This window comes from Aythya marila, assembly GCF_965140915.1.
Source record: "Aythya marila genome assembly, chromosome: 5".
NCBI classification, from domain to species: Eukaryota; Metazoa; Chordata; class Aves; order Anseriformes; family Anatidae; genus Aythya; species Aythya marila.
The window spans coordinates 10,750,379-10,880,779 of record NC_139046.1 but is presented as its reverse complement, the minus strand read 5'-3'; the positions used below and the strand labels follow the sequence as shown (position 1 = coordinate 10,880,779).

General features: G+C 44.6%; 2 protein-coding genes across 4 annotated transcripts; one reads left to right on the top strand and one right to left on the bottom strand.

Moving 5' to 3' along the window:
• The first annotated feature begins 5,625 nt into the window (after positions 1-5,625).
• On the top strand, positions 5,626-22,310 carry AMN (amnion associated transmembrane protein). Its single transcript, XM_082760829.1, has 12 exons — positions 5,626-5,689; positions 8,009-8,127; positions 8,259-8,303; positions 15,104-15,191; positions 16,197-16,432; positions 17,655-17,792; positions 17,903-18,005; positions 18,790-18,872; positions 19,145-19,331; positions 19,895-20,069; positions 21,882-21,984; positions 22,100-22,310. The coding sequence occupies exons 1-12, from the start codon at positions 5,647-5,649 to the stop codon at positions 22,208-22,210; spliced, it is 1,431 nt and encodes a 476-aa protein (XP_082616955.1). The 5' UTR covers positions 5,626-5,646; the 3' UTR covers positions 22,211-22,310.
• Positions 22,311-26,387: 4,077 nt separating this feature from the next.
• CDC42BPB (CDC42 binding protein kinase beta) lies at positions 26,388-120,719 on the bottom strand. 3 transcript variants are annotated; one of them, XM_082761408.1, is made up of 38 exons: positions 120,282-120,719; positions 93,164-93,255; positions 81,908-81,991; positions 78,349-78,444; positions 73,448-73,596; positions 69,943-70,036; positions 68,412-68,612; positions 66,270-66,518; positions 64,770-64,849; positions 63,594-63,760; positions 63,372-63,491; positions 61,212-61,345; positions 59,285-59,527; positions 57,662-57,772; positions 56,955-57,199; positions 56,674-56,779; positions 55,948-56,072; positions 54,912-55,017; positions 53,272-53,420; positions 52,697-52,791; positions 52,530-52,609; positions 49,800-49,889; positions 49,292-49,366; positions 48,778-48,883; positions 46,247-46,383; positions 45,523-45,662; positions 43,880-43,961; positions 40,251-40,467; positions 39,816-39,878; positions 35,708-36,304; positions 32,477-32,574; positions 32,290-32,374; positions 32,027-32,147; positions 31,818-31,935; positions 30,813-30,851; positions 30,575-30,683; positions 30,412-30,482; positions 26,388-28,141 (listed from the first exon to the last, which is right to left on the bottom strand). In XM_082761408.1, the coding sequence occupies exons 1-38, from the start codon at positions 120,457-120,459 to the stop codon at positions 28,010-28,012; spliced, it is 5,184 nt and encodes a 1,727-aa protein (XP_082617534.1). In that variant the 5' UTR covers positions 120,460-120,719; the 3' UTR covers positions 26,388-28,009. The 3 variants fall into 3 exon arrangements, with proteins under 3 accessions (XP_082617534.1, XP_082617536.1, XP_082617535.1); XM_082761410.1 differs by lacking the exon at positions 49,292-49,366; XM_082761409.1 differs by lacking the exon at positions 30,813-30,851 and having other exon boundaries at positions 120,282-120,718.
• Between the last annotated feature and the right edge of the window lie 9,682 nt (positions 120,720-130,401).

Below are 130,401 nucleotides of genomic sequence, written 5' to 3'. Positions count from 1 at the left end.
ACAGGTCACGGAAGGCACCTTCCAGCTCTGTGGCGTGCTTTCCCCAGGAAGGTGATGCATTGCCTCGGGTGACAACAGCGGCGTGCCAGCTCTTGAAGTGTGGAGCAGCAGGTGACAGCGGGGTGAAGAGCTCCTGGTGTGGTCTACAGAGGGTGCTGTGCAGTCGTGTACATCTCCCAGACCTGGACAGGGTGCTGGGGTCATCACTTGCGAGAATTGCAGGGGAATTGCTATTTTTTAATGTGTTTTAATAAGTTTTCTAGCATTTCAAGCGTTGGGTTTGCTTACTGCCTGGTAAAGATAAATGTTTTTAAAGCCTCTGACTTCCTGGCCCTGCGGAAGGTTTTGAAAACTCCCTAGCTCACCAGGCTTGCCTACTTTGGTGTGTCAAAGTCCTGGAATTGTTTGAGGAAGGCTGAAATAGCCGGTGGTCAAAAGAAGTGGTGAAAGAGGTGATCGCCCCCTTCCTTCCCCAAAGCTGTTGTTCCATGACTCAGCTGTGTGGTTGCTTCCTGCGCAGCTGGGTTGAGCCCTGAAGGCTGTCACTGTCGCATAGTGCCTGGTTTGTCCTTGTGTGGTGCCAAACTTCTGCTGTTTGCCTAAACAGGCCATGGCCCGTGTCCTCTCTTGCCACCCTTTGTGATCACTTGCTTCTCTGGGAAGTTTGCCAGAAGGAAGTTTGCCAGAACTACCAAAACTGGAGCCTTGGGGTGACTCAACCAAGCAAGCTGGCAAAACAGTTTTGCTGTGGCTGTTAATTTTCCAGAAGCTGGACATGGAAAGCACCCTGGGAGAGATCACGATGTAGAAATACCCTTGATTAGGCAAATTGTAAGGTCACACTGGCACCTAGAAAGGGCAAGTCCACCCCAGCTCTTCAGTCCATTGGAGTGGCCACCAGGGCTGAGTCTGTCAGTAGCTGATGCTGGAACGTGATTCCTGCTCTTGTGTGTCATGTGGGCTCATGAAAATCGAAAATGGCTCATCCTGGGAGACAAAAGGAGAGCTGAATGCCCATGGGCCAGGCTGGCAAATGCAGATGAGACTCCATGGGAATGGCTTTGGCCACAGGGACTGCAAATTGGATTAAGAGGTGTTTGGCCACAACTTGTGGTACCGGCTACAGCTGGTGGAAACCTGTGTTTTGACAGCATGGTTGAGCTGATTAGAGGCAGGAGTTGTTTGCAGACATTGCTATGGACACTCGACTGCTGCTTTGTGCCAACACAGCAGCTCCTGCAGAGGAGATTATTTCAATCAGCCCTGGCTGGTAAAAACAGCATCTGTCTGAGGGCGGTTGGTGAGGTGCCTCTAAGAGTGTCCCCTGCCACTGCCAGCAGGCAAGGCTTGAGCTGGTCCCCAGCTATTGCCCCCTTAGAAGGTGTCTCAGGGCAGAAGGTGGGGGCTTGTAACATTAGGGTTTAAAAATAAATCTTTTCTGAGCACACGGGGATGAAGAGGGCTGGTTAAAAGTGTCTGGCAGAGCATTGGCTCAGGACTTGAAAATCAAGCCAGGTTGCTCGGATCCCAAATCCAAGCATGATGTAGCTCTGTAGCTGCTCCTTGCCCATGTGCAGGGAGCACTTGATCTCCTGCTTGAGGCTCCAAGGTAAGCATGTGCAATTTCTGAGTTCAAATGGCCATTGGCATCCCACCTGTCTTTCTTCCTCAGTCTGAAATAGCTGATCCATCATCACCCACACTCAGGTGTTGCTCTCCCTGTGACATTAGGAAGAATTTGTGCCCCTCCAACCTCCCCAGTGGAGCACAATGCCCCACCGCATCCCTGGGGAAGGCGCCAACCTCCTCCTTTGCTCACGTCAGGCTCCCTGGCTCCGTGCACCATGTACAAGCTAAGCTGTCCACCCAATGCCATCCATAAGTTTGTGGATGACACTAAACTGGGAGAAGCTATTGACTCCATCAAGGATAAAGAGGCCTTGCAGAGAAATCTTGACAAATTAGAGGGTTGGGCAATCACTAAGAGTATGACGTTTAACAAAAACAAGTGCCAGATTCTGTACTTGGAAAGGGGCACCCCTGGATATCTCTACAGACTGGGGCACCAGAGGCTGGAGAGCAGCCCCATGAAAAGAGATCTGGGGGTTCTGGTCGACAGCGAGTTGAACGTGAGCCAGCAGCGTGTCCTGGCAGCCAGAAGGGCACAACTGCACCCTGGGGTGCATCAGGCACGGCGCTGCTGGCTGGGGAGGGGAGGGACTGGCCTGCTCTGAGCCCCTGTGGCCTCACCTCCAGCACTGCGGGCAGTCTGGGGCACCACAAAACATAAAATAAGACACAAAACTGTTAGAGTGCCCAGAGGAGGGCTATGAAGATGGTGAAGGGTCTGGAGGGGAGGATGTACAAGGAGCGGCTGAGGCCCCTTGGTTGTTCAGCCCCGAGCAGAGCAGGCTGAGGGGAGGCCTCATGGCGGCCTGCAGCTCCCTCACGAGGGGAGCGGAGGGGCAGGCGCTGAGCTCTGCTCTCTGGGGACAGCGACAGGACCCGAGGGGACGGCATGGAGCTGGGACAGGGGAGGGTCAGGCTGGGGGTTAGGGACAGGTTCTGCACCCAGAGGGTGGTCGGGCACTGGGACAGGCTCCTCAGGGCAGTGGTCACGGCACCGAGCCTGACAGAGTTAAAGCATTTGGACACCGCTCTCAGACACAGGGGCTGATTTTTGGGTGGTGCTGTGTGGAGCCAGGAGTTGGACTTGATGACCCTTGTGGGTCTATTCCAACTTGTGACGTTCTGTGATTACACATGAAGCGCTGGATGGTTCCTCTTCATTCGACACCGTCAGAGAGCACGTTGTTTCTGGCCGGCTCCTCCTGCCCACGGCTCACAGGGAAGGCGGCCATGGGGCTGCTGGAGGCACACACCAGCTGAGCTCCATGGCGCCTGGGCTCCAGGGCTGGCCAAATGTCTGGCCTCAGCTCCCTGGCCTCAGCTCCCTGGCTGGCTGCTGCACAGCTCCCCTGCCACCAGGGATGGGCTGTGGGGATGCACATTGTGCTGTCACACCTGTGACATTAACGTTTTCTCAGATAAATGAGAATCTCACGTGGTGTCTCATCCTGTGCCATCTGCCCCTGCTATTATTTTTATCACAGAGTAATTTTCGTCTCTACTAAATGGTTTTCTGGGGGTGGTGTTATTGCAGCTTGGCCATTTGGAGGGCTGCAGGGAGTCGGGGGCACATCACCCACCTCAGGGATCAATGGTCACAACCATCAGTGCTTTGTGCCACCTCAGCGATCATTGGGCTCCCTTCCCAGGCAAGAAGCGCCTGCTGAGGACTGCCATGGGAGGAAAAGCTCCCTGTGTTTCTTATTTCTGCTACAGGCAATCGCTTGTAAACTGCAAGAAGAGATGTGGTTGTACAGCAGGGGAATTCAGAGAGGCACTGGGTTTAATGACTAAAGTGACTGGTACCTCTGGCTCTGATACCAGTTTATAATTCAGTGCTGGGTAAATCGAGCATCTGCTGTGTGTGGCTTGCCATTCTGCAGTGCTCAGCGTCCCTGCAGCACCACAGAATCACAGAGCGGTTTGGGTTGGAAGGGACCTTAAAGCCCACCCAGTTCCACCCCCCTGCCATGGGCAGGGACACCTCCCACCAGCCCTGGTTGCCCAAAGCCCCATTCAGCCTGGCCTTGAGCACCTCCAGGGATGGGGCAGCCACAGCTTCTCTGGGCAGCCTGTGCCAGTGCCTCACCACCCTCTGAGTGAAGAATTTCTTCCTTATAGCTGATCTAAACCTACCCCCATTGAATTTAAAGCCATTTCCCTTTGTCCTGTCACTCCAGTCCCTGACAAAGAGTCCCTCCCCAGCTTTCCTGTAGGCCCCATTTAGGTACTGGAAGGCTGTTATAAGGTCTCCCTGGAGCCTTCTTTTCTCCAGGCTAAATAACCCAGCTCTCTCAGCCTCTCTTTAGAAGAGGTGCTCCAGCCCCTGATCATCCTCGTGGCCTCCTCTGGACCTGCTCTAACAGGTCGATGTCTCTCTTATGCTGGGGCCCCAGAGCTGAGCACAGTGCTCCAGGCGGGGGTCTCACAAGAGCGGCGATGATCACAGGCAGTTAGCACTTGCACTGGCAGGCAGCAAGGAGTAAATGTGCTAATCTCTGGGCTGGGGCAGCAGCTTTCATTTCTGGAGATCGATCTCTGCTTCCTTTTATCTTTGTTCCTCTCTCTGTGCCTCTGCCTGACCCCAGCCTCGCCCTCATTCAGCGCCTCCTGGTGCACTGCCTGCTCCTTGGGCACAGCTGCGTCGTGGTGATACAGCAGCAGCACGAGCTGGGGCAGAGGGGTGCAAATGCTCTGTGTTCCTCCTGGAGTCATGTTGTAGCCACATTGCAGCTGTCCCAATACCAGGGGGTTGCTCGGATTCCTGTAATTGCCCTTCCCCATCCTACCAGAGCAGCAGGAGTGGGGCCTGTCCCTTGTCAGGCAAAATTTCCCAGATCTCTGCCTGAGAGCTGAGTGAAAACAGGACACAGAAAGCAAAATCAGGGATGTGTGAACCCAGACTGTGTGCGAGGGGAGGCTCACCCCACCCGGCCTTGATGTCTCATGGCACCTCTCTCTGCATGGGGACTGAGTGGTTTCTCCTCTCCTGTCTTTCTCAGACACGCCAAGGGATGCTGAGGCCATGGACAAGCGTGTGCCCTGCCCTCTGCGCGCTGTGGACCTTTCTTCAAGCTGTTCCTGCTGAGCATCGCTGATTAATTTTTTTATTTTTTTTTGCCCGTTAGAGTACAGATTTCAGCGCAGCCAGCAATCACCCAGCGATCCCCAGGGAGTGATTTGTGAGCGGTAATGAGTGTGGGAGCCTTTCACCTCGAGGACATCTCCTGGCATCCAGCTCCCTGCCTGCGTGGAAAGTGCTGACTGCGTTTGGGCTGGTGCCCAGGCTGGGAGCTGCTGCTCGAGAGCTTCTTCGCTTGGCGAGTCAGCAGGCGGTGTTTGTGGCACCAGTGGGGACAGGGACATGGGGACATGAATGGAGGAGAAAACACCCATCCACAGGCTCTGAGACTCCTTAAAATGACAGTTTTCAGGGGCAGTGGGGGCACTGGGGATGGTGGGGACCTTTGTCCTCCTCCTCCTCCTCCTGTGCTGGCGCCGCCGCCACCTTCGACCCCCGGCAGCCTCAACAAAAGCAGCGTGGGGCTGCGCGGTGCGCGCCAGGTAATGAGCGAGTCAGCTGGTGGCCAAAGTGCAATTACAAGTTGTTGCTGGAAGCTGCTCTCTTCCAAGGGAGCTAATTGAAAATACACGGAGACCATTATGGTAATGACGGGGTTCTGCAAGGGGGGGGGGGAACTGGAAGTGCATGGGGTGAGTTTGCTCTCAGCCCCCCTCCAGAAGCCACCACCACTGCTCTCGCCTCCTCGCCTTGCTCCCTAGCGGCTCTTCCAGGCTCCCTTGGGGATGCTGTGAAAATGAGGAGCCTGGGAGAGGAGCCGAGAGCAAACTGGCTCCCGGGGTGGCCGAGGCTGTGGTTGGGGCTGGGGGAAGGCTGCCTCCCGCAGCGCTGCGCGCCCTGCAGCCTCCCGCGGGCTGAGCCCATCACGTGCCTGGTGCAGTCCAAGGTCCGGCCGGGCAGGGCCGTGGATGTGAGCAGCAGCAGCCAGCAGTGCCATGGGGAGCCTGCTGTTCCTCCTCGGTGTGCTGCAGCTCCTTGGTGAGTACACCCAGGGCCTGGCTGCATGTAGAGAAGGGCTGGCTGAGGGATGATTCCCCCATTTTCAGGTGTCCTTGAGCAATCCTGTTTCGGAGCAGAGCTGCAGTGTCACTCGCAGTGTGTTTGTAATGCAAAGAGCAAAATGTATTTCCAGCTGGACAAAGAGGAGGAAGGAGAACCAGCCTGGGAGCCCAGGCTGCTGTTTGCGTGTGGCACTCGCTGCACCTCTGCAGCTCAGGTTTTCCTGCTCCCGCTCGAAGCCAGCAGCTCCGCACTGCAGGATCCATTTTCTGTTGCATATGCATGTCGCTTTGATGTTCAAGGACTGCGCTTCCCTGGAGACGAGGCTGATTAAATAGCACGCTGATATTTCCCAGGCTGCGGAGGGTGCAGGAATGCGTCAGCACAGCTGTATGGGGAAAAGAGGGTTGTGCGGGACCAGCTTAACCTCTGCGGCCCCACAGCCCCGGCCCCACGGTGGGCAGCGTGCCGGGCAGGCACACAGAGCCCGGGCTCGCTCCACAAAACACCTCACAGCTGTGGGAACATGAGGTGTGTGTGCCGTGGGGCTGGCAGAGCCTTCCTGCCATGGCTTTAACCCAGCTTTTTGGGGTGGGAAGGACACAGGTCCCTAGCACGGACAGAGCAGCTTGCAGTGGCTATCTGGGGGCTTTTTCCTTCCTTAAGCTCTTTTTGACTCCAAGCCAGCGAGGACCTCAGATCTGCCCTTACCTTCCTTTGACTGCCAGGAAGGAAAGTTTCCGTGCTGTGTCTCAGGACATCTCCCACCCGTGCTGAGGCAGCTGGAAGATGTGACTCCTGCCCCTCTGCTCCCCTCCTGCCCCAGCTGCTCGTGCCCACACTCCGGTGCCTGCTAGTGCATTACGCCTTCCATTCAGGTTAAAAACATATTTTTTCCTCCTCATCCGGCCATGGCTATGTACAATAAATGGTCTCGGCAGAGCCCCTGGCAGAGCCAGCCAGTGCAAGTCTGCAATTATGCTCCGAAGGTGATCATTACACACTGATAAAGCCTCTGCAGAGCCTCCTTAGCACAACCAGCCAGCTCTCCTCCTGGTCGCTGGGACTAGCAGGGCTGTGCAGCACACCTTCCCCACCAGACACAGCCATCCAGACCCCTCCCCTCCGAGCTGGGGTCCCGGTGGCCCCTCGGTCCCTCCCCACCCCACCTCCAGCCCCAAACCATGCTCCTGCCCCTCCTCTGCCCACTCCCCTCCACCACCTACTCTGTATGTACCCCGTAGTGCTGTTATTTTTTCCCTTTTCCTAAGGAAAAGATGAACCCTATTAAACCCTATTAAGAGCAAAGGTTTTTTATTTTACTTTTTTTTTTTTTTTTCTTCCCCTCCTTGCTGTCTCATAAATCACTTTCCCGAAGCCATTTAATTCAGGCTGTTGAGAATCATCTCCAGGTGAATGCGAATTTCCCAGCCAAGCCTGGGAAATGTCAGGCTGGCAGGCAGATGCTCCCGGAGCTCTTGTACAAACAGAGGGGATTAGGGTGGAAACCAACCTCCTGCAGCTCAGCGAGCGGGGCCCTCCCTGTGGGTGGTGTGAGCGACACCACCAGGGGCCTGGCAGCCCATGGGGACAGCTGCTGGGGGACACCCAGCCTGGTGGGACCTCAGGCACTGGGACACAAGCAAATCCCCACCAAATATATGAAACCAGCCAATATTTTGTGCTACTTGCCGTACCAAATCCCCCTTCTCCTCTTGCCCTCTCCTCCTGGCCCTGCTGGCTCCGTGCGCTCACCTCCTGGAACCACCAAGGCCAGGGGCTCTGTATTTTATTAACGCCTCATGGGTTGGGGCCCTAAAGGCACCAGAAAACAAGGAATTGAATGCTTAGGTACCAGGTGGTATATATCATCCTTACCCGCTGCCTGCAGGCCTTCACTGCCTTGTCTCTTGTGTAAAGTACCTCTCTCTTATTTGTATTTCTTCCTGGCTGGGTAAAAAAATATCACTCAGCCAAAAAAAAAAAATCCCTTTTGCAGAGGAGGCAGGGGCAGGAGGAGTGGGGCTGCGGACCTGCAGTCACACAGAGGCTGAAAATGGGCAGAAAATCCCCAGATCCAGCTTGAAAAGGTCGAAGCATCCCATAGAGCATCCCGTGGTGCTGGGCACTGGGGCAGGCTGCCCAGGGCGGTGGGCACAGCACCGAGCTGGGCTGCAAACCCCGTCCCTGCATCCACCGTGGGAGAACCAGGGGCTGCGACACCCTCTGAGGGCCTGGCCCTCGCTGGGACATCTCCCCAGCGGTCCCGGGTCACATTTGCTTCCCTGCTCCTCCCAGCTGCTGCCAGGGCTGCCTACAAGCAGTGGATTCCCAACACCAATTTTGAAACCGCGTCCAACTGGGATAAAGAGCGGGTCCCGTGTGCCAGCGACGTGATTCATTTTGAGAAGAACAAGGTATCAGTGCTGAGTTTTTTCTTTTTATTTTATGTATTTATTTGCAAAATGACATTGGGCATTTGGCAAGCCCTTTACCTGCCCATGGAAAGCGCCCCGAGACTCATTTTTATTTCTCTCTTTCCTTCCAGGTGCTCTCGGTGTTTGTCGGGTCTCCCCACGTGGTGACAGAGATGGTGAGCAGCGTGCCACGGGGGATGGTGGGGGGCACTGGTCTGGTCTGACCCACGGAGAAATCTCATCTGGGGCAGCAGCTCCAGTATCCTGAGCTCCTCCGTGCAGAAAGCCTGGAGCAAAAAGCCCATTTCCATGTTTATTCATTTATTTATTTTCATCTGGGGGAGTAGGGGGTGAAATGTCCCAAAAACCCATTGGAAGAAATTAAGTTTTCTTTCCCAAAAGGAAGGAAAAAAAAAGCCCTGTCCGCTGAGCTCCTTGCAGCAGCCTGCTCGGGAAGCACCGGCTGACGGCGCGGCTGGTGCAGAGCAGACACTAGCCCTGGGCTGAGGCTAAGTGAAGCTGACAGGAAAACACTTTGAAATGAAAACAGGCCATTCGGGGAAATCCCCAAATGTTGCTCGAGAAATTTCCTTTCAAATGCCATCGCTTTCCCTATTTTTCTTGGGCACTCTTGTCCTGGAGGCGGTGAGACGGGCACGACGCTGAGCTGTGATGCAGAGAAGCCCATCCCGACACCCGCAGCCAGCCCAGCTGGGGCGTCCCACCAAACGGGACGTGGCCACGGCAGAGTTTTCTCTCTGGGCTTTAGGCTCAGCAAAAACCCAGGATTTTGCTCTTTTCTCAGCCATTAATTCTGCACGAGCCCTTGAAATTTACGTCGCGTAATTTGTGCGGGCTGTCTACCCCGCTAATAGTTTTGATGCTTTAATAACGCCACACGCCACGTTTAATCCCTCTACAAATATTTGGAGGAGTTACTCTATTTACGTGGCATTTTACATATGAATTTTGGAAGGAAGGAATGTACTTGGGAAATACGAACAAATGTAATGTAATAAATGAGGTGGAATTTACCCAGAGAAGAAAAGAGCAAAATATCACTCCAGTAGATTTTATTTTACTTACAGATGAATGTATAATATTTCTAAAGTACTTTCATCAGAGGACTGCGAAGTGCATAATTGCAAAGCAGCATTATTCATTACAGCATTAGCCTTTCAAAAACAAGCTAAAGAGCCGAAATTAAAAAGACCCAGGGCTGGCCATGCGCTGGGAACAAAGGCGAGAGGCCGGCGTCACACCAACCATCCCACCTGCGGCACCAGAGCCCCGCTGACCTCTGCCTGGTGCTTGGCTGGAGGTTTCCAGGTAGAGCTGGGGGCGAGTGGCCCCAAAATCCTCCCCCAGCACCAGGCCAGGCTCCGGTGGGGGTTTCGAGCCCTTTGCAATAGCTGCTGCTGGGCAGCTGACAGCATCGCACGGCTTCCCAGCACGCAGCTCCATCCTCCTCGAAGCATCCCCGTTTGCAGTGAGCTGTCCCATCGAGTTCCCAAACCTGGCTATTCAATTTTGTAATTTCACCTCCACCATCTCCCTCTGGCTGCCGTGCTCCGTGCTCACCAGGTGATAAGGGGGTTGCCAAGACGAGGGATTTTTAAGAAGCCGAAATGCAGCACCTGAGCTGCCCGGCCGCTTGTGGGGATGGCGTGAAATTTGGCAGCGGGGTCGTTCGGAAGCAAATTGGTTTCGAGGCTTTTCGCAGCCAGGCAGGGCTGCACCTGCTCGGATGCCGGCCTCGCCGCGCCGCAGAATTAATCACTTAAATCAGCAGGAATACATTAAGCTTTGGGGTCGCCATGGAGATGCTATACAGCCTTTGGCCAAAATAAAAAATAAAGAAACAGGCGAGCGGTGCCTGCTATAGCATCACAGGAGGGAATTCGTGGCCAGGGAAGGGGCTCGGCTCTCATTGACTTTCATGAGGACGGTGCTGACTGCGCAGGGGAGGAGATGCTGGGGCTGGTGCAGGGCTGGTGGAGCCGTGCGCTCGCTGCTCCTCTTCTCCGGGCCGAGCTGCAGCCCCCAGCCCCCGCCCAGCGCCCCGCAGCCCCCCGGAGCTGTCGGGGTCAGGTTGGGGCTGCAGGGACATGAACCCACCAAGCCCACCTCCCCAGCATCAAGGGAGGCCCCCTCGCTGTCCCATTTGTCCCTTTGCTCTGAAGGTTAGAGCGGGTCTCTACCTCAGCTCCACGCTAAATCCAAATCCAGCTTAAGCCTAAGTGACTTTGAAGCGTAACCATCACTATTAGGCTGGATTTTCTATGGTCTTTAGCTGCCTAAAGATGCAGATAAGTATTTAGCAGGCTTCCAGAGGTGCCTGAGGGTAAATCTGAAAAAAAAAAAAGGACGGAGGTGCTTGGGGAAGCAATGCCTGATGTGCCAGCAAGGCATCGAAACCCCAGGACCCGGCAAGGGGCAGGGGGCCCAGAGCCAGCACCCCCTGCCCTGCCTGTGGCTGTGGGGCTGCTCCTGTGCCTCGCAGCGGGTGCTGTGACCCGGGTGCAGCTGCACCCCTGGGTGCTGGCCCTGTTTTTGGCCCTGAAGGGCTGCAGGCTCTGCAATGCCCGCGGGAAAGCCGGGCACGGCGTTCCCCAGCCCGCGCGGGCCCTCGAGCAGTGCGTGCCCCAGCCGGGGCCGGGGCCGGCGCGCGGGGTCAGGGATGATGCCACTTGCTATTTTGGGGGCCAGGAGTCAGGTTCAGCCACGTGGGCAGCGCAGCCTCCTGTGGTCTCGGGGTCAGGCCGAAGTGTGAACATCACCTTCTGCTCCCTGCTGCTCCCTGCTTGAGGGGGAAACCCCAATGTCCTGGGCATCTCCGGTGCCTTCAGCCCCCAGAGCCCCCTGCCCGGTTAGCACAACGCCTGCACCCAGCTGGTGGCCGCTCATCGCACCCCATTGCCTCCCCGTCCCCACCCCGAGCTGTAGGGAGCTGATGGGGTGGGATTGTCCCCCGGGGACCTTGCTGCCCGCAGAGTGGGCTCACACCCGAGCTGTGTCCCAGCGCCCATCCCACAACCTCTGAGGTCCAGTTGCCCAAACCTTGTCCCTGCCCACCCCTCCGGGGCCCTAACCCCCAGGGAGGGTCAGGAGCCGGGGTCCAAGCAGGCCCTCATCTCCCGGCGTTTTATTTTTAGCTGCCTAATTGTGAGAGCAGAATGTACTCGGCTTTGCTGCAGGATGCTCCTGCTTGGTTCCTGGCAGAGATTGATCTCGAAATGCCAATTGCTCTCCAGGGGCGCCGGCTCTAATGAATTGCAATGGGTTGTGCTCGGCCCACGCACCCGCGCTCCCCTCCCCCTGCTTCCGAAAGCGCGGCAACGCAGGTTAACGAGACCCAGACAAGGGAACGGGTTCTCTTTTCCCGAGATGAAGGTAAAAAATTTATGGGAGTGTGTGTGTGTGAGTGTGTGAGGACACTTAATTACAAGCCCAGCCCCTGCAGGCTGCTCCCCAGCAGCGTGCCTGCGGAGGAGCTGCCTGAGGAAGGGGTGCAGCGAAGCAGCTTTTTGCAGCCCTTCATGCTGACACCTCCCTGCGTTTATCTGTTCCTTGCAGGCTCGTTTGCAGCAGGAGGGAGCTGCAAAGCCCGCGGTGAGCAGCGCAGCGTGCCAGCACCCCGGGGGCTCGCGGGCTGAGGGGGTGCTGGGGCAGCTCTGGCTCCGCGCCTCCGTCCCTCGGCGAGCAGCTCCAGCCGCCTTCCGTCTCTCTCTGACCTTGGGTGAGGAGAGGAGCTCAGAAAAATGAGCTGAACTAATCCCGAGTAGATTTGTAAATAGCTCTAAGCCTCTGTTTGCAGTCTGCAGCCATAGCTCAAGTGTCTTAGCCTGACTTGCACTCCCGCAGGTGCGAACGTTTCACAGACCGGCTGCTTGGCATGGGAGCTGTGTCCCTGCCCTCACTTCTTGGGCAAAACAGTGAGGATGCTCCCCGTGTCCCCTCGTCCCTCTGCCCAGGCACCAGGACACCCCATTTCTGCCCAGGGAGGCTCGGAGCCCCCCGGGCAGCAGCCACACATGGGCCAGGAGCTGGCCAGGAAAAGTGGCCAGTGGTGCTGGGATGCTCCAGGTGCAGGAGCAGGGGAAAGAGCGGGGTCAGGATGGACACAGCAGCACCGGGCTTGGAAGCGAGCTGGAGGATGCAGGTGTGAGCTTCATCCGGGCAGGAGAGGACACAAAGGAAGCCCCTGACAAAACAAAACAACCCCGCGGCGAGCGGAGCCCTGGCAGCTCTCCAGGGCCATCCCCGGGATTTACCTGTGGATGAATCTGGCCCCGTGCCTCGCTGCTGGATCCCACCCAACAGCCCGCACACCTGGCGGCACTCAGGGCCCCCGAGGGCAGGGGGAAAACCCCCGCATTTCCCATCCACAGGCAGCGGCAGGAAGGCACCAGAGGCTGCCTGCCCTCCTGCCTTTCCCCCTGGCAGATGCGTCCCCTTTTCCCTGTGCTGATGGACGCGGCACTGCTCCCGTGCTCACCTCAACCCCATGCTCATTGCCAGAGCACTGCCGGGACGCGCCAGAGGCTGGGTACAACCAGCACATCTCCAAAGCTGCCCTCTCGGGCCTTTGCCTTTGGGTTGGAACAGTTTCAGGTCATTCTGCAGGAGGGACATGCGGGGATGTGGCTCCTGCCCTGCCTTCCCCTTGCCTCCCTTTTGCACCTCAGCAGTTGGTGTTGTTCTCCCCGACGTGCTGGGGCAGCAGGACTGCGCCTCGTGCCATGGCACAGTGCTGGCATGGCGCAGGTCATGGCTGAGAGCGAGGTGGGGTCTATCCTGTCATCTTTTTGGGTCTTTTTTTCTGACTTTGATGAGAAAAATGATGGCTGTGTTTCAGTTGTCGTTACATCTGATAATGGAGACCAGGGAGATGAGCCATTCCCAGTGTCAGGGCTGGGAAGTAACCAGTGGGACTCCAGGCTCGTGGTATTAACGGCCCCGGAGTACGGGTTGGCAGGAGCCGAGGAAAACAGATGAAACTGCCAGCTTTTTGGCTCTGCTCCTTTGGTACATGTCATTGCTCAGTTCAAAATGTACTTGGAGAGGGGCCCAGCCTATATGTAATTCCTATACAAACTCCCAAATGCAGAAAGCCACTGCCCAACCAGCGTCTCCACTCGGCCTCTGCAGTGAGCCGAGCTGCTTAACTCTTTGCTCTGCTGGGGAGAGACAAAGTGCAAAGCGTTGGCAAACCGAGATGCTCTGGGCAGCAGCGCGTGCCCCTGGGGAGGGTTTGCCCAGCTCTGCTGCCAGCAGCAGTGGCCCTGTTGCTGCCTGCCCACGAGGCTGGCAGGGGTGGGTGCACGACACCTCTGCAGTGCTGGGCAACGAGACGTAGATGCAGCTGCTGCTGTGGGAACTCCTGCTGGGAAGCGAAAGTGCAGGGCTCTTCTTGCGTTTTCTCATGTGCAAGGGGATGTGATGTTGGACCTGGCGGGTCACTGGGTTTGTGTGTGTGGATCTGCAACCAGCCGAGGTCCTTACCAGGCTGCCTTCCTTTGCTGTGGGTGTAATGCATGTACAAAATGCTCTCGCATCACTCCCGGGAGCAGTGTGAGTAATGCAGATTACAAATGTACAGACACACTCGTCTGAGTGCTGCCTTTGCAGCTTTTTTCTCCCCCTCCTTAATTTGTGATGCTCTGAACAAACCAACCCGTGGCCACCTTGGGGTATTTGGGGTGCTCTGAGCCACAGCCGTGGTCAAAGTGCTCGGAAACCTCCCTGGGGACAGAGATGTCCACCAGGCAGGGGGCAGAGATGGGACTTCCCAACCTGGTGGTCTCAACCTAGCAGCAAAACTCAACAACATTGCCTTCTGCAGCCAGGGAAAGAGACCAGGGACCAGCTGGTGACAAGCTGCTGGGGGTCAGACACCTCCTGGCCCGCTCGGCACAGTCATGCAGGGCTGCAGCCCGCAGGCTCATGGAAAACAAGCCCAGTGCTTGGCCTGGTAAAGGAGGCTGCTAGCACAGAGCTTGGCCAGCTCAAAGCAGGCCAAGTCCCTCAAAATGTCACCAGACACAGCTTCTGCGTCTGCAGGCAGAGGGCACGCTGCCATTCTCATCCTGGCAGACCTTTCAGCCTCTCTCCGTGCTGGAAAAATTGGCTTTCCTCAAGAGTGAAGAGGTTTGGAGGACACGGTGGTGCAGCTCCTGGTTAGGCACTACCCGTCCCGTGGTCTCATGGAGCAGCACCCGTGGGCAAATATCCTCGGGGCAGGAGGAGCCCAGAGCCCCCCAGCTCTGTGCTGCGAGCACCCGCGGGCGAAGCCTCCCCCAGGACAGAGATCTGTCACAGCCACCCGCTGCCATCTGTCCCAGGTCTCGCTTTCTCCAACCCCCTGCATATTTACAGGCCAATTAAGCAGATGAAACCCCAACATCCCATCTCACGTGCCTCTCCCCCAGCGCAGGGCCCGCTGCAGAGGCACGGCGCGGCCCCGCGGGCTCCCAGCGGCTGGTGGGAGCGATGCTGCGTCCCCACGGCCTGAGCTGCAGGAGGGCAGAGCCTCGCACATGACTCAGCCCTTGACGCATGGAAATGCTGGGGGAAAACCCAGCTTTTCCTCTGGCAAGCTGTGCATGGAAAATGAGGCGAGCTGGGCTGAATAAGCGGCGCGCTGCGAGTGAGTCGGTCGCTTAGTAGTGCATCTTTATAAACTCTTATCTTTTAATAAACCCACTGTTTTTTTTTTTTGTTGTTTGTTTGTTTTTTGTTTTGTTTTGTTTTGTTTTGTTTTTAAACCTTTAATAAACCCGCTGCCCAGCCGGCAGCCATAGGGAGCTCACTGTTGTGCCCCCTCTGGGCGCTTGCAGGCAGGATTTGGGTTTTGCATGGCATTTACGAAGCCATTTTGGAGCCGCTGGGAGTGTTTGTGTGTGCCAGGGGAAGAGGGAGCCGTGGAAATCTAACCTGGCTTTTCCTCTTTTCTTGTTTTAATCCCTTCCTCCAGTTCCTCCCCCTGAACGGAGAGCTCCTCCTGGCACCTGGCGCCGGCTTCGCGGCTTTTGACGGCAGCTGGGACGCAGGATGTGGCTCAGGTACCTCGTGCCGGGCTGGCTGCCCAAGCAACGCATGCTCGGCTACATGAATTCAGTGGCAGCAGCACTACCACGGCCTCTGCTGTCCCACCTGGTGGTGGGGTGATTCACCCCCGCTGAATCCCTGCCCTTTGATGGCTTCCCTCACGCCGCGCCTCGTTTCTCCTGCTCCATCACCTGTCTGCTCAACCAGTAATTATCCCGGGGGGCTCTTTGAAGTCGGAGCGGAGAGGTGAATGCTGTTTGTGTTTCACCCTGCCTATTAAGCATGCAGCCACATCAAAGCCCTCGTTCTGCTTTGCCACGGCGGTTCTAAAGGAAACCGGTTACCAGCTGCATACCCGGGCCTCCCAGCACCGAGCCGTGGCCATTTGGGCCCCACAGGCATCCGTGGGGGTTTCTCGGACATCCCGCTGCCTCCCGTGGCTCTCAGACCACAGCGAGCGAGGTAGAGGTTTGGGTTGGGCAGCGCCACTTGTTTGCCCCGATGCTGCTTGCCCCAGAGATGGGGACTTTTCACCCAGAATCAGAGCTGCTCTGAAAGCGACCTCTGCCTTGCACGAGGCTTTGGCTGCCGGCCGCAGGATGCTCCCAGGGAAGCAGTGGGTGTTTTGGGGCCACTTTCCCAAGTGAATTCCTGGCAGCACAGCTTCAGAGTGAAGGCACACGCTGCAGGCACTGAATCCCCACGTGTGAGCTGAGCTGGTGGAGGTTCAGCTGCTGGGGAAGGGAGAGCAGGAGCGGGGCACGGCATGGCCAGCAGGGACATGGCTAACGGCAGGGTGGTGCTCTGGTTTTGGGGTTATCCACTGAGGGGAACAGGGCTGGGCATCCTTCTGCCGCTCTGCCAGTTTGCTTAGGATCAAGGACATGAATTATCACACTCATTTTTACCCAATTCAGCTGTGTTTCAGGCTTGGTGGCTGTTTTCCCACCACTTTTACCCACCCAGAGGCAGGGGGTCGGGTAACTCCACCTCTCCACCTCTCCTCTCGCTCATTCCAGGCGCGGTGCTGAGGTTTGCCGACGCCGAGCAGCGCTCCTGGTTCGACCCCGCGCTGTGGCAGGATGTGTCCCCCGCTGGGGGCCAGGAGCCAGCCGGGCGCATCTTCTCGGTGGACGAGGAGCGAGTCCCGTGCCAGTACGACGATGTTATCTTCCAGCCCGAGACCTCCTTCCGTGTCAACCTCGACTCGTCGCAGCCAGTGATCCGTCTCCGGAGCATCTCACTCATGGGACAGGTAACGAGGAGCTGGGGGGAACGTCCTCAGCACCTCCTCACCGCATCCCCAGGGAGGTGCAGCACCAGGCAGCGGATGATCCAGGGCTTTGGAGATTTTTTTCTCCCCACTGTGCCACCAAGGGGCTGCCTCTGGCCCAGGCACGTGTCTGCCACCGCTGTGCTCAGAGCCCCCCGGGACGCCCGCCTCCCACCCGCAGCCTGGATGTGCCCCGCGGGCTGACAGTTGTCTCCCAGCTTTGGCTCCGTGCCGCTCTCTAATTGATCGGGGGGATAATTATAGGAACGCCCGCAGCCTGCTGCGCTCCGGGCCAGGCAGATGCCAATCCCCGTCCCTCGCGCTCGGAGGAGCTGAAGATCACAGCCTCTGCGGCAGCACACAGGCGCTGCCTCCAGAAGTGGGAGATGCAGTAGACATCTCGCAAGTGATTTATTATTTCTGCTGCTGTGCTGCCTGGGATCAGCCATTTCGGGGCCAGGCATCAGGAAACCCGCAAGCCGCCAGCGCCAGAGCCCCGATGGAGCTCATCTGTGGGGTCTGGATGATGCTGAGGTGGGTGCTGGAGTGATGCTGATGCCTGGGACCCCCCCAGCACTGAGGGGCACAATCCTGCACCACCAACCCCCCCTGACAGCTGCAGTGCTGTGGGGTGGAGGCAGCCACTGAGTGATGAGATGGAGAAACGCTTTGTATGTTTGTGTATATCTCGTATTTCTCAAAATCCAACCTTATAATGAAAGACAACTCTGTCCCTTTCCATCCAGCCCACTCCTTGCTGCCCGCAGGGTATTTTCACCCCGAGGACTGAGAAATCCTCTTGATGTGTCAGGAAGAGCCTCCTGGGGAAGGCAGCGGGTGCAGGGTGTGGGTGGCTGTGCGGGACGAGGCTGGGAAGGCCAGCTCTGCATGTGCTGAGCCGAGCCCACTGATGTTCCCCGACTTGAAGGCGACCACCTCCTATCCAGTCCCTTCCCCCTGTAATTAAAACCACATAAACTGAGCTCCCTGGCCCAGCGGAAAGAGGCAGAATGGGAAAATTCTCATGATTTATTTATGGTCCTTTAAAAATAAAGATAAATTGGACAAGACTTTTCTGTTGCCCCCCCCTGGAAAAGCCAGAGCGGGCGATTTGCAGGGTTCCCCTGCTGTGTGGCTGCTGCAGGCTGCCTGCTGGAGGCGGTGATGGAGGTGCTCATCGTCCTCCTGCTCTCCTCCCGGGCAGGAGCTGAGCAGCGCCGAGGCTTGGGCCGAGTACCTGGGGGGCCCCTCGGCCCCACGGCAGTTCCACGGCAATGGCACCCTGCAGGTGACAGGCGCCCGCTGCCCCCACAGCTCCGGCTGCGCCTGCGGGAACACTCAGGTGAGTCCCCCCGGGGAAATTTGGGGACGTGTTTTGGGAGAATGGGGTGATTCCTCCCCATGGGAAGGACCAGGGGGACGAGGGACTGACGCTGCCCTGCTCTCCTCCAGGACGGACACCGCATCTGCGCCTCCCTGCTCGGGGCAGCGGGGTGCCCGGCGCTGCCCTGCCAGAGCCCCCTGCGGCCCCTCGGCCACTGCTGCGGGGTCTGCGGTGAGTGGGGGCCCGGAGCGTCCCGGCGGGGGTCACAGCGCGGCAGTCACACCTTGTGCAGTGCACAGCAGGCAAAGGAAGCGTGCCCTTTTTGCACCTTTCCAAGCAGCAAGTTTGTTTCGCATCATTTAAGATAAAAACATGCAGAGTGAGAGCATTCCCTCGGCTGCGGGCACGTATTTGTTAACCTACCTGGCAGGCACCGCAGGGCAGTGCTTCATACGTGCCTGTACCTGGGCATTTGGTGCGTCGCACCGAATTCATTAGAAAGGCACCATATGTTTCCCTGGTACGCTCCTAAAAGCAGAGCCTTTTAAAGCCATTAGGGGAATTTCATATTTCTCCGAACGTTTGCTAGCATTGTTCCCGAGGAAAACATCTGAATTGATGAATGCAGGGCAGCGACGGAGGGAACATGAGCACCCGCTGCTTTGTGCCTCCCCTCCAACGCCCCGGCAGCACCGCAGCCCTGAGCCCCCGCTAAAAGCAGAGCTTCCCGCGGGTGTATGCGGGAGAAAGCTTTCAGGGGAGAGCTTCCCGCTGGAAATACGACGCCAAACAAAAGCCTTTCACCCAAAGCAGCTGCTGAAAAGGCCAGAGAAGGAGGCAAGGTTTCTCCGGGCAGCGCTGCTCAGATGCTGCTCCGCTCCCCAAGCCCCGTGCGACCCAGCTGGCTGGAGGTGTTGGGGTCCCTGGGTGCCACCTGGGGCAACTGGAGTTGTGCCTCTGCTGCAGCGCTCTGTTTTTGGCTGTGACTGCTTGTCTGTCTGCTTTTGGCACACAGGAGCTATTGTCACCCTGGATTTCACACCTGATTTTGATCTGCAGAAGTACCAGGACAGAGTGGTACAAGCCTGGCTCAGCCTGGTACGTCCCAGCGTTGCATGGTGTCTCGGTCCCCAGTGTTTTGGAGGCTTTTCCTCCCAGATTCGGCCTCTCAGGTGTGCCATGTTGCCAGCTGCAGGCTGGCTGCAGGGGGTTCCCCTGGAGAAGGCAGCAGCAGGGATGGCAGCTCTGTGCTTGGGTTCACGTGAAGATTTAGATGTGGTCCTCACTGGTCCATCAGTGCTGCCTATGGATGGGATTTGTTTCTGCCCAGCGCTCTCACGGGCTTTATGTGGCTTTTGTGTTTTGGAAAGCCCAAGTACGAAGGCGTGCAGATGGCCATCTCCAAGGTGCACAGCACCCAGACCTTCCTGGGACTCCTCCCGCGGGGCTCCGTGCCCGTCATCCAAATCGTGCTGGTCGATGGTGGGGCAGGAGAGCAGGCTGGCACCGCGGCACAGCAGCTGGCCACAGACCTCGTGGGCGACATAGCACAGCACGGTAACCCTGCCATCCCCTAAAACACGTCCCCGGGGCACTCACAACCCCCCTCACCCCCACCAGGGCCCAACACACACACAGCTTTTCTCACCATTTCCTCAGGGAACCTTGCTTATCCCAAAGTTTCAGTGTTTTAATCATAGTGGTGAGTGGAGCACCATGAAATAAAACTTATTTTTTCCCCATTTCTTGTGCTTCAACCTGTGCCCATCCTTGCCCCGAGGGCACTTACCTGCCCGTGGCCAGCCTGGTGCCTGCAGGACCCAGGTCCCTCTCTGCAGAGCTGTTTTCTGGCCTGAACACTGTGGGTGTAAGAGGCAGAAAAGCGTGTAGATCACAGCTGGGGGACAGGCACACAGCCCTGTGGGTCCACACCCACACAGATCCATCCTGGTTAAGCCCACCCAGCTGTTTATCCCACCTGTTTATCAGCTGTTTATCAGGGAATGGGGCTAAAATGGGTGACCCTACTGTGCCTGCTCCTCTGCCCTGTGTGTCCTGGGGCAGTGTGCAGGTAGCTCGCCCCCTCCAGCCCTCTCCCCTTTCTTCCTGCTCCTTCCCAGGTGCAGCACTTGGCATTTCGAGCAGCAGAATGGAGGTGGCCACCGGCAGCACCCTCGGTGGGCATGCAGACAGCCGCGTGGCGAGGAGGATCGCAGCAGGGACGGTCCTGGGGCTGCTCTCCGGGCTCCTGGTGCTGGGAGGAATCCTCTTTCTCTACCGAAAGGGAAAGCTGAGGTAGGGACAGGGCTTCTGCAGCAGCGTACAGGTGATGTTGGTGACCTGCAGGCTGTGTCCTGCTCTGCTGGCTCCCAGACAGGGCTGCTAGGAAGGTCTGAGGTGGCTGAAGGGCAGCTTCGTGGCCACTGCCTCCTCCATGGCCAGGAGGGATCCGCTGGGCACAGCTGCCCCTGCTGCCTGGGGAGATCTCCCCATCCTTGTAGGCTTCTGCCTGCAGCCTGCCGGGGATGGAGAGCTGTAGCTCCCAGCTTCTAAATAGAAACCACATCAAAGCCATGCAAAACAGCTCTGAAACAGCCCTGAGAGGGGACAGCAGCGCCAGGAAGCAGCCGCAGCTCTCCCCTAGCATGCTCATCCTGCGTGCTGTGCAGCGTGCTGGGCACCACCCGTGTCTCCATCCCCTTCCCCATGACATTTGGCATCAGGCAGTGCCCACAGCAGGCTCTGGCTGCCTGCAGCACCTTGGCCTGTAGCTCCCCACACCTCGCTGCCCCAGGGAGAGAGGCACCATGGACTGGATTTCATCCCCATGGATTAAACGAGGCAAGGGGTGATTCACAGGTTTATCAGCATGGCTCGCCCCACTGCCCTGACTGCGGGTGGCAGGGATTGACCCCAAACACGTTATAATGCTGAGGGCATTGAGAGCATCTGTGTGTGCCCAGTGCGCTGGTACCTGCCAGGGGATGAGGATCCAGGGCCACTGCTGGCTGTGCCGTGGGCTGACAGCAGAGCAGGTGGCCGGGGACGCTGCCCCGCCGCATGGCACGTGCTGGCATAACGCTGCCCAGCCATAAAGCAGAGCCTCCGTTTAATTTCTAAATAAAACTCCCAGCCCCGTAATTGCTCCTTGATGATTTATATCCCACTGACACTTCCTTGGACGCCGGACAGGCCTGCGAAACCCGCTCTGTCAGCAGCGGGGGGGAAGGGTGTGCAGCTACCGGAGATGGGCTGAGCCCGTGTCCCCAGCCGCCCTGCTCCTGCGGCACGTCCCTGGGCGGCTCCAGGGCAGGGAACATCCCCCGGTGGGGTTTTGGGGAGGGGGTGACCCGGGGGTGCTCCCCCCAGGCTGCCCTGCTGGGCTGCGGTGAATTTGGAGGCAGGGACGTAGAGAGGCGGTGTTTTTGGTTGGGTTCCCTACTCTTGTGGGTTAATGGTCAGCCTGTCCCTGGATGTCTTCTTCCAGCAGCCACCGAGTCCCCATGAGGGCGTTTTTGGCTGCACATGGAGTCTGGCTCCATGCAGCAGAGCTGTCCTGGCCACCAGCAAACCAACAAATTCACCTTGTTCCCACCAAAAAGAGCCCAGCATTCCAGTATGTGAGCACGCTGGGGGGGCTCCTGGGCTGCGGTGACACGTGTGGAGCCTTGTACCTGGCATGGGACCGGGACCCTTAGGATAAGAGTAACAAGGAATCTAATGAAAGCAATGGTAGTGATTAAGGAGATGAAATGATAACATGGTAAAAGTAATGATAAAAAGTGATTAGTGCTTGTTGAGATTGCAGTGGGAACAGGTGGCAGCTCGGTGGCAATTTGTTTTAGCCTGGGAAAGGTGAGCGGTGACTGAGGCGACCAGCACCACACGGCTACCTGCGGGCAGGTCCCGGAGCTGCAGGCCCACTGCTTTCTGCCCAACGTGCAGCCTTCCCCGGGGACAGGGCACAAATGTCCCCTTTCAACCATAACCCAAACCTTTACCCCTAGTTCCCACCTGCCTCGTGTATCAGTAGCATTTCTGCTGGGGGTGAGCAGGGAGGGAGCTGCGGGGCTGGGGTGCTGAGGGTGACACCACGTCTGTCCCCAGGCCGTGCCCCCTGCGCCTCCACCGCCTCCGGGACCAAGCAGAGGACGCGGCCTCCCCCGAGCCAGTGAGTGACAAAGGCTTCGACAACCCCATGTTCGACGTGGTGAGTGGCCCCTGCCTGGGGATACGGGGTGCTCAGGGCTCTGTGCTGGGTGGGTTTTGCTGGGGGTGCTGCTTCCCTTCCCCATCCTTCGCTTTTCCTTCCCCTGCTGCTGCAGGAACCGCTGGACGCCGGCTCGGTGGAGGAGGCGCCGCAGGAGCTGGCTCCCCAGGCCCCGCCGATGTTCTACCTCAACCCCCTGTACGACCCCAGCGAGACTGAGACCTGACGGCGAGGCCCTGAGCATGGGCAGCCGGGAGGGCAGCCGCAAGCAGCGGAGCCCCCCTGAATAAAAGCAGCCGTGTGGTGAAGCAAATGGCAGCAAACCTTCGCCGTGAGGGCTCGGCCACGCAGGCACGGCCTCCTGGTGTCACCTCTGTTCACATGGCACGTGTTTTGTCGGTGCCATGGTGCTGGGTCTTGTGTGGCACCTGCTGAGGTGGGGTCTGACTCCACGGGGTGCTGAGCGCCCTGCACCGGGGCCAGCCCCGTGCTGGATGTGGCCTGGGGACGGGGCCCTTCGCTGACATGGGTTGGGGCAGCGGTGGCACAGGGGGGTCTCGGTGGTGTTTGTGGTGTGCCCCGTTCCCTCAGGTGCTCACGGAGTCAGGCACCTGTTCCTCACAGAGCGGGTCTACTGAGCGAGCCTGAAATGATGGAAATAGATGCAGATTTATGCAAATTTGCACTCTGCTGGGTTTTCAGTAGGGCTTGTTGGCATATTCCACAAGGAAGTAGCTATTTTAAGTTTATTATATTTTCTTCAAGTCTCTGGAAGACATAATCCCTTCTCAAAGGCCTGGGAAAGCATCGTGAGCTGTACTGGAGCCCTGAGGTGGGGTGAGAGGCGGTGAAACGCCACAGCTGGCTCTGATGAAGCCATTGCCTGCTGCCTGTGGTGGCTGCCACCGGTGGGTTGAGCACACACAGGGCCCTCAGACACCACCCCTGACTCAAATCCTTGCCCTAAAGAAGGGGACAGTGGGGACACAGCACACTGCATCCAGCCCAGGTGCTGGTTTGTGGCTGCGATGTTACCATGGTGCCTGGAGAGCGCCTGCAGCAGCTGCTGGCCCCGTGTGTTGCTGCTGGGGGGGGGGGGGGGGGGGGGAGTGTTTGTTCTCTGCTGTGCTTCCGAGTGTTTTTGTGCTTTTTTTTTTTTTTTTTTCCTCTTTCACATCAGTTCATTGCAAGTGACTGGAGTTCTTCTAGTAAGGTTTTTTCCCCAGCTGAGGTCAGCGCAGTGCTGCACCAGGCAGCCCGTCGCTCCTGTCCTGTTCTGCAGGGGCTGGGGGCCATCCCAAGGCAGCCCCGCTGGTCTTGCTGCTCGTTTCCCTCCCTGTGCAGTTTTGGGCCTCTTGCTCCAGCATCACGAGGGCTCAGAGATGCTGCAGAAGGCAAATTGTGCAGGGCTCTGCCCTCAGCACAGGCCTGCGCCCCGTCAGCCCTCTGTTTTTGGGCGCATGGGTTTGCTACTTGCCAGGCTTCATTCTTAAAACGCATTAGCAGCTCGAGGTCACTTAGAATAGAGGCTTTAATTAAAGCAGAGATCGATTTTTTGCCAGTGGGCGAGCCGAGCACGTTCTGTACTTTTCCTTCAGGAGAGCCGTCCGTGCACTCGCATGGAATCGCTGCGGGGAGGGGGAGCTCTGCAGAGCACCGAGCGCCGCTCGCGCTGCCACGCCGGGGCCTGTGGGGCTGCAAAGCCAGGGGTTGGTGGGGGAACGCAGAGGCTTTGGTACGTGGGAGTCCCTCCTGGGACCCTGCATTCACAGGGAATTTAATGCGTAGGCATCTTCGGCAGCCAGCGCGCTGGGGCCGTGGTTTCTGCTGCTGAGGCTGTGCGCGGCCCAGCTGGGTACCCCATGGCTTTGTTGTGCTCAGGCCTGAGAGGCCGGGGTCCGCGCTGCGACACATTAATGCAAAACGCATTAGTGGCAGTGGTGGGAGCTCACTCACGAGTCCTGGGCTCCCGGGGTTTTAGAAGAAAAAGCAACTTGCAGAGCGCTGACGGACACCAGCTCGTCTGGCCGTGCCCACCTCTGGTTTGCTGCAGGGGCCCTGTGCAGAAGCTGCGCAGCTCTGGGCTCATGTGCTGGTTCCCAAAATGTCACAGAGCCTGCAAACAGCCCAGGCCCGATGCATTTTTTAAATTTTATTATTTTATTTAATTTTAGTAGGGGGTAGCAGCAGCTAAAGGGGTGCGATTTGGCACCCCTGGAGGGAAGGAGCAGGCGAAGCTGCTGTGGCCAGCAGCGCGCTGGACATCTCCTCTCATCAGCATTCGGGGCTCCTCCTGCTCTTCCTCCCAGGAACGCAGAGCAGGGGCTGCGTAAGGGACCGGGAAGCGGTGCTGCAAAAACCTGGGGGCTTCGGCTGTGGTAAACCGAACCCATAAAGCTGCCTCCCCCGTGCTGTCAGGTGACAAAAAAAAAAAGGGTGCTGCGTCGTATCGGGGAGCAGGGAAAATATTTACTGCAAGGCCGGGGAAGGGCTGATTTCTGAGTTCGTGTTCCTCCCCTGGCTGGCTGCAGCACTGCAGCTGCTGTTTGTGGAGCACGTCCCGCGCTGCTCCACGCTGTCCTCAGCTCACCCCGCCGGCACGGGCAGGCTGAGCATCCCGCACAGCCGGCACGGTGCCATCGTCCCGCAGCGGTGGCTGCTCCACCGTCACCCCAGGGCCCCACGGACACCCGCAGGAGGTTGGCACACCGAGGTGGGGCTGGCTCTGAGCACGAGGCTGTAGGGCAGGAGCTCTCCGGCCTTCTGAAAAGGGCTGCTCCATGCCAGGAGCCGTGTGCTGCTTTGCAGCGGCTGCTGCTGGCAGCTCCGTGAGATTTGCGTGCACCTGGTTCCTCCCAGGGCTGCCCGACCTGGCTGAGGGAAGCAGCGAGATGCTTCCCCGCTGAAGTCCCCTCCCTGTGACTTAGCAGTGCGAGGCACGCAGCGCGCAAACACCGAGTGTTTACAAACACACACCCCGGCAGATTGCACCCATTTAGGAAGCTGTTTGCTCTCAGCACAGCTGTGCTCTGGAGGTGTTGGCAGGTTTGTGTAGCTCGGGGTAGCGAGTGGCACCAGACCGTGTGCCAAAAGACACAGCCCCGCGTGGCGAGGACCCGTGCTGGAAGTGACCGGAGCATCCTGGTGAGGGGCAGGCCCATCACCGCCTCCAGCAGGACCCGATGTAACGCTGCCATGAGGCTGGAATTGGCAGAGGAACGGGCAGAGCCTGAATTATCCTCATTCCTTGCATAACCGAATTCCTCGCTTGTGATACCAAGACTGGCAGCCTCCAGGGAGAAGACAGTGCAGCGTCAGAGGAGCATTTCAGAGCGAGTCTTGAATTTCCACGTTACTGAAAGTTCTCCTGAGGGCTCAGGAGGACTCTTAAGGTAACCAGAAGCAGGAGCCCCGAGGGAACGGGAGATGTGAAAAGGGCTGTGGTGGGGGCCTCAGGGAGGAATCTGCTCAGACAGATTTGAGGGGAAAAAAAAGAAGAATAATGTATTCACACTGAGCAATTCATTTATTTTTCTAGAAACGTTCTCCTGCTTAAATTATAACCAAGCCCTGGCACTGCTGAGTGCTATGATTTAATACTCCCATAATTAAAGACTTTGTTGTCATCTGAAGTCCTCACTGTGCGGAGAAAAATCAGCTCAAGAGCAGTAGAAACGTTTTTTAAAAGTCAAAGGCTGATTAGCATGAATGCTGGTGGGAAGGCTCCTGGCACACAGAGCTCAAGCCTGCTGCCAGCTCTCCCCCCACCTCCCCAGAGCAAAGTGCCAGCACCGCTTCCCCAGCCAAGCAGCCCGCTGGCCTTGCCCAGGTCTGGCCAACACGGAGCAGCCACGGCCAAAATACTCGGCGAGGCCTCCTCTGTTCACCTGAAGATGGGTGAGACACCAAGAGCCCATCCAGGAGGCAGCTGGGCAGCCTGTAGGGGTAAGGGACACTCACCCAGGACACATGAGGGGAGCTTCCCAACCCCTCTGTGCTGTGTGTGGGGCACCGTTCATGCCATCAGTCCTTGAAATGTTCTGAAGTGCTTCTTTGGGATCCTGCGGCCTCCTCACTGTGCTTTGGCCACAAGGAAATGATGACCTGAATTATTTAAAACGAATCAACAGGGCCACTGCCTTGATGAAATGGCAACTCCAGCACAAACTGAGGGCACGATTTCAATACTGCAACCCTCCCAAAGGCCTGCCATTGCTCCCGAACATGCGTTTACGTGCAGAAACACACCCTTCTTGTAGGAGAGGAAGAATCCATTCAGGAATGGAGCTTCAAAGTATTTTTCAGTTTCTGTAAAACTTTCACGTAGACAAAGCAAACTTACCACAAGACGACAGCAAGCGCCAGTGGGGGACTGTTTTCAGATGTCAAGACAGACGACTATGAACTTTAAAACCTCCCTCTTCTGCTTTATTGACAGGTAAATTGTTCAAAAATGTTCTCACAATTCAATAATTACAAAGACTTAGACTTACATTAAAAAAGTAAAAACCAGAAAACCCCCAAAGCAGTAGTGTCCAGCTCTAACTGAGCCCCTTTATCAATAATCTGAGAAAAAGAGCAAGTACTGTCGAACACTTAACGTAACAGGATTAAATGTTGACTAGAACACTCAGTTTAAACTAAAGATAAGTGCACATCCTATACAGTGTTTCAGAAAAGAACATTAGCCATTGGTATATCATTAGCCTATTTAAACCAAATTTTAAATAAGTGACATCCAACTGTCATAAAATTGGCACAGAAGGCACACTAGTGTGACAATGACAAACTGGATATGCCAGCCACTGAATTAATTACAAGCTTTTAATGAAACATGGTCACAAACCTTTGATTACTAAATGTATAATACATGGAAGCATGAGATTAAATATACACGCAAAACATCACCACTGCACGTGGGCCATAGCAAAATATACAGGAGTGTGTTGTGCATTTTTCTACATGATCAATACTTGATTAATAATCATGGGGTCTTCATGCAGGTGAGGATACAATTAATGAGAAAAGCAGCACCCCCAGTTACACATCCTTCACATTCCACTTTGGTAACCAATGAACAGACCGACGTTTTAGTGTGACAGAGTCCCTTAGGTCAAGCAGACTTCAAGGGCAGTGTGTCCGCAAGAAGGCTTGCTAGCTAAACAATGTAGTGCGTCCTTACACCAAAAAAATCAGGAGAAAACTTCTCAGGAGGAGATAGGCAGGAACTAGGAGTAAAAGTTTCTTCACAGCAGTAATTACCAATATTTTAAAAGCCTTGACTAACGGCTGACTGATGAAGACTAAAAAGCAGGGTATGGGTAAAAGATAACTGGTAGTAGTCCTATGTACAAGACTAAAAAGTCGGTAGAAAGGTAGAAAGACTGTTATGCAGCTGAATATGTAATGGCTAAATGAATTAAAAGGCCACAAAGCTATAACCAACTTTTATTGGACTTCCTGGTGATTCTTACCGACGTTGGGAACAACCTACAGCTTCCTAGCATTCTCCTTAAGATTTACGAAACCAGCTGTTATGGGAAAAAGGGAAAAGTGTATTTTTCTGAGGATGTAACTAGACCTGCTTGCATTTCCTATTCAGAGGTCCAAACTGTGTCTAAAAGGATTTCCTGCTAATGAGACATTACATCATTCTATAGAAAAATAATATTCCTGATATTGTAGCAACATTATCAGTATCTCTCTATTTCTTCTTCAGCATAAGAATAAGACTATTTACTGGTGGCCTTAAATGCTCCTATGCAATACAACTGTGTCACAGCTGTGCAGAAAGGAATCAACCGTAACAGTGAACAATTCCGCATAAAAAGCTTGATCGCTATTTAGTAAAGAACTTTCTTCATTTCAATAGTTTGTATCTACAATCTGGATATATAATTATTCTTGTACAACACTAGAGATTCAGTGTCAGTCTTGGCACTAGCATCTGAGACAGCTTTGCCCTGCTCTTGAATGCTCCGTGGAGTAGTAGATGGTCGAAGCCGGAACGGCGAGAGCTGTAGTGTTACGCGTCACAGGTTGACTGGTCCAGTCCATCTAACGTCAGCTGATTCCTATGAGGAGAGTTGGGACTTGGGGGACCACTTGGATTTGAGCTGTTGGATGGAGTAGAGTGTTTGGTGGAGTCTGAATCAGGCTGTTAACGAGAAACATTAAAAAATTACACTTCTTAAAAAACAATTCCTTACGCTCAAAAGCTTTCAAGGCACTCGAAAAATTAGGGAGAGCAAGGCCTACAAAGCAGCACACATTAGATTCATTTCGTAGCTAAATGCTAATGCAAATACTTTCATTATCTTCAACGGGCCTCAGTGCAGTCTTGAAGGTGACCTCCTGACCTAACACGAATTATGGCAGAGCATGTGGAAATTGTTAAATCCCAGGCTCCTCTACTTCAGCCACTGCAAAACATGCGAAAGAACTTCTTCACGGTGAGGGTGACGGAGCACTGGGACAGGCTGCCCAGGGAGGTTGTGGAGTCTCCTCCGGAGATATTCAAGGCCCGTCTGGACGCCTACCTGGGCAGCCTGCTCCAGGGAACCTGCTTTGGCAGAGGGGTTGGACCCGATGATCTCTCGAGGTCCCTTCCAACCCCTACAAGTCTGTGACTCTGTGAAAACTTCCCTGACAGAACGCATCCATCTGTGCATTGTTAGTTTGCGTTTACCAGCCTGATTTTTTTTTTTTTCCCAAGAGATTTTTATAGCAAAGGAGTACATTTGTCTGCCCATATAAACGTGTAAACAATTACAGTCAAATCATCTTCAGCTTGGTGAGAAGGAAGGAAGCAAGCACACAAACTGTTTACAAAACAGTACCAGCAACAAAGGCAAGCATGTGAAGTGCCTGACAAAAGAGTGAAGGCTGCCAAATATCAGATCCAGAAACAGAATATACTTACTGGAGCTGCCCTACGTCAATATCTAATAAAGGCACTCTATCCACAGTTATTTTCCCAGCATTAGATTGGATGTTGGATATTTGCCTTCACAGACTGGTCTCACTTCAACAACATGGCTGGCAAGTTTCCCACTATTTTGAGGAGTTACAACACTGAGCAGTGAACAAATTCACAGCTTATGCACAGGAAAAACCGGTACCACTACAGCAAGTTATTTTTAAAAAAGGAAACATATATACAGCAAATATACCGAAAGGTAACATCCTACAAGAATGCTGCTTACAAGGTTTTGCATGCCTCAGGCAATAGTAAGACCATTTATAACGAGATTATCTTAACACAAACCTGCTCATGCTGTGACCAAGTCACAAACCATTGGGAAAAGCAGTATGAACTAGAAGGTGGCATCAGACCCTCCAAGCTACAAACTACTATTTTTGAAATTTAAGATGTCCCAAGGAATTCTAAGGTTTACCAAAAACATTGTAAAAAAACCCCTTTCCATCTACCACTGCTGGTGCCTACAAACAGCGATTAGATTTCAAAACGTAACAGACTTTGGGAAGGATGCCACAGAACAACAAAATCAACTGGGAGAGTCTGTCATAAGCACCTTTGAAAATCAAGACAGTTTTAAAAATGCCCATATTCAGACATTCCCATTTTAACATGCTTGCTTTAATGGTGACAAGTGGGCTTTTAATGCTCTGACAAAGGAAGTCAGAGCGTGGCTCAGAGGTCTGGGCAAACACTGTGACTTGGGATGTACGAAGGCATTCTGTAAAGGTCTGGTGTCAGGAAAAGGCTAAGTCACCACACTTCAAAATTCAGAATGTTATACAGGGCGCTAAAAAAAAAAAGAGGATCTTGATCCAGGAGTTTGCCAGTGCTACTTCCTAACACTTATCTTGCGCAGACAGTACTTGAACAAAGCTTACAAGAAGCTATACCCACGATAAATCAAGGGGAAAAAAACATCATCCAGATTTAGGGACACCAGCTTTGTGCAGCCAGAACATCTTCAGGCTGCCGACTGCCAACCAGCGCACGCTTTCACACTTGCTAAAAACAGATTACATAATATTTTAAAATATTATTCCTTCTCAAGTTACAAGACAAAAAGTCTTCCTTAAGGGAGCACAGAAAACCATTTAACAAGTGGTATTACTTTCCTATTCTATGCTAATAGCCCAGAGAACATTTCTAGGAGCTTCGAGGACATTTTATCAATTAGTCAAAATTGCCTTGTCTACAAAGCTTAATCCAGGACACAATACTTCTTAAAATATCACCATAAAAAGATCTTTTCACAGCTTTGCTTTAGTGCTGGCTTATCTAGCATACAATCAGCTATTACATGCTGGAGAAAACATTTGCAGAGGGAATATATCTCCATAAAGAACACAGTCTTCATGAAGTACTTTCTGAGCTATTTAATTTATTGGGAGAAGAAAATCTACAGCAACAGGATATTGTCAGTCTCCATTTAATAAAAGCTACGTTACCTCTTTGTCAAACTCCTGGTCGGGATCGGACATGCTTCGGGAAGGCATCGCTCCTCCCACATCGCTGCCACCTGCAGAGAAAGGAGCAAAAATGGCAGTTTTACATCTCCTGCTGAAGCCATCAATTACGGCTTAGAGCTGACAAGATTGCTCCCAGCCTTACTTGATGAGGGCCAAGAAATATAGGTTTTGCTTCTCTGTTGCTGCTGCTGCCGTGAGAGGTTGGCTGTAGATGGGCATGGTTTTTCATCCTGTGCAGCGGGTAAGACACTCTACAGATGAAATGAAACACCTTGTTAGCCAACAACCACAGCTATCCAACGAGGGGCTGTTACTGATAAAAACTCTGTGCTTTTGATGCTATCACAACCCAGTATTGGCAGAAAAAACTCTGAACTTACTTGACTACATCCACATATTCTCAGAAACAGACACAAACCCTGAGAAAGACAGAGAAAGAACTAAGCCCTGCAGCAGCCACCGGACACTCCTCCCACCTGCTGGAGACAGGAGCCACTGGAACCTGTCAGCCAGCAAACCCTGGTATGAAGGGGCAGTGACCGTGCCAACAGCTCTGCTTTCCTTCCTCCTCCTGCTGAAAGATGAATGCATTATCCTCATCAGAGCCAGCCGAGAAGGACAAGAAAAAGCCCGACTAGCAGCTATAAAATGAAAGGTACACAGCGTAAAAGTGTACCTTTGCACCTTCCTCTTGTGGATTTCACTCTCAAATAGCTCACAAAATGCTCTATTTGTTAAATGCAAACCAAAAAGTAATGCTGTAAAATGCCACGGCTTACACGTGTTTTGGTTGTCTTCCAAAGCATTCACCCCCCTCCTTGTTTTTCTTCCAGAATTGTCCAAGTGCCACAAGCACACCGTGCAGTTCCTAACTGTGTGCAGCTACTCCTACCCTCGCTAAGGAAGCGGAGGAGGGACAGGAAGAGGAAGAAAGCAGAGAGAAGCCTTGCAGTGAGGAATGGTGACTCTGGAGAAGGGTACCAACAGGGACAGGGCTCGTGAAAGATGTGCTCAAAGCCTGTTGGAGGTGATAACAGACCAGAATGCCAAGGGGATGAGAGGGAAGGAAACTCACTCTGTTATTTTAAGATGACAAACAAGCAAAAGGAAGGAGGAGAGACTGATTATTTATAAAACGGCTAATAAGTTCCTGGCAGTGATCTCTGTTTCTTTCAGTGTCTCATTCTTAAGTTAGCTAATAGCATTTCTCTGCACAGGACTTAGAAACATCTAAAGGATACATAAGGAAGGGTTACATTTTTCAAAACGATTAGAAGAATTTGGTACGTAGATTAATACTTGAACCCTACACAGCTCATGTTTGCATGTATTCCTGAACAATTACAAACACACATACGTCTCCCTCCCCTTCAAATGTGCATTACCAGTGGGAGATCCATGAGAACCTGCATTCCATCTCCTGGTCCCATATGTGCCACGTGGTTGAAATTCGTTGGGTTAGAAATCATCTTTGACCTTAGCTCAGGGTCTCTAAGCATTTCCCTAAAAGAGCAGAGTGATTTTTACTATTAGCAGTCCCGATCTTTGCATGCCATCACGTACAACCTGTTACACACACAGACTAAATTCCTACCGCCTCTGTTGTAATCGCTCTTCCTCGGGAACCTTAAATACAAATCTTCTCTTGCTCCTGGTTCGAAGCATTTGCTTTTTGCTGTTGTCAGACGTTTCTGGTACACTGAGAACAGCTCCAGCTGTAATAGCACAAAGCAATTTTATATACTTAGAGTCATGTTGATCCAGAAGTATCCAAGTTTCATCTCATGCAAAGGTGACATTGCTTAAAATTATCCAGGCAGATGGATTCTTTCACTTCTCCCCTTGCTCAGTACTCACCTGCAGACTTGTTCTTGAAATATATAAGTCTCGGTGGCTCGCAGTTCAGGAGGTTCAGAGTGCCGTCCATGTTTAATGGCCTGATCTGTTTTGAGGAAGGAGAAAGAAAATTATCTCCAGCCTAGCATACACTGCCAAGAACCATCTCATTTGGAATTAAGTTCTGTGTTCACAGAAAAGTACTTACCCTTCGCAGTCCAATAGTCTGAACCCATTCCATAGTGTTAACATCAAATACATCAACACCGTACTCGCTATACACTGTTACATATGAGGAATTGCAACCTGCACAGATTAAAAACAAACAGAAAACCCTAATGTGGTTTCAGAAGTCCATACCTGACACCTATTTGCACAAATTTTAACAGTCAAAAGTTTCCTCTATTTGTGAGCTACATTGTAAAACATCACTGTTTTTCTCAGGCCCGCTTTCAAACAGATATTTTTGCAACAACAGCTTTGCTAACGCCAATTGCCAGCATCACAGGAAGATTTAAGTTTGACCCTTGCAGTATTTTTAATCTTCAAATTATGATTTCATGAAATTGCCGAAAGCCATCTGACGTTTTCAGATGCATATAAATTTGTTACGTGGTAGGACTGAGGCTGGCTTTTCTATAGAAGCAGATTACTTCATTTCGGAAGCCACAAACTCACTGTACATCTGCTGTGCACAGGGGAAAAGAGGGTCACCATCTGGGAGGTGGGTCATGAAGTCCTGATGCAGTTCTATTCTGAACTTCCTTCCTCTTTTGCTAACAATTATCTAGTTTTAGATATTCACGTATGAGTCGCTTTCATCAGGTTAACAAAAATGTCACAATGCTTAAAGCTCACAATCCATTTCTTTTTCTTTTTTTTTTTTTTTTTTTTAAAGCATAAAAGGCATCCGCAGACAAGTTTACTTTAGGTCAAACGAAAAGCAGAGATCCCTACAGCTTCATATCAAATGCTTTTGCTCATGTAATGACTGTGTCCTGATATAAAGAACAGTTACTAGAAATTTATGGGACTTAGTAGAGAAGAGATGTACCAAGAGCTGCTTCAATAAACAAAGGGAAAATAACCCAAATAGGACACTCAGTGCATCTGAGAATCTCCTTACAAGAACTGAAATGATGTTTTAGTGCTGCTTTTAAAACTCATTCACAGAAGTCTTTGGACAGCTCTCACATATATGTATCCCAGAAGGGACATAGGGTCAGCTGCTTGCTATATGGGGCAATGGCTGGCTTGGATATCCAAAAAAAAGGAGACTGCAGAGCAGCAGATGGAAACATTTGCCCGGCCTGCTCACAGCCAAGGCCAGCAGGCAGCCAGTTGCTGGTGAGCTTGGTCAGACCTCAGCTGGGTCCCTGCGGGACCTGGCACCTCCTGCCCGCACCGGGCTCGGCTCTGCTGCAGCTTCCAGACCTGAGCTGAGCATTTGTGCTGCACCACCCTCCAGCTGACAACATGTGCCTAAACCCAGCACATTTAGCTGGCTGCCCAAAATCATGGAGCAGACTGGGCTAACACAGACCTCGGCCTCCCCTTACATGTGGCTGAATACCCTAGAGCCAAGTTCTCCAGCATAGCCTAAAATCTCTTTACAACACGGTCCTCTTCCTACAGCAGAAGCTGCAGCAAGGACAGAACAACCGCCACTTTGATGAGCTGATGGGAGAGTTTAAAATAAAAATGTTATTACTTCTTATTTGTATTATTTATATTTGTTATTGCGCTTTTAGCGCAAGGAAGATGTGGAGCTGTTAGAGCAAGTCCAGAGGAGGGCTACAGAGATGACCAGGGGGCTGGAGCACCTCTCCTCTCCAGGCTGAGAGAGCTGGGGCTGTTCAGCCTGGAGAAGAGAAGGCTCTGGGGAGACCTCAGACCTTTCAGTATTTAAAGGGGGATTATAAAAAAAAGACTGAAAAGAACTCTTTACTCGGGTAGATAATGATAGGACAAGGGGGAGTGGTCTTAAACTAAAAGAGGGGAGATTTAGATTGAAGAATTTCTTCCTGTTGTCCACTGTAAGGGTGGTGAGGCCCTGGCACAGGTTGCCCAGTGAAATTATGGATGCCCCATCCCTGGAGGTGTTCAAGGCCAGGCTGGATGGGGCCTTGGCCAATCTGATTTAGTGCGTGGCATCCCTGCCCACAGCAGGGGTTTGGAGTTAGATGATCCGTAAGGCCCTTTCCAACCCGAGCCACTCTGTGATTAAAAAGTCACCATCACTAGTGACAGACACCAGGACTGAGGAAGGACAAGGCTGAAGAAAAGGGAAATAATCCAGTTTCCTTTGGCAGTGGACAACGTTGCTATTTCTATTAAAAAGAACAACCTAGGCCAATGCCACTTGGGACCGTGCGGTACAAGAATGCTATAAAATAGTTACAGAAAGACCAGCTTCTAATAATAGCAGACAAAACAATTAACTAGCACAGCTAGTCTGCTGAAATACAATAAACTGTAAAGCTGATAAAGGAAAAGGAAACATTAGCTTTGGCTAATGGTGTTTTAAAGTAAATCTGCAACTGCATTGCTTCCTTGGGCCTTCGCTTCAGACTTCTGTATAGAACTAGGTCTGAGTAAAGCAAGCAAACAATTTCAGTTCAAGACAATTAAAATTAAACAAACTGCTATTTGGACCTGACCTAATCAAGCCAATGAACACCTAATTGCTCTGTGTAGTATTTAAACAAAATGATATTTCTTGCCTTCAATCATCCCAAACCACTTTAATTATTATTTGAGCTCCAAACAGAAAGCTGGGTTTTATCATGAACTGCCTCTGACTACTGAAAAATGTTCCACGTGTGCTGCTGTCCTGACCGGCTGATAAACCAACGCTCCTGAAAAGAACAGAGCACATGAAAAATCACCCTTCACCTGCCTGTATTATTTTTGGAAATTCTCCCCCTCAAAATACAACAAAAAAAGAGAAAATTGCAACCAGCTGCCACAAGCAGTATTTTCACCTCCTGTTTTGTTATCCTTATGAACGTTTAGAGTCGCAGTCACATTTGATCTCCAGCTTTCTATTGTGCTTTGAATACAGGACACAGAAGACGTCCTAAAGACAACCAGACATTTCTGCTTTCTAGAGCAAAAACCGTGACAGAATTTCACAGAAGCAGCAGTCTTACACTGCCCTGCAACCAGGACTATTCTCTGCAGAAGTTATTTTGCGTTCCATTATTAGTTCTTCTGTGTCCTGTACCAAGACAGAGCTCATTTTCTTGCAGCTTCCAGGATCTCAGCCCAAGAGACTGCCAAGTCCAAAGCTACCATCAGGATACGTATCCTGTTAACTCATCACAACTTCAACTGTAGATATTTGAAGACAAACCAAAGCAAAATAGAATACATGCTGATTATTTTTAGACAAGTAAAGCGGCAACAGGGATATGGCAACAGAAAAACATATACATACTACAGGCAACAGGAGTTGCAGGCCACATTAGTTCCTGCATGCGTGACCTTCGACCTTGCGAATCGACGTATACTCCCATATGGCTGAAGCAAAGCAGGTATTCCTCATTACTGAGCTCCACAGCACAAAGGGCATCAAAAGACTGCTGTGAGAGGAACATAAGCGAGGGGTCATTAGGATTTACCAGGTTTATAGATTGTCCATCTCCCTGGATGGTCAACAGAGAGAACCCAGACAGGTAGCCAACACAGAGCTTGTCCTTGAACACTGCCATCCACTGTACAGTTCCCGGAGCCTGAATTTCACTGAATTTTTTGTGGAAAGGTTTAGTTCTGTGAATTTCATAGCAGAAAACCTGTCGCTTGATAGCCACAAACAAACAAGTTGCAGAACTCTTCTTTAGTGTTCCAGTTGTGATCAGTTGGCAGCCTTTAGTTTCCGCAAGCTTGATGTCAAAGTTTCCTTCTGATCCGTCCAGAGAGGCCCAGGGGTAGAGGTGAACGTGATGGTTCCGACCACAGATGAGGATGATGATCTTCTCTTTGGGAGCGAGCTCTATCTGGTACACCTTCTTGCAGTCAGCAGCTCGGACTATCACTGCAAAGGAAACGACAGCTACTGTAAGTAAAACAATAAAACTATCAGGCCTGGAAATACTGCACCACTACATACCGATGTCTGAAAATAAATCTGAACAGAGACAAGAACAGATAAGAAAGAGCACTTATTACACACATTTGATGCTCTGTTGTTAATTCTCAGAACTAATATTGAACCAGAGTGTTCCTGTAACTCTTTATTGATATATAGTCTCAGTAACACTTTGCAGGAAAAGGCTGCTTAAAATATATTTTTCCTGAAATTTTCCTATATCTGTACTATCTACTCATTGCAAGACAGGACATCTTCTGGAACTGGTTCCACATTCAGGAAAAACATCAGTATCTTGAGTAAATTAGGGAGTAAAACTAAATTAGCAGAATGCAAACAGAAGAAATATGAAGTATTTAACGCTGAGAACTTGGGATACAGAACACTGTAGTGTTGGCAAACGCCTCTTCCAAATACAAAGCCATACAGTTATCCGTGTTAACTACCTATAGGGAAAGGCAAAAAATGCTGCGTGTGCTGCAGAAAGGACAAGTAGGAATGGCCTTAAACTGTAGCAAGAAAGGTTTAGGACAGACACTAGGAAAAGCTTTCTCCCAGTTGAGACTGGTTAGGTTACCTATGGAAGCTGGGGAGTTTTCACTGTTTGCAGAATTTAAGATTGGGTCAGTAGCACCTAACAGGGTTAGGTACAACTTGGTCTGCTTTTGGGATAGCAGGTCTATCGTCATATTGAAGAAAGCAGTGAGCATTTCATGGGGTACAAACAGAACAGAAACAATTCCAAACTAGGAAGCATAGTACATAACATGCCTAAGTCAATTATATCAAAGTATCACTTTCACTTTTCTGTTAGCCAAATGAATTCAAAATCTTTGTGAATGGTAATAAAAAATAAATATCAATTGGAAACTATTTGCATTTTTTCCCAGTATTAGTTGAGTGGCCTAGCCGAATTACAGAATTCTGTAAATTTACAGCAAGACTTTGGCTGTTTAGATTACAAATCCTCATGCTGTGTGGCTTCCCCCCACACTTGCACAAACAGATGATACGTCTGAAGAAATGCTCTGTGAAATAACCCACTGCTGGAACTTTGCCATGGAGAAAGTTCTTTTTCCCTAGTTCAAACTCCAACTTACAGTTTAGATTATTTGTCAAAAGCTAAATGATATCCTGACCAAAGACCTTCGATATGAGCAGCTGGCAGTTAATTAACACTGAAAATTTCAATTGCTATAACCGGACGAAGATATTACTATTTATAAAAATGTCATTACACACAGGAACTGGCCACAGAAAACTCATGGAAAACAGCTTTTAACTTAAAAACAAAATCAGTAACTCATTTTCATATTTACATACGGCATGGTGATGCAGATAATTGTTTCTTTATGAAATGACCTTTCAAATTAAATGTATACTTTTCTTCTGTGCAAGAAGCTATACTGGAATCTCTGGAATTACTTGCATCTTAAGTCATGTTTATATCTAAGTACTTACAGAATGGTGACCACTGGAAATTTACTCAAAGGAATGGCATTTATTACTGCTAAAAAGAATTTCAAATATCTGTTGTCTCCATGTGCAAAGCAGTTTCTCCTAGAATTAGGCAATGGCTTATTCTAAGCAAGAGGAAGCAATAACAGTTTGCTTTTTGCCTCAAAACCACATCTCTGGCTTTTTTTTTTTAGTTCATTTTATTTTGAAAGTCAAGTAAGACTTTAGAAACCCATATTCACTGCTGTGTTTTACACTGAAGTGCAAGTTTTCACATGACTGCAAACCAAACTAAATTGCATTGAAAAAGGGAAATCACATTCTTCCATCAAATCAAAACATAAAGAACTATGTTTTTGGGGATTTGAAAGGCAATGACTAAAAACAGTCAAAGGGATATTTCAGGAGTTTGCAGCTCTGCAAAAATGACTGTGAAAGTTCTCATTTTACAAATCTGTATCAGTGACCTCACCATCATTAACTCCCAGAAGGTTAAAGACAACAGAAGAACCTAAGCTCAGAGGCTATAAATATAGGTGAAGAAAGCATTAGGTATTTTGTTAGAGACAATCCTACCAGTTAGCCAAGGCTGTTAAGTTCTTATACCACTAAAAGCAAGGATTTAGAGTACTATCTGAATTTAGACTGCGTCAGTAATCGCATTAAAGTATGGATATCACAAGGTATGTTTGGCTACTTTTGAAGGCAAAGAGAAATAAATAAATATTTCCAATGGTAACCTGGGAGAATATTTGTAGCAGTAGACTGATTTAAATCTGCATTGCTTGTTACAAATATGTTCTATATATTCAGTTTGACTCAAATTGTTTGTTTTATCCTGCAGTAAGAAGTCACTGAGTATCTTGTTTTGTTAAGAAAATGCACTGCAAAATTAACCAGACCTTCTTTACTTTTCCACATCTGAAATAACATTTTATGTGGATTAACTTCTACCCATCCCCAGGCTCATTTGCTAGTAGCCCTTTTGGCTTTCCCCACCATACCAAGGCATGTCTCCCAGTTATCTGTGTTTGTGCAAGTACAATCAGGCTAAAGGGAAGAATGCTTCCCTTATTCCCTATCCATGATTCTTGATAATTCAGTGTTGGGGGTGTAAGCCTGTGTTGATCAGTGACTAAAGCAGCATTCACTTCACTGTGGCACCTGGAACACATCTGTGTGAATTTCTGGAGCGGACATAGCAAGCATTCAGATAAAACAGGCTAAAAGTGATACCGTTTCTTCCTAAAGTAGAGGGCAGTCTATTAAGAACAGGAAGGAAAAGAGCAGGTTCAGCAAGAAGCATGGGCTCAGGGAACAAAAAGGATCATGGAAAGACATGCAAGGAATCTACTTCGGCCATCACTGGTCAGAAACAATGTGAGTAGTTGTCAAATTTCTAACAGCTGGAAGAAATAGATGACACACAGTGGCCTTAATGAATCATAGAATGGTTTGGGTTGGAAGGGACCTTAAAGATCATCTACTTTCAACCCCCTTCCATGGGCACGGATAACATCTCGTAATGGCCAATGTCTTAAACTCTCTTGTGTTGCTTGCACTAACTGTTTAGCTTCTACTTATGTCAGTTTGAACTGTCTGATGGTGCACATTAGGACAAGTTTCCACACCAAATTTCCCTCACTCGATTCAAATTCTATTTAGTAAGTGACTGATAATTCACTGTCCATCAACTGCTGCTGTGTGCTCCGATTATTGAAGCATTTCACTACCTGCTGTGGAAACACAGTTAAGGTGAGAACGTGTCAATATGCCCGCTAACCTGTCCCTTTAATTTCAGCCAGTCAACTGAATATAATGATAATGACCAAATTAGTGTTTATATCTCACATTCACTTTTGATTCTCATCAATTAACTCAGTGCTTAATACTTACCGTACTTGAAGGGCTGTTGTGTAACCTATATTAAAACAGCACTAAAAGTTATGGAGCTCATTATTCTGTATATAATTACTGCATGCATTATGGCCTAACTTACCGTCACGGGTCACCTCTATCACATACAGTCCTTCTTCTGAACCAATTGCTATTCTATCTCGATCTAAATGAGGAAAAGGGGGAAAAAGGCTATTAATTCAGCTATATTTAATCGTATCTTTAAAGTAGCCTGCTTTGTTTGAACAGCTGGAAACATTTATGGACAAAGATTTTCAACAGCAAATCAATTTTACTTTAGTTTATGTAGTCTGTCGAAAGCATGCTGTATAAGATATATACTGCTAAAACAATCTGTTCAGCAATCACTATTTACCCCCAAGTGGATGGAAAAATTTGAATAATCAGTGCAGGATTAACGTTTTTCCCTATGAAAGTATTCAGCTGAGGAATTCAAGGTATCAGTGCTCTCACTACAGAAGCCCAGCTAAAAGCTTCAGCTACTCTCACACACTTATAAAAGTTAAAACAAACATACCTACAATAGCAGCAGCTAAACTTGTTTTAATAAGAGGCAGTGTACTGTCATAGGCTTCTTGTGGAATATGCACAACCTGGTTTTTCAGTCTGTTTTTGTGCAGGATAGACTGCAACCCTTCTAGGATTCCAACCCACTTTCTTTTCTCATTCTCATTTTCTGTCAGGATCAGTAGAGAACAAGACTTTGATGGCAAACCTAAGAGAGAAGCTGTCACCTTTAAACAGACAGAGAAAGCAAAATTAATAACAGCTGTAAGAGCCCTTTTTGTCATTATTATATACTTCATACATAAATTGATACATCAACTTTGTCACTATTACTCTGACCTATACGGTAACTGCTTGGTCAGTATTATTTGCTTCCCAGAACCACGCAAGTAAAGTACACTTATTCATAACAATGCCGTAATGTACCGAAGCAATATTCAGCTCAGCACATACCTAACATGGCCACAGCACTTCAAAAAAATGCACAAGCTTCAGTGGTTTTGTTTAAAAATACTCAGTCTTGCTTAAGCATTCTGAATCCTAAAATGCAGGCAAGGAATTCTACATTCCTTTACCACGTCAACCAATGGACACAACCAAAAGGCTCCTTCCTTCTCTGAAATGGACTTTCATATACACACTATAATTTGTCCCATACTTTTTCCCCACCGTCTTTTAATACCTTGTGAAAAATGAGAAACATGCTTTCTGAGCATTTAAACCCACTAACATTGCTATGATCAGGTCTAGATTTTGATTTTGCCATTTAGTTTTCAAAATACTTGTCCAGAGAAAAGAAGAAATCTTATCGTCATTGAAGGCTCTGAAGGAAAACATGCTTTTTCTCAGAAAGAAGTACTGCACAAGTACTTCATTCTCAGTATTTCACAAGTACCAAGTTAAACAAAAATCACAATGGCTTCATCTGATTTTCAGGAAAACCATCCTATAGATCTCTAAGCAGAATTTATCCTGAGTATGGGAACTATCCAGGAACTTTCTTTTGAACAAAGTAAGCACTTACTAATTCTTAATATTAGTTTTGTGTCTGTTATGAAGACATCATATGAACTGTGAGAGCATGGGAACTATGCTTTCAGTCACAGAGGGCATCAACCAGTACCAGCCCTCACAACAGACTTGGAGAATAACAATGGTTAAACATTAAACAAAAAAAAAACCAACAAAACAAAACAAACAAACAAAAAAAACAGCAAAAGATTAAAAAAAAGAGCCAAACAGAGGGTTAGTCATACACAGAATAAAAAACCTTTGACCTATATGCCTTGATGAGAAAATTCAAAAAAACATGGGTGATATGGTAGAGCTAGGTAACATACACCTCCTGAAAGGGTAGATTAAGCAAGAATGTTCACTGTGAAGAAAATCATCTGAAAGCATAATTGGGATAATTGTACATCAAAGACAGAACTCCAAAAGTAAGATGAAAGTGAAAAGCAGTAGGTAAAGTACTGACTAGTTTGCTCAACAGCTTGATGAACATACAAACTGTACGTGTTTAAGTACAGCTCAGGATATTTTAAAGACTGACGCAGACATAGTGGACAATATTTCTAAATTTGAAGAAAAAGCAACCCACACCAGACTTAGCAAGGATTTCTCTGTGAAATACCATCATGAAACACTCCTCAATTTTTTCAAGGTAGCATCTTTCATGCAATCAATGTAAAAAGTAGAAGTTACCCCAACATTATTCATGATACAAAAATCCAGTATTTGCTCTGTAACTCAAGTCTTCTCAACTTACTTACTCATTAACTCATTGAATATATATTGAATAACATATACTATTACTAACTTACAAAAGAACTCCACTAGGGACACTATTATTTAAGTTACACAGTTCTTGATGATGGATGGCACTTCGACTGCAATGTCTGGATGCTAGGATGGCCTACGACCTAGCTTTAAAACCAGTTACCAAGGAGAGATTGTTGGAGTTTGAGATGTGTTCTTTCTCCTCTTGATTTTGTGGGGGGTTAGAGGTGGCAATAATTTATTGTTTGGCAGCAATCTGTTGCTTCTTTTGGATTGTCCGCCAACAGAAAACGAAAGTCTGTCTTTCTGGTGGGCTACCAATATGACCGTGTCTTACATAAAATAACACATATGAAAGAAGGACCCCATATTTTATACAGATGATGTGGAGTAACTGTTTTAACTGCTGTATAAGCTATTCTATCTAAGAGACGTGATGTTCAGGGTGAATTAAATGAGATTAAGAAAATAAGTCTCTCTTGCATCAGATATCACTGGTTTTCAGTTGCAGGAATTTCCTCTTCTGAAGGGAATAAAACTGAGAAAAGAGGTGGACATTGGCAGCATCTTCTCTGGTCTCTGTCAACAGGATATCTAAATTGATACACGGATATCCAGCAGACTTCTAGTTAATTCCTCAAATCTCTCTAGTAGGGGATAATCTGATCAAACTCCAGAGACATTTCATCGTGTCCATCACACAAATATTCTTATACAGGGACTACTTGACAAAAGCTTTTTAGCTGGAATGGTATTTAAGAAAAAGTACAAGCAGAAAATAGAGCAGCACGTCAGGCAAGCTAAGCTGTATGGATGCCTTTTTCTTAAAATGATTGCACTGTTCTGCAATTTGAAAAGACAGCAGGCAGACAGGAATAAAAACAGAACATTTAGAAACTAGGAAAAGGAAGGTAAGAGTGGTCATAAACTAAAGGATGACAAATCCACTGCAGAAAGTATTTCTGAAAAAAAAAAAAAGAGGCAAAAAAAGCAAAACCACTGTAGCATTCACATAGCCAAGACATTTCCTAAATACAACTCCACAGGACCAAGTAACTGGCAATGTATGTTACTGTCAGCTCTTTGGCTTGCATGTTCCCCTGACTGGATTCCAAATGACTGAGGTTTAGAGATGCTGAAAACAGTGAGAATTTCTGTATTCAAACGCAAGGGATTAGATATTGGCTATTAACATGCTTTTCCCCATATTTTAAAATTCCAGATTGAGTATAATTCACATACAAATTAGAAAAAAAAAATATTCCTGTTATTTGAAAATAAATACAGCATTCAGAGTGAACAAACATTAACAATGAGTTTATCTGAGCTAATTCTTTTCTCTTATTTTAGTATTTCCCTACTATACTTAAAAATGAAATTTAAGAAAAAAGTTTTGATTTTTTTTTTTTATATGATACAAGGTAAAATAAAATCAGCAAGCACTACCCCAGCTTCAGCCTACTTTGTTACAACATCAATTCCCAGAGCTAGAGTCCTTCAAATCTAATAAGAAAAAAAAAAAAAAACAGGATCCAGTAATACCAACAGAATACGATACATGAATGTACTAAAGCAACTGAATTATAATTAAGTTAAAAAAAAAAAAGATGCCAAACTTTATACACAAGGAAGTACTAAAAGCAGAACTTTGCTCTTTACAATTCAGTTATAAGAGGAGTATCATAATGTTTTTGTACACGTTTCAGCACATTTCTACACATCTTCATACTTCTGCAATCAGGAAAATCAGAATTCACATAACTTAAAAAATATTAAATGTGGATACCATACTTCACTATAAAAAGAGAATAGTGGTGTTTAATTTGTACTGTCTTTAATAATAAAAATCGATAGCCATACCCTGAATATACAAGGGATGTCTTTACGAGTTGCATGTATTACATCTGATGCGAGGACAGAGCTGACACAAAAATCTTCATCTCTAGTAAGAAAGAGAACAAGAGCATCACATACATGCACACATTGACTATATTCAGCAAAATCTAACTGGCATCACAACTGTTTCAATAGTAGGCAATCTCTCAACACTGCACAGAGGTCACAACTGGGAGCACTGCTTTGTTATGCTATAACTGTCCTCAACCTAAACAACTTGCAAGCTTTAGTTATGATTCTACAGCACTCAGTACGTGTAACTCAGTCCACCTGAAGTGAAGCGGGCTGGCCTTGGGTAGTTTTGGTTTACCGACCACACCTACTCTACAATTAGCAGCAAGAATATTGCTCTTCCAGCCCAGCAGACACATTAGAAATGAATAATTCATACCTCAATGTGTAGCAAGAGAGGGGCCTTTGGAAAAAGAGAAAAATCACATAAAAAGCTCTTGGCAACATAATTATAGTTTGTGGGATTCAAATAAGGATTTTCAAAACAGCTAGATTTTATTCTCTATTACAGTAAAATAAACAGACAACAGAACAACTTTTGCATTTCAGAGTGCTCCACCCCAGAGAGCTTGTCTACACAAGCCCTTTTAAAGTGCATTTGACCAAGTTGATCACCATAATTGCCAATTTTATTGCAAAGATGACACTAATGCCTGAAACTTGCCCATGCTAGAATTCCTAGTCGTGGTACTTAGCGTCTGTTAAAACATCTAAGGACCTTCAGAAGACAGCCTCAAAGAGGCAGCTACGATAAACAGATAAAGCACAGGACAGTTGGTATAATATCTGGCTGAGTTGCTTCAAGCAATGTACTGATGTGAACGCTGTTATTTTCAGTAGATCCACACTTCTGCTCCTGCCGCCAGCATGTCAGAGAACTGACACTGACAGTTCTCAGAGAATAAACGTGGGAACAGAACAGAACAGCAGTACTGCTGCAACCCCATGGTACTGCTGTCTGAAAAAAAAAATATCCATGTGCTTATGAATGTAAACTTCATAATCAGAGAGAGAGTGTGTTGTAATACAAGGTAATATACTTAATATTTCTGTAAATTAAAATTTAAAAACTTTGTTACTCTGATGAATGCAAGCCTCAGATCTTTTGTAGGCAGTGTTCAGTGTTACAAATGGCTCACCATGAAAAAATGACTCCTGTGAGAAGGCAGGGTCAGAGCCACTTGCATTACAAATTAATTGATGCTTTCTGCAGGCTGCTTCAGCTTTTCTAATGTTCATGAAATTACCGACTATGGGACGATCTGTGACTCACTGTTTAGGTCTGAGTGCAGGGGAAGAACCAATCCACCAAAGCTTACTTGTTTCCCATTTGGAAATATGGAATTCTAGGAGGAAGCATGCTAATACTGTAAGTATTAGTGCCCGTACAAGTGACTTCTTATAAAGCACTTAAGTGACTTACTGTTGCTGAGCCAATTCTTACAGCCTAAATTTAGCTGGTGTCTATACTCAGAACATAGAGTTTCCTCAGACCAGAGCTCTTATGATCCAAAAATTTATTGCATACCATAAATAAATAATCTTGTCAGAGAAAAAAATACAGAGGGTTTCTACCCTATCAGAAAAACACAAACCTGAGATCCAGGACTTGACTTGCAACAACTCCAGGCTGGGTGGATTTTCCTTCAGGCACATCATATAGGAAGAGTTTACAGTCACAAACAACTGCATAAGCCCTCTGCCACCCCTTCTTAACTCCTGTAGGCTTTGGAACCTGTGTACAAATACATAATAAATAGGTACTTGTTTATTAAAGGTAAGCACATGCAGTATACACAGAAAGCAGGGACATTTCAAAAAGCCCACACTTTGATCAATGGAAACTGAACACATTTTACTTGCCCTTCAAAATGGAGTGAAAAAATCAAATAATCAAGCAATCATTTTTTTTTCCCTTAAGCTCAAACATCCTCTGTTACAGTTTAATAAATACATTATGTAGCTTTAGGATAAACAATGTGGCCTGTGTATTACACAAATGCCAAAATGGTAGGGCAGTTTTGCTTTTATGTTATGTTTACATCAACTATGGCAGAATTTTTTCCTTAAAATTCCTTCTCCCTACACCCCCCTGGGACTTAAGAACATTTTAGCTACTAACCTTTAGCTCCTGTAATAAAATCAACTTTTTTTTTTTTCCCCACATCTAATGCAACTAATGTTAAGTAAGTTACAAAGATGGCACATAAAGCCTTAAGGCTTTAGCCCAGTTTAGGAGATACATTTAAACATACTTAGAGGTTCCAAGCTGCCTAAGTGTAGTATTGTTCTCTTCCCCAAGACCAAAAAGGCTGTTACCTTGACATAACCTTTATAGGCAGTTCCTATTCCTCTTTGCACATCTACTCCAAGAGGCCTTTTGGCTTGCTCAGGGGGTATAGGGCAGACCTGAGGCGCGCTATCCTTGCAGGAAACATGGCATGCAAATGAACACACTAAGTACAAAAGAGAAAATCCACAGTGAAATGCATGTATGAGTGAATCATAACAGGAGATTAACATAGTCTACCCTTACAAGCAGCAAATTAATTAATTACACTGAAATTGCCAGTCAAACATAGCAGGAGCCCACTATGCTAAAGGAGTGAGCACACCTAGATATTGTAGGAGACTCTCCACGGTGCTTTTATGTGCCCTTTTAAACCTGATGCTTCCCTGAGTAGGAAGTGACTCCACACCTCAATGCCACTTATAAAAGCATTTTCCAGCAGGAAAAGGAGTTGGTCAGCCCCAGTGGTGCTAAGAAGCAACCAACCCAATTGCAGAAGAGAATATATATTAATAAAGGGAGGAATAAAAATTATTAGACAGCGGTAAGAGACAAGGTAAGCATAGTAGGTGTTTAATAGGATGTAATTATGCAAGAGAGTCTACTGATACAAAAAGTACAACTAAATTGACAAAAAATAGAAAGCGTTAAAGAATTAAACACAGGCAACAGCCTTGAATGTATAACAAAGCAGAAATATACTGTATGATGAACGGGGCATGTATACATTTCAGAGTTCAAATAAGAAGCAAATGTATCCTACACTAATCTTGCGTCCTTTCTTACCATTGACACCACTTTGTGGTGCACCAGCAAGGGACAACGGACTCGCTTATACAGTATCTCATCTGGAAGGACTACACAAAGCCCAGCATATATGACACTTCACTTAAGACAGACTTCCAGAACTGTGGGATGAGGTAACATGTTACAGGAAGGCACCTGACCCACAGTTCACAGGCCAGATCTTTCTACAGAGATTTTGGAAGTTTTGACCCATCCACTGTGTTTCTCCCTGTAGGTGTGGGAGGCATGAGGACAGCAGCATGGCACTGTTATCTGCTCTGTGCTTCCTCCCAACCACATTCTCAGAAGTGAGTGTGTCAAATACCCCGTGCACTTCTAGTTCTGTATTTACCAAGGCTCAGAGGAGTCCAGAAAAATATGGCAGCTGGAAACAGCATGCATCTGCAGGAGCCAGACTGGCCTACAAACTTGCTCATGATGCCACTCGGAATAGCCAGGAGAGCAGGTAGCCCAGGGCAGGGCAGGCTGCTTGGCTTGTTCTTTGAGATGCAGCCTGCTCCCAGGCGGAGCACTGCCTTCCGAGGGTTACCATAATGTCATGCACACAAAGCTCTGTAGGTGCTGCCCATGACCAGATAATAAATTCAGCTCTCTCAGGAGGCATTATAATTACTGGGACTGTGCAAGCCAAGGCACACTAGTTGAAGAAAAGGGAAAATCTACGTGATGTAGTCAGGTCCACAGGCTCTGAAAGTACAACTGTATTTTACTGCACTCTCCAGCAACAGAGAAGAGGAGGAAGTGGGAAAAGCAAGTGATTGGGAATGGAACATGGCAAGTTTTGTTCTGATGGAGTCATCTCTATTCTTATGTCAAGGTGATTCTAGTTTTTTCTGTAGCTATCAAGATCTGGAGTAGGGGAGGCAAACGAGAAACTAATGATGCACTGCTTAATGAAAACACACGAGAATAGAAGAGTGAAATTGATAGATACACTAAGGGGGGGAAAAAAAGAAGGAAAAAGTGCAAAATAAGAGTTCAGTACTGTCAGCAGGAAAGAAAACGCAGCCCCAGGGCAAGTGCTGGCAGAGCGGTAGGTGCTTCTGGGGAAGAACTGCCCGAAGACCTGCCAGGAAAGAAGCACCTAAGGGCAGATGATACAATCTGAGTATGATGCTGGAAGTGTCAGTGGAGAGGGTGTCATAGGAAGAACAAAGCAGGGGAAAGAAATACAATTAAACTATTTATAGTGTTTTGAACAGATATGTGGAATTCTCACCGACTTCCTGTGTCTCATCATGATACAGAGAAGCATTTTCATGTAACAATACCCCCATATACTCAAACATGGAACTCAATAGTGACACAGGCATCAGAGAAAGCACTTTAAATAAACCTAATGGACAGTAAGGCTGGCTATAGACCAAAAAGCCTAGCAAATGCTCTCCCCAATACACAGGGTTTATGATCAGGACTCATACATTACCACAGCAACCCTGTTATCTTTGTGCTTCACTATACAGACATAAAACACTCCCACCTCCCTGCTCAACTCACACTACAACATCACTAATGGTAGCAGGATTGACAGAAAGGGAACCGTGAGAGCTTAAGCTAATTTTTTGACCATGATAAAAGAAAGAAAAGGAGAAAAAGAAGAAAAGGAAATAAAAAGAGAACCATTCAGTGATAGCCACCCCCTCTCTTTCACTCCTTCTCCAAGGACTGCCTTAAAATACATTAGTGTTTGGGGATAACTTTGTGGGGCTGGGTGGACAACTTGCAGAAAAAGCAGGAAGTTTAACTGACTCACCGTCACAGGCATAACCTTGTCGAACTAATCCCACCATGAGAGAGGTGCAATGACTACACTGAGTAGGGCTTGTGAATGACTTGATACTGAGCTGGTGAGCTTTAGGCTGAAAGATACATTCAGGACAAACAAGAAAAACAGTTCAACTTCTGTACTTAGATAATGCAAGCACCTCCATTCACCCTCCACCCTCCAATGTATCAGAGCGCATGTTATAAAACTTGGGCTTTTAAATAATTGCAGCTTGTAAAAAGGTGCTGCAAGGAAACAGCAGTATTTATTATTTTAAATTGCAGAAGACACTAAAACCAAATCCTACAACCAAGTATTTTTTCTGTCACCCCTTTTGACAAATTAAACCCCTTCAGCTTGCATTTGGTAACATTTGAGTAAAACCAGAGACCTAACAAAGAAACAACATATGACAAACCCAAACAGGACAAACACAGATGACTAATTTATAAATGGTAATTTTCCTTAGTTCTTCAGAATAAGGTTAGTACAGTCCCCCTACCTTTGGTACAGCTAGAGAAATGGATTGAATGGTGGGGGAAGGAGCTGCAGGCATCCTCTGAAGCCGAATTGGTTCCTGAATCACAAAAAACTGTAATTGAGCAAAACGAGGCTTCAAGAATTTGTTTTAATCTTGGGGTGGCAAAGCTTATCGTTTTCTGATTTTTTTTTTTTCAAAAATTATTGGAAATTTAATCGTCATACACATTGCCATTCTGATTTAGCAGAAACAGATTGTGTTTTAAAGCACTCACAGGAAAGCCTGCACACTAACAAACAAGCAGCATTACAGAAAACATATGAAAATGAGGTACATCAACATACACAGAGCCAACAGAAAGGTTTCATTTGCAACCCCTTAAAGCAGATGCAGTTAACACTGACAAGTTACACATAAACAACATTCAATTCTGCCTCTTCAAAACAAATGCTGCAATATATATTTATAATGAACAAGACAGAGACTTTCTACTGAATTACTCTTCAGGGTAAAATAATGGTTCCCTTACTTCTTGTTGTTGCTCTGCAGTTACAACTGAAGTAGATGGTGAAACTTCTGATTTGGGACCCTGCGTTTCCTGCTCACTAATAGAGCTGGTCTGCAAAAATGACATCAAACATGATAAATTAGATACCACAGAGTAGACGAAGTGTTCTCATGCCAACAGCTTAGAATTTCAGGGTAGCTACAATGAACAGCTCACTGTAAAAATAAATTGAGAAAATATTCATTTCTGTATGCATACATCTAACAACTTTCCACTCTGAAAAAAACCTTTCCTTACAACAAACCCTGCCACCTGATGGAAAAGCTGTAAAGCTGGAAGCACTGAAATGCAAAACCCAGTAGTAGGCAGCATAAATCCTGTAACAGCCTTCTCTTCCCAGAAAGACTATGTCCATCCTCTTGCATGAGGGTATGGAATGATGTCTGAGAAGCTTGGCAATAATCCATAAAATAGCTCATTTTCTCTTGGTAGCTTGGTACCACCCTAGGATTTTTCTGGCAGACAGCAGCTGCCAATTCCACCACAAGAAAAATTCTTCACGTAACACCATAAATCTTTTTAAATTATTATTATTTTTTTTTCAAAATGAGCACTAATTTTATTATCACCTTTTATTATCACCAAAAATAACCATGTTGTCTTAATCATATTGTCTTACATTTCACTAGAATTTAACACTAGCATCCATTACAAGCTTTAATTTCACACTTACATTAGCAACTACTAATTGCCAGCACAAGGGGGAAGCATGCTACAATTCCACAGCTGAAGAAGCTGGGTGTGGAAGCAGTATTACTGTACTCTGAGGACATCGTGAAAATCATGATTAACAAACATCAGATTAGACTTCACCTAAATGATGTAATTAGCACTAAAGGCAATGAGTAATGAATCACTCACTTCCCAGCCAGTTTCGACAGGAAGATGGCTCGAATTCAGTTAGCTCACTAAATAGATTCAGATATTTGTTGTTTGCTTTTTTTTTTGTTATGAATTGATTGGTAGGGCTGGGCCATGAAGATCAAATTATACCATTATGTAATATGAACAATTTAAAAATGCAAGGCATGATTTAGCTTTAGTCATATAGACAGAATCTAAAATAACAAGCCTGTAGAAAGGTATTAAAAGAAAACTAAGCTAGCACTATTTAGTGGATTAAGTTATAGAGAGACTAATGAAGCAAAATGTCTAGTTTTAGAAGGCCATTTTTACTATGAGAGATCACAACAAAATAAGGAGACAAAACTACCAGCAAGAACTTACTTCTTCCCAAAAGGCTAGCAGAGAAGATGTAGACGAAGAAGAAACAGAATCCTTTGTTGTAACAGATATGAGGGATAAAAACGATCACTTATCACCCACAGAAAAACTTCAGATGGAATATTAGTAGGCTAGCTAAATAAAATGTTTTATATGGGCCAATGATATTCATTCAAACTAAATGAACCCAGATCATATGACATTATCTTTATGTGTACATGTGAAAAAACTGTTGGTGGCTATCACTAAATACAATATCAGGAATTTTAACGCAATTCATCAGAAAATGCCACCTGTGTTCTCACAGACTATGTATTTATTGCTGGATCTGTAGAATGGAATCTTGATTAGTTATGGGCTTGATATCGTACATGTTACTATTTGAAGAGTATTTGGTGCTTTTTAAAACAAAGTTTTGAACTATTAAGATTTGTAGATAAATGCTATTATCCAGACAGTAGTATATATCATGTTTCTCTCTCTCCTTCCACCTCATCCACATAGCTCATCTTGCTGCTTCAGCAAGAAAGCCAGCGTGGATGTTTTGTAACTGAGAACAGTGCATACACGAAGTATGCATATGCAAATACCACAGCATGTTCTTAAGCTTTCTTTTTTGGCACCAATAACAATTTGAAAAGAGACCAGAAAGCACACATTTCAGATAGAGTATCTAACCAGACTGATGAGGTTTTAACCTCAGCCCCTTTGACTCAGCTCCATAAACATAACAGATTATTCTTTCCAGTTCCAGCTCTTGGTTTTACCCTGAGCTATCCATGTGTTTTGAAGAAAAAAAATCCCAGAAAATCCTCAAGGATCAAGAGTTCATGAAGTAAGGAAATGTGATTCAATGCTGCATCTAACAGCTGCTTCCTCAGGGAATGCACAAACTTTTCTAAGTGAAACACCCAGTTGGAGCTGCAATTTGTATGATTAGTTTTCTAAGGATCAGAGGGTGTGTCACAGTACACTTACAATACCAACATCTGTGGGTCCTCTGATTTTCTTTCCAGTCCCTTCTACTCTAACCACCCCATTAAGAACTGGAGCCAACAATTTTACATATCTGTTTAAATGCCCTTTGAACTGAGTGAATACTTTTCTTTATATTAACTAGTATTTTCCAACAGTAAAGCGCTTAATCCCTTATTTGCAATAGGGTGTGCCAGCCCTTCCAAAACAACCTGAACGTGTATTTTCCAGCTAAAGGGTTGAGATTAACAAAGAAAGAAAGTAGAATAAGAAATAATCAATGAGAACTTTTGGGAGTATTTCCCAAAGGTGCTAGCTTCTCTTCAAAATGCCAATCAATCCAACAACTACTGGACATCCAATTCTACGTCCCACTAATTTGGCTAATAGGCCAGATACAAATTTGCCATGTAGAGCCCAAGGGTTACTTTTCAGTAATAAAAATATAACTCGGCTATCACATTTTTGTAGTTAATTTGTGTAATAACTCACTCTGAAAGTCAGATCACGTGCAAGAGGAGATGTGTTGAAATATTCAAAAATGGAATCTTGGAAGTCTGGAAGTTTAAGACCTAAAACCCAAAACATAACAGACTTAGCTAAAATGCAACACCACAGGCTGTGTTAGAATTCTGTTGAAATACAGTAACTTTAATTACCTGAATCTGTTCTGTATTTTTCTTCTATTTTTTTCCTTAAGCCTTCCATCTCTTCCAACAGTTCCCGGTTCTTTGCTTCCGATTCCTTTAATTTACTACAGCAACAAAATGTGATCAAAATACAATCTCAAACATTTCAAACAGAAAAATGTCAGTCTCATAGTTTTAAGAAACACCTTTTTTGGAGGTGCATGAAGGGCTAAATATTTTTCTTTTATTCTGATTTTATATCTCGCTTCCTCATCTCACTAGTAAGGCACCTCAGTATGTGGCTGGATAGTGAAGACTGCGCTTAAGATTCCTGTTAACACTGCAGATATTTGCCAAACAAAATGATTCTAATACTAGTTTGGTCTTTTCTTCCCAAGAATATGTCTGCTCTCCAGTTAGTCTACGAAAAAATAGCTCTTAGCCATAATTGACTATGTAAGAAATGTGCAGTCTGTAGAGTAGGATCTTTCTGGCAAAGTCCAAATCCCAGGCACAAGGGGGTTATTGGAAAAAAGTTGTAACTATCCTAACCAGCAGTCTAGAGCAGCGTATAAAAACTTAAACAGAACCAAAGCCCTCATTACCTTTCAAAAGATATGTTTGCATCTTTCACTTTTCGTAGCTCTTCTTGAACTAGTTGTTTGGCACGAATTTCGGCATCTAGGGCAGACTGTAATTCCAGCCTCGCTGACATATCCAACTTCTGACTGCGCCGCACTTTCCAAAGTGGATCCTGTTGCAATAAGTTATTGAATATTAATTATGAACACTATTTCTGATACATGTAAATCAATCAATAGATTTTATTTCACAAAAATTAAGAAATTATTTATTTTTTTTTTTAACAGTTAAGCCAACAAAAACAACATCTTTAAAATCAAAACGGTGTATCAGCAACTGTGACTGTCAAATAGAGAACTCACTGACAATGGCTAGTTTTGGTTATACTAAAAAGAGTATAAAACTTGCATGGTGACATACTGTAACATACTGGACTTTCAAACTTGATATAAATGTAAATAGTTAATGTCAAACACACTAACCTAAAACATAATGAGAGTAGCAAAAAAGTGAAGAAAGTGAAATAACCTGGGTCCTAAAAATCTAGAACGTTCACCTAAACAGTTCACACGCTTGTTAAGTAGCATACACTATGCTTCTGCATACACTATGCAATTCCTCTCCACCACAAGCTAATTTTCCAAGCTTTTCCAAGCATTTTTCAATGTAGACAACATTTTCAGTGTTTTCTAATGGATATTCTCTCTAGCCACACGTGAAATTGCAAGCAACACTCATGAAAATGAGAGCCACTTTTTACGTTAAGAAATAATTACCTTAGATCAGGTTCTGCTGAAGTTACAAAACCAGTTGTAATACAAAGAACAGAAAGCATTCTTTATTCTGGGCCAACTGCATTTGATCCAATCTTTCTTCCTATTAAACCTATCAACATAATGATCGTCTCTCTAAGATGTAGGCAAAGTTCATAAGAAGTCAATCTTCTCTTGTTTTCTCTTAATCACGTTTGGAAGCGACAAGTAACTTTTATCTATATAAACCAGCAGCAAATTGACTTTTTGCATGGCAGTTTGACTGTGCTGACTGACATTGCTTAGGAACGTGGGCTTCTGAGCCTAGCTGCAAGTGGCTTTGCAGGTATTTAATGCCTGCCAAGGCAAAACAGTTTTCTCTTTGAAACCATGCTTTATGAGGACTTCACCTCTCTTCTTTTTTTACAGAATTTTGGGAAGCCTTTTTACTACTATGTGGGAAAAAAACTATGGCAGGTCTTAGTGTACATAAAGCTACAATCTCTCATGTCACTAGTTTGTAACAATACTAACCTGTTAAAATTTATACAAAAATAATTGTACAAAATAAAGTACTTTTAATCTCACTGTAATGGCAATTAAAAATATTTACTTGCATCTAATGAAGTGAAGTACACTTCCACACTCCCCTTTAAGGGTTTATTGTTTCTTCTCTACTGTGTAAAGCAGTTTGTGATAGCAGATGCACTGCTGTGATTATCAGCTTCTGATTATATGACCCAAATTGATTTCAAAAGAAATAGATAAAACTAATAACTCACTAGGAGAGCAGAGGATTCATTAGAAACAAATTCTGGTTATGAACAGATACTGATGAGAATGTAGCTGACACCAAAAACACAGCTGCTTAGACATACCCAGAACAGCCCAAATGCTTGCTATTTTCTTACCAGTGTTCGTGAGCCCAGACTGGAACTTCTCAAAGATTCTAGTTCTTCCGTCATCTTGGAAGCTAATGCTTGGAGATAGCCACGAGCATCCTTCTCATCACTTACCCTATTGTGCAATTAAAAAAAAATTGTTATTGAACTGTTTGATGGTTCACAGCAACAAATAATTAGCATTTGCACTAGATTTAGGAACATAGCAGATATGGACAGAGCAGGAAAAACTTTCCCAGCAGAAAAACTGAATACAGCTCAGATGGCCTGCTTTAGTTTTTTTTTTTTTGTATCCAATTCTCTTGATTGTGGCAGTTGCCAGGGAAACTGAAGCTTTCCTCCTGTTATCATGGAGAGTTCTGCAGAGATTCAGTGTTATTCTTTGGAAAATTATCTGCATATCACTTGCTCATTTTTTATAGTGGCTACCATTAAGTCCTCCTTTAACAACTGGAAGGGCAAGTATGTGTACCCTATGATTCTCTGCACCTTGCCCCTCTCCTCTCAGTAGCTGAAATGCCACTCCACACAAGTATTAGCCAGCAATTAGTAATTCATCTCATTAAAAATCACTGTTCTCCAAAGCCCAGGCTACTACATTCAACTTCATCCAGCAGAAGACACGTACAGGTGACCTGATGGTCTTGCATGCTGAAAACACTTGCATACATTTTGTTAACTCAGAAAATAAGAGGGAAAGACTGACCTGTGAATTAAATGCAAATGCTTGTGTTGTACAGCTAGTGGGGTTCTATATGTTATCATGGACCTTTTAAATCATAATCATCTTCATGATAAGGCTTATCAAAATTTGTATCTTGCACTAAATAGTATCTGACAATTTCACTCAGAAGTTTAAGACTAAATGCTTTAAATGTACTCAGCTATATTGCAAAGCAAAAAGAGAAACAGCATCATCATCACTCAGAAGCACCACACTTTTGTTGATCACAGACACACAGAAAGTGCCTGGCAAAACATAAAAAAGCCCAATCAATACTTCAAAAGTTGAAAGTGGCCATCTGGATCTCTAAGCAGTACATACCATTGAATAATTTCTGCAATCTGAGCTTCCCAGTGAGCAACAGACTCCTTCTTTGCTGCTAGGTCTTGGAGCTCATCTTCTAGCTGCCTGTTCTGTGCTGTTAATTTGTCCACAAAGGAGCAAAGCTGAAACAAAACATTAATTTCACCTGTGGCTTATGTCAGTTTCACATTTTTTTCATATGTGTATGTCTACACACATACAAAATCTGAACAAATAACACTGTGCTGGGCTATGTGGAAGTTCTAACACAGACCAAAGAACAGGAAATAGTTTTTCTTTGTTTTTTTTTTTGTAGAACTGGAGACTAACTCCTGAGCACAGAAGAGCACATTGCCAGTTCACACAAAACAATCCAAAACAAAGGAGAGGGGAAAAAAACAACAAAACAAACAAAAAAGCATAGAGGCTGTTGTGAGGAATAAAGCTTAACTGTAAGCCATTAGAGAGGCAGGCAGTAAATGTCTCCCTCTACGTGAAGCTCTAACAGAAATTGGAAGTGCCCACTTCTTGGTGCCCTCTGAGTTGCGTGAATCAATTCTGCAAAGAACAAAGCTACTATTTATCCAGATCCCTGACATTTATATGGCCAGAACCACATTCGTTTTACTCAAGATATTGCCTGAACATTTACCGATCCCGTTGTGATCAATAAGTACACTTTCAACATCAGAAAGTAGCAAAGCGAGAATTATATTTTGCTTAAGTGTTTCCTAAAATAATTACCCTCTCATTTTCTGTTGTTAGCTTCTTGTTATCTTCCAAAAGCATAGATCTTTCACGCTCGTATTTCTCCTTCATTGTTCCTACTGCTTCCTCCATTTCACTGTGCCTAAAGACAACAAGAAATAGAAACGTATACTGTAACACTGCTGAACCCGTAGACAGGGATTTTCAGAGAGGAATAAACAGAATTAAGGTGAAATACCATCCTCTACAGTTACCCATGCAATATAGTACATGCAAAAAAGAAATCCTCGATTAACCAATCCCATCCCAAAACATACCTCTCTCGTTTTGTTTTCTCTAATTTATCCTTTAATATCATGATCTCTTTCTGCAGTGCAAGCTGATGGCTCTCTGAATCATGTACTTCCTTCTTCACATTTTTTACTTCTAAAACGTGTGATGCTTCTCGCCGGACCAACTCCTCTTCATAAAATAAGATTTTCTTTTCCAACTCAGACTTCATTTTCGAAAGCTCCTGCTGATGTTCTAGTGTGGCACCTGCTGCCCGGCCTCCCTGCTTCAGCTGAAGAGAAGGAGAGAAACCATCAGGAAAAGACTACGATCTTTATATTTTAGGACCATTATTTTGATTAGAACTATCCAATTTGTAGCACTTGGGAAAAATTTTGCTTGGGGTCTGAGAGGTTTAAAAGGTTCTTCAAGCATTTAACCCCCTAAGCAACTGCTCTGCTTTCATGACCCTAAGAGATTAAATGCTGCTGCAGAGATAAATTTATACCATGTTGGTTTAATAGCTGCTTAGAATTTTTAAGAACTGGACATTTTGAAGACATTAACAAGATATTAAACAATATTAAAGTATTTCAATAAAAAAAATAAATCTAATTAGGTTAGGCAGGTCAGGTTTCTAGTAATGCTGTAGTTTCTTTTAAAGTGTCCCATGGGTATCAACAGTTGGAGTAAAAACATTGCAACTCCTGTTTAACGAGTAAAATGTCCCATCCCTCCCAAGCCCTTAAGTAACCTTCAGAGCTTCCAGTTCATTTTCCAGTTGTTTGGAGAAGGCCTCACTGTGTTCACGAAGTTTGCGTTCTTTTGATGCTTCTGCTGCAACTTCTTCAAGCTGGGCTTCTAGCTATAAAATCAAAATAATTTTAAGTCATTTCAACACAACATACTGCTATCTGTATCATTCATTTCATCTCCATGTAGGAATGAACTTTCAGGGGCCCTGAAAACAGCAATTTTTTCTTATTTGTATCTTACATTACACCACTATAACAATGATTTCAGAACGTCATGTTTTGTTTTCAGTGATCCAGGCATCTGTCTGTCTCGAAGTGGAACTACTTCGAAATGGCTTTTTGTACTGATATAAACCACACCAAATATATGGAGGGATAACTGCACAGCTTCCAGCAACGTTAAGAGAAGGAAACAGCAGTCGAAAGTCACTGAGGTTGTGGGGAAAAAAAAAAGTCTCCCACATTTACAGATTAGCTCCATGCTTCAGTATCTCCTAAGGCAGTAGAGTTTAAAATCTTGACCTTTGAGCCAAATTATTGTCAAATACTTCAAATATGAACACTGAGCACTTGTACCTTGCAATTATGGAACAAAATAAGCTTGATCATCCATTTATCCACTTCAAAAAGCTTATTGTATCAGAAAGACAATTTAGTGGCAACTATGCAGCCAAGGCAGAATAAAATCTGTTTTTCTGCACTCAAACTCAACTAAGAAAGTTGTTTTTAAAAGTGCTGTATGTAGAATTGTATACCAAGATAACAAACTTACAGATTATGTTCTGAATAGATTGATACATATGTTAGGAAAGGGAGGACAGAGGAACTTCCAAGAACAAAGACATTATCAAGACCTTCACGGAAACATTTAACTGAATAAGCAACAACACTTGAATAGGCTCTAGACAGAAGGGCAGAATGCAGCTTCAAATATGGTGCTGCAGCCCTATGCCTTTTCTGGTTAAGTACCACTTCTTATTCACAGGTAGGTCTGAGAAACTTCACCTCTTACTTCATTTTCATAGTCTGCCCTTTAATTTGCTTGTAAATTTCTAGTAGTGTTTAGAAAACTCACGTTCCTTTTCAGAAGTTCACTCACAGAACATGTAAAATTGGAGTGTTTTTAAGTGATCAAAACACTACGTTAACCATGATAGTTGTTTCTTATGCATCCTTCTAGTTATCCAGTTATCCATTTCATCTTATTTAAAACCATAAATTGCCTAGAATAGTAATCAGAAATTTACTTGTAAGCAAGTTATTACCCAGCTACTCTCTATATTGACTTAAAGAGTAAGGAAAAATTTATGTAGGCTGTATCACCTTTCTTTCTTTAAGCTCAAGAAAAAATCATCTGAAAAAAAAGGAAAAGGGAGTCAGAATACTCCAACAAAGTCCATCAAGGCATTAAGCTTTCTAGGTTTCAAGCTGACTATGACTTGAAGCCTGCAAGAATCAAATTTGTGAACTGCAGTGAAGTGATATGGAAGAGTTACCAGGGCAATTTCTTATAGACAAAGTAAATTCCTGTTTATGATTCTGATTTCTCAATACAATCACAGATGAGATCCCAGACAAGCAGCAGGTGAAAATGTTATTCTTAGCGATTTTAATCAAGCTACCTCTTTTCTGATTTTCTCCAATTTACGGATGTCCTGTCGCATAGCATCAATTTTCTGCATGCTCACTTCCACCTCCTCCTCTTTGTCGCGAAGTTGCCGGGACAGCTTCTGCTTTTGCGACCGCAAGTCTCCCATCCTCTCGCTGAGCTCAGAGAATTCCTGAACTGCTAGCTTTCTCTGTTGGTGGGCATCCCTCAGTTCTTTGGATTGTGTCTTTAATCTCTCTGAGGTTTCTACAAGTTGCTGGTTTAAATAAATACATACATAAAAAAAATAATTGAGTTCTATGTATTCTTTCCAAGAAGAAAGGAAGTGAACCTACATAAAGCATGACTTGAAAATTCAAGCCTCTCAGATAACTTCTAAATATGATTGCTAATAGTTAATTTACACATATTTCTTCTGGCTAGACAGCTGCAATAGCATACCAGGACAGCAATTATTCTGCTTCTAGGATGGCAGTTCCAAGAGGACCTTTGCTATTCCACAAGTCTTTGATACAAATCTCACTTCACAAGCCCCTCTCAACGCTAAGAAATGTAATTTCAGATTACCACCATGTACCTGCACAATAGTAATATTTCTCAAAGGAACGTTTTAGCAGACGACACATTCAGGGGAACTGTCAAACAGTTACCAGCACTGAGCTGCTACAGAAAATCTTGTGAAGTTCTTAAGAAAACTGAGGAAGATTCCTCAGAACAAACTGTGAAGCTCTAATACTTTAATTGAAAGTATAAAAGCTTCTTCTTTTTACAGCTAATAGTTAACATAAGTTAACAAGATTAAAATACAAATTAAATGCTTTACATAAAATCATTTGCCAGTGAAAAAAAAGCATGAAACTAGACAACAGAAGAAATGTACACGGGCCAGGAGACATTAAAAAAATTGCCATTAGCAGGAGTCTTGCAGAAGCATTCATTAACCTCCAAAAAGGCATGTAGACAAACCAGGAGGCACAGAGATTTGCCTTCTCTGCTACTCATATACTCCGGAAAATAACTCTGACCACTGGTAACAAACAGAGGAGAGGCTGTTAAATTCCAGTGGACAAAAGCCCCTTAAATTTTGACCCATGGATTATTTTTGGTCCACCTAATGCCACATGAGCAATATGGCTAATCTATCTTTTAAAAAACAGATATTTGAACGCAGGTAGCTATTTTTTTTTGGGCTTTATTGAAAGCAGTAGGTAGTATATACAAAGCTCCTATTTACTTTACTGTAAAGTATTTTGGTGACCTAACATAGCATTCTGTTACATTTTAGGAAGCAAATAAAAGTGTAATTTACACAACAGTAAGTATACTTAGCAATGATATGAAAGTCATCCTCAAGCAGTAATTAACCTTTTGGTATTATAAAGAATAAGTGGGCTCAAGCTGGCACAGTGACTTAGCTCTGTTTACTCGTTCATATATTTCAGCATCTATATAACTGACAACAAGCCATAAATCTGTGAATTTAACTCCTGGGTATATTGAAGTATCTTGAAAAAAAAAAATAGTTAAACTAAAGCCATTCTTTAGAAAATTCCCTCCCATCCCCAAGCAGTTTCAAACTTAACATACGTATTTCTTGGGCGAATCAAATCCTATTGAGCTTTGTGATTATACAGTCTGTTAGCTTTTGTGTCACTACCTGGGGATGTAACCTGCAGTTGTCTTCCAAGATATAAACATAGTGAACAAGTCAGTACTAAAAGGTGGTCTTCCCATCTAACAGAACACACTTAAAATTAGTAAGATGTCAATCACCTTTCAAAAAGTGTGCCACCTGGGAAAACAACTGTATTGCTAACGAGATTAACGGGCTCACTAACATCTCAATATATTTTGAAAAGCAACATTCCAAATGCTGAAACAGCAATCAAAATAAAATTGTTCTAGAACTATTTTATGTGACCATTTCTAACCATATTCACCTTATGAAGGTCCTCCTTTTCTTGCCGCAGTACTCTGCACTGTTTTTCCAGTCCTTTCAACTTATGTATAGAGTCTTCGTGTTCTTGCCGAAAAGCCACTGCGTCTGCAAGCTGCCCTTCCAGCTTACTTATATCTGCAGAGTAATACATAATAAAGACAACTGGTCCTAAATTTATACCAAGTAAGAAACATTACTTAAATAAATGGCATAACTTTGCTTGGAAAATTAAATTCTCCATTCCATTTTTAGACAGCTTAAGGTAATTTCAGTGCATTGACAGCTCCACTTAATTTTCTCAGCATATCAAAATCAACAAAAAAAAAAACACAAAATCACACCACCCGAAGACTTATCTCTTGAGGTGAAAAAGCCTTAGCAGAGAGTTTTTTGTTTTTTGTTTTTTTTCAGTTGTTGGAATTCCAGTCCTAGTAATTTGTCTCCTAAATAGTTTTCATTGTATGACAAGTAAGACTACAGTTATTAGTGCATCCAGCAAGACAGGAAAGGACTATTTATTTCCTAGAGTAGATAAGAGCTAACAATCTGGGAAGGCAATACCATCCTGCATGAGGCAGATTCAAGACGTAAACTGTCCATATTCCTACCAGTATATTCTCCTGGCAGTTCTCCCTTTAGTCTCAAAAAAAAAAAACCAACCCAAAAAACAAATTTGATTTGAAATTATCACCTTTACACACAGAAGACTAACCACCTTTTTATATTTCTGCTCAGTCTTAGAGCTGGTAAGAAACTGAAGTGCCATTCTCCATTTGGTTTTAATTACTACTTTTAAACAAATAAGTAAGAAATTGCACAGGGAATAACTGTATCACTCAAGTTTCATTGATGTCTGTGGCAGAACAGGAAATTAGACCTACCTATTCAGAGATCCCAAGCACTGCTGTAATGATTAAAGTAATTTTAATTTTCTCATTTTAGGACAAAAGCTGTGCTAAACTCCCTCCCACTCTGCATGAACCAATGCTATTTCTTTTTAAACCAGACTGCACTGCTAGTTTTCAGTATATAACAGCACACAATAGGCTGAAGAACGGGATAAATCTAACCCATTTGCAGAAGCGGCACCTTAATCTAACCATTTTGACAAACCTACTACAGAATACATAAGAATAGATTTTTGATGGTACTTTTTTTTTTGGGGGGGGGGGGGTGGGAGGGGGTGGGGGGGGTGAAGGGGTAGCACTCAGCAACACTGATTTCACAGCAGATGTACTTAAGGGTGTTATATATTGCCAAACTGTAAGAAAAACTATCAGTTGTGATAGACAATGAACTGACACACAAAACAAGATAATGAATTAAGATTGTATTAGGAATTTGAAGCAAGAAAAAAAAAAAAAGACCGATAAAAAAAAAAAAGAAAAGAAAAAAAACCCAAGTCCTCCTGAATGGAAGACAACAGTTGGAGGTTTTGGGCATCAGCAACTTGGCATCTGAACTCCCTCACTAGATAATACAGGCCCCTATAAACCTCGCAGCCAAGTCATCAGGATTCAAAACTACCATTTAGTTTATGACTGATTCCCTCTTAAAAATCAGACACTAACAGGAGGTTTGTATGCATAAACTAATAGCATTGTCAAGCAACAGATTTTCAGTGATAGGGATGAGTCAGCCTTCTCTCAGGACAGATGCCAGTATTTGTTTTTGTGCAACACTTCCTAATTGATGCATCACCAGACAGAAACACAAAGGGAGCAGGAGCTCAGAAACATTTAGATGTGAATTATCATATAACCCCCTACCCCAACCTATCCTCCGATGTTACTAAAGGGCAGCTAATCTTTTATCCCTGTTCTCTCTTACATATGCCTCCAGTAAAACTGTTCCAAAAATATACCCCCAAAAAAGAAAGGGAACAGGATCTCCCAAGTTTTTTATGGCAATTAACATTGTACTCTAGACTCCCCACACTAGCATATGCTGTCAGGATAAGGAAGTGGAAGAAAAAGTTAAGTGCTTGCCTAGAAAAACGGAAATGCCTCTTAGTTTTGAACAAGGCTTTAAAACTTTTTTTTTTTTAAATACCTCAATAACATTAATTGTAATTATTGCAAAACCAAAGGATGTATTTTGCTACTACTGTTAACATTAAGCTGCCTTGCTATAATTGCCACTAATCATGCTAGAGTCTTACCTGTTAATTTGTTCTTCAACCGTTCAATTTCTTCATTTAATTTTTTTATTTCCTTATCACGGTTCGTATTTACTGTAACACACACTGGACCTTGGAGGCTCTGCATTGTCTGCGTAGATTCTTAAAATCCAGAAAGGAAGGAAAAAAAGTTATTCAATAAAATACATTCCAATTCTTCCTAATGAGAAGAACTAAGAACCCAAAGAAATGTAAGTGACTAACCTTGCAGTTTTCGGTTCAAATCCTGCTTTTCTTGCTCTAATTTCCTTATTTTCTTTTCATAACCCTCTATTTGTGAAGTGTTCTTTAAGTCACGCTGTACATCCACGTCTTTGGTTACAGTGTCAGATTGCATTGCACTCTTTAAAGTGCCTCTGTCAGATAAAGAGCTGAAAACAAATACCTAAGTTAGAATATTCTAATAAATACTCACAGTAGTCTACAGCAGCGACACGCTGGGATTCCACCAAATATGCACCTTAAATTTACAAGAACAATTAGCACAGTAGTCGTTACTGTTGAGATAACAGTCAGGGTAGATATAGTGATTACTCCCTAGCTACTGTGTATGCTGGTGTAGAATTAAGATACTTGCATTCAGGACCTTAATGATGCTGATTTATGTTCACTTTACAAACTGCTTGAATGATTAAAAACATTAACTCCCTCTGTCAAAAGTTACTGCCTGACAGCAAAGGAAGCAGAATGGAATGTGTACCTGCACTGAAACAGCTGAGAAAGAAAGCCAGAAGTTGGATAGATTTAGTTAAGCCATGTGATTTTACCCTGAAAAAGATGAGTGCACTGGGTCCTTTCTGCAACAGTATCGTGGAGATAAATCTCAGCAAATGGAAACAAGGGAATAACAAAAAGGACAGAATAACCACACAGAGGCACAAGTATGTATTTGAGGGATCTCTGAAGACAGATGGAGGCTTACTTCCATTTCAAAGATTGGCAAAGTGAGCTAGCTTTGTCTGTGCTCAGAACCATCTGAAAATCAGGAACCTGAATTAGAGTAACACTAAGGTATATTAACTTTGCCTGTCAACAAGGCTTAGGAGCAATAAACTAATCCTGAATTGTTTCTGGCAGACACACAACATGGACAAGAACTTGCTTTTAGCCTCTTAAGGCAGGAAAAGCAAGTTTATACCCACCTAACGTGACAAATCTAGTCCCTTAAATTTCATTTGTTTCAAATAATGGAAATTAAATACAGAAGCATTTAATCTTGGCAAGCATAATCAAAACACGTTCACATGAAAAAAATGGGATAAAGATTTAATCCACTGACACACAGACATCAATCTTTCTACTTGTTTATAAAAATGACATCTTCCTAGAATTAGCTGTATTTGGGAAACAAGTTTAATGAACAACATGTCCTTTGCTTACCTATCAGTTGTGTATGTAAACCCAACAAATGGTAAATGCAATCCAGAGAAGCCTGTATGAGAACTTGGTGGCACCACTTCCTGCATAAAAACAACAGGCATGAAAACCCAAAAGAGAACCCATGCAGAACTAAAGCTATTTGATTTAGTCGTAATAGTTTAGAAAAAACAGCTGATGGAAAGCCTTTTCTTAGAGGACACCAATTCACAATTGGCAATTCTGCTTCACTGCATAGCCTTCCATTGTCCTTGTATGAACTTTATTTCAGATTAGGTCACTTAATATAATGACCTGAATTTAGGAGCCTCCTTTTTGTGAACTGGCACTTGAAAGGGAAGCATTTCAACAAGTTCAAAGCACAATACAACCATTAAAAGAAAACCCGAAACTTCCAAGTTCCTAATTAAAAGTGACCTGGCATGAAAATGCATGCTGTTTTCTTTAGTGTTCTTGTTACTGCTAGCCAGGTAATCAAAAACCAAGCCAAAAAAGCTCTTCATTTTTTCAAATGCAAGCTGATGAACAAATTGCCATGAAAACTCCCTACACTTCCTGATAGGAGTTCGTAAACTACTAACACAATGGAAATGGAGGAGCAGAACACCAATGCCCCCACACCCAAACAGCCGCCTGGTTCTTAAGTGACTTAAGTAGCAGCAATCTGAGTTCTCTCACCTGGGCTGCTGCTATTACAAGCTGCATGAAGAATATATACTTATTTGAAGACAGATGTTATTCATAGTTGATAACAAATAAAACAAAATAATTTTAAATAAATAAATTCAAAATTCTTGTAAAGGTAATTTTTTTTTTTCCTGCCTAAGTCTTTTCATTTTGACTGACCGTGCTATTTTTCTTGTTTTAGCATTGAATAAGTCATTCCAAACATGAAAAAAAAAAATCAACCCTTTGTCATTCTGGGTTTTCAGAAATTGTGAGCTTCTTTTCTTAATGGTAACACTTGACAAACTGGGTCAGTTCTGATATAAATAACAACAGTTTAGTGGGGTTTCATTCTTCTGAAGTTTCTCAGAGCATTCCTGCTTGTGGATCTTCATTTGCCCATTGATGTCATTATGACTGCAATAAGAATACTACCTGTTCCTGTAAGATTGTACCACAGTGCATATCCATAAGAAAGTACAACTAAATTTGCTAGACTCAGGAATCTGTCTCATGGCTTTTTAGAATTTAGAACAAAATAATAAGAAGAAATCTTATTTCATTCGCACAGCTTATTAACATACTCTCTATTTGCTCCTTTTACTTAAAAAATTACAAACAAACAAAAGGCACGCATCAATTTTGAAATCAAGTTCTCACTACTACCTTACAGAATCACAGAATTTCTAGGTTGGAAGAGACCTCAAGATCATCGAGTCCAACCTCTGACCTAACGCTAGCAGTCCCCACTAAACCATATCCCTAAAACAGTGCAGCAAAGTTGCAGTGCAGCGAAGTTGCAGACTTGCAGTAGTAATATTAAAATAAAAGACTCACTGGATTTCTTAAAACATCATCATCCACATCAAAGTTTGAGGTGTCAGACGGACTGCTAACTTCTGGAATATAAGGTGCTTCTAGGTTTCGGATGTTGTCCCAATTAAGTCCTTCAAAAAATGCATGAGACTTAAAATCCTCTATTCCATTCTGTCCCAGTCTACGTTCTCTGCTGCAGATAAGTCGCTGAATAAGATCTTTTGCTTCTTCAGATACATCTGTAACGTGGGATGGAAACTGAAATCTTTCCTGCAAAAAAAAAAATAAAAATTGAGACATTTTAAAATGAATCCATTCCGTAGATTTCAACAGTGATTTGAAAAAGAAAGTGCTAAATTACTCCAACAAAATTGGAAACAAATAGGCAGACATTGTTCTAGTCCCAGGGAGCAGCAGCAGCAGAGCACAGTACAATACATTCAGTGATAGACTTGTTGTCTTAAAATGGATTTTGAGGGCAAGTAATCACTTCTTGATTCCTTTCACACAGATCTGTTTGAAACTAATTGTGAGTACAGTAACTCTTATGAAAAGCAAACCTTTTTTGGAAGCCGGACAGATGTTTTGACACACTACAGTACATTAAAGATCATGCTATAATGGCATGCACTCAGTGGTATTCTTAGTCATAGATCCACTGATCTGATGAAGGTCTACTCCTTGAGATTTTATTTATTTCAGCTCTTAATAACCCACAATGTTAGTCAATCCCCCACAAAACACTGTTATAATTAAAGACGTATTTTTCTAATTTATACATTTTCCCTATCAAAATCTAACTACTATATATCAAAATATAATTACTAATATTACTATAATTTTCCTATCAAAATATAATTTCACTAAGATTTATATTATCTCAAACAAAAGATCCAGAAATGTACTTCCCACTAACACATAATGTTACTCTAGATAAAATTGGGAAGAATTCTTGACTATATAGTGGAAGTAGTAGTAAGCTAAAATATTGAAGGTTCTTGTTTGTTGTTTTTTCAATAAAAGACTATAGAATATTTAACGTTGTACAATACATCTTTTCAAGGGCAGAATCAGACCGTTAGGGACCAAAATAGCATAATTCACATTAAAGTTTAGAACGCCCATTGAAAAACATAAAATCACATTGATTTTGTGTCCAAATGAGATTGCAATATTAAATCTGCAGGGCAACGGCTTTAAACATCCTTGCAAGCAGGTTAACAGCTAGGTAGCCAGCAGTTACCCACAAGCTGGTTACATATTTCTAACATAATACAGAAAAGCTTGCCACCAATTAGTTCATTGAAGAAATTGAAGCAATAGAGAGATTAATGTTGATCACGGCAAGGGTGTCAGCTCTAGGAAGGATTTCATGTCTTATCCATCACTACTTCACTGTGAGAGCACAGCACTGTAAACACCAGTACATTCAACCTGGGAAGAAAATGCAGCAGCACTCCCTGTACAACAGCTTCTGGCTAGCTAAGAAGAGGACACCCATAAGCACATACTCCTACCACACCTCTCAAAAGGACACCATGAACTGGTTAATTCTTACTCTAATATAATTAGAGTATAATTACTCTAATAATAATTCACACGGCACACAGAAGTTTCAACACTTTTCTACCACTTTGACTCTGGACAAAATCCCCTGACCTCACATTCTTCATGCAGCTCAAAAGCTCGTGTTTTTATGCCACTTCTATTCTGAGCAACTCTCCCCTGACCTCATGTTCTTCATGCAGCTCATGTCCACACTGGTTGACTTGTCTGTTTCCGTTTTTTGTACTGATTAGCAGTGTGACAAAATGTGCACAGCTGCATATGTAATGCATTACTTCATTTCTCCTGTGCAGTCCAGAAGAAACTTTCAATAGGCCTAACATAAGAGTTGTTTTTAATTTTTGTTTCATGAAGACTGTTAAAGATTTTTTAAGAAGAACATCACCATTTAGAAAAAAAAATTAAATTAACAAAGAATTCGATTTCTACAGTTCAGGGATGCCAATTTTCCTAAAAACTGAACTAACAAATCTACAGTTAGATATGGTTCTAAATCACCATGAAAGAAGCAATGAACTACCACCCACAGCAGTATTTTGAAGATACATCAGTCTCTCTGTAAACATTAAAATCAAGATGAATGTATTTATTTCTTACTTCATGGTTCATAATCTTCCCGTATGTTTCCACTAAGGATTCTGCATAAAAGGGTGTTTCACCATAAAGCATTTCATACATGCAGACACCCAGTGACCACCAGTCGCATTCAGGTCCGTATTTTCCCATTCCATCCTCCATTGCTTGCAGTATCTCAGGGGAGATATAGTCAGGTGTACCCACTGCTACCGAGGACTGCACCTTGAAAATAAAGCAAACACCGTTCTGGTTAGTTTTCAGGTTCTCGCAGCAACATTTACTCACACACTAGTACTTCTACAAACAGATACATCAGTACATTATTCTGGGAAGGGAAGACATTTATTAAAAAATGACAGCAACAAAATAAGGATGATATTCAGAAAGTAACAGACTACGATTCAGTCCACTTCTACATAAAATCAGTACATTTTATTCTCCAAACAGTAAACACTCAAAATAGTCATAGCTGTTTTCAGAATGCAGACAGACAGGAAAATGTTTTGCCTTTATATATGTGTGTGTGTGTATTTTTATACTTAAAAACTGCAATTGGTTGCCAGAAGCTGAAATGAAAAAAGAAAAAGCACGGAGTTCAAGCTCTATACTCAAGTTTTACAGTTTCATTTGAAGATAGTAAAACAAGGTTCCAGGGCAAGTACTGCCCTATTTTTTACTATGTTCAAAACTGGTTTAACACTTATATAGCATAATTGTGGATAAAATACAGGAATTAATGTAATTAGTTTCCTTGTGTCCTAGTAGTAGGAAAGCCTTGACCATCAGGGCAGTGGCAGAAAAGTAAGCTCTAGGAATGCATTCTAAGGGTTAATGGAGTTACAATGGCTCCTTCCAATTTATTCTGTCTTTTAATATGGTAAATCCTTACGAGGCATTCTATGACTACAGAATGTCACCAGAACCTGGAGTTTGTGCCATACCCAGTGAATATTACATGCTGCATTTTGGCAGAATTGATACTCTTAGAAGCACCTCGAACTAGGGAGAGCAGAAAACCTCATGAGCAATTTAACTCTTAGGAGTGTATCCTATCTGGTACTCAAGATAGCAAATTACCACAGTATTGCTGTTTCTTTTGTAAAAGGCATGTAAAATAAACTACTTAGTAAGTACGTGCTCATTTTGGATTACTTTTACTTTAAATCTGTCATGACTGCTAGGTTCCTGGTCACCCATGATTCCAGTGCATAAATAACATCAAATTTTTATCCTTTTTTAGCACAGGCTCTTTGGCCAGTTCATAAATATCTCATGAGAACTGAATCACTAGTAGGAAAAAAGGTGAAAGACAGAAAAACATTGCAAAGAATAACTTAAACTTGTTTTACAGCCTGTAAAACAAGAAGAGGGAAAAGTGTTTTATATAAATGTGGTGAGTTGCACATTTCCCTCAATTTTTAGCAAGCCAAGAAGTTTACAAACTATCACACCTCCTTGGTGCACACTGATAACATGTAGTAGAGTTAAGATCAGCAACTCACATAAAAGGTACCACTACCAGCAATGCAATTTAATTTTGCTTCATACATACTGTGCCATCTTCACTCATTTTCAGACAGGACCCGAAGTCTGCCAGTCGTATGTGGCCATTCATGTCCAAAAGAACATTATCAGGCTTTATGTCCCTGTCATAACAGAAAAAAGTGAAAAAATTAAATACTAAGTATGAGCTCCGATTGTACAGATTGCATCAAAATAACAGTTTTATATTGGGTACCCACTGGTGTAATCTCTTTATTTTGACCCTTTCTTCCTGACGACTTGAAACTTTGCCTGCAATATTGAAGCTTCAGATTACATCAGATTTTCAGCCCATCAAAGCTGAGCTCTGCTCCCATAATCAAGCAGAACAGTTATGCAGAATGGTACAACTAACAGATAGGTAGTTTACCTTATCAACCTCCTTTCAAGATTATACGCATCCTAATATACTTTTTGAGGGGCAAGAAAGATAAAAGAGAAGAGGCAATTTTTTAATTTGATTTTTTTTTTTTTTTGCCAAGATTTATAGCTAACTTACAGCTTCTTATCTAGAAAGATTTATCATTGTTTCTCTAAATTTTGTCCAGCATTTTTCACGTGCTGTTCAAGACTGTCTATATACTACTGCATAACATATTTGCTTCTATGGGTACCTGAAGACATTTGCATCCTGTGTATATGCAGCAGTTACTCTACAGAGCACTGAATTCCCCCAGCTCTGGGATCAGGGCAATGACGTTTCAACAGGATACAGTAATGGGAGAAAATCTCCTGGATCAACCACTTCATTGCTATTCATACATGTACACAGCAAGTTATAGATGGCATTCTGCATGCTAAAACTAAGATTTCCATGTCATTGTAGCTCATTACTTAATATTATTTTTGATACCAAGAAGGCAGCCGAAAAAGATTTAGTGCATGTAAATTAAATTTAGTCCACCAACTACATTTTCTCTTACCTCTTTGTGCTCAAATTCACACAAGGTAAAGTAAAACTATAAGATGGACAAAGACATTCAATTTAATAATGACAGTCTTGATGCCCACTACATGTTTTTTTAATTGATAGCCTCAAAATATACAGTGTTATTTTCAGAGCACTAAGTCAATATGTTGAGAAAGGCAGAGAGATGAGCAAGGGCAGAAAGTAAAACTAAGCCAGCTACACACCAGTTCTGCAGGCTAAGAATGAGAACATCCAAGTCTTGCAAGCTAACTTGCACCAGTGTCCTTCCCTTTCCGTAGCCAACACCACCCAGGACCAGCTCACAACATGCCAGCATTTCACCACGCCATTTTGAAATATTGACTGAGGTAGCCAAAAAAAGATAACCAAACCAACAAATCTGGGGGTTTTGTTTTAGATACCATATATATTCCAATAATACTGTGTTATTAATAAATAGAACACGTGCTTTATCTTAAACCCACCAGTCCTGTTGCACCACAGAATGCGGAATTTCTTTTCAAATGGGAAGTTCCAAGTGTCACCAACACTTGCTCAAAAACTTTAGAATTGTACACTAGCTTCAGCTTACTTTGAGGGGAAGAGGCTTGAATTAGTAGGAACAAGATGAAAAGCATGCTCTAAAACACCTTGCTGCATAGAGGTGGATGCTGACAATGTCTGTTTTTTCAGCTGCTAATTCTATTTCACACTTGAGCAGACATGAAAAAAAGTCAAGATAGGTTTAACAAAGGGTCCTTATATGTTTAAAAATCCTGATACATTTTTCCAACACAAAATTGAATTGCTACTTTTTAACCAAGGGGTAACACTTTGAAATTTATTACTGAAACTTCATCAATGCTGCTACTAGTAGCAGTATTAAGACAAAATATCAATGCTAATGTGTGCCTATCAACATAAATTAAATGCATACTTACTTGTTACAGGACAGAAAAATAACTGTTAACCCAGAAAACTAGACCATTTCACTACAGTTTCCCAATGAACTCATTAGCCATTTTCCATTGTTAAATTTATTCCATACATTTCAGTTCTAAGGCCTGTACAGATTTCCCTTACAGTCCCATAAGTAAGAGTCAAGCTCAGTATGAGCAGAGGACTATTAAAACTTCCACACAACTATGCAAGGGTTTTTTTGTTGTTGTTGGTTTTCAAATAACATCATTCACAGTGCCTTTCGAAGCATGAGCCAATCTCATCCACCACATCTCTGCTTTTCTGCTTTGCATTCAGGTCTCGCTTGCCTAAGGGAACACTGTTTCTGTTGAGAAAAGCTTAATGCCTCATCTCTGAGCCCCACTGTTTCCTATCTACAGCTAACAGGTCATATAAGCCTTTAAAGGGTCCTTGAAGTCCTCCCCAGAGCAATCATGCTTCTTCCTAATCCACTGCAGTTGCCAAGCAGTAATTTCTTGGGCATTCATACATCTCCTATTCATCCAATGCTTTGGCCTTGGAACCGCTCGTTCCCATTGCCACAGGAGACATTCATTCAACCCATGCAAAGTTGATGTTGGTCAGGTTCCACTCCTCGGAAATGGGTGCAATAGTGCCTCTAGTGAACTTCTCCAAATCTGTACCATTTTAACATCCCCGCATATTGTCCACATTTACCCCCAGGAGTATTCCTGTCTGTATTTTATGGAGTTAGAAATTAAGGCATAAAGAGGTAAAGGGACTTAGTGGTTAAGATCTCCCTGCCAAGCAAACAGTATGAAGCCTCCTTCTCCTGAGCTGGGACTTCAGAAACCTGCCTGTATGGCCATAAGCAGACTTCACACAACTGAAAAACATCACTACTCTCACACTTAACATTTTCTAACTTCTTGGTTACTGAAATTAAGCTGTAAGGTCAGTGTATAAAGATATAACCACAAAGGTTTCTAGTATTATTATAATTTTGCTTTCTAATTGATATATCACACAGTTTCTAAATCTGAAAACAAAACCAAGGATAGAAATTCTCAGCTGTTCTAGATTCTTGAAATGACACAATATTTATCAAGCATCACCCCTGCACTACTAACAGCTCTTCTGAGACAGTCGCCCCGAGAGACGACCCAAAAAAAAGAAGTGTGCTTTACCTGCCTGACCTATTTTCTCTTACCCAGAATAAGGAATGTTATATTTTTAACTGCTTCAGAACACCACCTAAGTTACCATGATTGTAGGCACTGATCTGGAAATATGCATCCTGTGTTGTAGAAACAATTAGACAGGCACATGCCTCCCCCCCCCTTAACAAAATTCATCAGTTTGAGGATAAGCTGAGGTAAACAGATTCACTGTTATCATGGCCTTACAGTAGGCACATTTCATGAAGAGAACTGAGAGTTAGTCAAGAAGTCCTATTAAAACTAAAAGCTTTAGTGAAAGGTTAGATGAATACCACTGCTTTTAATATCAGTCCAGAGTTCGGTATTTAAAATGTTATAGCAGTTATTATACAGTCTGTAGTAAACATGTGCCCACTGTAGCTTGCCTGTGGCTGCTGCGCCCATTTGTATTGGTAGTAATACCTTTAAGGTTAATTTCATATAGACGTAAATGTGTTTTTTTCTCATGCGAGATGGTACTTTACCTGTGCACATAATGCAGCTCGTGTATGGAATGTATAGCAAGCACCATTTCACCAATGTAGAACCTTGCCATATCTTCAGGAAGTTTGTCTTCAAACTTACTGAGAAGCGTCAGCAAGTCACCACCAACATAGTAGTCCATCACTAGATACTGGAAGGGGAGAAAGCAAGCAGTTATGTACTGAGACACAGCTGTTAAGGAAATGAATTAAAGTTCATCAGTTAACTGCTAGGGAAAAAAAGACTTTCACTATTTTTTTCTATCCATATGAAATGAAGTTAAAATTAGTAATCCTCTGTGTTACGCTTGTTCAGTGTAAAAGCATACCTTATTCCTTTAAACTAGCATTCCTTTAATAATTCCAGTAATAACGATACATCAGCATTCCACCCTTACCGTAAGTTTAGAGAGAAAGAGCAACTACAAACAAGTAAATCAGGGTGAGTTTATCTCTGTATTAACTACAACGTTACACACACAAAAAAAAACAGTATCACCAAAAATTAATGTAGGTCATCGACACTTAAACTGAAAATGTCCAGAAGGGATAGTAAGAAAAAAATATTTAAAAGAAATAGTTAAAAAAAAAAAAAAAGAAAAAAAAGAAAAAAAAAGTGAGAGTATTAGTATTACACTAACATGATCAGAAAATACTTAATGCCACTTAATAAATAAAATCATTTTTGAATGGGAAACAATAAGGATTAACGTTTTGAAATTTAATTTATGCAAGTGGCTTTTTGCCTGACTTGCACATCTATTATCAGGTGTTAAAATGGGAGCAGCAGTATGCAACTGAACACAGAGTATTTATATTAAGCATGTAATATTTCATAACATAAGTATCTGCTGAGGTAAACTCTTTATAGAAGCAATAAACAATAAGCACTCTTCCTCCAAACATTATTTTGATTAAAATTTCACTAAAAACTTCTCTGGAAAGTATTAGTGCTCATTAGATCAATGCAGCTCAGTCTAAATTAAACATCTCATTACTAGTTTTAGCTTTGGTACCATTTCAATACCACTTGAGGTTCCAAAAGTAGGATTTATCACACCACCATCCTCAAACACTCATCTTGGCACATGCCACAGCACGGATGCATGACAGAGCTGGCAGGAGCTTCAGGACACCGTGGCCGGGAGGCTCATGACAAGCCAGAGGCACTACAGCAGCAGGAGATTTAGGAATCAAACATTTGGGTTCTTGTGACTGGATTTCAGTGAAAAAGGAAATAGCTTCCAAGGGCAACCAACCATTATTCTATCTATTGAAACAATCAACACAGATACAGGTAACAAGTGAAAGAAAAGGGCTTGGAGTTGCTATTTGGTTTTCATACCACAAAACAGGGAGTGGGCTCAGTTATTTCCTAGCAATATGCACCTAACTCCAGACCATCACTCAGCATATATTGACTTTATTTAGTACCACTAGTCTTAAACCTGTTTGTTCCATGCTTCCCATTCCTTGATATTTTATTTTAGAAATAACTTTGCTTTTTCTGGGACTAACTTTCCAAAGCAGTTATCTTACTTTTCTCCTCAATGTAAAGCAACTTAGGGTCTAGTGTTGCTGCCACCGATTCTTCTTCCACAAGTGAAGCAAAATAAAGAAGAAGAGAACCCCAAGTAACAGTAAGCGCACCATTACCCATTTCCTTATGATGCTGTGGCTTACAAGACTGACTCCAAAAGGCCTACGTTTTGATATTGTTCTGCGTATCATTATAGCTTAATTTGACAGGCAAATTTCATGATTTATGTTGAAACCAACCAGCCTGCATTGCACAACGCCACAAGGAATTTTAAATGTTTGTTGGAACACCGCATACACACAACAATTATGTTTGGGAAGGAAAGGCTACAGACAGGAACCAGAAATGTTTTAAGAGGGATATTGTATTACACTATTTTCTCTTAAATTCAAGGTTAAGAGAGCTTACAGAGCCTTCTGTGGGATCTGAAATGGAATGCCTGTCAAAGAGACATCAGTGCCTGCTTCTCAGCTCCCACAGCATGCGTAATGCAGTGAGAACTCAGCCGACCTGTGAAATGAGGAGCCTGGATCAGAGGAACACAGTGAACCTCTTCTGTAACAAAATCAAATTTTATTCATCCTCCATATCTTCCTCTTCTTGCTCAGTGGTACTTCGCTCTTCACATTGGGTTAAATTAAAGGGTATTATGACACATTTAGACATATTTTTCTTCCTGGAAAGCAGTTGCATTGTACAGGAAGAGTAGTTGGAAATCAATGGGGGAAAAAAGGCATCTAAATACTCTTATGAATACTCAGGAACAAAATTGGGAAAGAAAAATTTCCCTCTTGATAGGATTTCTGGTAAATCACAGGAAAACTCACAGATTTCAATCTGGGGTAGATTATGAACTTCAGGTCTCATGCATGTTTACAATACACATGGACTATGTCTCACCTACCCCCTATTTCAGTAGAATCACCAAAGGCTGACTTAATCCATCTTGTCTCAAACTATTTCTGCAAAAATCTTTCTAGGAACCAGTAAAAGTCATGCCAGCATTTCAACCTACTGTCATTTAAGGCTCGACTGTTCAGAACACACTACAACGTGATGTATTTGCCTCAAACGTGTAAAACTAGAGAAGCAGAACCAGAAAATGAAACTTCAGAACATATACTTTTTATTGAATTTGTTTCATGCTTATATTTAAGATCTGCATCATCAAATGCTCTACTAATATTAGAAAGAATATAACCCCAAGTATTATTTCTAGATTCTTCAAGAGCAGCTACTGCTTTGCTGTCTTAACATCTTCTCTCTCATTCTGAAGTCTTTCTTCAGCAGCCAGACAAGGATGGCAAAGCCCTAGGTGTGGGGAAGACACCAATATTCTCTCTCTGTTTCAGGGTTACCTTATGTGGTTTTGCATTTAAGAATCATGAGCTATAATGCACAAACATCACTGGGAGCAGATACAAAGAAGCTAGAGCTTTCCCTCTCAGAGGACTGATGTCCACTCCCAGTTGGGAAACCAAGCTCTGTTGTCTGTTCTCATTTTCTTCTTAGCTTTGTGTTCCATTTTACACGAACAAGGATAAGCAGCAAAGTCAAAAAGTAACCTCAACCTGTCCAGGTTCTGTAATGTGACAACACTCTTCTGAGATGTGGAAAAATGTAGCTATAAACTTGTTCAAGCTGAGCAGAGGTCTGAACAGAGATCTTTTAGTCCCTGGACAAATAAACCACTAAGACGGTATGGAAGGGAACCTGGACCACAGCCCAGGTTTCTGGATGAAAGCCACTTCCTGATGTGTTTTGTCAACTTCACTTTTTCTTCATGCATCATTTACAATAGAGCGACTGAGATGCACACACACTTCATCTGTTAGTACCAGACATTTACATGAGGTGGATGCTGAGTAACAGACCGAACTGGAAGGCAGCAGCTCAGCACATGCAGTACCAGACCTCAGGCAAGCTGGCAAGCTGCTGACTTTGGCTGCCACACAGAGCTGTTGCTTTCTAAGTTCTGGATCTTTAATTAGATGTTAGCTGTCTAAATTCTGCTGTCAAGTGAAACTTCAACATCTTTGTTCTCCATGCCTTTGAGAATGTGGGGAAAAGAAGCATATTATACTGCTGTAGCTTACTTGGAACAGATTTTCATGAAATGGCATTAGCAACACTAGATCCCTCTCTGTACTCTCATTACCATTGCTAGCTATTACTACAGGTAACATTTTTTTCCTTAGGTAGCTCCATTCTCAGATGCTACGTGGAAATAGCACATTACAGGGCGTTGTAGGTTATTGTTATAGAAGTCTGAAGGCTGGTTCTGAAGGAATTTGAAATTGTGAGTTATCTTTCTGGGAAAGTGTCAGAGGACTGAATTTTGAGAGGTTGAAAATCAGGATCTATCAAAGTATTTAATAAATAGGCTGGAAATGAGGGTATAGAGACCCAGAGTGCTTAAAATATGCTTGACATTGTGTAATTATATTTAAGGTGGTAATCAAAATAATTTGTTTTGTTTCAGCACCTCTGAAAACTGTTGGGTATTTAACTCTCTTAAGCTTCATTCCTGAACCCATTGGCAGGTTTTCATTGGTAAGCTTTTTCATTACTTATAGTCATGACTTGCTAGTTGTGCCATCTAGAAAGCATTAAGATGCTGAAAACTTTTGCATTACGACTATGTTCTTTGCTACAGAAATAGCAGGTTCTCTAACACAGCCTCAGGTACCACGTGGAAGCTGGATGTTTCACTACATTCCAGTGTGTAGGAGCCTCATTGACCAGCACTTCCCTGACTTCTGTGACAAAGCTAAATGTAGCTTCTATGTTACAGCTCTAGTACCCAACAGTTAGGCAGTAATCATCACTACATGTAATAAGAGCAATTACTTTACAAAGGGTTGCTATAATCTCTCAAACTATAGAGATGACCAATCTACTGATTTCAAAAACATTTAAATACTTTTATGAAGTTGGCTATTATTTTTTCCCTGAGGCTTTTAAAATAAGATGTGAAATTACTTCTGCCATTTTTAAACAAAACCATGATTTTTAAAGTTTAAAGTAAAAATCTTTCTTACTTTCACAGTTACTATTTCTCTTAATAAATTAGTTAATGGCAATGTTATCCAAAAATATAAACTTAAACATGATACGTTTTATACAAGGGTAGATTAATTAAAAGGCTGCTTAGCTAAACTTCTATAGACCATAGTACATGACTTTCTCACTCTGTTACAGTTACAGTCAGTCCTTTGAAGTCTTTCTTCAAGGAGAAAACAAGAATGCCAAAACACTGCTGGAAGGCATGAGGTAGACTGATTTATTGCAATACCCTTAAATGTACCAAAAATAAAGTTCTTTCATAACATAAAGCTTTTATTTGCTGATGAATCAAACATACCAAATAGTTCTCATCTTGAAAGGCGTAGTGCAACGTAGTGATCCACTGACAATCTCCATTCACCAAGACGTTTCTCTCTTCTCGGAAACAAGCTGTCTAAAGGAAGAAAGGGGAAAAAGCCATTGTCAACATCAACAAGTAGTTTTCACAGGATGAATATATATGGATGTTTTATGGGATTATCTAAAATTACTGAACAGAGGTCCCTATTCATTTGAATTTAGTCTGCACAAGTGACAAGCCAAGGAATCTCTGCAGGCTTGTAGTTATGCATACAGTCATTCTAATTCTGACTGCGACCTTAAAAAAAAAAAAAAAAAAAAAAAAAAAAGAAAACACACAAACCAATCCAAGCCAACACTAAACCTTTGTTCCATCATATATCTTTAAAAGCTAGAAAAATTATAACTTGTCACTGCAAATCTGGTTCTTCTGAAAAAGACCCTTGTGAAAATATATCACAATGTTATATATGAAAATATATCAAAATCTTAATTTTCTTACACTGCAGTTCCAGCTATAGACACTGCAAACATGACAGGAAATAAGCAAAATTTACTGCCTTATCTTTGTCTAGTATAATACATTTCCAATTCCAAGAATATTTCCTCTACTTCGAATAGCATACTGCAACAGTTCAGGGAAGCAAGCGTAATGTGTTTTCTCAGCATCTTTACATAAAACCACCTTCCATAACCTTCAAGAATCTCTTCCTTAATAAAAATAATGTTTTTATTGGATCGGATCAGTATTATCAAGAAGCAGACCTTGGGATTCTTTCAGTACTGTCGATTCAGAAAGCCATTATTATGGCATCCAGTAGTTGCAGATTCAAGTGTTTGGGTTTTGGATAAGAATTCATTTTTTGTCATTGCCAATTGTCCAGATGTCATAGAAAACGCACTATGAAAGGAACATTCTTGGGAAGCCGAAGCCTCACCATATATCAATTGCATCTCATAAAATTATTTTAACCATTTTTTCCCCTTGAGGAAGCAAAAGTCAATTTATGTTTCTACCGAAGAAGGTCATACTGAGGTCATGTTGTAAAGTTAGTAATTATTGGTGCAAAGAGATGCGTATTATAATTAAATGTTAACTGAGAGTGATTTTAAGGTTTACGAATGCAAGGTCAAAGTATCACCAAAAAAAAAAAAAAAAAAAAAAAAATGTTTGGCAGCAACAGCAGCTCCAAGTAATCCAATCCCCTGCCCTCAGCACCACGGCGCAGCAGTTCTCAGTTGTTCTGGCACCGCTCTTTGGGGAGGCTGCCAACACAGAAAGCTAGTTTATTTATTTTCAAAGACATCAGTTCCTTGATCCAGTTCACTGCGCAACCTCAAATAGTGAGGGAATGTTATGAACACTTCCAAACCAGTAATGCTCCTGAGCACTTTGCATCCTGAATTCAAAGTACGAAACTATCCTTTTCAGCTTACACTGGCTTAAAATGCCTTGAGACATGCCTTGAGAAAGCATGACAGGCTACCTAATTAGCTAGTCAGGATTTATTTGGAACTGTGAGCGGTAACACACTAATGACTATGCATTTTGTTGTCAGAACAATGAATACAAATGGCCCACCTCATCAACATAAATGGCATGCCTATTTTTTTTTGCTTGCAACCCATTTACGGATGTCAGCTGATATTTGCTAATCTTTCCTGTACCTCAGTAGCTTCCAACCATATGCTTTTTCTCGCAGCCAGTACACAAATCCACAGCGTTTAGATAACTTTTTGCTGTGTTTAATCTCATCCAATGCTTCATATTCCATGAACCAGCATAACACTGTGTTCCTTAGACCACTCAGCACATACTAAAACACCTCAAATCTGCTTTTGAGTGGAGCTGCCCACTTAAGATGCATTTGTATACTTGCAGGTTTCATTTGAAAAACGAACAAGTTCTACCACATCTGTGAAATTTTAATTTCCCAAACATTTCAGGAACTTGATATGCAGGTTGTAAGCTCTTGCTTACCCAGGAAAGCCAAAAAAAGCCAACAAATTGAACAGGAAATGTCAAAGGGGCACAGCAAAGCAGACAGCTGCCTTTTCTGTTCTTTGTAGATGGGGAAATCAGCAGGAAGAGGACTTGGCTGGACTGTTACTTATCCTAACTGTGTATTGGGAAAACTACTGCTCATTACAGCTCTTTCTTGGTAGATAATACTCTTCCAGGTCCTAGCCTGCCTGACGAGGTAAGAGGAGTTAGTCACATAATTTGAAGACAACAATTTGCAAAGAAAGAGCTCTCTCCTCAGGACATCTCTGCATAAAGTTTCAGCCATTTAACCAGACCTTTTAATTAAGTCACTCTAAAAATGACAGAAGTAAGCCAGCGTTAGTTGCATCTCCACCAGAGTTTGGGAACCCCCTAAAAGCACTTTAGGATTTAAACTGATTCTAGGCTGAGCAATGAATTAGCCCAACTGAAATCTGTGTTGAAATGGCACCCAATTTCCCCGGTGCAGGCAAAGGCTTCATACAGAACCACTGATGCAGCACAGCCGGGAGCGTGAATTCTCCTGACAGCTCAAAGAACAGCCCAACAGCAGCGGCTGCGCTGCTTGCGAGGAGAGGACGGGCTGATGGACGGAGTGTGACTAAATCAGCCAAATGCAGTGGCGAAGCGGGGCTTAACAAGAGCCAAGAGATTAATTCACAGGAAAAGAGGTGGAACTGACTCACTGAAAGGAAGGGAGAGACGAGGAAGGCTGGGGAGGGGGAGGAGGTGTCAGGAAGGGGACAGAAGAATAGGACAGGGAAGTGTCAGCAGGCTTAGTCCTCAGCAAGCAGCCAGCCTTTGTCCCTCCATAAAACTGCTACAAGGAGTGATGCAATACACGTATTTTCCCCTCACATCTATTGCTCATTTAACTGCTGATTTATATAACGTTACATTCGCCTACTACACTGCAAGAGGAGGTATTCTAGGAATACACCAGTTATGGCACATTCCCAGTAGGTCCTTGCCTAATCTGTGAAGTACACGTTCGCATTTACATAATTTGTTGTGACAACGTACATCTCCTTTCATCAAAAACACCCTTTTTAAACAGACTTACCCTCTTAACACATTTGTTTTACAATTTGAATCTGTGGTTTCAAAGTATTTAGTTACAGTTTTACCAGTTACATAAATCCTGTTACAAACTGCAGGATGCAAAGCTCCTTAATGTATGCTTTCTGAATACAACAGGAAAAAAAAAAGATCCTTTCATAATGTATTTGTATGCAGCTGTGAACGTCATAGTAGCACCGATCTCAGCTTTCATGTAGTTTTTAACTTGCCTTTACTGTAAACAAAAATCTGGCCAATAAATTCAGGGTAAGAACTAGGGCAGACTGTCTGGTGAACGAATACACGGTAATGCTGAGAACAACAGATGCCTGGAAGGGACCGTCAGACTTGATTGCATTAAAACAGCTTAAGAAAAAAAAAGTATGAAGCTCCTAGGCTCACAAAATAATTCTTTCTAATCTGGAAGAGCTTCAGTGTAATTTTCCTGATGACATTTTTAAAATTCTCTGCGTTAGAGAATCACATTACTTACCTCCGCCCTTTTAAGCATTTCCCATTTATTGAGAATTTTCATGGCGTAAATGCGCTCCGTACACTTCATTTTAACAACTGCAACCTGCAATAATAAGATATCCTTATTTAACAAAAGCATGGGCAGAGAAATACAACATTTAAACAGCTTAATTTTCACACAAAAGTACTGTCAGAGAAATACAGTATTTAAACAGCTTAATGTTCACACGGTGTTAATGAAGCCAGTTACTAAAGAGCCATCAGCAATCAATTCACACCAATAAATTTCAGCTTGATTCTGTGCTCCCTCTGTATTCCTCTTCCATTAATACTACGGACTTGAAGCACAACACACCGTGTGTGGTCAACTGCTCATGAGGAACACATTGGGGACGATACAGGAGGGGCACCAAGCTTTTCCTAGGCAGATGCAGAGTAAAGCTGCATTGTTTACAACGAACAACGAATGCTCCTAACACCTCGCCTTCGGCCAGCCAGGGAACTTTTCAAAGGGCAGCCTTAGAAAACAAGGCAGGCTGCTGTCAATAGAAATACACTACGTTTGACTAATTTGTTTTCACATTCCCATTTTCAGAAACTTGAAAGATATTTATAAATTAACATGCTTTTGTGTACTGTATGCAGATATTTTAAAAGAAGCAAAAAAAAAAACAGCATTCATTTACTTAATCATCACTTTGCTTGAAGCATTTTGCTACGCAGCCTCTGTATTAAGTCCCTCGCTTAGACCGGCCTACCACAAGCAGTTGTTCATACGGCTGTACAGTGGAAGAAAAACTGAGGAATACAAAAACTTCAAGGCCTAGGAATGCAGAGACTGTACTTAGAGCAAGAACAAAACTAATTCTTCTTGTAGTAAAGCTATTATTTCCATAAAACTCTTACATTTGGCAAAGAAAATCAAGACTGACAACTAGGACAGCAACTTTTCCACAAGACTGTACAGGGACCGCTTGAGTATTTCTGCCGCTCCTGTTTTGCCTATTTCAGAAGCACAAAACCTATCGGCTTTCATCGCTTCCACCAGAGCTCTGAGTAGCAGTGGGAGCGGTACCAGGAATCACGTCGTGCTCTGCTCTTCTGTTGCTTTATGACCGCTATCTGTAAGGGATTCAGGAGATGCAGAAACTCCACCAAGATGCTGGCTCTGAAACAAGGTTGGAATTGAGCATCGAGGAGATCAACACAAGACCTGAGGAGGGAAGAGTTCCTCCCTGGGGCTTACCCTAAAATAACTCCAGATGAAGGATGGGGGAGACTGCCCTTCCAGTAGCAGAGGGATGAGATCCCCCCGTTTACACACCTGGCTCTGCAGGTGGATACCGAAGCCTCCCACCCCTCGGCGCCTGAGGCTCCTCTCAGCAGCTCATGCCAACGGAGGAGCTGCCTCTCGTACACAGCTGCACAGTCATGCAATGGAAATCTGTCATGGAAGGACCAGCAGCTATCTATGATAGGGAAGACATGGGAATTTAGCCCTAAATACAGTGCTAAGAGGAATCCTTCTGTACGGCATGTAAACTATCCCCAGCCACTCAGCACCTCAACCTCTCCTGGTCTGCAAATAGCTCCCGCAGACACTGCTCCTGCAGCAGGGGATGGGGGAGTACAAATGGGAGTCTTGCCTGAACATGAGGTTCCTTGGGCACGTATCAGAGGGTTCAATGCTGACCTGCAATGCTGGTAATGCCCTAAGATGTTTAGCTTCAGTACCAGCCTTGTCACAGCCTTCTATTTCAAACCCACTCTAACAGTCTCTCCAATTACAGTGAATCGAATCATTTGCCTGACACAGCTGAAGATACAGTGTAAGTTAAACTATACATTAAAAGCTCTGAGAAACTGCAAGATGCTGACACAGTCTCTATAGATGTTAAATTCTGTTTCATACACAACACGATCGTTTGGGAAATACCCCAGTCTCCATCTGGGAAATAACCCTGTCTCCACTGAAGGAGAAGAGTGCAGCAGCACACGATGAGCTGCTGCAAAAAAACCAAAAGCTCTGGGGCAGAAGTGATTTACAAGTTGAGCTTCGCAAGCCCTGAAGAAGCAAGATTCAAGTTTCATTAAAACACAAGGCTTGAATCGCTCATCCATCTACGTACAAAGCAGAAGACAGATACACATCTATTACGTTTTATCTAAGGCCATCGCTGTCTGCAAGCACTGCGGGGCAGGGGAAGCTCAGAGACTGCTCTGTGCTGAACTGGCAAGGTGTGACGTGAGCCTGGCATCCAGGAGGGCACTGCGAAGCTGTGCAAACATTAAGACAAAGCAGTAAGTGAGAACAAGCCTGGAAAAAGAAAAAAGAAAAGGGAGTCAAATCTGTAGGATCTGCTCAGCAATTCCCCAGCTGCCATCTTTATCAGTGCCGTCATTTTCAACTGAAAGGACTGCTTAAAAAAACAAAAAAAAAAAAAAAAAACTGACTAAAATTTCAGGAGGAGGGGAATTGTTTTCTGTGGAAGAAAAAGTGGGATTAATAAAAGGAGCGTTGACTCACATTTTCACTTGAAGTGGTTATCAGAAGATGGCATCAGTAAACACGCCGATGCTGTAGTTGTAAGGGGAGCAGTGGGACAAGAGGCTTCTTGTGCCAGTGGAAAAAAAGCGTTGAACCATGCAGCAAAATGGGTAAATCCCCAAGAAAATAGAAAGTAGCAGGTGTTTTTACATGGAAAAAGAACTCGAAAGGTAAAGAAAATATCCCAGAAAAGCAACGGATTTTTGGCCTGACTAGTCCTGACTCTCCGGTTCATTTGAATCATCAGGATTTATTCACCTTTTAAGATAATAAACACTACCACGAGAACACCAAAACCTCACTGCTGTCCAAGAATAATATTGCACGCACACACAAAAACAAACTTACAGCCTTTGCTCCACAAAGCACAAAGTTAACTTGAGGAAAAGCTTTTACTTTGTCCATCAGGTAGCAATACTTCTAAGATTGTGTTCGTGATACAATACTTTGGTTGCTACAGAGGTGCTGCAGCATATTCGTTTTTTCTTGCTTTTCTAATAACTCCTCTTTCTCTGGCATATCGAAAATGCAGTTAAAATAACCACAATGTCTACTCTGTATGAGCAAACAAAAATCCCTTACACTGCAGTTGTGCTAACCATGCAAGATGTCAAATTTGAAATATGACTGCTTCTATAGTACACACCAATCCACTACATCGTAAGAAAAATCTTCAGAGGTACGTTCAGAGGTATTCCACAGGACACAGATGTGTACAAATGCCTCCTTTCACAACAAAAGCATTGCTGCTACCTTAAGCATAGGTTTAGAGCATCACTGGCTGAATAAGTGCGTACTTTGTACACACACTGTAAAAAAAATCGGATTTAATTATGATTCTTGCCCTTTATTTCCAAGGCTAGTACAACCTTTTTTCTTTTAAGTGTTCTTCAGACTTATTTATGGAAAAAAAAAGTATGAGAATTGGAGTGAAAGTGTGAGAGTCCAGCATGACAACTGCATGCCACAACAGCCCATCAGATTTGTATTAATTTCTGCCATCCCTTTTCTTCCAGGACTTTTTGCCTCAAAGCTCTGCTTTCTTTGTACTGCAATAAAATAAAACTGAACCAATATAGCTGAAATAACCTTTTTACACTTTGGCAAGAGCTAGAATTTTGCTTCTCAAATTGTTTCATAAAAGCCTTTTGCTGCATTCTGATCTTCCAAAGCCATTCGATATTGGCATTTCGGGCTGTAACGTGCAAAGCTATCCAAAGCTTTTCTTCTGCCCCCACGAAGCCTATAGGGTGGGAATCCGAGCCAAATCAGCCTCAGCAAACATGAGATTTCCTAGTCCTGTACTCTGACCTCTGAGTGACATGACCAACGTTAGCAAGCAGCATCAAATTACAAATTTATGCAAACAGCAAGCATGATGTAAGAAACTGCAGAAATCATTTAAATGCAAGGCTGAATTTCCAGAAAGCAACTAAGATAGTTAACAAAAAGACTTTTGACTGGGAACCCATGGATTGTTTGATGCTTAACTTCTTGGGAACCATGCTGGCATTAATTTCAAGACAAATATGAAAAAGCTACCTACCACTATTTACGCTCATGGCATGTTAAACTTTCATGTAAAACTTAATCCTAAAATTTCAGCCCTTGAGGACAAGGTGAAATTCAAATACAAAAAGCTCTCACCTGAAAAGGAGATGAACTCAGACATACAGCTACAGTCCTTCTGCAAGCTCGTAACGATAGGTATAGGGACGGGTAAACGTTATTGCCTTGTAGAAATAGAAAATCATTGGAAACTCCACGCACAGCCACAACCCAGAGAGAGAAACTTCACACACAGCAGGTATGAAGAAGGAGGAGTATTTAGAGCTTCTCATATTAACACGGGAATAGAAAAAGCTTTGCTTGTTCAAAAAAAATAAAAAGGAAGGCTAAAAAGTGGCTATGATTGCTACCTACCAATAAAATTGGAAGGAAGGACACCACTAATAAGGATGATGAAAGATCTGCTTAGGCTAATGGACAATAAAATTACATGGATAAAATGATGTAAAATTGCACGAATTAACCTTTGGCAGGAACTTGGAATGGCTTTAGAAATTTGAGTGGGGATTTTAGACAAGCCTTTCAACCAGAAGAGACAAAATGTCATTTCAGATGTAAACAATTTACCTGTAATGTCTTATTACCAGACTCGTAATTGAATATTATAGACATTTCCCTCAGTTAAAGCTCATAGGTGCCACTTTCACACTCCTGTTTCTGCCTCACGCAATTGATACCTTGGATGATACCTACTGAAAACACACTGCAGGAACTGCTTTATCTTCCCAGTACTCTTGGACAGGAGAAGTCTTTGATACATAGCTCATTAGTTAACAGTTTTAGTACTGCAGCATGGAGAAAAACTGGTCTGGACTGCTTTATCAGGTTTTTTATGCCTATTTTACATTTTAAATGAGCAGCAGTATCTTTGCAGGGCTCGCATTCTGCGGTTCACATTTCCCAAACTAAGTCATGTTTTTCTCACCGAGAATAGACCTTCACGCTGTACAGAAAAGAAATCAGTGCCAGCAAGAAGGAGTCTGCAAAAGGTGGCCCTGAGCAACACCCAGATGTGCTCCTCAGCAGCCAGCACGCAGCCAAGCACAGCAGCATGAGGCAGGTCTGTCTGTCCCGTCTGTCCGTCCAGCTCCATAGCAGGTGGGTGCTGCCACCACACAGCCGCCCACTGGCCTCTTTCAGCAGCATTTTCAAAGCCAACCAGCTCCTTTCTCTGTCCATTTCCACTTCAGAAAATAGCTTGTGAAGAGCATGGCACGGAACAGGAAAAGCTCATTAAACATTTCTTCGACATCACGTGTTAAATGCTTGCAGTCTGAGCAGCTGGGTGAGCAGTGCCGTACCTTGTGTCCTCTGCTTGTGAGTTCAGTTAATTTAGGGAGGCACAGTCCTTGTGGGTTCCCAATGCCAGTTACCAAAGCACCTGAAGAGGTGAGACAGCCTCAGCTGCAATCTGTAGGCTCATCACATTCCATGTTAATTTCTAGATGCAGACAAAAACTTTACACTTAGCACCCTAAATCTGTGACTACAACACAGACAAGGCCCTAACAGCACTGCGTCTTACTGCCAAGGGTAATGGTCAACAGGAAGGTTAGTTCTTGCTTGTTCACTTCTGAGCCTATCTGTGCTCCTACCAGTGCATTTCCCATTAGGAACCAAGCAATTCATCAGAAACCTGTGGTACACGGGATCGGTCCTATCCCCTTCTCTCAGCAATGAGAGATTTGCTTCTGGCAGCACTTGGACAGGTCTTGCTTCCAGCTGAGGCTCTGACTAAGCACACTGAGTAGAGGAAAGGAGAGCTATTGCTGAACACCGTATGGATCGAGTCTGCACTCAGCAGCAGTTATAGGAAATGTATTTCTAACCTATCAGTAGCAAATCCTACCGAAGCAGGGCACTTTAAGAATATTAGTTATTTTTGTGCTAAGCGAGACCAAAGGGTTCCTCCCTTCCGCTGCAGTGCTGCTCACTGAAACAAGTCCTTGCTAATAAACAAGGGAAGGAAAGCGATTGTTTCGGTCCCGTGCTGCCAAATTTCCAGGAGGTGTCAGCCACATTATACAGGCCAAGCACACAGAAAGCAGATCTAAGGCTGCCCGAAGTTTCTCAGGTAGGCACAATGCCACGAAGCCCAGTATCTCAGGACAGGATTTCCTTTCAACTAATGGCCTGCAGTGTTTCTAGACAGAAGGAATAGCCAGCCACATGCAAATCTCAAACCACAGATATAATGCATTTTTAAAAGTCTAAAAACTGGAGGAGCTTTCCATTCTGTTCTTGTATTATTTAGATTTTCTCCTAGGAAAGGTATGTTTTCAGTGGATAACAAAAACTTCACCCTACAGAGCATATTCATTCTTGTTCATCAAGACAGGACACTGCATTAATTTTATTAATAGAACCCAGAATCAAGATTACAGACATTTTAGTTCTGATTTTAATTCAGAGGTTGTTTTTTTTTATTTTTTTTTTTTAATTATTACTACTATTATTTTATTCCTTATGGAGGTTGCCCCTCTGCACTTGAACCATCTGCCTACATGATCCCCCAAAAACCACAGTGAAAGCAATGTGTGGGCACTCATGACAATGTTCCAGCCTCCTGGGTGTACACCAGGTGTGTACACTGCAGGAGATGGGCAAGAACCATGAGTAGTTTATTCTTCTCACAGCTAACATTTCAAATTAAAATACTATTCATAAGAATAGCACGCATTCAAAGATCATTTGAAACTTTTCTTTATAACTACGAAACTTTTGAAAAAATGTAATGATGTTCTCAAGCCAGCGACTCCAGGACTCAGAGCCTTAAATATTCCTGTAAAGGATATTCAGACATGCAGTTTACCATGCATGCAAAGTAGCTGGCTAAGTTTATGAGAAAAGGAGAACTGCATGTTTTGGCAGGTGGCTACAGAAGAAATCTCTACGTCCTGAGCTAGGCTATTTTTGTCTTAGCATAATAATGAGAACTTTAAGAAATATTTTTTCACTTGCTTTCCCAACTCTCCTTTGCTCTCAGAACTTCCACTCAGGTGGGTTTGGATTACCAGTTGTTTTCTTCTTCTCATATTGCTGGAAAAAGTGTAAAGAATCAGGCTGAGTTCTGCTGGTTTGAAAACGAAAAGGAAAGAAAAAGGCACTCACAGTAAAGTTACACACTGGGGATTATATCAATCTGCCTTGAATTAGATGCTGCTGTATTCATAAAGACACACTCACATGCCATCTCAACCCACTCTCCGGTCAAGGAGCATGTATCTCATGTGTTGTGTGGCAAAATCAATCACCGATCCTGTCTGATGCTACATCTTCATTCCGTTTAAGCCATCTTTCTTCAAAGCTACTGATTTATGCAAAAGTTCTTCGCTAAGACTAAAGCCCCTGGGGTTCTCAAAGAAGTCTAAAGTAGCTAAACTGTGGATATAGCTGCTGCACACATTCAGGAGAATGGAATGTAGTTTTCAATCTTTTTGAAGTCTGGCTTGTTTAGCTGTTCGGCTTTTTAATTTAAACTACTTATTTCTACAAGGAATATGCCTAGTTTAATTCTGATTAAATTCTTTATGCACTTCAATAAATATGTTGTAAGCATAGTTTTTGTTGTTGGTCTTGTTTTAATCAAGAATGAAAGAGTAACCTTCTAAATAACACTAAAATCCCATCAACTAATTTATAACCGTTCTTATGTGTGTATGGATGTACCACACCAAAATTATTTACAGCACCCCATTCAGTTTTTGAAGTGTTGCTTTACACAAGTCAGATGGCACAAGGCCCTCTAAAGAACCTAGATTTTATTTTCTTATTTATGGAATTTCAACCTTCACATATTTGCTATTTTATAATGCCTATATTTGACAGTTATAGCACCCTACTATGCACAAGGGTCAAAGGATTCATTCATAAGCAAAAAGCGTGAAATATTCTCTGGCAAGCGGGATTAAAGTACAGTGAACTTAAAATCAATTTAAACTGATCAAAAAGTGTCGAGCTGGTACAAACATAAACCTGTTAAGTAAAAGATGAGAAAGACAATGCAATATCGACAGATAACCAACTCTTCTGACTTTGTGACTACTCATAGCTGTGACACAAGGATGAAATTAAAGATGTTTTATCATTTCCCTTCTGTGAAATTTCATTTCCACTGGGGTGGAGGGTGGGGGGGGTGTAGAATTTACCAGTTGCTTTGATCATTTCATGCTTTTCCAAATGAAAGAATATGAGAGAGGTTGTTGATTCAGGCATCCCAAACAGCATTAACACAAGTTTCCACCCAGAATTTCTAAATTTATATATACCCTATAACTCTTGATCCAAAGCTAAGAAAGGTCACCCTAAAGCCCCTAACAAGTATAAACAGAAACCTCTGAGAAGTTCATATACACGCTTCATCTGCCGCTTTATTGAGATTTTCAGTTGGGGAAATCCCTAAGTGAAGAAGAGCATCTTTATGAAGAGAACAGATTTAAGTCCCATAAAAAACTGTCCTCCCTTGATGTTGTAACAAGGCTTTAAAACTTTAGACCATGACATGAGACGGTGATCTCTGCATGCAAAAGCCATAAGCCACAGCAAACACCTCAAAAAAGAAAGATAAATGAAGAAATAATTTAAAAAGAAAACTGATGTGACATGATGAAGGAAATTGTGTTATTAACATTTGTATGAGCATTTTGTCTAAAAATTAAGTCCAAGGCTGTCTTCAGAAACATTCTGAGACATAGTCCATCTCCTGCTAGAGATCAAAACTCCCCTCAACCTTCAATAAGCATCAGGAAACGTGTCCCATTTCTGTGTCCAAGTTACAGGGCAATATGAAAAGAGCTTACTGTTTCATATTCATTGATTTTAGGATTAAGAGGAATATTCTGGCAAAGGCATTCCTAATACTGGCTCCATATGCAAGCCACTATAAAGGGCTCCCTTGTCCTGAAATCATTTTGATAGCTATAGCATTCACAAGTCTGGTTCTGAAAAGATCCAGAAACCACTTCTAATCCCACCAAAAGACAAACTGCCAAAACACTAATCTAAAATTCTTTAGATATCAGTGGTCGCAGCCACTTACAGCTAGTAATTTGGCACAGCAGGACCAGAACAAGACATCAAAGTAGCCTGTGCTGAGCCTTACAATCTACACTGTATGCAGTTCAGGAATTTTGCTTCAGAGGGTATCTAGTCTGGTCTCCTGGACTAAACACGCTTTGAAGCTGCTAGAAGAGTTGAAAACAATGATTGATTCTTATATACTCACTGGGGCCAGAAGCACATTTGGTGCACACCTGGAACACAGGTTCTCGTTTAGCTGCCTCCAAAAGAAATCCAATTTACACATAGCAAAACCATTCTGCAGTAACTGGGGGCACTGTCTTCAAGTGTGCTATGCTACTGCTTTGAACCAAAGCACTAATGGAGATGTAGACAGTTACCTGTTACTGCCTTGATTTTCTAAGCCCTTTATTTGGCCAATATATTTTTTTGCTCAGACCTCTTTTCTAGACATAATTTGTAGCTTTCAGCCCTGCCTTGGACTTATCAAATTGTTTCCCATTTCTGTTTTTTACTGTGAACTCTTTGCAGAACTATTCTTGCCTAAAAGCCATGTTCAAATAACATATTCCAGATAAAACCTAACACTTAAATGAAACAACCAACTGATTGTCATGCAGTATTTCTACTACCCTAAGATAACACTTCCTTTTTTTTTTTTTTTTTTGTAACAAATGTTGCAACTCCTGGAGTTCAACATCCACTAGAAAGTGAACTGTTGTTTCACAGGTCAAGACCTTAGGATTTATCTGGACTTTTTACTTAAAACTCTCGAGTTCTTTGAGTAGCTATGTCCACAGTGACTACACACAAACTACTTCACACTGCTGGAGAATGGTACAGATTAGGAGATGTTCCTGAAACATTAATTTCTGCCTGCCTTAGGTGTTCACTTTCTTCAAAAGTAGTCCCTGAAGTAGATGAACAGATCCACAGAATTTTAGGCTATTACCAAGTACACACATGCACAGAAACCTCACTGCTTTCTCAACCCAGGTTAAGTAGGGGCCTGCCATTTTTCTAGGTCAGCTTCTGGTCTGCCCACCATACCACTGTCCAACAATCAACTCACAATACCCCTGTCCCACAATCAAACCCTTTGCAAATTTTGGCATGTCATGGCCACACCGTGCTTGGCAGGAAAGCCCTGCACAGCACACCCTCCCGTTCCTGACACCAGATGAAGATAAGGAAGCCTAGCCTTAGCCACTGGCAGCAAAGTTGTAATCAAGTGCTAATGGGCCCAAGTGAGCCTTTAATGGCAGTCACTGCATTTGACTTGATGTGGTATTACTTAAAAGAAGCTTCCCGAAAGAAAGCTAAATTCCTTCCTTCCAGAAATCCTCTACTTAATCATCTCTTTTGCTGACAGCTACAGCTTTACTTATGTGTACTTAAATGCTGAGAGGTTGCCTTTGAGGTTCTCCAGGAGCATCCTACGCCTCCTAGAGGGGGCATGCTCCTGAATGCTGTGGTAGTGGCAAGCCCTCTCAGATTTGTGCGACTGATGAGACTTTCATTAAGCATATTAAGAAGTAAAGCTTCAGTCCAGGGTCTTGGGCCTGGCGAGTCCTCAAAACACAAGGCGTTCCTATCATCCCAGCATGATTCAACTTGCTGTCCAAAAAAACAGATCCAGCAGCCTTTGATCTTCAAAGATGACAAGGAACAGCCTCTGAGGCAGCCAAATGCGTCTTTCTGCATTACCAGATTGCTACAGAGACAGGCAGATGGGTGGAGCAGCCTCCTCATTCCTACCATCGAAGCAGCCCAGCTCTGTGTTAAATTATAGCAGTATAGAAGAGTACATATGGCAAGTGGGAGAAGATATCCCAAATTCAGCTGTGCAGCTGCTAGGTGGGACCACCCTGCTCATGCACATATTGAAGAGACACTTGTTTTGCTGCTCTGAAGTCAAAATTAGCTAGTCACATCGATGGCAGAACTGGACACGAGAAACCTTCTTCAAAGGGACCCCCCTTTAGCAGTACCTTGCTAGCATCTCACACTTGCAAGTGTTTTAATATATCTGTGTGAATCTTCTGTCTTTAGGACAAATGCAAATTCAACTGCACCAAGAAATCAGATGCACAACTGATAAAAGTTGCATTGCTACAACTGAAAGCAAGATTATCTTACCTCACCAAATGCACCTCTTCCAATCACTTTTATAATTTCAAAGTCATCGCGGTGAAGTTGCATCTCCTTTACCAACTTCGTAAATGGTCTTGCTGTTTAGGGAAAAGAAAAGGAAAACTCTATTAACAAAAATCCTATAAATCAAAGTAATCCATAAAACAGAAGTCTGCAGTACGTGCAGTATATCTAGTGCGCTTTTCCAACTACTGCTAGAATGTACAGATAGAAGAAAAACATTCATTACAGAATGCAATTAACATTTAGAATTTTTTAAAAAAAAAGTTTAATCCTATGAATACTGAAGCTTTTGGCTTATGACTGTATAGATTCCACCTTCTGCTATCAGTTAGCTTATCTACCATATTTATCCACCACCAAGAACTGTGCTGTGAGCCACAACCCAAGTACTCTAGCAGTGATTACATGACCACACAGACTTGACATTTCTATAGCTGCAATCAAGGAGGGCTGTGCATGAGATAGACAGAAATAAGCTGAAGTTCCCCTATTTTGTGAGCAGAAAGCTATAGATTCCATTACTAAATCACCCTAACATATGGATGGCCAGTATCAGCTTCAGCCTGGGATTCTGCCTTGCTTCCATTAAGTGCAAAGTCTTTCAGAAAGAGGTTTTGATTTGCCACCCTGCCTTTCTTTAGGGTTTCACGAGTCAGCAAAGGACCAAAAAAATGGGAGAAGAGCTCGTTCATTATGAGTAAAACCCTAAAGAAAAAATCATGCTATCCTTCGGCTACTGGAATAACTTTCCTCTTAAGCAGAGTTCACTTTCATTTTTCATTTCTTCAGTTACTACAAACTGAAGTCTTAAAAGCCCGCTTTCAGGAGATAGCTGTCTGCTCAAGAGCAATGAACTCTATATAATCTGTTACTTTGAATTATCTTTTCTATTAAAAACAAAAAAAACAAGAATCATATTTGCCAGATCTCAGCTAGAACAAGTCTTGAAGGGCTGCAGCCTGAAAGGTGTCCAACAATTAACTGACCTACACTTACTTTGCTATAGTGGTCCTGCTGGACTCCACACATTTCTCAAAGCATCTAGCCAATACATTCTGCTGTACCTGCAGATACCTGCAGATCTTTATCAATTCATAATTCTTTCTCACATATTCTGCAAAGAGCATTACTGTTTAGATACTCGTTACAATAATCATTAATAATCAGAATAAATAGTGAATTGTTAGACCAAATCAATAAGAAAGAACAGTGGTGCCAGCTGAATTGTGCAAAAGTACGGTGTATACACAAGGAATGCTTACACATCTAATTAAGCACAAAAAAAATGTTCTTTTCACAGAATCACAAACATTACCAGCCTAAGAAGACTGAAGGTTTTAAAAACATTTTCCATTTGCACCGAACTACAACTTGTAATTCCACCCAGACTCCCATTTTACCTCCCCGTGCATTATGATTATAAACCAATGAGTTAAAAACCAAGCAGAACTCCTATAAAAGAAGGCACTGGACTGCCAGTGTATTTCAGATGCAAACAAACAAACCAAACCTTACAAATGCACGGGAGCCACACAAGTCTGAACTCAATTACGGATTCTATAGGAAGTCAAAGCATGAACGCCTGAAAATTTGTCCGCACAAACTCACAGCGGCTAATAAAATGAAGAAATACCCTGGCTAAAGAACAGCCATGTTTCTTCTCTGTTCTTGAGAGAACTGTTATTGAAAAGGTTTCATCCACAAGCAATTCCCCTCTCACTGGATAACTTCAGGTTTCTCCAAAAAGTGTGAAATTTCATGAGGAACCTACTCGATTCTCCTCTTCCTTAGGGCAGAGATGCCCACCAGTCCACAGGGGATAACAGACTATCATCATCCCAAACCCACAAATCGGTCTAATCTGACATCTGTACAAGGAAGCACCACTACCAACGATCGTGTTATACATCAATTATTTCCAAGGTGGTTCTGCCTCTTTCCCCTTCCATCAGATCAGGAGGGATTGAAGAAATGCAGTTACAGACCCAAAATAAGTGTGCACATTTCATACCCAAGGTACGGATTGCTATTGCAAACACAGGTCATCAGACTAATTGAGCAGAACACCACCTTCTGGTTTTATTACAATTCAAGGGAAGTAGGAATGAAATCAAGTAGTTTTATTTGTGGAAGATAGTAAGCGATACTTTTTTTTTTTAATATCCAGTTTTAATGAAAATTCTAGTCACTAAACAGAAACCCAATATAATTGGTGCAAGTACTTATTAAAAAAAAACCTTGCCACTGCAAATCAATTGCAAGTAATTTTCAAAGCAGGCCAACACAAACCTACACAAGTTTCAGCTTGCTGTCTCGTACATTAAAAAATAACCTTATTTCTTTATTTCTTACATTTTCATTACTTTGTCAACGGGTGATGCTGTTATTTTCTAGTTTCCTTTGCTTTGAAGTATACCAAATTTCACCTTGCTAGGAACCGGGATTCAGTTTAGAAATGCATTAAATTGTACTAAAGCAAGTGAAAATTCAATTACTTTTCTACTTTAAAATAAATATTCGTTATGTATCAAGCATAAAATGGACTCAAATTCAAGCAAAAAGAAGAAATAGTGACTGCAAAGAAAAAGCACTACTCCTACCTTTCTGGGCACTAGATCCTTCAGTACAAGCAGACCTCTCCCCCTGCCCCTCCATCCCAACTCCAAGACCACAAGTCCTAGGCCAGTCCCACTGTTTCCATCTTCATTTGTCAGCGAAGTACCACATAAAATTAATTTAACATATGCAAATGAAAAGAAGTTTTCCTTCCTAAAACAAGTTATTTTTACAGGCTGTTTGTGCACTTCATCAACATTGGCTTTTACTATTTAGGAAATGTTGGTGGTAAGAAACACAACCACTTCAGTGGCAACTCTCTTGGAAAGTTCAGCACCAAACACGAAGAGCTGAACAGACAGAAGGATAACACACTGGATAGCACTTCCCCCAAAAAGGACAACGGCAGGTCTTTGTCAAGGTATCTAAGGTTTCTGAAAAGGAAACAAAATTTGAAAATAGAACCAAATTTCCACAGAATCCCATCATCAGAGACCAAAACAGAGTTTAGGCAGCAAATCAGAGCCCAGAGGAGGCAATGAAGCGGCGATTCTCAAACTGATGCTTACTTTATTGAGATCTGGGAGAAGACCATTGTTTGCAGCAGCATGTAGCCTGCTGCTTTCAAGTACTGCATTGCACAATTTTTACCTCTTAGTGAGTGGAATCACAAAATGCTTCCAAGCTGCTTTCCTGCTTCCCCTCAGGACTCCTGTTGTTCACCCATCCAACACCCAGATCAGCAGCACGCACAAACCAGGCAAAACTGAAGGAGCAGAAACTTGCTCCACAAAGTAAGAGCCCCATGGGCTGCCTTTGCCAAAATGATGCCAAGTGATACACCCACCGCTATGTAACTGGTAAAGGGCTCGAGCTTTTCTTTTTACATATCACTATTTTATAAATACTGAACTCAAAGCAGAATTCTCTCCATGTACTGGAAGGAATAATTACATTTTACTGATTAGTTTTGATCCCAATATTAACAGCAGGACTTCTGATTTGGAGCTGATGTAAAACTTTCTGAAAGTATTTCATCTGGGCAAACAGAAGCATTAACTGTACTGGGGGTTTTACTGGCAGCCACCACTAAATTTTGTTATATATACACACTGTTGTCAGGGTAACACTAGCTCTGAGTAATTGCGTGACTTTGTTCATTCACAACTGAGGCTCTAATCAACATTTGGGACAGGCGTTCTGCGTGCCATGTATTTGTATGCAGCACCGGCTTTGCTCTCAAGCTGATTTTGCATTATTGTATTTGCACTTGCTTGGAAGACGGGTGTTTTCCATAAGGCCACACAGGAAAAAAAACAACAAAAACTAATTTTTAAGGAGCCAAGAAACGTCTGCTTTCAAGAATTGTATTACAAAACATTAACGGTCTATGTTTTGATCAATATTCACAAATGGAAGCCAAATGCCAACATTTATTTCTTCACTGAAAACCAAGGTATGTACGAAAGGCATAAATTCTCCACCCACAAACAAATTATATTCCAATCATTCTCCTCTTTGCCTGATAGATGGGACTAGGATGTTTTGTTTGCGCAGAAAGGAAACATCAATTTGAATAATTTGAAAATGTAATTTGAAGCCCAGTCATAGGTAAATAGCTTTGTGATTTAGGTCTCTTGTGTACATCTACACCGCAGTCACTTTGTGTTATTCCACCTGACAGAAGACATTTCCAGGTGGAATGGTTTCCGAAGGCCCAGAAGCTGCAGGAAAGGACAGCAGCGATGATGCGATGTGACAGCCAACGTGCCCTGTGCTCTGCTACCACCACCAAGGTCAGAAGCACACGCAAGATTTCATTTCCAAATGCAGGTTCGGGGAAGGATGGTGCAGTACTGTCAACATCCTGCTCAAAAATAATAGGGCAACCTTCTCCAAGCTAGAATGTGGTTAAAAGCAAAAACCATTGACATATGTTTTGGATTTGTACTTTCTGTTCAAATTCTGAACTGTGTAGACTGTGTTAATAATTTACTGCCCAAAATCAGAGCAGCTTGTACCTTTATGTTGGAGCGGACAACAAAACTACCCTGGGTTTGTGATAACTCCTGCTTCAGTGGAGTAGTCCAGCAGCTCTGATTTGAGGACTGGTGCATGTTTTGTTTGGCAGTGCAAGATCCCAGAAATTCAGACTCACAAAAATCACCGAGTAGAAACTGCCAAATGTTCAGGAACATCTGATGTTTTGTTGTAATTGGCAACCTCAAGCTTCAAATAAATGTGACAACTGTAAGGAACTAACACACAGAAACACAGGACAACTCAGGCTGAAAGGGACCTCGGGAGGTCTCTAGACCAACCTCCTCACTCAGGTCACAATCTCTATTTACTTCAGAGCAGGGTATGGGTATGCTGCTTTTTTTTCTGGTCAGGTCTCAAACACCTCCAAGGACAGAGATCCCACAACCTCCCTGGACAGCCTATCCCTATAGCAGACTGCCCTGCACCAGAGATTCGCAGTTCAGAACTGATCTTGTGAGTGCTTTGGGTTTTAAGCCATTATATAACGAGATGATAACATTCAGGTAGACCTGCCCAGAAGGCATGTCCAAACCATCTGTTCCACAGAAACTCATCTGCCATCACACTCCCTTTATCTACTCACTCCCTGCACAAAACATCACGGTAGGAAACCGTGTGAATTGCAAAATATTAATGTCAAAAAAAAAACCAACAACAGAAGATGTCGCAGGTAATTGTCTGTGGAGCCACAGTGCCATCAGGCAGATCCAATATTTCATTTAAGATGCTTTCTTTGGAGAAAGCACATGAAAGAGAAGCGAGTTTTACCATCTCCCTCCACCACCTCCTAACTTAGGCTCTAGAAATCAAGCAACTCGTTTGCCCTTTGTGCACCCTCCTCAAAGCAGCAGCATTCCTGTGATATTGCTGCTAAAACAGCAGGCTGACAGGTTCAACAAGTTAGCGCTCGTCGACCTGTCTTGAGAGATACCCACACCCAGGTAGCCCCAACCAGCTTCCCGGGGCTGATAAGTACCTGCCACAACCCACACTTTCGCCTTTTAAAGCAGTACCATCCTCTCACCGCTTGATTGTGTGATTTTCCCTCTATTTTAGAGGTGTAAATTTCTGCTAATTCCTCCATCCTTTGTTGACTCCAGCCTTCGTTTCTTCCAGTTACAGATCCTTGCCTCCCTTTTCCTGTGCAGTGTTTCCTCTTATCAGCCAGCCCTGTGAGTGCCTTTTGTCAGGCTGCTTTCCTAAGGAAATACGGTATGTGAGCACGCTGCTTGGCAATCCGAGCCCAGTCCTCCTCCTCAGCAACTTCTGATCCCTGTTAAGACACTTAATGAGGTTTGGTAAAGGGGATATTAACTTCTCCAAAGATACCAAGTTCTATAAACACCAGTGGTGATAGGAAAGATGCCCACAGTGTCATCCCACGATGGGAAAGGCTGCCGCAGGTGTACAGCTGGGCAATGAGCACACACTGAGCTGCAGAGCAGACACACCTTGCTGGCCCTGGTCACAGAGGGAGCTGTAGGTACAGCAGGGGACACTGACACATCGGAGGGAAGGAAAGGAGCATCAGGAAAGGGAAGGCAGTACAGTAGGAAGGGCAAGGAAAGGAGGTAGATCGCAAATAGATGGGAAGCCCAACTTGTGCTGTACAAAGCTCTGCTCCTTACAGACAGAGGTGGCACATTTTGTGTTCTCTGCCATTTTCTGCTGGGCGTTTCACCCCTGCCATGCCCTCCCTCCCTCCCACATCTCTAACACACACACATCGCTTACTCTGCCTGGCTCCAGCTCAGTGATCTGAGCCTTCATCGCTCACTCAACATTCATTAGCCAAACAAATCCAGTGGTGCAAGACTTTGGTTATCAACGAGCACAAGCTCCACTGGATTGAACACCCGCGAAGCGAAGCTGCTTACCCACGGTGGGGCATTCACAGCCCTCGCAGAACAGCCTCCTGCTGCTCCGCACGCTGCCAGGCCCCTCGGTCCCCCAGCAAGGCCACCAGGACTTGGTGAGCCTGGCTGGGCAGCACTTCGTCATAAATACCTGTGCTAACACATCAAGGAAGCCTGAACCTCCTTGAGGCCGACTGCCAGTACTTTTCAGGAGAATTAATAAGCAGTGAGTTTATTAAGGAATTTAAGATTGGGTTATGAAACTGAAAACCAGCACACAAAAGAAACTCTTTCCTGAAGATGGAGCGCACAAAGTTACAGGGCTGTAATTAGGGAGTTTGCTTTGTTTTCCGAAAGGCTTCCGACATACATAAAACAGAGTGCTTGGACACCTGCAGTCAGGTACCTTGGTGGCACCTGGACTGATTTGGGTTACACAGTCACATGCAAAATCCTCAAAGACTTACATGGACAAAACAGTCATCACTTTGGGGCATGAACCAGAACTGTGTGTTGCAGAGCTTCTGCAGGATGCTGCAGGAGGGGCTTCATCAGTCACAGCACTAATCCTGGCATTTAGGGTTGGTATACTGGTTTGGGATAACTATCTACAAGAAAGATGTAAAGGTTTTCGCTTTATCCTCCTTGCTAAAGGGTAATGGCATCGGGAAGTGTTCTGAAGAAAAAAAAACAGAGCAGCAGCACTGGTCCTGATCCCATTAGTATCACTGCACTTGCTGGCCGAAGAGCCAGGCATTTACCTTGAAACCTCACCCGTGGTCGCTGCGATTCATTCAGCGCAGTTTTTGTGCGGCGAGCCCCAAAAGCAAGCAGCACATAGAAGGGCTCCACGGGCAGCAATCGCTCCCACTGCCAGCTCGCTGCTGAATGCCACCAGGAGCACTTAGGAGCTGGCTCGCTGCCCTGCTGGCCCATTCACCGCCTCTCGTGCTTACAGGGAACGAACACCAAGGAGAACACTCGAGGTTTGCACAGACGAGTACCGAGGAGCACACCGAGGTCCGAGTGACGGGAGGCACTGCCAGCACCACCCCTGCCAGCACAGCCGTGCTCCTCGGAGAGCCAGACAGCACCTGAGCTCTCGCAGGCCACAGGGGAAATACGCCCTGGCTTACACGTGCAAGAGCAAACACCCAGTGACCGTCTGCTACAGATATAGAGAGAGATAAAGGCAGTAGCTCACCTATGGAAAAATAACGGTCAGGTAAAACAAAAACCCCACGCAAATCAGACCTAAAGGTAACGGCATACGCCAACACGACAGATCAGGCAGGGGTCTTTCCAGTACCAAAGTTTATGCTGGCAGATGGAACTGTCAGTGCTAAAACTGAAGAAATACATGGTTGGGCAGAGCATTTAGTTTGGGAAACCTAAAGAGACTTCACATCCACAAAGGCTTGGTGCAGCTTCACCATGTGTAACACGGATCGGGGCACAGACAGACCTTTCTACACCGGGTGCCACATTCCAAGCAATAAAACCTGCACCTGCGTGAGTAATAACCAGGGCATTTCAAAACAAAACAAACAAAAAGTCAGTAGCGTGAGAGACTAAGGCCTGTCCCAACTCTCTTAGGAGAATTATAAAGCTCCTGGAGAAATCATGTTCCTGACTGCAGTCTGTAGGCCCACCTTTCGCATCTCTTTCCAAGCTTTGGCAGTTTGGGAGAAGGGAGGCCCTGCTGCCCCCCTAACCTTTGGCTGAGGGTCCCAGCTCTCCCAGCACACAGATGGATCCCCGGGCAGCCTGTCGGCCTCCTCAGCCTTAGAGACTTCACCGACTGATCTGCTGTGCAGCAGCCCAGTAATGTCTGCACGCCGTGATTTTCTGAGGAGACTGAAAGACTGCATTTTGCTTCATACTTGAATTTCATGAGGTTTTCAAGCATGGTGTTTTCCTTCCTTTTAAACATTGTAAAGAAATACGAGGAAAAGACCACCATTCCACAATAAAGTATCTGCTCTGCTCTTAACCAGCTGTTAATATCAACACCTTCTTAAGCTTCATCTTCACTTTGTTTTCCTCAGGAGGATCAGATCCAGCCCAGAAAACACACGCACGCCGAGTCACACAAGCTCTCTGAATGAGCCTTTCCCAGACACTAACTCCCTGACCTCCCAGACGTCTGAGACAACTGACGGGGGGGTTGCACGACCGCTTTAATCCAGGAAACCCATTCTGCCGCCGGAGGAGTCCCTCCTTCCCACCAGCGCTCTGCTTTCATTGCCTGGCTCATCGCAGTGCTCACGTGGCACGTCGAACCAGGAAACGTTTCCAGGCGAAAGCTGCCTTGTCCATCCATCCCCTCCTGCCCCCTGTGACTCACACACAGCTGCAGCACCAGCGGCAGGCCACAGGAAGAGGCTGCGGGGACAAAATGGCCTTTTTTGGGTACTCCAGGCTGCTCCCGGCCACCCTGCAGCACACGGGGATGGGGTCTTCCAAGACGCACGTCAAAACGCTGTAAGGAAAGGGCGACAGCAAACACTACAGAACACAATACAGCTTTATTTGTTTAGGTACCTGAATGGTGCTGCGCTCCGAGGCCAGATTTTGCAGGTGCTGGGAGAGGCGATTGAAGCTGCAGCAAACTGAGATCGCATACTGAAGCTCAGCAGTAATGGAAAAAAATGTTTCATGTTTCGGTGCGAGCAACTAGTTCCAAACAGTAAAATATCAGTGATTCAATCTCCCTCATTCCATAACAAAGTTGTAAATATTTCTAAAATCCACTGATTTTCCTGCATGATGAATGATCTAAAAAGCAGTTAAGAGTAAGTTTTGTAGAATACTTTGTAGGTTATGACTACTCAGAAAAACCCTTGGCATTCTCACTTATTTTTCTGATGGTCTCAGACTAAAGATTAAGAAAATCTCAAATTTGAGCTCTCCCAAATTTCAACGGTGAGTCTAACTAAATTGCATCAGAACCCAGTCTCTCGCACACCCTCCTAAGAAATAAAAATTCCAATCTGATGACCACACTGTGATAGAAGCTTACACATTCACGTTAAGAAACAACCCTTACATCATCATACGAGCAAAGTTTGAGCTCTCCAACTGCAGGCTTTATTTCATTTTAAAGGGAAAATCTACCACGACAAGGAGCATTTTATCAATTATTTACAGTAAATATACTTATCGTTTGTTTTCTCCGGATATACACAAGCCGCTCTCAAGTAACCAAAAACTTCACATATACATTATATAACAGCAAAATTCATACATTACTTTGGTTCTCTATCATGCCACCTCTCTTATTATAAAGGTTTGACATTTCTATTAATAAGCTCTTCTTGACAAAGCACCCCCACACACACATTGGCAGTAACAGAAGAGAAATCCACCTTACAGGTACCGCTTTTCTATGCCTATAAATTTAGAGTGAATTTCAGGTGCAGCTCAGTGCAGTTAGTGAGGCAATCCCAGAGGCCTGCACCCAGAGGGGCAGCTGCCCAGCCCTGCTCTCCTCCCCGTGTTAGCTGGAACAAATTTGGCAGGTCAGGGCTCACCCATCCGATTCTGCTCCCTAACCCAGCAGAAAGCTGAGCTCCCAGGAAACATTTCCAGGTAGTTGAGCAAACTGAATTATCACTGCCATTCAGTGACACCATTGTATAGGGTCTGGGCCAATACAGCAGGACAAGCAAGTAAAAGGAAGGGTTGCAGGGTATTTTTTCAGAGGTCATCATCTGAAATAGCACAGTCTGAGATGAGCTGAACCATCCTTCCATCCAGCAGCCCTGGCACTGCACGCAAGGCTGGGTGAGGGAGCAGTGGGATCGCAGTGACACTTTTTGCCACACTTCAGTTCTCATCCAGACCAACACAATCATCAGGGAAAGCAAAGACCCAGGGGACGAGGCACCAGATCCAGCTTTCAGTGCTGCCGAGCTGCACCTGGCTTGGGTTGGTTTTGTTTCTGATGGCTCAAGGCCGCTGTGCTACCACAGAACCACCCTGACGTGCCCTCCAATACAAAGAGCGCAGACGACAGCACCTCGGTGAAGCACAGGTGTGGCACAGCTTTCTGGTCCTCCCACTTCCTTCTCCACGGCAGCAACGTTCAGGACATTTTCTCCAACATTACTCACCCCGGTTCAGAACGTCCTTAGAACCCCGGACCTCATTAAGAGGTCAGTGGAAGTCAAACTTTTGCTGCACGCAAAGGCAACAAAGACTTGTGCCAAGCAACTGCTGGAGCCAGGGGCGAGTACCTCAAGTTTCTCCAAAGCAGAGAAGAGGGGGATTACCTTTAAATCTGAGGAGAATACTAAAAAGTCTCTTGCTAAGACTTGCTTTGCATTGTAGTGAAAGGTTCAGAGAGGCTTTTTTACTATTTATAGATAGCTTTTCTTCTTCACCTGCTTTTTACACTAACCCCACAGCCCAACATGCTGTCCCTGGGACACGAACTCTGCAACCGGAGCCCTTCTTGCTCTGAAGCACAACTGGCCAGTATTTAAGCTCAGACTGTAATGTCTCGCTGGTGGCAGAGCTACACAAACCCCAGGCTCTCCACGCTTCAACACCTCTGTCTGGACGTGGCGAAGAGCACCAGTAACAGCAGCGGAAAGGGGTGAGCACAACTCTTCTAGACTTGCAAGGCACGATGAAAACCTTCTCTGCATCTTTAAGCCTTAAGATGCGTTACTCTGACACAACACTCCCATATCCTCTCCCCCCAGTACTATTCTCCCCCGAAGAAGACAATATTTATCTTTTGTAAATAATATCAATTATTTGCATAAGTTACTTGGGAAGAGCACCACTTCTGATTCCGCCAAGCACCTTTTCCTTAATGTCCAATTCGGACTCAGCACGTTTTAAAGCTTGTCTACAGCTGTCCCCAGGTATCCCATATGCTACAGGGAAGACTGAGAAGCCTGGATATCACAGGGAAAAATAACTACTGGAAATATATAAGGAGATGCTACATCTGGCTTTAGGTGTTGATCTCCAGGAATGCCGGTGGACCACTAACAAACAGTACAGGGGTTTTAGTTAAGTGCTCATGGTTCAAAAAAGGCAAAAGTTGACAACAGAAAACTGAGAAGCCTGCAGAATTGCAGGTTTTATTTGTTTTTGTTTGTTTCCGAATACTTGTTAAAGAGCTCTGAAAGAAAACATTTTGGATAAAACATTAGACACATCCCATTTAACACAAGCTCAAAATTTCTCATTGTCCTTTAAACCAGATAGGCAGAGAAATCAAATCCTGGAGTTAAAGTGAATTTTTTTAATCTGACTGTCTTAGAACTGAAGAGCTTTACCATATCATACATATGCAAAGCCTACAGAACAAGGATCTAAAGAGAAGAACACCATGCCTTGTTCAAGAGACATTTCAGAGTCCCCAGGCCTTCTAAGTTTAGCTCTCTCTAGTACAGTCAGGAAGATTTTCTTTCTTCTCTACCCCACACCGTGCATTTCTGGCACCTACCCCCACACAACTTTCTTCTTCACAATTTACACACAATACACTGAATAAACTTTCCTTTTATAATGCATGTGCCAAAAAAACACAGGCTTTTGCATTTTAGTGTTTTTACCCGTCTTTTCTTAAGATCTTTGCTGTGTTATCTTTCACGAATTCTCCATTCAGTCTCATGATTTCGGTCAGTCTCTGAGCAGGCTGTCAGCCCTCTTGCTTGTGTATGCTTGAAGCCAGTAGGAAACGAAAATCTGTTTGTCGTCCTTAGCTGATACCAAAGTTACATCCGTTAAAAAAGGAAAAAGAATTTCAATCATCGCACTCAGCTGTAAATATTATTTATGCCATTCCTTTATGCCTTGCTCCTCACCTTTTCAAGGCAGACCTATCAATTAAGGATCAGCCCCACAAGCTTTAATGACAGAAACAGCATCTGAAAGAACATTCTGCTTCTAGCTTATCTTTTCAAATGCCACTTTTCTGTTTTCAACCCTCCCCTTTACTTGAATTTAAAAGATTATTCTCATGGCTTCTTTGTTTAGCGAGCACTGCATCCCAAATCCTTTTGCCCTAAGATTTACTTCAACACATTTAAGCAGAGAATTGCCTTGCCATCCCCACTTACAACCCATCTAGATTTGGGTTTGATCTTGAAAATGCAAAATCAGGTACTGGATGTCCAGAACAAGCCTGTGCTAGGCTGGTAATCTCAAATCTTTATTTACACTGCAGTCTTTATTTTGGTGGCTCTCAACCTCTTCATTTACAAACAGTTGAAAATAACAACCCAAACCTTGCGTGCTCCAGTGCAGGAGCAGGGTGAGCACCTGCAGGTCAGCACAGACGCAGCTGGGGAGCCCTACCCGTGTAGCTGGGCTCACAGAAACATTTCCAGAGTAGGAAACAGCACAGACACATTAACTTCCTTCCAGAGATCTGACAAAGACTGTGGGCTCCGAGGAGAACATAAGCAGAAGACAAGACCACAAGCAGAAGAACAAGAAGGAATTTCAGCCAGTCTTCAAAATATTTTAAGATGTTGTGAAGTAAGGGCAAACTAGCATAGACACTGAAGTCAACTATTTACGCAGAGAAAAACCAAATGGTTGGCTTTCTCTTTCTTTATATGACATTTTAGCAATACCCCATTCCTTTCCCCTCTTTTTCCACACGGAATTTAATATTTTCCTTTACTAATTTATCTCCAATGTCATCTAAATAAACCCTGGCTACTTTGCCCATTCAGTGATTGTTTTAGTTCTTAAGTAATTTTTTCCACTTGTATTGACTCACTTCAAGAAAGCATTCAGTCCCAAACCACAATCTTCTAAAGATTTTCAAACTTTGCAGCCCTGATACTGCAGCTCAGGCTCTCATTTTTGATGCTAGCGCTGCGGAGCTGAGGCCACGTAACCCTTTTGTTCCGTAAACAGATCTGGAAGTTTCTAATGGAAAGAAATCTGGAAGAGGTATAATCTTTAATATTTTATTTTTCCATCTCTGTGATTCTCAGTGTTTATACCAGTTACCATCTCCTTTTTTACCCTACGTGAAAGAGATGCACGGAACTGCTCATCTGGTAACACGCCATCCCATCTGCAGGTTGCCACTGCGAATCCAGCAAGGACATGAGTCTCACCAGCGCTGTTTTCAATCTGTTGACAGTTTCACAGCTTTTGAAATAACATAAAAGCTCCAATCTCGCTCTTACAGACAGGTACATACCACAAGGCTATGACACTGATCTCTGAAGAGATACCATGGCACACTGAGCGGAAGGAAGAATGGACTTATAAAGCTCATCTTTGTTCCTCAACCCCCCTGCAAAGGACTTCAAGTCTTGAGGACTACTCTTCTGGTAAAGCTTATACCCTAGCAGCCAGGCAATTTTTACTTTTATCGTAGCTTCTTGAAGCTTAGATCTTTATCCTTAATAACTTGATTTTTTTAAAAAAGTTCCTATCAGCATCATTTTAAAAACCTAGCTCTATTAGGTCTTTAAAAATAAGCACCGGGAGCAGCTGTGTCGAACTGTTCCATGAACTGTTTCCTAAGAGCTGAGCAGTTTGTGTGCTTGCTGTCAGCAGCTCACCCCTGCCTGTCTGCTCAGCTTTATCTTAAGGGAAGAAGGGACGCCAGGAACATTTACAGCTGTACTGCGTGAAGTCAACATCTAAGAAGTTGGTCTTTTCTGAAGGACTGCCCTATAAGAAACGCATTTTCAAAGAAATAAGAAGTCATTTTGGTACCTCAGCCTTGTTACACGAACAAATCACAGCACACCAAAAAACCTCAGAAGCCTAGTAAGAATCTTTCAGTCATTGCCTATTTCTGAGTACCACCGGTCTCATCTCACCCCTTCAAAGTCTCGTTTATCAGATGGTTTAGCACATCACCTCAGTTTAAGATTTTCCTTAAAGTCCAGACCACCTGGTACTTCCCAAAGTGATAAAGATGGTTGGGCTGACCACTGTTTGTAGCATATTGACCCACAGACTGAGCGTGCTTTCCCCAGCCCTTTCTAATGGAGGTACCTGCTTATTTTGATTCTAACACTGCAATTTCTCATTCAAACACTCCGACTCCTCAGCAATCTATTTCTGGACAAGTGTTAAAAGATTGCAAGTAGACAGCGTTGATTTCCTCTTCCATGAATTGTTACACACAGCTAAATTTATTTCCTTGCCAACGAATCATTTACACAAAAGCCATAACAACGCTCCCCACCTAAACCCCTCAGAAAATAGAGAGGACGGCTTCTTAAGTGTTATATGGGACACGAGGGGGAAGGGAGAGATGAGGGCAAGGAGATTGGAGTAAGAAGTAGGTCTTGCCCATGCTTCTATCTTGCAGAAAGATAATCCATTATCTTCCACCAGCTGTCACCCATTTTAGAGCTCCACAGAGAGCTCTGAAGATGAATTACTGGGGCACATTTGCCAGGGAAGTCTTTGTATTGTTTTCTGCTGTGGCGACCACGCACGCACTCAAAGTAAGAGCCATCAGCACCAATGTGTGATGATACAATCGGCGAGGCCAAGCACGCTTACAGCCATGACATGAGCGTGCGGGGCTGTTTCATAGACATCCCTGCAAGGCAGCTGCTCTAAATGCAAAGAGTAAACAAGAACTACAAATTCCCAGCAATGAAACAGAAGAGGAAATCAAGGGCAAGAGGGGAGGAAGATGACATTTCTCAGCAGTTTTATGCAGCAAGAGCTGGCACAGAAAATGTTATTGTCATTACTTCACTCGTGTCTTTCCCCAGAGTATCTGCACAGTGTGCAGGTACATCCCGGCAGAGAAGCTGTACATTGAAACTGGAACATTGCAAACCACTTCTGTGCATCAAACACGAGCACAGCTGAGAACTGAACCATGGCATCTGAAACAGCCACACAAGACCTTTAAAAGGTTCTTCTAGAAGATTAACACACAGCATCAATTGCTCACGTACATGCACAGCCCCTGCCCCAGAAGGGTAATGGAGCATCACATCGCAGCACGCAGCGCCGTCAGGGAATGCCCCCGACACCCACATAGCGCTGATCGGGATGCCTGCCAGGCTCCCAGGCACTCAGGAGCCACGGGTATTTTGAGAAATCCCGTCATGTTCCTGTGAGCTGGGGAAGATTCCCAGCTGTAAGCAACCAACTCATAAACATGGACATAAGTTCATTGTATGGAAAGTCAAGCATCACTTAGTACACTCCAACACCACTTACGACACACTACTAATAAAGGAATCAGTTCTTGTTTTCTGTCTCCTTTACACATTGTTATCCTTCCCACCAACAGTACTTACCGTGCTATTTTCCGTACAGTGATATGATTTTAACACTGAAGCTGTTATTGTGGGTTTTGGTTTGCTGATGCACTACCACTGAGAGTATCGGCACTGAAAAACATATTTTAAGTCCAACTTCATGCAAGTTTTACAGGTTTTTATTTTACAAAGGAAAACTAAAACAAGGGGACATCTTTACAGCTTTAAGGTGGATTTCATCCTGTTGTTAGCTTGGTCAGATAGAAGAATACGACAGACAGATCCCTTTGATACAGCTCTCACAGCCAGCAGAACAGCTAAACCTGTAATCTTCATGCCCACGTAGGGCTCGCAGGCTTCTCATAGCTACACGCGACAAGACTTTAAAATCCTTTAGCTGCTATCAAGACTAACAGCTAGACATAAGGAAACCGTACTCTCAGAAAAGCAATTGACATAAAACATAGGTTCAAAGTTCTTAAAACCTGTTCTGGTAACTCTGTTCCAGGAACAAGGAAGCTGTTCCTTTTATTAAGTAAATGGCAGAACACCACAGACAAAAATTAGTTCAGTTTCTCATCATTTACAAGCCTAAAATTTAGTTAAAAGTTTGTCAATACTTGTATTCAGTCTACATGGTAAAAAGCCAACCCATCATGGTAAACACTTTAAATTACAAAAAAAAAAATGAATGGTACATTCATACAAGTTGTTTGAACTACTTTATCTGCCAACAACAACAAAAAAAAGGATTTCATTTATTTCTGTTTTCATTCTGAAAGGCCTGAAGAACAACTCTTTTGTGTTCAAGCAGCCATGATGTTAAATAAATTTACTAATGTGGGGGAAAAAATAAATCAGTAATACAGAACTGGGATAATTTTAGCTTGGAAGGGACCTCTGGAGAGCCGAGTCCAGCCCCCTACTCAGAAGCGAGGTAACGTCAAAGTTCAGGCGGGTTGCTCAGAGCCTGGTCCAGCTGTGGGTTGGGGACCTTGTAGGATGGGGGCTCTGCCAGCTCTCCAGGTCCCTGTCCAAAGCCCATCCAGCTGCTGGGGGAATGCCCCTGTCCACAGCTGTGCTCCCAGGGGTCTGTCTCCTCATCCTCCCTCCTCCTGGGGGCTGGATGCCCTTTCTCCAGGCTCACCCACCCCGGGTCTCGCAGCCTTTCTGTGCACATCGTGTGTTTTGAGCCCCAGCTTTCTCCAAGACTCGAGTTTGCTCATGTGTTTTCTGTGTTGGGAAGCCCAGAAGTAGCCACAGCAGTCCCCAGCTGGCCTCACAAGTGCTGTAAAGGGAACAACCACTTCCCTCAACCTCCTGGCACAGTCCAGCACAGAGGCAGCCCCCGTTCCTGCAGCGATGCACCACTGCCTGTCTCAGCTCAGTGTTTACCAGGATCTCCAGACCTTTTTCTGCAAGGCTGCTCCCCGGCTGGTCGTTCCCCAGCTTTTACAGTTCTGCAGTGTGAGACTTTGTGCCTGCACTGAACTTTGTGAGGTTCACAGGGTGAAGGAAAAATAACTCTGGTATGCAAATGGCTAAGTATAGAGAATGTAATCTCTGCCATCCCCACCCTCCAGAAGGGCCTGAAACATTAAACAAAACCTTTGCCATGTTTAATGCTACCTGCGAGAACAGGAAGCTTGTAACCGCAGTACCTGCAGCTCTGATTCTGTCCAAGTCCACCAGGACACTTCTGCTCCAGGCGTGAGCCACTCAGGTACACGTGCACTTTTAACGTTGAAGGTAATCCCTGCAAGGCACTTTCCTAAGAGCACTGAAAGATTCTCCACTGCTAAAAATATTTTTAATGAATTCCCCCACTGTCAGTGTTTTGCTTTTTTTTGTTTGTTTGTTTGTTTTTAAACTTTTAGAGTTCACATCACACGCAGTCAATGTCAGGGTGCACACAAGCTGCTTATTTCCAGCCATGGGTATAGACACGAGTGGGTCGAGCCTTGCTGGCACAGCACTACGCCCAACCCAGTCAATCCTGCCGCCTCTCAAGACGAAGCACAGAGCCACAGCCACAGCTCAGTTGCCTTAATAACCAGTAAAAGCTTCTAAGAGCAAGATGAAGACAGTCCGTGGGCCTCACACTGTCTCCAGTGAGGCATCTCCACTGCACACTGCCTTGTATGATCTTATCTGAAGTACCCAGGCAGCAGAAACCACAGTTTGAAAACAATTCGATATTGTCAGTATTCCAAACTTAAATTTGGACTGAGTGTCCGGGAAACCCAAGGCTGAGCTTACTAGCAATGCAAATCTTCACTTACGTAAGAAGAAAAAACTGAACTCCTCTGTGCAGCAACACCACAGCATGCTGCTAAGACATTTTCCTAGTTAAGGCTGGTCTGGAAGGAAAGGTTTTGTGCTTCTTTCCTGTGACACAAGAGGCTAACTTATCTGCAGCTTCCCAGGAAGCCTGTTCCGAAAGATGATACGCTGTCAATTCAGGAAAAACACCATATTAGTCATAAAAAGATGGAAAGATCACCTACCATGAACTCTAGCCTTTGCCCCTGTTTTATAACCCAACAGCCAGTGGCTGCCAGCTAGCAGTTATTTCTTTAGGACCTTCAGATCACTTTTAGCCATTTGCACGTGTAATTTGTTCTCCTCCCTGCCCCCTGTAATAAGTCAAATCGGGTGAGGTTCTGAATCACAACAGCAGAGCTTCCTTTTTTGGGTGAGTAACTGGAGAGGGCTCCAGGGCAGCAAAGTCATCCTAAAAGGAACCACTGATAGGGCACGGTGAGCTCCCACCCTTGCCTTAAAGAACTGTGAGCGAAAAAACAGAATCCAAACAGAAATTACACTCCCATCTTATTGACACAGTTCAAATGATGGCACACTACGTAACAGCAACCCCATTCCTTTATTTAAAGTCTTCAACACATCCATCTTCCTCAGGAATACACAAAAAAATGCCCATGCTACTCCTCTTCGGCTCCAGTCCCGGAGCAGCCAGGAGCCTGCAGAGCACGCACCATACGTGTCCATCCCCTGGCACAAATGCCAGACCAGGAGAGTATCGCCAGCAGGCACAAAATTTAGGGCTGGTGCAGAACGACTGACCCTATGACAAGAAGAGCTCAATTTAAAGCTTCCCCTTGCATCCTAAAAAGCAAACCCTTGGGAACATATTTCAAAATGCTAATAGGATCTCGTGCCTGAAGTCACCCTCCTGCTGTTTCTACTCTGCCTTAATTACAGGAAAATAAGGGACACTCGGAGCGCTCCGGCTCTCAGCACTGATAATCCAAGTCACACGGCAGCAAGAGAACCGGGGGCACACGGAAAAGCTCCACGAAGAAGCCAACTTTGGGGAAAGAACGTGCAAAATTTAGAAAGGAGAAGTCATGCTGTAACAGCAGGGCAAATTTGAAGCTGTACAGGTAACAAAGACATAAAAACACATCCTGTCACGGCTGCTGTACTTTGAGGAAAGTTACACATAAAGGGCATGGATCCACATCCTTCAACCTACGCAGTCCCAATACTGCCAGAACAGCTGCCTTAAGGCTGACTTCCACGTATAAACTTACGTGAGTTTAAGACTGGTTTCATCTTCGTTATTATTTTATCTTTCATTGAAATTTGTGATGGGAACTGGAACAAAATAGCCCATGTTTAAGTTGGATTAAATATCCAGACAGATTTTTTTTTTTATAGACTTTTCTAAAAATGCCAGATATGCATCTCTCCCTAAACTGACATAAATACATTTCAAGTTGGACTTCACAGAGCAACCGTCGTTGCTTATTTTTATGTGGGAGAACGGTTAGAAATGTGAAAAGAATTTGGAATATATCTGGAACTGACCCTGCTTCTGAGCAGTTCTCTTGGCTGTTTTGGGAAAGGCAGCTAAATATATTCGGTCCTTAGTGGCACTGCAGGAAGGCAAGGTAAGGACAGCATCTCAGCCTTCATTAATGCACACCTGATGAACGAACTCCACACATTTTTATTATCCAATGCTCAGTGAAGACACCCCCACCATATCCCAAAGCTCAGACTTTTAGAGAGGCTGGGCGTCCAGAGGCACTATCACGTTTGCAGCTTTAGGCCATGGTTCAGTAACCACAGGTTGCAGCCCTAAGACCCTGATGACAAGAACGGCAGAAATTAAGATCTCAGGCACTCGAGGGTGCCTAAGGCCTCAACTGGCACAGAGGGATGTACACGTTAAGCTGAGTGCACCCTAAGTATATCTACAGACACGATTACTGAGCTCTATGCAAAATCAGGGCTTAAGAAAACAGCGTGCAGCTTCCTACTGCAGAAAGCTGTAGTCATTGCAGGGAACAAAGGTCCTTATAAATAAAAGCTTGCACTCTGGCGATCTGCATACGCTGGTGAAAAAATTGAGTGGAAGATTTTAGTATTAGGAGACAGTTAAAAAGAACAGATCACGTTGAGCCACAGACCAAATGCACTTGGAAATTCTTAGACCTCAAAAAGCTTTTTAAATCAAGTCACCTTTTTTTTTTTTTTTTTAATGCTACAGCTTCAGTCAGATGTATTAGTAAGTGTGATACAAGCTCTTTGGCAACTACATCAAGACTGGATTGGAATTCTCAAGTGAACCTTGCAAAAGACTTAGAAAACGAACCTCAATTCCGTTTGAAGCATTATCAAGGCAAGAATCTAGTAAAAAGCTTTAAGAAGTCCTTTCCACTTTCCCAAACAAACTTGCTCGTGGTTCATCACCCTATTCATCTTTTCCGACACGGGTAAGTTACTCTGAATCCCGGGCACTATACGCAGTTAACGGCTCTGATACATTCGCAATTGCTTGGGGAAGTCTTACAAGTCTTCCTTTTGGTAACAGCCACCCAACAGCTTGCATGAACCACCTCAAGTTGCAAGCAAGGAGCAAAATGCAAGCCTCCTAAGTGTGAAGGACCTACAGCAGTTTAACATTCCCACCTGATCTCGGCTATAGATCAGCACTTCTGGAAACCAATGCATTAAAACATATCCATAAAGCAGAATCAACTTGCTAAAAAAAGCCAACGAAACGAGTCTCTTCAGTTCTGACTCACAGCTGAAGCCATTTGTTTCTCGTAGGTGTAAAAGCAACTGACTCACTCTCCCATGTGAATTATTTGGAAGAAAAAAGGTTGGTTCAGCTTCAGATGATAAGGGCTCGCTGCGCTGAATGTGCTGACTAAACCACCACCCGAGCAGTTTCTCCGCACCGAGAGCGCAAAACCGGTGCCAGCCACAGGAGTTTTAATGATGCAAATGAAATATTTCTTGGCAAAATATTTTAGCTTAATATTACCTGCAAAAAGGAATTGCAACTGATTTTCATCTTTCTCAATGAAACAGTTCTGAGAAATGTTGAATGTAAGGATGCTTATGAAACCCGACTTCTGCGCTCTGTGTGTTGCCATGTAAGACGAGTGAGAAAGCACAGGCTGCACATCCTCCCCATGAAGACAGATTTAGCAATGACTTACCTACCTCGTCCTGACTTTTCAACAGAATCTAACTAGAAAATAGGTCACAGCCTTCAACAAAGGACAATTCCTCAAGCCCTCGGTAGACGGCTGCTCGTTACTAGCAACTTTATCCATCCCCAGGACAAAAGCAACGCTGACTTCCTTCTATGGGACAAAAGAGCAGCTCTGCCCAGGATGGCTGTCGTTTCAACAGCTCATGCCAATGTGCGTCCCAGCCTCCAAACCACACTACTTTCACGCTGTCAAAACACGCCTTCAGCATCCAATGCCAGCGTCTCACGGAATAAAATAGGACAGAAAAAGTCATCAGAAGATATTCTAAAGATATTCTACCCAATCTAAAAATTGCAGATTAGAAGAGATGCACTGTAACATCGTGCACACAGCAGCAAGCTTTGAACCTCAGGCCTTCAGATCACTAGCCCTGACTACAACGCTAGCAAAGCTAACGTGGCAGTTTTTGCTGCTCTACCATGAATTAATCCTAACCTCCATTTTGTAAAGGAAAAGAAACTGTTTACTCGACAGCAGAGACCGCTGGAAATCAGGGCTCGGCGATCATGCCAGCGCGTGCCTGCCAGCTGACCGTCAAAGGCTTCCTTACCCAGGCGATCCCGGCTGCAGCGCCCCATCTCCGACCACAGGAAAGCCTTCGGGGAACAGGAAAGGGCTCCAGCTGCATCCACACTGCAGTGTGCACAAAGGAACCGTGGCCACCACCACCACTGGCCTTTCCAGAACCTCTGCAAGGCAGCTGTAGCTTCGCTCTGCCCCAACGGGCCCTCACCCACGCCCTCGTGCTGCTACCTCCAGCACAAGGGGCCACAACGGCTTTGTTGGTCCCACGGAAGAAGAGGGACTTGGGCCACAGACTGAAATTCAGACTTCTCGGCCATCAGCTATCTTCCTACCCAAGCAAGCTGACCTTCTGGTGCCCAGGAGGCTTATCAGAGGCTGCACAGCTCCTGCTGGCAGAGGCTAGGAGAGGCTGGGGTCACCTCCTGGCTTTCTTTCTGCGTTTGCTGCAGATGGGGGTGTGGGGAGAAGCGGTCAAGAGAACGAGAGAGGAATTTAAACCAACAGATCTCAAGTCAAGAAGCACACCGTGTTCTTAACTGATACCTTTTCCTGGTATAACCCAAATATGCCATAGAAAAGATCTTCATAAGCAGTGCTCAAAGTCTGACAGCTCTCATAAGGTCATCTCAAAACACTTCAGGACAGCTTCTGCCTCCCCTGCTAGCACCACATCAGCCACACGTTGTGCCCTCACCCTTACCCAGGGCATTTTCCCATACATCAGTGTCTGCGGCAGTCAGAGGACTACATCTACCCCGCAGCAAGCTTCAAAGCTGCTCTAATCGTAGGCTGAGGAAGCGTGAATTTTCCTCCGGTCCACATCCACACACCTGAATACAACCGCCTTCAAGCTGAGAGAACAGGCTCCAAGCTCCTCTGACACAAAGTCCGCTCCACGAGCCTCTCACTTCACCCATTAAATGTCACCGTGCCTCCCTTAGCGGAGCTGGGAGGAGAAGGAAAGCCCAGTCCCAGCCTCCTGGCTTAGCCCCCACCAGCAGCGAGGCGCAGAACTTGACGCACCAGTCCCTGCAGCGACCCGAGGCCGTGAATCACAGCCCCAGCAGCACGGCAGCACCCTTCTGGTCATCCCTCCCGTCAGCTTCCCACCTGTGGCCCAGCCCCAAACGTAAGAGGCACGCACCCAAAAGCGGCAGCTTGAGGCTGGGCTAGAGAGGTTGCTCTGAGTGTGCTGCACGCACGTTTTCCCCCCGAGCAGGAGCACGCTGCTGTTAGGGCAGCACCCGCTGCCTGCCTGTTCCACCAGGCTGTCTTCAAGGGCTTGGCAGCAGGTGCCCAGCTGGCCTCCTCCTGCTAATCGTCCGCAGTCCTCTTTGTTTTCCCCGCAGCTTCAGGCCCCCTCCAAGTCAGTTCTTCTGGGGAAAAACAAACAAACAAGCAAAAACAAGGCCAAACCAACAGCAGCAACACAGAGAAAAATAAAACAAAAGCAGAACAGCAGCCTCAGAGGGCAGCAACCTCGCACCGAGCGGGGCTGCAGAAGGCCAACATGCCTTAGCAGCAGGAGCAGCCCACGGGGGCACCCCGTGTACCCATTTTGGGGAGAACAAACACTGCCTTTCACATCAGGCTACTCTGACACGGGCTTGGAGGTGATCTCACAGGGAAAGCTGGCCGGTGCACAGTCCAGGAGCGAGACAAGGCCGGGCGAGCCACGTGGGGATGCGTGCCGTCCTGCCCTGCGCCAGCGGCACGGAACACAGCCAGGGGAAACAAAGGCTGGGGCGAGAGGCTGTGCGGCACCAAGAGCTCTCGGAATACAAATAAGGCCCGTTCCTGTTAGACACTGCGCCGAACACGCTTGCCTACCCGCTGCAAACCGTGACAGAAGCTGCTGGGGAACGGAGCAGCCGGTTGTGCCAGTCCCGGCTGGCTGGGAGCAAGGGGCAGCGAGCAGCAGCCACAGCCCGCTGAGATAACTCCTGCAAAACAAGGTGATGTCAGATGAGCACCAACGCCGTGCTGAGAGCCCTGGGAGCAGCCATCCTGGGGCTCCCGTACAGCCGGCGTTGGATTAGGAAAGACTGAGATCCCTCAGCACGAGGGAAGAACGGGCTCCGTGCAGAGGAACACGCTGTGCCTGAAAGCCACGGGGCAGGTGATGCGTCTCCTGAGAGACCCCAGGAGATGCAGGAGACCTGAGCTGTGCCAGCTCACCACCCCCACAGCTCTCCTCGCCACGCAGAACAGGGAAAGGGGTGCACTGGCTGCAGGAAAAGTCCCTCAGAAGGATGCTCAGCAGCACACAGACCTCACCACTTGCAGCTCCTGAGCACCAGCGCGCAGTGTGATCCACCAGGGAAGCCCAAAGGCCACACAAACCCTCCTCTGTGCTTGCTGACAGTCTCAGGTAGTCCTCACCAGCGGGTCTGGGCAGCTTCAGCCAAGGAAATAGGGCCACAGGCTTGTAGGGCCACGCAGGTGGCTTTATGGGCTTCCCAGGGCACCGTGAGCCTGCCCAGACCCAGTGCCTCCCAGGATGCCAGCCCCACCGGGCTACGAGGACCTGCAGAGATGATCAAGGAATTTGGCCCCAGAGGCATGAGGGCAGCAGCAGGCCAGCTTCACCGAGGACTTTCAGAGGGGAACGAGGAAGCAGAGCTAGAATAAACAGGGCTGGCTGTGCGGATTCCTCATCAGCTCTCACTCCAGAAGCAGCACACGCAGCAACAGCTTAAATGACACCACGCGCAGATCTGGCGAATTCGTGCTGAACATGTAAGACACGGGGCTGCCGTGAGAGACTGGGAGTCAGCTCCCAGCAAGAACACCGAGCGGCGTTTCAGTATCTATTATACAAACAATACAGCAGCGAGGCCTTACTCAACAGGAGTTATAAACACGAGGAACTGGAAGAAAATGACTTTCAAAACCCTCGCTTGTAGCTCAGCTCGCTCTTCTTCCGAGATACGCGGCATGAAAATATGCGCGTTATACTTCTGGTACAGGGGAAAAAAAACTCTAGGATATTCAAAGCTCTGCTCGCCATGGGAAAGCAACAACTGCCAAGGTTAAAATGGCAGATTCTTCCTACATTGCTGAAGAGATGGAAGCCACAAGCTGCCCCTGGGCAAACGGCCACACCCTGCGCTCCTCTCTGGTTAGCAAATAGGAAGAAGATTGGGAAGAAACAAGCCCGTGGCAGGACTGCCAGGGAGCAGCAGCCAGGTTTACAGGACAGAAGCAATGAGATTGATCACCCAGGGCTCCCCGGGCTCTGCTCGAGGTGCAGAGCTGCTGCAGGTGTTGACCAGAAGCTGGCACAAGGCTCACGGGATGAACGTGGGGCTTGGTTCCAGACTCCCCTCTCCCAGCCACCAGCTCCAGGAGCCGAGCAGCGCTGTGCTGCCCTCAGAGAAGAGCGGTCCCCAGGCCCAGCAGCCGCACTCCACGCCCTAACATCTCCTCTGCATCCCCGCAGCCAGGATAAAAAACCTCTGCCTCACCTACCCGTGCCTGAACTCGGCTTCCTCTTGGCAGCCAGGAGTGCAAACAATTCCACTTAACCATTTGGGGGGAATTCTGCACGTCTGATGCCTCGTGCCCAGTTTTAAGCCCAGAATAGCACAGGGCTGCTTGTTAGACTGCTCGGTTTAATTCACCCTTCATACCTACGCGGCTGATTTCCATTGTGGGCGCTAAGTCTCCATTTTGTCAGAAGGAAATTCCTCCTGTCTCCCGTCGATAAAGAAACACGCTAATCTTCAAAGTATTTGCCAAATATTTAGCTGCACTCTCATGCTGCCACAGACACATAACAGCGCGCAGAACCTGTGCACATCAATCCGGCCTGTCTCCTAACAGAGAAGCAGGCTGTAATTAGCACTGCACATCATGACATGAGGAAGATTAGCGTGTTTGGCATGATAGCTTCCTTATTAGCTGGAGGCAGAACCAAGTTCCTTGTCAGTGGAACCATACTGTGAGGGCATTAGGACACAGATAAAAGGTGTCTCCTCGTTGCCATTGACTTGCTTGCAACAGCTTGAAGGAAAGGGAGGAACACACGGGATGGCCTTTAATTGCTTTTAAGGGCATTCCTCGCTGATGGAACCCAAATACACAGCAGTGCAGATTTAGGCCCATCCCCTTACCTCGGAGAGACTGGATTATAAACTTTTATCCCCACTCTGCAGCACCAGATGGTAGCTCACATACATTTCAATTATTTATTGAATAGGCACTTTGTTATACTAGGGTAATCCCACGCTGCAGAGAGAGCTGCACACTGTTTTCATTGCGAGATATACTTTTCACCAAGTCAGTAACCTTTTCACATTCAATGAACACAATAAATAGGATTTGGAAAAGCAATTTTATAAACAATTAGATAATTGGACTCTCCATCACACGGAAAATGACAACACAGGAATCAAGCTGTAAGACCCAGCCACCAACAGTGCTACAGGAAAAGCGAACCACTCTTTGGCCTGCCCCAAATCCTGCCCTTGAGTTTTACCCTAAAAGTAGCACCGTGCCCTGCTCCAACACGGTTTATAGCCCTTAGATGCTCGCTCGTTCAATCGACCAGCTCAAAAACAAGTTCAAAACCAGCCTGCACTTTGCAGGAGACGTACAAAGCTCCCCCAACAAAACAAATAATCGATGCTCCCCTGGCTGCAGCCTTGCAGGGCAGATGTGATCGAGTGGTTAATTATTCAGTTGGCAATCGCATTACTGACGTCAATAGAAGAGTCCAGGAAGTGAATCCTCTTAGTTTGTTAGTGTGACACAAAGAGTGGTGGTCCCCACAGAAATTAAGGAGAACCAGCTGTCCCTCCCTCCCGGTGCTGTGGCCGGCAGGACCACGACACACATTTGCATCTCCTGAAGCGAATCGCCCTTCCCCCTCCCGCAGGAAATCCTTTGTGCTTTTTTTTTGTTGTTTGTTTCTTTTTATTATTATTATTTTTTTTTTTCTTACCAGATATCCTTAAGAGCCCAATTAGCCGTACAGCCACGGAACAGCTGACGAACGGGACACCGCGCTCGTGAGCGAGGCTCTCTCCTCCCAGCTCTCGCTCCACGGGGCAATCCAGCCACCTTCACCGTGCATTATGCCTCCCAGCCTCCCCAGCTGAACAAACCACGGCCCGATTGAGCACGAACTGATCACAGCAAGCACCGGGGGGGGGGGCTCCCCGCAGCCAGCAGGCCAGCTTCCACCCTCAGCCTCACCCCCAGAGCCCACAGCACCATGGACATAGGGTATATTGAGGGGGGGGGGGGGTGTATATAAGGGGCGAGGCCCAGCCCTGCCGTGAGGGGCTGTGGAGGCCCAGCACCCCCGGGGGGGGACCCTCCCCTCTCTCCTCTCCCCTCAGCCTCCCCCCGGCGCCGGGCTCACCCCACTCGAGGAAGTCGGAGACGTATCGGTCCCTGCGGAGCGGCGAGTCGCGGCTGCACTCGGCGTAGACGCCGACCAGGAGGTCGAGCAGGGTCTCCACGCTCAGCACGCTGTCGTGGCGCTGCGGCCCGTCCAGCACCAGCTGCTCCAGCCGCTTCAGCCGCACCTTGGCCGACATGGTGCCGAGCCGCCCGGCGTCCCCCCCTCACACACACACACACACCCCACACACACACAGACGGGGCCCGGCCGTGTCTCCTCAGCTCAGCTCAGCCCCGCCGCCTCCGCCTCCTCCTCACGGCCGCGCCGGGGCCGAGCGGCTCCTTCCGCGGGCTCCGCCTCAGGCGCGGCCGCTCCATGGGCCGCGCCCCGGCCGCTCCCGCTCCGGCCTCGCCCCGGCGGCGGGAAGGGAAGGGCCGCGCCCGCTCGGCAATCTCCGGCGGCGCTCGGCAATCTCCGGAGGTGCTCGGCAATCTCCGGCGCCGCTCGACTCCGCTCGGCAATCTCCGGCGCCGCTCGGCTCCTCCCCGGACACGCCCCGAGCGCGGCGCACGGAGGGAAGGGAGGGGAGGGAGGGGAGGGAGGGGAGGGAGGGGAGGGAGGGGGGACTGGGCCCTGCGCCGCGCCGTAGCTGGGGTGGGGGTGTCCGGGCTTTGGGTTCGTCCCCGCAGATTCGCCACGGGGTTAAAGGGGCTGCGCAGCACTTTCGCCACGCCGTGGCATGGTGCTGGAGGGATTTTAAAGGGGGTCCCCCCACTGCTGGGGGGCTGCGGGGGTCTGGGGGGTGAGCTGGGCTCTGCCAGGCTACAGCTTCCCCCAGGGGGCAGCTGCTGCCCCACTGGGCTGGTGTCACCCCATGGGGTCCATCCCTGGGGTCACCCCTGGTGTCCATCCCTGATGTTATCCCCCTGGTGTCACCCCCTGGTGTCACCCCTCTTGTCACCAGGCAGCTCTGGCAGCCCCCGTGCCTTGCTGGTGGTTGAGGCAGCAGGGTGAGCACAGACCTGTGTGTTAGCAACTGCTCGTGCTCACCTGAAGGAGCTGGGTGCAAGGCTCTCAAGCTTTATGAAGTGCCTTTTTTTTTTTTTTTTTTTTTTTTTTTAATATGTACATATATATATATATATATATATATATATATTGCATTTCAATTTATTCTGAGAACTGTTCTCTCTGGAGATTGCAGCACCTCCAGGCAAGATGCTGAATAGCGTGATGGGAGTTTACCTCTCTAGGAATGTGGCCGGTCAGGTCCCGATGCAAAACTACACTGGGAAGGATGCCTCTGCTTAGCTCGTCTCCCCGGGTGATTAGATGGAGCGAGGTGTGCTGAAAATCATACAATCATTAAGGCTGGAGGAGACCTCCAAGATCATCTGGTCCAACCATCCCCCTGCCACCAATGTCACCCGCTAAACCATGTCCCTAAGCACCACGTCCAACCTCTCCTGAAACACCTCAAGGGATGGTGACTCCACCACCTCCCTGGGCAACCTGTTCTGATGCCTCATTGCTCTTTCTCAGAAGAAAGGTCTCCTCATTTCCATCCTGAAATCATCACATGGAGATGGGAGGCAGCTCTGCGCTGGGTCTGCCAGAGCTAGCAAACCTCCTGCCTCCAGGAGCTGGAGCTGGGCAGGAGTTTGCATAGTAGAAGTTGCAGTTGCTGGCATTCTTCATGGTCAGAAACTGATGTGTGAGGTTGTTGAAAGACCCAAATGATCTCGACCATCACCTTGAGGGTCAGCCCCAGCCAGTGCTTCATCCAGGGAGCTGCCCTTTTCAAAAGTTCAGGAGCACAGCCAGACAGAGCTAGACAGAGCATTACGGAGCAGAAGGTATTGCTGCCAACATGACAGAGGTCCAGCAGGTGACTATGGAAATACTGTTTTCAGGAGCTGTTGCCCCTCAGGCATGTCTGATATTTCTTTGACACTGAATACCTATTGTATCTGAAAGCTATTTGGGTCATAATAACAGCATGCTGTGCATTTGGACCTACTACCTGGATCAAAAAGGTATAGGCATGTTGGGACTTGTTAATTCTAAAAAATGCAGTTCAGTAGAGGATACTGTGAATCATTGTTTTTTCACTGAGAACATATAATTTTAAAACAAAGAAAAGCCACAGTGGATTAAAAAAAAAAATTACAGCATATTCTTTCACAAGTTTTCACTGTTCTCCCTCTATGTTTCTCCCTGGTTACAGTTGTTTCACCTGACCTCAAACTGTTTAATATCATAGATGCATTAATTTGCAGGATTCTTAGCATATTAATAATCCTTTTTTTTTTTTTTTCTTTTTTCTTTTTTTTTTTTCCTGGTGTTACTGTTTTATTTAAAATGAGAGTTTAGCATTTTCCACTTATTACCACTTTGGAGACTCATTTTTGGACAGCTTATCAGGGTAATGGAGCAGAGTTCTAAAGATCCAGTAGTTTGTTACAATAATACAAGAGAAAGTTATCTGTTTTTTCCCCTTCTTATCTGTTCCTGCAGATGGTGATTATCACAACCTTCTTCAGCAAGAAAGAGTGTATAAAGGAAACTGCAGCCCGATGAAGACAGAGCTGTTCTCTGCCTACCAGTCCTCTTGGTCTGCTCTACATTAGCAGGATTCAGGGATTTCAAGAACTATTCCTGACTTACACCGACCACTGACGAATCAGGTCCTATGCTGGGAAGACAGCAGATGGATGGCAGATGATATTGAAGCCTGCTTTAACAACTATGGAAGGTTTAGTGTATAGAACCCACATGTGAAAAGGTATTTGAGTGGTACCGTAGTTATTTCAGAATTAGCTGAAAGATTTCAAAAAATCTTGTGAAGGGTTACAAGTTTTGTGTATTGTAAACAAAGCTGGATTTTCACAGCAAGGTTTGCAGTTGCAAAAAAACTACCTAGCTGAAAAGTGACTTTTGGTATACTTATTAAAAATGTATGTAAGCTTGAAAATGTAGCTGAAGGTATTCTACTTCTGTTACTCATGTGTGCCAACTCCATATACTAAAAATAAGTGTGATCTGGCTAAAATGAATTAAATGATCCATCTTACTGGTTCCTTTTTCCTATGGTATATTTTAGTGGAAAAATACAGCCCCCTTTTCTGGAACTGTTCTGATTTTTAAGATCCTCTTTTTTTTTTTTTTTTTTCTTTTTTTTTTTTCTTTTTTTTTTTCTGGTTAGACAAAATGTAAGCAAAAGAGTTCTCACATATATTTTCTGAAATCGTTGCAGATTTGCAGAACTGAAGGAAAAAAGTCCATATGGCTACCAAAAAGTTCCTTCAGAACTAATCAACTTAAGTCTCTTTCCTCTCCTTTTTTTTTTTTTTTTTTTTTTTTTTCTTTTTTTCTTTTTTTCTTTTTTTTTTTCTTTTTGGCTGTTCTCCAGGTAACTTAGTAACTACTAGAGGGAGAAATTCTGTTACAGAATTTTGACGGCAACAGGAAATAGCTGTGTCACTGCTTTATGACTTCAGGAAAATCCACCCACAGATCAGTTTGGAATTGAGAAGAATAAAGAAATAGGGAAGTCTACAGACAGAAATTGCAAATATTTCTCATTAAAAATTAAGGCCTTCATGCTAAAAAAAAAAAAAAAAAAAAAAAAAGTGAAGGCATCACAAATACCTACTTTGTCACATTCAGACAGAATTCTAGGTAAAGAGGAAAAAATATCAAGTTGCAAACTTTATTTGCTTTTTATTTCAATCGTTTTTACATTAATTAGCAAAGGGGAGATTCTGAACAGCTAGAAAACCTAGCTAGAAGACGTAAATATATTCTACTCATTAAGAAAATTAGATGGAATTTCTCGCTGAGAGAGAAGCTTACTAATGTGAGGCAAGAGAGTTTTCCAAGGATTCAGAATACAAAATAAAATTAAATTGAAATCATAGAAAGCTCATAGTAATAAAATTTCAAAAGTAGAATATAAGAAAGAGTTAAATCTGACTAAGAACAACATGACTGGTTTATTTCTTCTTGTTATCGTAGAGTTTCCTTCCTGGAATTATTTTTTAGGAAACTGTCACCTTTCCATCACTGTTTGTATTTGGCAATACTCTAAAAAATTCCTTATTGCCAAAAGCAGTGTGAATCTACAGCTGTCATCCAGACTGGGAGCCAAAAATAATCTATCAGTGGGGGCTGTCTTTGATGACATTTCATCATGTGAGCCTGAGCACTGAGGTAAGATACTCGATATTAAAAACAACAGCTAAGTCGCCATTGGAGACTGTGTGGGGTTAGTGATGGTGAGAAGTGAGCACAAGATTTCTCAAGGCGAAGTCTCTTGGTAGGATGACGGATGCTAGAACTCTGCTTCATCTTCCAGGGAGCTCTGTCTGCTTCAGCTCACTGCTAATGGACTAGTTTAGCAAGGGGATTTCACAGATGCTCTTGTCTTCGCACATGATGATGAGTGAAGTGGGAGGAAAGAAAGGGAAGTTGCTCATGAAGAAGTGCTGGGAAGAGCTGAGAGTCTGTTCGTTTCCAATTTTCACTAAAATGCTTTCTCATAACAATAATAAAAAAAAAAATAGCAGCAAAGCCATTTGGCAGGCCACCTTCTACTAAGTGCATTCTGCCATTAAGTGCATTTGCTGGCAGTGCTTCTGCTTTGCTCTTCTACATACCTAGAATTCAGTCATAGTATAACACAATATTTTGAAGTGAAGGTGAGGCGCACCAATCTCACCTAAGATTTTGCACTTGGTGGGTGCTTTCTTAAAGAGAAAAAAAAAATAAAGAAGAAAAAAATCCTTGGATGTATTGGTAGATTCTTTTAGGGATACATCACTTCTGCCTGGTTTGCTTTGATGGATTTAATGAGCAAGAAGCTGTCACAGGCTCAGAAACCATACAAACCTGTCACTTCTTCCAGTCTAGATGCAGCAGGTTCCCAAACATATTTTTTCCTCCTCGATATTTTTTCTTGCTCATATTGTTTTCTTTCTTGGTAATTTATGTCTATTTAAAGTTCAGCTGAAAGAAGGGAACTTGCCTCCCTGCTGCTATTTCAGGAAACCATCATGGGTATTGATCAGTATGTTTCCTAATTACAGGCAGTTTAATACAAGGAGCCTGAAATGGATCACATCAAATTAACCAGCTTCTCATTCCATTCACGTCATGAGAGTAGCATTAACTGAAGTGGGCAGCTGTTTCCATCAAAATCATTATGAGGCCACTTGTTCTTTTTTTTTTCTTTCTTTTTTTTTTTTTTTTTTTTTTTTTTTTTTTCCAGAATTTGTCTGAAAATGACTGAAGTGTCAGGGAATTGCAGTTTTAGATGAGGTCATTGTTGCGGACATCTGGAACAGAATGTCATCACCGCATTGAGGCAACACAACAGCTCAATTTTATTTCAGTTCTGATTTCAAGTCCACAATATCCCAAGAAAAGCAATGGCTCCATGATCTAGTCTGCTTAGGCACGTGATAATGTTGAAAGACTGGCAAAACAAAACAAAAACCAGTTAGACTCATGCTACTTCAGGGATCTTCAAAGGAGGTGGAAGCAGTAGGGATGATAAAAAACAACAACAACAACAACAAGTACTTGTCAACAATTACAACATCTTGCAAGTAGCAGCACCACGTTTTGCTATCTGTATAGTTGCCATTTTTGTCATTTAATAGTATTGTGTTACTGCAACCTCACATCTGCCAGACTCAGTCAGATCAATCTTTGTTTGAAGTGTGAAAAGCATCATGTTGCTAGAGGCAATTTTTTGCGCCTGAGTAGATGCTGTACCAAGATTATCCTGTTTTGTTTTGTGGGTTTTTATTTAATGATTTATTTTGCTAGATACACTGGCACCATGGTTCAGCCAAGCACAAAGTAGTATTGTTCCTCATGGAGAATAAGAGGAATTTTAGGTGATATATGCAAAAAGGAAATGTGATCCTTTTTCTTAGCTAATCTGTAGGATTAGTTCCCTTGGGTTGCTGAGAGTAGCAGTGTTTTCCATATTGCATTTTAAATTAATGTTGCATTTTATTATTTTATTTTTTTAATGTCTTGAGAGGAATGACTGTAGGAAAAAAAAAAAAAAAAACAAACTTCTTCAGTCTGTCTTCTCTTCTGTACCTTTAAAAATCTGTCATTGACTTTAATAGCAGTGTTCCCATGGAGATAAGCACAACTAAATCTACCTACAAGGAAAAGAACTAGTCTGCTTTGAATGAAATATTTTTGCATTTTAAGTAACGTTACTTTAGTACATACTTCATTCTTCTATGACAGAGTGCTCTTTGATTTTCAGAAAATGTATAATCAAAGTAATAATAATAATAATAATAATAATAATAATAATAATAATAATAATAATAATAAAGTGAATTCTACTGTATTCTCTTCCCTGGTTCCCTCTCCACAATGGAGAATCCATAGATAATCTTTTATTTTTTTGGTAATGAGAAGTTGAAATCAGAAAAAAAAAAAAACACGGATTCCAATCTGTTTTATAAGAGGCAGAGCATAAATAGCATTCAGGAAAAAAATACAGTTATACAATGTCCAAAAAGCAGCAGGAGATAGTGTGCAGAAAACACTTCTACTTCTTCGGTAATGGTGACCTGGCAAACCACCTTTGGCTGCTGGTGTTTTATTATGAATTTCCAGGCACTGTTCAGAAAGGCAGAGGTGGGACCAAAATGGCTTCAATTTATTCACAGTATCCTGGGGCAGTGAATAAAATAACTGTACTATCTTCAGTATCAAATACCCTGAAAGGCATCTCTGGGTAAATCTCACTTTCCTGTTCAATAGAGCCTCTTCCAAAAACAAAATGACTTTTTTTCTGACAATGTGCGAAAAAGACATTTTGCTCCTATTCATTTGCTCTAACAAAGCATTCACCCCAGCTGTAGGCTGATCCTAGCTGCACCATTACAGGCTGGATTTACACCAATGCTGCTACCTTTGGCTTCTGGCTTACCTGGTGTTCACAAAGCTGTGCGGAAGCCCCCCATCTCACACATTATGCCAGCAGTTTCCACAATTTCTAGCAATATTGACAGTGATTCAGAAAAGACCCAAACTTTGTAGCACCGCAGGTGAATGTGAGTGCTGGCCTGGCCTGACTGCCCTCCTCACAGCTGCCTCCTCACAGGGAGTGGTGATGAGCTGCTCATCCTCTGGTAGATGCTGGTGGCACCCAGTGGGACTCTGCAGGGTCTATGGGTGTCACACTGCCTTCCGAAATGGAGGAGAAGGGGAGACTAAAAGTCAGGAGAGACCCTGAAGAGCTGGACACGCACCAGCTAATTCGGGTTGGGGGTTGTGTGGCAGCTGGTGGTGCTTGTGGGAGTGCATTCACCCCCTCCCAGAACAAGTAGCAGCCAGCTTTGCTCACTAACTTTGGCAAAGGAGAAGGAAAGGACAACTTCTAGTTCTGCACTGGCCTCCAGCTGGCTCTGCAGTCATCAGCCCTCAACCACTCGATAATAAAATGCCGTCTTGCTGTCCCCACGTTATCTTTTTTTTTTTCTTTTTAGATGCTCTGTATGGTTGTCTCTGTACAATGCTGAAACAATCTACAGGCCATAAGGAGCTGCGTCTGTGGGGTTTTAACTTGCAGACATGACTAAACACAGTGTTGCAGTCTCTCCGTTTTGGGTGTGGGTGCAATTCCTGCTAACGTGGGGTTGAGTCAGTGTCTGATCCTGTGTGTGACAATGTCACACATACACTTTATTGCTTCACACATGCTTTACCAAAGCCCTGTTTTCAGTGACAAAAGAGCAAGTAATGACTATGATATGGTACCAGGAACCCAAATTCTTGGCTTGGAAGTCCTCTGGCCATCAAGTACTGTGGGAGGAGCAGGAGGGAGGGATTCAGCAAGCAATCACGGGTTCAGAGAGCTGCTTCCCCCTTGCAAGATGTATGGGCAGGCACACAGCGACCGAGGAGGCAGCTGCGGTGGTTATTACTTGTTGTTCCAAGTCTGTTAGCTGTGATGGGGAAACAGGGACGTCTCTGAGTGCAGAAATGATGACTCTTCAGTGGCCATCGCCACAGGCGGAGTGCTCAGGCTGCACAACCCAGAAGAGCATGCAGTCATGATTGCTCTTTCTAAGAGGATTAATGGTTAAAGAGAGGCTTCTTCTCTTCCTGACGTTAAGCAGGAGGGGGACAGATCCACAGCTACAATAAATTGTCATTGCTTCATTGGAGTCAGCAGCAAACTGCAGAGGCTCACGATGTCAATAACTAAACTCCCCAGGGCAGATCTTCAGCTGGTAGAAATTGTCATAACTTCATTGAAATCCACTGATGTCCAGCTGACCCTGCTATTGATTTTGCTGGGAGTAGGACAAGGCCTAAATTTAATTTTGTGGTAGTCCAGGAACAGGACACATTATTTTGAAGCATCCATCGCTACTGTAATTAATTGGTGCCTGTCCTGGGCAAGGCTGTCTCTTTCAATCGTTAAGATGCCACTTGCCAATCTATGAATTGCCCTGCGGATGTGAAAATCTGAACTGACATAATATATGTAAAGCAGAAGGGGGTTGACTATTTCAGGTTTCATTTAGGTGTGTAGCCTATGTTTGCCTCAGGTAACATCGAGGTACTACTTAATCATGATAACACGATTAAGATGCAAATCCACAAGCCTAATTTAAATACATTTTTTTCCCTGAACCATCCAGCTGGGCGTAGTTTCTAAGAGTAAATGCAAAGTACTCACAGCAGGCTTCAGCTCAAGCAGAATCTCAGGGACGGCTTCCAAATGTAATCACTCATTGTCGTAATAGAAAGTCGAGGTCACCTTTTTGACAGTGCTGGGAGTCTAGGTATTATGCATGATTTTTTTGCTGCTTGCAGTACAGCATCACAGAACTGCAGAATGGCTGAGGTTGGCGGGGCCCTCTGGAGTCCACATGGTCTCCAGTGTGTGCATAAAGCCTCTTGTCCTGGCACTGGACACCACCAAAAAGAGCCTGGCTCTTTGCACCCTCCCAATGTATTTACAGACATGGGTAAGATCCCACCCCAAGCCTCCCTCTTCTCCAGACTTACCAGCCCCAGCTCCCTCAGCCTCCCCTCACAGGAGAGGTGCTCCAGGCCCTCCAGCACCTTGGCAGCCTCCAGTTGCACTCTGCAGTGTGCCCAGGTCCCTTATACTGGAGGACCAGAACCAGGCACAGCACCCCAGGTGCAGCCTTACCAGTGCTGAGCAGAGGGAAGGGTCACCTCTCTTGACCTGCTGGTGATACTTTGCCTAATGCAGCCCCTTTTTGCAGCAAGGGCACATTGCTGGCTCACGTAACTGTCATCTTTTCTGGGAGAAAGTGGCTTTTTTGCAGGATTTGAGAGGACATCGCCCCTGGAGCCAAGCTTCGGAGTTAGACAACCAGATGAGCCACTGCTCAGCAGGGCCAATACATCCTCTGCTCTGAATATAAAGAAGAGTGTGCTATGCTAACCACCTTGTCAGTCTCACTGGTATTATACACCCGTCAATGTTCCTCCAAAACCATTTGACTTGAGAGAGCCTGCTAGAGGAGCAGCCATTGCTGCACGAGGCAACATGCAGCTTCTGTTCCAGGATCCTGCTGGAGCCCCCTCAAAGCACAAGGACAGCGTTGTGTGGTGGCACACACTGGGATACAGGGCAGCAGCCCAAGTCAGAGCCATGCTGAGCCCTGGACACCTTTCCAAGGATTTTTACACCAGCACCATGTCAGCAGATATGGCGTTTTGCAGCAGGCCCCGACCTGCCAAGGCATGGCCTGGTCAGACTGGCCGTGTCCCTCTGGCTTGTTGGTGCTGCTGTGAGCAGCTGTCCTGTCCGCATGGGACAGGATGTGACATTTTTATGCAGTTGGCTCAGGTTAAGCCCAGATGTCTTGCGAGTTAACACCTTTTCCTGTTCTGCCTGCGTCTCCTCCTGCCTACTGGATTTCCCCTGGAGAGTAACTCCTTAGGCTTCAGTGAATGTTTACTTCATTTTCACTACCTTGAGGCAGGGCTGTGGGCTCATTCATTACAAAGTATGAGCTGTAATTGTGTTTAAATGGCCCTTTCTAGTTATTGCATGACCATGCAGAAGGGTTTTTGTGTTCCCATGGGCACACAGCTAAACTTCCATGAGTTTTGCTAG

Coding starts and splice junctions, on each gene's coding strand:
- CDC42BPB (XM_082761408.1), bottom strand. CDS start 120,459: ATGTCGGCCAAGGTGCGGCTGAAGCGGCTGGAGCAGCTGGTGCTGGAC. Junction 93,256..120,281: donor CTCCGACTTCCTCGAGTGGG/GTGAGCCCGGCG, acceptor TTCCCTAAACAG/CAAGACCATTTACGAAGTTG. Junction 36,305..39,815: donor GATAGAGGTGACCCGTGACG/GTAAGTTAGGCC, acceptor TTTCCTTTGCAG/TGATAGTCCGAGCTGCTGAC.
- AMN (XM_082760829.1), top strand. CDS start 5,647: ATGGGGAGCCTGCTGTTCCTCCTCGGTGTGCTGCAGCTCCTTG. Junction 17,793..17,902: donor GCGCCTGCGGGAACACTCAG/GTGAGTCCCCCC, acceptor GCTCTCCTCCAG/GACGGACACCGCATCTGCGC. Junction 21,985..22,099: donor ACAACCCCATGTTCGACGTG/GTGAGTGGCCCC, acceptor CTGCTGCTGCAG/GAACCGCTGGACGCCGGCTC.